A 144,179-nucleotide genomic window follows, 5' to 3' on the forward strand; every position below is an offset into this window, starting at 1 on the left:
CTCCTCTCCCCCGCTCCTCTTCCTCCTCCCCCGCTCCTCTTCCTCCTCCCCCGCTCCTCTTCCTTCTCCCCCCACTTCTAATCATGCTAGCTGGTTTGCGCACAGCAAGATCCCACCAAAAGAAAATCAATGCGACGATGACCAATGTAGCAACAGCCAATATTTGCAGCAGGACCTCCTCCGTTAGATTCCAGGCATCGTGTTCTGTTTTCCTGCCTCTCTCCCACATATTGGTTAGAATTCTCTAATCTCACATGCTCTGCCAGCTGGAACAGAGAATTTGGCACTCAGCCAAAATCTCCATTCATTGCAGCGGGACTGGAGAATCCCACCATTGTTGTAAAATGGATATGCAAATCATTATTGCCCCATCCCTCACACCCATATAAAACGTGTGTGCATTTTATTGATGTGTTATGTGGCATCCTTACCTCTACAAAGAGCTCTTAATGGAGTTAAAAATTCTCACAATGCTTCACTGGGCTGTCATCATCCAGACTTGACCCTGAACCAATAAAGAGACAATGCAGGTGACCAAGACTTGGTTAGAACAAACGGTTTTCAGGAAGGTCTTAAAGACAGGAGGTGGTCAGGCGACAGGTTCTGGGAGGGAATTCCAGATTTTAGCATCCTGGCACAGTGGGTAGCACTGCAGCCTCATAGGGCCAGGGACCCCCGATTCAATTCCAGCCTTGGGTGACCATGTGGATTTTGCAAGTTCTTCCCATGTCTGCGTGGGTTTCCTCCGGGTACTCCAGTTCCCTCCCACTGTCCAAAGATGTGCAAGTTAGATGGATTGGTCATGCTAAATTGCCCCTTAATGTCCAAACATGTGCGGGTTGGGGGGGGATTGTTAAATTGCCCCTTAGTGTCCCAAAATGTGTAGGTTAGGGCGATTAGTGTGGTCAATAAGTGGGGTTAAGGGGATAGAGCCTGGGTGGGATGCTGTTTTGGAGAGTTGGTGGAGACTAAATTACCTATGCTGTAGGGATTCTATGAAATCGGTATCAGCTCAATGTATAGAGCAGGACCCTGGCACGTGTAGGGTTAATGTGGGACAGAGTACAGGACCGCCCAGGCAGTGATGTAAGAAGCACAAGAGACCCAGGGGTCAGTGCGGTATTGAGCGACGCTTAGACCCAAGCACTTGAACAGTCTGTAGCCAGCACCCTTTACATGTGTAAATAGTGTACCCCCAGTTAATAAAACCTTACCATTAACCCACAGAAGATTACAGAGCCTTCTTTAAGACATGCTGATCTGTAAGCAGCACCCTTCCAACAGAATGCCATTGGTGTAGTGATGGAAGGAGGCAAGAGTTGGCAGAGTGCAATCTTGGGTGATGTCTGTAGCATTGGAGGAGGTTTGAGGGAGGGATTGAACATGAGGATGAGAACTTGGAAATCAAGCCAATATTGTTTGGCTAGGAAGCCTCCCCATGGGGATCCCATCTCCTGTTCTGGGAGGCAATGGCCCAGTGGTATTATTGCTAGACCCTTCCAGAAACTCACCTAATGTACTGGGGACCCAGGTTCGAATCCTGGCATGATAGATGATTTTTAAGTGTATTTACTAGTCACAAGTAGGCTTACATTCACACTGCAGTGAAGTTACTGTGAAAATCCCCTAGTCGTCACACTCCAGCACACTGAGGGAGAATTTATCACGGCCAATGCACCCTAACCAGCACGTCTTTTGGACTGTGGCAGGAAACCGGAGCACCTGAAGGAAACCCACACAGACACTGGGAGAACATGAAGACTCCACACAGATAGTGACTCAAGCTGGGAATCGAACCCAGGTCCTTGGCGCTGTGAGGCAGCAGTGCTAACCATTGTGGTATCTACCCTATCAAGACTCTTAACTGCTTGGGCGGCACCACGGCACAGTGGTTAGCACTGCTGCTTCACAGTACCAGGGATCTGGATTCGATTCCAGACTCGGGTCATTGTGAGGAGTTTGGACCTTCGCCCCGTGCCTGCGTGGGTTTCCTCCGGTTGCTCCAGTTTCCCCTCACATTCTGAATGACATGTTGGTTAGGGTGCATTGACCTGAGCAGGCGCCGGACTGTAACAACTAGGGGAATTTCAGAGTCACTTATTGCTGTGTTAATGTAAGCCTCACTTGTGACTAGTAAATAAACATAAAAACTTAATAATGTTGTGTTTTAATGGGACTATCCCTCATTCTCCTAAATCCTAGGAGCTAAAGGTCTACTCAATCTCTTAAATCCTTTTGGTGCAGTGGGTTAGTGTCCCTGCCTATGAGCCAGAAGCTCCGGGTTCGAGTTCCATGCCAGGACTTGATGGTTAAGGAAGGTGTGTTCATAACGTGGCCAAACAGGTGGATAATCAACTTGTATGCCCTTCCAACACACACCAACAGGCAGTAAGAGTGGGAGAGATTCCTGGTCAGCCTTGAGATTGATAGAATATTGGAGCCTCTGCCATAGCTCTAGACTGCAACATGCACTTAACTGTCTATGTTGTTCTGGCAGCTTGGATTCTCTCAGTGAACTGTAACACTTCACTGCCACTCAATCTCTGATTGTAGGACAATCCCTCATCTTGGGCAGCCTAGTGAACCTTTATTGACAGCTCTCCAAGGCAAATATATCCTTTCCGAGGATAGGGATACCAAAAACTGTAGTTTTAAAAATGTACCTGGCCCAGGATGTTGCCAGCCTTTATTGCCCATCCCTAATTGCCCCCTGAGAAAGTGAAGCCACCTTCTTGAACCTGCTGCAGTCCGTATGGTGTAGGTACACCCAGAGTGCTGTTAGGGAAGGAGTTTCAGGATTTTGACCCAGTGACAGCAAAAGAATAGCGATTATATTTCCCAGTCAGGATGGCGAATGGCTAAGAGGGGCACTCACGGGTGGTGGTGTTCCCAGGTATTTGCTGCCCTTATCCTTTATGTGATAGAGGTCAGGGATTTACTAGATGGTATTGAAGGAGCCATGCTGAGTCACTGCAGCGCATCTTGTGGTACTCACGGCTGCCACTGAACCATTGGTTGTGGAGAGAGTGAAAGTGGTGGCACAGTGGTTAGCACTGCTGCCTCACAGCACCAGGGACCCAGGTTACGTGCCCTGCTTGGGTCCCTATCTGTCTGGAGTTTGCACATTCTCCTCGTGTCTCTGTGGGTTTCCTCTGGGTGCTCCGGTTTCCTCCCACAGTCCAAAGATGTGCAGGTTAGGTGGCTTGGCCATGCTAAATTGCCCCTTGGCGTCAGGAGGGATTAGCTAGGGTAAATGGATGGGGATAGGGCCTGGGTGGGATTGAGTTTGGTGCAGGCCTGATGGGCCAAATGGCCTTGTTTTGCACTGTAGGCATTCTATGATTCACGATATGGCAATGGCTGGGAGGGCTGTTTTGTACTGGACAGTGTTGTGTTTTTTGAGTGTTGTAGGAGCTGCACTCATTCAGGCAAGTACTGCATCACATTTTGCTTAGTAATGCTTCTGTTTGATGATGTAAATATAAGCTATGGGGTGAGCGCTTGCTGCTATTCCCGTGGACGGGATCTCCGGCCCCATTACCGCAGGGTTCACAGCAGCGGTGGGGGAGGTGGAGAGTTGGATTCAATGGGAAATTCCATTGACATCAGCAGGACCAGAAGATCCCATCACTGGCTAACAGCGTGCTTCCTCCTGTAACTGAGAAACACGGGGCCGGGGGGGGGGGGGGGGGGGCGGTGAGAATCCTGCCCCTTGTTGTTGTAGACAAGCCAAGAGGAGAACAGAATCCAGAGGTATGCAGCTAGTGCTCTGCAAAATCCATGTTAATAGGAATCAAGAGTAGAAGTAGTCAATCACCATCACCGAGACAGGCTTTATATTCCTCATTTGTGAATTGAATTTAAGATTTTACCAGCCGTGGTGGGATTTGAATCCATATTCCCAGAGTGCACCCGCATTGCAAAATCCCCCTCTCACTCTCTTCCAGAGTTCAATTCAATCGTGAGGTCGGCTAAAATAAGAACCTAGAGAGGCAAAATGCTCCCAAATAACTCCAGCCAGGATCACCATAGAGTGGAATCCCTACCCTTGCCCTTCCTTAATTGCCTCTTAAGAAGGTGGTGGTAAGTTGCCTCCTTCAACTGAGACAGTCACACCTTCCTAACCTACAGTCACTACCATGTAGATGAAGAATGGCAGCAGATACTTGGGAACACCACCACCTGCAAGTTCCCCTCCAAGCCACTCACCATCCTGACCTTTTATTCATTTGTGGGATATGGGCATCACCGGCTGGGCCAGCATTTATTGTCCATCCCTAGTTGCCCGAGGGCAGTTGAGAGTCAGCCACATTGCTGTGGCTCTGGAGTCACATGTGGGCCAGACCGTGAGTGCTGTTAGGGAGGGGGTCTCAGGATTTTGACCCAGCGAGAGTAAAGGAACGGCTGATATATTTCATAGTCAGGAGTGATTTGGGGGAAACTTCTAAGTGACAGTCTTCCCAGGCCGGTATACTTCCAGTCAGAGGCAATGGCCTAGTGGTTTATTGCTAGACTATTAATCCAGAAACTCAGCTGATGTTCTGGGGACCCAGGTTTGAATCCCGGCACGGCAGTTGGTGAAATTTAAATTCAATAAAAAATAGTTGGAATTAAGAACCTACTGATGTCCTAAAACCCATCTGGTTCATTAGTGTCCTTTAGGGAAGGAAATCTGCCATCCTTACCCGGTCTGGCCCACATGTGACTCCAGAGCCACAGCAATGTGGCTGACTCTCAACTGCCCTCGGGCAACTAGGGATGGACAATAAATGCTGGCCCAGCCAGTGATGCCCATGTCCCACGAATGAATAAAAGGAGGTCAGGATGGTGAGTGGCTTGGAGGGGAACTTGCAGGTGGTGGTGTTCCCAGGTATCTGCTGCCGTTGTTCATCTACATGGTAGTGATTGTAGTTTAGGAAGGTGTGACTGAGGGAAGCGCTATGTAATTTCAACTCAAAATCCTTCAACACACCAGGTTTCATTTGAAAATCTTTATTTGAGATATAAACTATGCTAATCATCCCATTACATAACAACAAGTTAAACATTTAATTGAGGGATTGGGAAGAGATGCTAAACTAACGTAAATGCTGTAATATTGGCAAGCAATACATAAATAACCATGCATTCTTATATCATGTGATTGCATGATACAGTAAAACCAAATCCAGATATTTCATTTAAAAAAATTTTTCACTTCATAGAATCCCTACAGTGTAAAAGGAGGCCATTCAGCCCATCAAGTCTTCACCAACTCTCCGAAAGAGCATCTTACCCAGCCCCACAGGCTTCCCTTATCCCTATAACCCCATGTATTTAGCATGGCCAATCCACCTAACCAGCACATCTTTGGACACTAAGGGGCAATTTAGCATGGCCAATCCACCTAACCAGCACATCTTTGGACACTAAGGGGCAATTTAGCATGGCCAATCCACCTAACCTGCACATCTTTGGACACTAAGGGGCAATTTAGCACGGTCAATCCACCTAACCAGCACATCTTTGGACACTAAGGGGCAATTTAGCACAGCCAATCCACCTAACCTGCACATCTTTGGACTGTGGGAGGAAACTGGAGCACCCGGAGGAAACCCACGCAGACACGGGGAGAACGTGCAAACTCCACACAGACAGTCACTGCAGACCGGAATCGAACCCGGGCCCCTGGAGCTGTGAGGCAGCAGTGCTAGTGAATACCTCTTTTAAATAGTCGGCAAAAAAATGTTCCACCAACCCGATTAATTTGTTGGCTCGCTTACATTGCTGTTCGTAACTTCCAGGCTGATGCTGATTTGGAACTTAAGCGCACAAAGCTGCAGTACCACTAAAGACCCATTGGTGGTGCTGAATGCACTGCACAGCAACCAGCCCACACTGAGGGGAGAGGGAATAAAAGGAACTGGGCATTGGGGTGGGAATCGGATCAGAATTCCTGCTGGAATGGGCACTGCCACTCACACATCCTCATGCGTATCATTAATCATCACCACACACACCTTCCGAAATAGCGCCGGAAACACAGAGAAATACACTTTAACACATGTGACACGTGCAATCTTTTACTGAAGATGGAAGTTGGGAACAGTTCTGGGCGACCGGGGAGAAATGTGCGGAACATCCTCTCACAGAGGCCCGCTATCCCCGACGCTTCCCCACAATGAAGACAGGCTAAAATAGAACCAGCATTCCGCTCCGGAATGGGAACCTCACCCACATTATACACAGGCATAAAAAATAGGAGCAGGAGAAGGCCATTCGGCCCCTCAAGTTTGCTCTGACATTCAATAAGTTCATGGCTGATCTGTTTGAGTTATGAGTTCCACATTCTCCATCCACCCCCCACCCACCTTCAGGGTTTTTAGGCGTCCAGATCACCAACAACCTGTTCTGGTCCTCCCCATGCCGACACTATAGTTAAGAAAGCCCCACCAACACCTCCACTTTCTCAGAAGACTAAGGAAATTTGGCATGTCCCCTACGACTCTCACCAACTTTTACAGATGCGCCATAGAAAGCATTCTTTCTGGTTGGATCACAGCTTGGTATGGCTCCTGCTCTGCCCAAGACTGCAAGGAACTACAAAAGGTCATGAATGTAGCGCAATCCATCAGGCAAACCAGCCTCCCATCTATTGACTCTGTCTACACTTCCCGCTGCCTCAGCAAAGCAGCCAGCATAGTCAAGGACCCCAAGCACCCCAGACATTCTCTCTTCCAACTTCTTCCACCAGGAAAAAGATACAAAAGTCTGAAGTCATGTACCAACCGACTCAAGAACAGCTTCTTCCCTACTGCCATCAGAATTTTGAATGTACCCACCTTATATAAAGTTAATATTTCTCTACACCCTAGCTATGACTACATTCTGCCCTTTCTCATTTCCTTCTCTATGAATGGTATGCTTTGTCTGTATAGCGTGCAAGAAACAATACTTTTCACTGTATCCCAATACATGTGACAATAGTAAATCAAATCAAATTACCCCCCCCCCAATAATCTTTGACTTCCTTGCCTAACAAGAACCTATTTACCCCCGTCTTAAAAATATTCAGTGATCCTGCCCTCCACCACCTTCGGAGACACAGACTTCCACAACCCTCAGACAGTAAGTATAAATTTCATTTGCCACTTCCAATAAGGTGCTGGAGAGACACAAGTGTTAGTCTGATACCATGATGGCCATGTCTCAGCTGGTCACACTTTCTCCTCAGAGTAGTAACAAGGTCCTTGGTTCAAACCCCTCCTTTTGGCTTGAGAATTAAAAAAAAACAAGGCCAACACATCAATGGGGTACTGAGGGAGTGCAGAACTGTCAGAGGTGCTGTTTTTCTGGTGGGATATTCTGCCTGCTCGGGTGCATGTGAAAGATCCCATGGTACTATCTTGAAGAAGAGCAGGAGAGATGGCCCTGGCCAATCCCTCAATCAGCATTAAAAACACGCTTATCACCTGGTCATTTTTTAATGTAATTGAGTCTTAACTGCCCTCCAAAATGGTCTAGCAAGCTATTCAATTCAAGGACACTTAGGGATGGGCAACAAGTGCTGGTCTTATAGCATTATAGAATCTCTAAAGTACAGGGGTTTATTTGGCCCATCGAATCTGTACCAACTCTTTGACAGAGTAACTCACGCTCCCCCACCCCATCCCCTTAACCCCACACATTTACCATGGCCAATCCACCTAACCCACACATCTTTGGACACTAAGGGGAAACTTAGCATGGTCAATCCACCTAATCTGCACATCTTTGGACACTAAGAGGCAATTTAGTATGGCCAATCCACCCAATCCACACATCTTTGGACACTAAGGGGCAACTCAGCATGGTCAATCCACCTAACCTACACATCTTTGGACACTAAGGGGCAATTTAGCATGGCCAGTCCACCTAATCTGCACATCTTTGTACACTAAGGGGCAATTTAGCATGGCCAATCCACCAAACCTACACATCTTTGGACGCTAAGGGGCAATTTAGCATGGACAAGCCATCTAACCTGCACATCTTTGGAAACTAAGGAGCAATTTGGCATTGAGAATCCATATAACCAGCAAATCTTTGGATTGTGAGAGGAAACCGGATCACCCGGAGGAAATCCATGCAGATATGGGGAGAATGTGCAAACTCCACATGGACAGTCACCCAAGGGCAGAATTAAACCCAGGTCCCTGGTGCTGTGAGGCAGCAGTGCCAACCACTGTGCCACCTTGTTCTGCCTTGCCACTTCCCGTGAAAAAATATTGAAAACATGACCAGATAATGTGCTTCTTTATGGTGACATTGATCGAAGGGTAAATGTTGGCCATGGATAACAACAATACTTTGCCAAGCGTAACCGTGGGCCAATCTAATGGAGGACCTTGGTTGCTTAGGCCCACTTGAGGCCTGGTAACTGGAGGAGGTGGCGAAAGGGAACCTTCCACCATCCAAAGGTGTCACAGAGCTCGTCACATCTTTTGGATTGTTGTCATTGTTAAAGTGGGGAGGGGGGCAGTCAATCTGCACACAGCAAGATCCCAATAACAGTGGAGTTTTTTTTGTCATCTTGGTTAAGATACATATCAACCCCCCAGGGACCCCAGGGAAGAGTCAAGTGCAAGGATCTTCCACACACACACCCCAGAGGGTTTAAGATTTCATTTGGTGGATGATATCTCCGACAGTGCTGCACCTGAGTGTCAGTGCAGATCAAAGGCTTGAGGACCCTGCAGAGGGGGCTTGAGATCAGGGCGGCACAGCAGCGCAGTGGTTAGCACTGCTGCCTCACGGTGCCAGGAACCCAGGTTCGATTCCCGGTTTGGGTCACTGTCTGTTTGGAGTTTGCACGTTCTCCCCGTGTGTGCGTGGGTTTCCTCCAGGTGCTCTGGCTTCCTCCCACAGTCCGAAAGAGATGCAGGTTAGGTGGATTGGCCGTGCTAAATTGCATCTTAGTGTCCAAAAATGTGCGGGTTAGGTTGATTGGCTATGCCAGGTTGACCCTAGTGTCAGCGGAATTAGCAGAGTAAATATGATGGGTTACAGTAATAGGGCCTGGATGGGATTGTGGTTGATGTAGACTCAATGGGCTGAATAGGCTCCCTCTGCACTGTAGCGATTCCATGAAACATGCTGGTTAGGGTGCATTGGCCATGCTAAATTCTCCTTCAGTGTACCTGAACACGTGCCGGAGTGTGGCGACTAGGGGATTTTCACAGTAACTTCGTTGCAGTGTTAATATCAGCCTACTAATAAATAAATTTAAACTTTAAAATGTGGGTCACGACTCCCTAGCGGGGTCAGGGGGTGAGATTTGGGGTCGCGACCTCTCAGTCAATTATGGAGGTTGGACAGCTGCCTTTAAATGTTTTTGTGTGGGGGAGTTTTGCATAATTGTCTGTTCTCCTAAGGCTCGAATTTTTGGTCAGAGTGCCTGGGGAAAGGGTAGATCCTCGCTTTGTTCTTGTGGCAAACGGCAGCACCACCACCATTGTCCAGAGAAGGACAGATCTCCCAGCACAAGCAACGAGGCTAGATGGCAGCCAACACAAGAGATTCCTCATCCAAGGCCCAAGTGTGGTTAATAGTTGGTACCCTGCACTCCCCCACTCTCCGCCTCCAACCACCTGCCTTCAGATTATCTCCCCATCCGCCCCCTCAGGCTGCGACCATTCCTGGGCTATATCTGTAGGGTGTGTACCACAACTGGAGTCTTCACTGTTTGCTAAAATCAGGTAAAAATGAGATTGAACTGGGTGATTTATTTTGGCAAGAAGTCTCACAACACCAGGTTAAAGTCCAACAGATTTATTTGGTAGCAAAAGCCACTAGCTTTTGGAGCGCTGCCCCTTCGTCAGGGGAGCAGCGAGTGCTTCAAAAGCTAGTGGCTTTTGCTACCAAATAAACCTGTTGGACTTTAACCTGGTGTTGTGAGACTTCTTACTATGTTTACCCCAGTCCAACGCCGGCATCTCCACGTCATGATTTATTTTAGTCAGTCATCGAGCTGGAAACCTGAGGGAGACAAATTCCAGACCCCAGGATTTGCAGAGGCTGACGATCGACTAGGCCTCCAGAACTCCCTGCGATTCCTCATTCTTCCTTGGGACACGAGGCCTCCTCACTCTAAGCCTGCCTGAGCCCGCCCAGGTAGTACTGGGACTTGAGGAAGCGAGGGAAGGAGTCTTTCTCCATGAGGCCGTGGATCCTCCTCTGGGCCGGGTCGAAGCAGGAGAGGTTTGGGCTGGTCACGTTCCGCCGGACCCAGTCCCTGCTGTACGAGTCGAGGTTCACCTGGTCGGAATGAACAAGGGAGCAATTAGTGCCCGTGCTCGAGCTCCGCGGATCTCTGAGGCCCGAGGCCTAGACTTTCAGGGCCCTCGTCGAGATAAAGGTCAGACAAGGCCCAGAAATTAGGACTCCGGCCTCCTCCGCGGGCCAGGAAGGTTGGCATCCAACCAACCCCCCCCCCCCGGCCCCCGCAACCCCATGTCTTCCCTCCCCCCCAAAAGCTCCACCCCCGTCCACCCAGCCTCCCAACCTTTCCACCATCAGCCAGTTCTTTGCCTAGCCCCATCCACCCGTTCCCCACCTTCACCAATCCCCACCCCCACATCCCCCCTCTCCTCCTCCCCAACCCACATTCAGTTAATAAAAAAAAACAGGAAAACTAAGGGAATTCTCAGAAGCAAGCAGGGAAAATCTACCTCCTTCGGGGCCTGGACTTTGACAAACTCCTCGTAAATCTTCTGGGCTTTGAGCGGGAGCTTGGAGCCGGCCTTTGTGTTCTTGTAATCTTCACAGGCGAGCCAGAAGTCGATGTTCTCCTCGCTGAACTCGGAGCGGAGGAAGGCGCGGAACGCGGCCACACCACCTGGAAGCAAACATGGAGAATTATTCTTCCATTCCCACTCTCATTACCATTGTGTTACTTAATAACATCGTTTAAATGTACCACTAACAAAATGAACAAACTCTTAACCATTGAACAATCTTTACACATGCAAAGAAACAAACTCTTAACTTCTAACTTATTACTATCCAGTTCCAATTAAGCAAAATTTGTCAGATCGGCTTAAACCTGTCTTTAGAACTCATTAGCAAACCCGCGCATAGTTTGACATGGGTTAACAGCCCTGGAGCTTTCAGAAGGCTTCTGGAGAGAATAAGAGCGAGTGAGAGAGCCTCTCCTGTTTACGAGCTCTAGGCAGCAACTGCTCTTTATTTTAAAATGAAAATTAAACTGTTTCCCCCCCCCCAGCAACTCCCATTTGTGGTATGACATGACTCTGTCCCTGTCTACCTAACTAACCTTATTACTTTAATCAAAGAAGTTCACCCCATTAAGGGTGCTAAATAAACAGTTATTTGGCTAAAATTAGTAATTATCCTGACTTTTTTTAGCATCTTCTGTATTCCTGCCAGACAAACCAACTGCTTGTAGTAAAAAAACCTCTAAAAGCAATTGCCCCTTAAACATAAAGTAAATTAATAGCACAGTATCAACACTACACACACCTACAGTCGATACAATCCCTTATTGCAATCCCTACTACTGCAGCATGGTGCACACAATACCTTGTGCTATCTGACCATTTTTTTAATCCCTTCAAAACTCTCCCATTCTCTCTTGTAGCTTAACAATGCCCCATGAGAGGCATTTGGTCCATCAAGCCAGCACCGATAATAATTCCACCCAGGCCCTATCCCTGTAACCCCATTTATTTACCCTGCTAATCTCCCTGACACTAAGGGGCAATTCAGCCTGGCCAATCCATCTAACCCACTCATCTTTGGAGTGTGGGAGGACACCGGAGCACCTGGAGGAAGCCCACGCAGACACGGGGAAAATGTGCAAACTCCACACAGTCACCCGAGGCTGGAATCGAACCCGGTTCCCTGGTGACGTGAGGCAGTAGTGCTAACCACTGTTTCACCGTGCCAGCTTTGAAGTTTGCAGGAATTTAAAAGATTAATTTTCAGGACAATATCAACAATAAACTAACAGCAATATCACAGGGCCCGTAAAAATTGATTGTAATATAAAGGTCTTTGAAAATTGTTTACTGGTTGTGGAAATATTGTGCATAGTGATGTTAAAGATCCCACAATCAAAGACAAATCCTCAACCAAAGTCATCCAAAGCTAGGCTGGAGTTGAATTTACACTTAGATCAGCCATGAGTCTTTTGTTCATTCTCGGGATTTGGGCATTGCTGCCTCAGCAATTGCCCATCCCTAATTGCCCTCCAGAAGGTGGTGGCGAGCTGCCTCCTCAAACCGCTGCAATCCCTGTGGTGTAGGCACACCTACAGTCCTGTTAGGGAGAGAGTTCCTGGATTTTGACCCAGCGACAGTGAAGGAATGGCCGATATATCTCCAAGTCAGGATGGTGAATGGTTTGGAGAGGAACTTGCAAGTGGTGGTGTTCCCATGTATCTGTTGTCCCTTGTCCTTCTAGATGGTAGAGGTGGTGGGTTTGGAAGATGCTGCCTAAGGAGCCTTGATGAGTTGCTGCAGTCTAACTTGTAGATGATACACAATGACTGTCCCTATGTATTGGTGGAGGAGGGTGTGAATGTTTGTATGTGTGGGATCCTTGGTGAATTGCTGCAGTGCTTCTTGTAGATGGTACACATGGCTGCTACTGAGCGTCAGTGGCAGAGGGATTGAATGTTAGTAGATGTGGTGCTAATCACGCGGGCTGCTTTGTCCTGGATGGTGTTGAGCTTCTTGAGTGTTGTTGGAGCTGCACCCATCCAGGCAAGTGGGGAGTATTCCATCACACTCCGGACTTGTGCCTTGTAGATGGTGGACAGGATCTGGGGTGTCAGAAGGTGAGTTACTCGCTGCAGGATTCCCAGCCTCTGACCTGCTCTTGAATCCACAACACTGACATGGCCAGTGACAGTGAAGGAACGGCCGATACATTTCCAAGTCAGGATGGCGAGTGGCTTGTGGGGGAACTTGCAGGCGGTGGCGTTCCCATGTATCTGCTGTCCTTCTCCTTCTAGATGGTTTGGAAGGTGCAGCCTAAGGATCCTTGGTGAGTTGCTGCTGTGCACCTTGTAGATGGTACACACACTTCTCCCCTGATCTATGGTAAGCCTTAAGATATTAAACTGCAGAGCAGGTTCGCATGACCGAGTGACGCACTTTTTAAAAATTCACTAGTCACAAGTAAGGCTTACATTAACATTGCAATGAAGTTACTGTGAAATTCTCCTAGTCGTCACACTCCGGTGCCTTTTCGGGTACACAGAGGGAGAATTTAGCAAGGCCAGTGCACCCTAACCAACACATCTTTCAGACTGTGGGAGGAAACCGGAGCACCCGGATGAAACCCGCACAGACATGGGGAGAACATACACATACAAGAGAACGTGCAGACTCTGCACAGACAGTGACCCAAGCTGGGAATTGAACCCAGGTCCCTAGCACTGTGAGGCAGCAGTGCTAACCACTGCGCCACCGCACTGCCCACTCTTGCTGCTAATTCACATGTTGCTACAATTATTTATCTCACTGCTGTTTTTGGATCCTGCTGAGCATAAGACGGCTTCTTGTGCCTGTTCTACAGCACTGTGGCTGCAGTTCAACTCATTGTGGGGAAAGCTGTTTCTCAGAGATGCTGTCAGCTGCTAAATTATAACAAAACCTTTCCTCCTTTTACACTTACGCTTGTGCTCCAGCAGAGTGTCCAGTGATTCTCCCCATTTAGCAGTTTCGTCCGCATGGCCCCGACTGCAAAAATCAAACGGGATTCTATTACCCAAAGCACCAACAATCAGCAACAAACCACGCCTCTAACATCCACAGATTCCGACAATGCCTCAGGGGGCAATTGGGTGGCTAAAAACATGTGGGTGCTGCACATCCTCCTCCGGGAGGGGGTTACAGTCACGCTGGAGCAGTGGTTCCACATGTTTGGGAGTATTTACTGATATTTGAGTGTGTGGTAAATTTGTTTGGGGATGCGGCTACAGGTGTTTGAGGCTGTAGTTAAAGTTGTTGGGAGGTGTGGCTTATTATTTGGGGGTGTGGCTAGCTATGTGGGGGTGGGGCTGTTACTTGGGGGTGTGGTTAGTTATTTAGGGGTGTGGCTAGTTATTTGGGGGCATGGCTAGTTAGGTGGGAGTGTGGCTAGTTATTTGGGGGAGTGGCTATTTATTTAGGGTTGTGGCTAGTCATTTAGGAGTGTGGCTAGTTATTTGGGGGTGTGGCTAGTTATCTGAGGGTGTGGCCAGTTATCTGGGGGTGTGGCTAGTTATTTAACAGTGTGGGTAGTTATTTTGGGGGTGTAGCTATTTATTTAAGAGTGTGGCTAGTTATTTGGGGATGTGGCTAGTTATTTGGATGTGCAGCTAGTTATTTGGGGGTGTGGCCAGCTATTTGGAGGTGTGGCTAGTTATTTAAGAGCATGTCTAGTTATTTGGGGGTGCGGCTAGTTATTTGGGGGTGCAGCTAGTCATTTGGGGGTGCGGCTAATTATTTGGGGCTGTGGCTAATTATTTGAGGGTGTGGCTAGTTATTTGGGGGTGTGGCTAGTTATTTAAGAAGTGCTGTTGAAATTTTTGGGGTGTAGCAACAGTTGGTTGAGGGAATGGTCAATGTTGGGTGTGTGGCTCCAGTAGACTGGGAGTTAATTGAGTCCCTGTTGTGTGAGTGCATCAAGGTGTGTTGGTGTTTACCAGGTCAGCGAGTGTAACAATTACACACCCTCCCCAACGCAATGCCCTCCCGTTACTGGACTCACCCTGGGATCTTGCTTTTCCTCTCTGTCCTGGATGCAGTGGAGTCTGATTTTAGCAGCAAGCCCAGTCGAGAGCCGACCTCTTTTGCTCTGAAACAATAGAGAGGGAACGTTGGTCTGAGCCAACGGCAAGTTCAGCCCCCTCCGTCCCAGCTACACAGGACGGAGATCTGGTTTCACCATGACAATCACAAATACCCAGAAAGGTGCCAAAATCAACCCTGGTTCAGGACTGTGACGGCTAGGTCATAATCAAAGTTGCATTAGGGGAGGGACATTGATAAAAGAATGGAAATTAAAAATGTATCATAAGTATTTTAAATACTTAGAATCATAGAATCCCTAAAGTACAGAAGGAGGTCAATGGGTCCATCCAATCCGCACTGGCCATAGTCCCACCCAGACCCAATCCCCATAACACCACGTATGGACCAGCTGATGGGCAACACGACAGCTCAGTGACTATCACTGTTTGCTGTGCAGATACAGGGATTTGGGTCAGTGTCTGTGGGAGTTTGCGCATTCTCCCCGTGCTTGCGTGGGTTTTCTCCGGGTGCTCCGGTTTCCTCCCACGCCCCAAAGATGTGCTATTAGGCTGATTTGTGTAACAAATTGTCCCTAAATTAGTCTCCCCTCAATCTGCTTTCCAGTGTGGGATGCCATAAGCGTAGACAAGGGTCATGGGCGGAAGAGGGGACTCACAATGTTAAAATGGTGGCGTGGGCTCGTTGGGCCGAAGGGCCTGTTTCCCGTGCTGTGTTGTTCTTAGTTCTTTCTTTGTACCCTGCTTGTCCATCTAACACTAAGGGACAATTTAGCACGGCCAATCCACCTAACCTGCACATCTTTGGAGTGTGGGAGAAAGCCGGAGTACCCGGAGGAAACCCATGCAGACACAGGGAGAATGTGCAAACTCCCTACACTGGTGACCCGAGGAGGGAATCAAACCCAGGTCCCTGGTGTTGTGAGGCAACAGTGCTAACCACCGTGCTCGCAACAAGTTGCTTGGTAGGGCAGAACTTGAATACGACTACATTAGGAGACATCATCTTGCACTCATCAGGATGAACACGAAGTCAAATTTCAAGTGATTACAACAGTTTATTGGGATCGTTTAAATCCTGCATCTTCTTATAATTACTCTGGAGCTTGGGAAGCCAATTGTTCTTGATTGCTTTCTCTGTAGCAGTGCCTTGTCCAATCAGGGTCGACCTGCCAACAAATCTGCACCCATTACTCTGGCAGTATAAACTGTTACGATCCTTAGAAATCTGGCGTTCCTGCATTTGTCCTGATGAGTCCTAAGATAAAAAATTTTGACAATGTAGCTCTCTTTTGAGCAAAATTTGAATAAGCTCATCTATCAAGCAGCTCTGCAGAAATTATTTATTTATTAGTGTCACAGGTAGGCTTACATTAACACTGCAATGAAGTTACTGCAAAAATCCCCAAGTCGCCGCACTCCATCACCTGTTCAGGTACACTGAGGGAGAATTTAGCACGGCCAATGCACCCTAACTTGCACATCTTTGGACTGTGGGAGGAAACCGGAGCACCTGGAGGAAACCCATGCAGACACGGGGAGAACATGCAAACTCCACACAGACAGTGACCCAAGCTGGGAATCAATCCTGGGTCCCTGGCGATGTGAGGCAGCGGTGCTAACCACTGTGCCACCGTGCTGCCCCCATGGGAACCTGTGGGAAGTAATGATGAAAATAATTCTGAGAATAAGCATCTATCCAACAGCTCCAGAGAAACACTTACAGCACAAAAGGAGAACATTCTGCGTCATGATGGCCACTTTCCACCCGACCCCTGGGGTGGCACGGTGGTTGGCACTGCTGCCTCACAGCGCCAGGGACCCGGGTTCGATTCCTGGGCTTGGGCCACTGTCTGTGTGGCGTTTGCACATTCTCCCCGTGTCTTTGTGGGTGTTCCTCTGGGTGCTCCAGTTTCCTCCCCCATTCTGAAAGACGTGCTAGTTAGAGTGCGTTGACCCAAACAGGCGGCTAAGGGAATTTTACAGTACAGTTTCATTGCAGTGTTAATGTAAGCCTTACTTGTGACACTAATAAATAAACTTTACTTTGACTTTACCTTTCTGCTCCCAAAGCACAACCAGTGAACCCGTCAACACGACACAGTGAAACCTGGGGACTTGGCACCCACTGAGACAAGGGGCGTTGGGAATGACATATCTCTCAGCTGTGCCCTGTCCTGGTCCTATGTTACCAAAAGGATGCACAGAGGCAGCGGAGGAGGTGCAGGAGTTAAGATACCTTTCCAGACACGAGGCTGGCAGTGCGGCTAACCCTTTGCACATCTCTGATCCGTCGCTCAGTCCAACCGCAAAGACTTTCGCCGAGCTTGTTTTCTCGTCGCTGCCGCTTCCTCTCAAGCCCTTGTCCCTTTGGCAGGGTCTCTCTCTCTGTACTCTCCTCTCGGCAACTTCCTCCGCAGTTTAAATAAACGCTCGTGAGGGGACTGAGCCAACACGTTCTAATCAGCCGTTCCCAGATGTTCCAACTTTCTCCCATGCTGACGTGCCGGGGATTCCGCCTGGGAATTGCGCTTGGTTTTCATTCGATTCCAATCTCACGCGCACTTGTGGCGTCATTTTTCCACATCCAGGATTTTATTTGTTCTGGGCCTCAGCATTGCCAATTATTTACAACTCCGAATATTTTTTGCGCACGAAGTGTATTTAACTGTTTCAGGCTTGTTCAAAGCTCCAAGCAACACAGAGGCTGTAAAAGGGGCAGGAACCCAAATGGCTCCGGGGGCGGGGGGGGGAAGGGAATGGCTCTGGCAGGGTGGGGGGGGGTTGGGGAATGGCTCTGGCGGGGTGGGGTGGGGGGTGGGTGGGTTTGCAACATTGCAGAATTCCTCCGAATTCCACCCAGAAACGGGCTGCATTGGACGTACACGATGGACCAAATGGCCTCATCCTGTGCCATGACAGTCCTGCCATAGGCCATTCGGCCCATCTGCTGGTGCTTTCTAAGTTTCATGAGCGTCACTCAGCCTCTCTTCACTCCACCACCCCCCCCCGCCCCCCCCACCCCAATTCCCATTTAAGGGGAGATGATAGTCTAGTGGTATTTAGCAGCGGCACAGTGGTTAGCACTGCTGTCCGGGACCTGGATTCAATTCCCGGCTTGGCACACTGCCTGTATGGAGTTTGCACATTCTTCCTCGTGCCTGCGTAGGTTTCCTCTGGGTGTTCCGGTTTCTTCCCACAACCCAAAGATGTGCAGCTTAGGTGGATTGGCCATGCTAATTTGACTTAGTGTCTCAAGATGTGTAAATTAGTGCCTTGAACACGAGTGCCTGGCGCTGTGAGGCAGCAATGCTCACCACTGTGCCACCATGCTGCCCCCCTCAACGCATTAAGTGTTATGGGGCCAAAATTGGTAAATGGAGTCAAGACTGAGATTAATCATGAACTAATTGAATGGTGGAATAGATTAGAGGGGCTGAATGGCCTCTGTGCGTTCCCTAGTACAGCTTTGGATAGGAAAAGGGAATCAGTAGTTGGGGGAATGGGTATCTTATTGAGTAATATTGAGTGAAATATTTGCAGCTGTGTTTAATTCCCAGTGCACAAGTGATCCCTCGCTTGAGTTGAGAGACATCTCAGTTGACATCTCAATTGTTCTTGTCCCATATAAGTGGTGTTTGTTTGGTTGCCAGGGAACCATAGTTGACATGACAATGCGCTGGGAGGGGCAGGGAGCTGGAGAAATTAGCTGGGAATATTTTGGAGGAATGGATTTCACAGAATGAATGAAGCCTGGGTGCCAAGGTTCTGTCACAAGCACACTATTGGCCTCCCTACTGCTTAACCCATGAACGTCCGATGGAGCGGTGTGTATGGTGCAGTATTTTACATGCCAGGAGACCCCAGCACCCTGAGGTGGCGTTGTGAGGCAGCAGTGCCAACCACTGTGCTACCGTGCCTCCCATTGTTGCAATCCTTTGAAATTTGGAATTCTTGCATTTGTCCTGTCGAGTGTGAGAAGCTTCACTTAAGAGGCATTTAGATGAACACTTCTGATGCCACAGTATACAAGTGTTGGAAGATGGAATCAACACTTGGCCTACACAACAGCCCGTGGTAGAGAACGCCACAGGGTTCACCACGCCTTGAGTGGAACAATGTTTCAGTTATAAGTAGCCCACCCTGTATCCTGAGACCCCTCCTCACCCTCCCAGCCACCCCCTGCAACCCCCCCCGAGGGAAACAACACCCCTCCCTCCGTTTTGTCTAACCCTGTCAAGAATTGTATACACTTCGATGAGATCCTCTCTCATTCTTCTAAACTGCAGGCCTAGTCAACCTAATCTCTCCTCACAGAGGGTAAAGCAGCCATTCTTACTAATGGCAGGAGTTTGAAGTCAGGGAGCTCATGCCTCCGGGTGAAATGTGTCACTGAGGTTGGGAAATATCCGGAAGTTTGAGAAGTCAGTGGATGTGGGGTTAAGATATTGGTGGGGCTCAGGGAATTAAATATTCAAGCAGCTAACCCAACATGGGTGGGTGGGAGGCACAGGAGTTAGACATCTTTAGACGTTGTCAGTGACAGTGGTTAGCACTGCTGCCTCACAGTGCCAGGGACCTGGGTTCGATTCCCGGCTTGGTCTGTATGGAGTCTGCACGTTCTCCCCGTTTCCGCATGGGTTTCCTCCGGGTGCTCCGGTTTCCTCCCACACTCCGAAGATGTGCTCGTTAGGGTGGATTGGCCGTGCTAAATTGCCCTTCAGCCTCAGGGAGACTAACAAGGGTAAGTGCATGGGGACTGGGCCTGGGGGTGGGATTGTGGTCAGTGCAGAGTCGGTGGGCCGAGTGGCCTCTTTCTGTACTGTAGGGTTTCTATGATTCTATGACATTCACCCTCCACACAGTCTGTGCCCATGGGGGTCCCTCCATGGTCTAAAATGACTCCATTTCACAATTAATAAAGCCATTTGCTACGGTCGAACTTGAATATTGTTAAGAAGTCAGGTGTTGGCTTTCTATCTCCTGCAGTGTGAATTGTTGTATGAGTGTTTGAAATTCGACATTCTTGCATTTGTCCTGATGAGCGTAAGATGAAAAGCTTCAACAGCATGCCCCTCCCTGCAATAACCAATAAAACCTCGTTTTATTTGTTGTGGGACTTGCTGACTGGGCAGCATCTATTGCCCATCCCTGAGGGTATTTAAGAGTCAACCTAGTTGCCCTTGAGAAGGTGGTGGTGAGCTGTCTTCTTGAGGGATTGATGTGTGTGTATGTGTGTGTGCAGTGTATGCATGTGTGCATGTGTGTTTCTGTATATGTGTGCGTACAGTGTGTGCCTGTGTGAGTGTGTGTGTGTCTGATGTGTGTGTGTGTGCGTGTGTGTGTGTGTGCGTGCGCGCGCATATGTGTGTCTGTGTGTGCATGCAGTATGTGCATGTGTGTGCGTGTGTGTGTCTGTGTGTGTGTGTGAGTGTGTGAATGTGTGTTTGTGTGTGTGTGTGTGTCTGCATGTGTGTGCGTGTATGTCTGTGTGTGTGTCTCTGTGTGTATGCGTGTGCATGTGTCTGTGTGCGTGTGTGTGTGTGTGTGTCTGTGCATGTGAGTCTGTGTGTGTGTGTGTGTGTGTGCGTGTGTGTGTGTCTGTCTGTGTGTCTGTGTGTGCGTGTGTCTGTGTGTATATATGTGTGTGTGTGTGCACGTTGACACAAATCCTTTCATTAAGCAACAATGTTCAATGAAATGTGCCATAAGAAATTTGTCCAAAATACAACTGGCCCCGGCCTCCCATCCGTCTCCCTCCCCCAGGACCTTCCCTCCCAGGTTGCTCCCTCCCCAGGACCCTCCCAGGTTGCTCCCTCCCCAGGACCCTCCCTCCCAGGTTGCTCCCTCCCCAGGACCCTCCCAGATTGCTCCCTCCCCAGGACCCTCCCTTGCAAGTTGCTCCTTCTCCAGAAACCCCCCTACTCAGTTCAGTAAGGTTCTACCCTCCTGCCGCAGCAGCAGGCATTTGCCACCAGAGGTCCTACATGAGCCACAAAGCCGCATTGAACCACCTCTGATTTACGAGGGTAATTGGGTCTAACTGGTCAACTACAGCAGTCTTCCTCCAGCTAGCTTCCTCCTAACCCTCATCCTCTCACTCCAGCTGCATTCGTTCCTTTCTCTCCTCTCTGTGTTTACTGATTGCCCCTTCAATGAATGGGTCGAACATTATGAATTAAAAGTTTATTTATTAGTGTTGCAGGTAGGTTTACATTAACACTGCAATGAAGTTACTGTGAAAATCCCCTAGTTGCCACACTCCGGCACCTGTTCGGGTACACCGAGGGAGAATTTACTGCGGCCAATGCACCCTAACCAGCACATCTTACGGACTGTAGGAGGAAACCGGAGCACCCAGAGGAAACCCACGCAGACACGGGGAGAACATGCAGACTCCGCACAAATGGTGACCCAAGCCAGGAATTGAACCTGGATCCCTGGAGCTGTGAGGCAGCAGTGCTAACCACTGTGCTGCCTTGCCACAGACAGCCCTGATTTAAACAGCCCTGATTTCTCCTCCCACCAATCACGTATCAATGTTATTCACCTCGATTACAGATTGTGGTGGTGAGATCAACATTTTAACCAATCTCTTATATAGAATAGAAGCAGGAGTCGGCCATTCGGCCCTTTGAGTTTGCTCCGCTATTCATTATGATCATGGCTGGTCATCAAATTCAATGTCCTGATCCCTCCATCCCATCCCTCGATCCCTTTAGCCCCGAGAGCGATATCTAAATTCTTCTTGAAATCACACAACGTGGGAGTGAATTCCACGGATTCACCACCCTCTGGGTGAAGAAATTTCCCCTCACCTCAGTCCTAAAAGGTTTACCCCCTTATCCTCAAACTACGACCCCCCCCCCCAGCTCACTGTAGGATTTCCTGCAGAAACTCAACTGGACTAGCCATACAAGAGCAGGTCAAAGGCTGGGAATTCTATGGCGAATAACTCACCTCCTGACTCCCCAGAGCCTGTCCACCATCTACAAGGCACAAGTCAGGAGTGTGATGGAATACTCCCCACTTGCCTGGATGGGAGCAGCTCCAACAACACTCAAGAAGCTCGACACCATCCAGGACAAAGCAGCCCCGCTGGATTGGCACCCCATCCACAAACATCCACTCCCTCCACCACTGACGTTTAGTAGCAGCCGTGTGTACCATCTACAAGATGCATTGCACCAATTCACCAAAGATCCTTAGACAGCACCTTCCAAACCCACAACCACTTCCGTCTAGAAGGACAAGGGCAGCAGATACATAGGGAACATCACCACCTGCAAGTTCCCCTCCAAACTACCCACCATCCCGACTTGGAAATATATCGGCCATTCCTTCACTGTTGCTGGGTCAAAATCCTGGAACTGCCTCCCTAACAGCACTGTGGGTGTACCTACTCCACATGATGTGAAGATGCTGGTGTTGGACTGGGGTGGGCACAGTAAGAAGTCTCACAACACCAGGTTAAAGTCCAACAGGTTTCTTTGGAATCATGAGCTTTTGGAGCTGTGAGTGTGTGAGTGACTATGAGTGTAGTGTGATTATGTGTGTGACTGTGTATGTTTGAATATGTGTGTGAGTGAGTGTGTGAGTGTATGAGTGTGTGTGTGTATGAGTGTGAGTGAGTGTGTGTGTGTGCGTGAGTGTGTGTGTGCGTCTGTATGTGTGAGTGTGTGTGTGAGCGTGTGCGTGAGTGTGTATGTGTGTGCGTGACTGTGTGTGTGTGTGAGTGTGAGTGAGTGTGTGTGTGAGTGTGTGCATGAGTGTTTGTGTGTGAATGTATGAGTGTGTGTGTGTATGACTGTGAGTGTGTGTGTGAGTGAGTGTGTGAGTGTGTGTGTGAGTGTGTGTGTGTTTGTGTGTGTATGTGGTGTGTGTGAGTGTATGAGTGTGTGTATGTATGAGTGTGAGTGTGTGAATGTATGAGTGTGTGTGTGTATGAGTGAGTGTGTGTGTGTGTGAGTGAGTGTGTGAGTGTGTGTGTTTGTGTGTGTGTGGGTGTGTGTGTTTGTGTGTGTATGTGGTGTGTGTGAGTGTATGAGTGTGTGTGTGTATGAGTGTGAGTGAGTGTGTGTGTATGAGTGTGTGTGTGTGTGTGAGTGAGTGAGTGAGTGAGTGAGTGTGTGTGTATGAGTAAGTGTGTCTGAATCACTGTATGAGGGTCGATTGTTTGATGCCACATTTTTAACACTTTATTTCTTGGGTTTTAGTGGTTAATAAATTTGTTCTTTTTAATGCACAAGATAAACCTGGTTTGACTGGCTCCTTATTGCTTACGAGTTAAATACGTTCTCACCTGGCAAATTCAGTTGAGAAAGGAATGTCACAGTTTACTGTGACAAACTGAGGAGATTGAGGGGAGCAAGTTCACCTCCTCTGACCTGCTCCAACCCTCCCGAGCCTGTGGTGAAGGAATGAATTATAACGATACAGAGTGAACACTTCTGGACGTTTCACCTCTTCAGTACCGTCGCTGTTTCATGTTTTGGAGGTGTAATTTCCCAGAATGGTTTCAAAACATTTAGGAGGAACTGATCCCACAAGGAGCACTGCCAAGGGAGCTTGGCAGACAGGGGTAGGAAGTGGGTGGAAGACTGAGGAAGGGGGGGGGTGGGGTGGGTGCAATTTCCTTTTACCAATCATTATCCTTCCCCGCTCTCCTTGCAAAGTGTCAAAAACTAGATGGAGTAAGAAAAGACACACTGAGTAAGATAGTGAGTTGGATTGGTCTGACAGCAAACAGAATCTATTTTACCAGAATCCATCATCTCATTGTAGCCAGGGCTAGTTGTAGTGTCCCTGTATGTAGCACAAAATATCATTCACTCTTCAATATTACCGATTATCTTCTGAGAATAATAAGAATCAGTGGAAAGAAAGCTTTATTTTATTAAGATACAATTTGTTAGTTAACTTTTAAACAATCCAGTTAATACTTTCCTTTGCAAACACAGTTTTTACAGTGATACTCAAACTTATTCAGAAATGCTTACACTTCAGTCATGAAAGTATCTCATCTTCGCATCTATTTTGTATTTAAACAAACCACGGAACAGCAAGGCCTGTGATACCGATCTACAGCAAGACTCACCATTGCCCGGGGTGCAAAAGTACGGATGCAACAAACAAGCTAAAAGGTCTTGACTTTGGTTGTCATTGGCACTGAGTTCACCAATCGCAGCCCAGGGTGGCAGGGGTCAAGGCAGGCGAATGGCACTAAGTCGCCTGGAGAGCCGGTGCAGGCACAATGGGCTGAATGGCCTCCTCCTGCTCTGTGACAATTCGGTGCTTCAGCGTGAATGCCGGAATGAAGCTGAGTGGCCCCAGTGGTGCCTGTGGGTGGGATTCTCCGGCCGAACTCACACCAATACTGGAAAATCCCACCCAATGTCAATGGATCTTTGCATGGTGTTCCCCTTGTCCGTTACGATTCCCATAGCGGGTGGGATGGGAAATCATGCCCCCTGTGTATGTGTGTGATGGTTCTGTATATCTTTAATTGGTTTTGTGGGCCTGTGTGTGTGCATGGCTTTGGTGTATAGATATCTGCATGACTACTTGTGTGTGTGAGTGTGTGTGTGTGTGTGTGTGTGTGTGTGTGAGTGTATGAGTGTGTGTGTGTGAATGTCTGAGTGAGTGTCTGAGTGTGTGTTTGAATGTGTGTGTGTGTGTGTGTGTGTGAGTGTGAGTGTATGAGTGTGTGTGTGAGTGTGTGTGTGTGTGAGTGTGAGTGTATGAGTGAGTGTGTGTGTGTGTATGTGTGTGTGAGTGTGAGTGTATGAGTGTGTGTGTGTGAATGTCTGAGTGAGTGTCTGAGTGTGTGTTTGAATGTGTGTCTGTGTGTGTGTGTGTGTGTGTGTGCCTGAATGTGAGTGTGTGTGAATGTGTGTGTGTGAGTGTGAGTGTGTGTGTGTGAGTGTGTGTAAGTGTGTGTGTGTGTGTGAGTAAGTGTGAGTTTGTGTAAGTGTGTGTGTGAGTGTGTACGTGTGTGAGTGAATGTGTGTGTGAGTGTGTGTGTGTGTGAGTGAGTGTGTGTAAGTGTGTGTGTGTGTGTGTGTGTGTGTGGGTGGGTGGGGGGCTGCTGGGGGCTGTTAGGACAGGTTCATATTTAACTCTGATTCCCTCCACTGACCTCAGATGGGAGCTCAATGTGATGCCTTCACCAGTGGAATAGTTCACAAGCAACAACTTGAGGAAAGTAATGGAAGACAGCCAGGCACCACTTGGGCTAAAATAACAGCCAAAAGAAGATGCAGTTGCAATTTTATTACAAGCATGCTCAGTGGAGGCACAAACACACTCACTGCCACTGTCGCACAAACCACAGAGACCCACACACTCTCGTATCCTCGGCTTGATCACGCTGTTTTCGTCTGATGGAAACACAATGGAAGGATATTTAATATTCGTACGTTTTTTTCAGAGGAATATTGCTGACTCGCAGTGCCTTGGGCAATGATGCGGATGGTGATGCCTGGGTGGCTGGTGCCTATTGGGGTTCGCAGGGCCAGCGGGAAGGTTGGGTGCCACCCTATCTGCCCAAACCTGTTGGACCCTGCAATGCCCAGCCGACTCTGAAGATGGGGTTGGTGAGATTGCTGGATGGTTGGACTGCCCAGTGTGCCATCGGCTTGCTCTGCCCTCCTCCCCACTCCCCCAGGAAAATTTGCACTGCTGCCTCACAGCGCCCTGGATTCGATTCCTGGCTCGTGCCTGCGTGGAGTTTGCACATTCTCCCCGTGTCTGCCTGGGTTTCCTCCGGGTGCTCCGGTTTCCGCCCACAACCTGAAAGACGTACTGTTTGGGTGCATTGGCCGTGCTAAATTCTCCCAGGAACAGGAGTGTGACGACTGGGGGATTTGCACATTAACTTCATTGCAGTGTTAATGTGAGTCTACTTGTGACACTAATAAATTACTTTAAAACATTTTAAATTCTGGCTTAGCCAGCGATGCCCACATCCCACGAACAAATTAAAAAAAAAGTCCAGTCTTAGGGAACTCCCTCCCATTGGTGTGTTTGGAAGGATTTTGCGAGGTTGACACTCAACCTGTTTGGCTGTGTTATGAATGCACCTTCCTTGGTCGTCAGGTCCTGGGGTGGGACTCGAACCCGGAGCTTCTGGTTCAGAGGCAGGGATACGAAACCCACTGCGCCACAAGAGCTCCCTCCAATAGCATATAGACCAAGTATTACTGTACGTAAATTGTCTTCTTGTGTCTGGCGTCTTACCTCAGGAGAACTCAGAGCGATGTTAGTGGTGTCGGTGAGTGAGCCCATTCGTCTCTTGTGGAAGCACCGGCGAATGTCATTCCTCACCTTCAATAATAAGACAATTCGGTTAGTCACTGCACTCAAAGGAAGTTGTACTAAACTGGTATAGCGCCCAGGCTGGAGTGCACTGTGAACATTTCCGGTTTTCACACTACACAGAAGCAAAGGGACAAAAAAAAATAAAGATTAATTAGAATGTTATCAGAGCTTAGAGGTTACATTCAGCAGGAAGGATAGATGGGATGGCACGGTGCCACAGTGGTTAGCACTGCTGCCTTACAGCACCAGGGACCTGGGTTCAATTCTGGCCTTGGGCAACTGTCTGCGTTTTACACGTTCTCTCCATGTCTGCACAGGTTTCCTCCAAGTGCTCCGGTTTTCTCCCACAGTCCAAAAGACTTGTTGGTTAGGTGCATTGTCCATGCTAAATTGCCCCTTAGTGTCCAAAGATGTATAGGTTAGGTGCATTGTCCATGCTAAATTGCCCCTTAGTGTCCAAAGATGTATAGGTTAGGTGCATTGTCCATGCTAAATTGCCCCTTAGTGTCCAAAGATGTATAGGTTAGGTGGATTGGCCATGCTAAATTGCCCCTTAGTGTCCAAAGATGTGCAGGTTAGGTGGATTGGCCATGCTAAATTGCCCCTTAGTGTCCAAAGATGTGTAGGTTAGGTGGATTGGCCATGCTAAGTTGCTCCTTAGTGTCCAAAGATGTGCAGGTTAGGTGGATTGGCCATGCTAAATTGTCCCCTTAGTGTCCAAAGATGTGCAGTTAGGTAGAATGGCCATGCTAAATTTCACTTCAGTTTAAAACATTTATTTATTAGTGTCACAAGTAGACTTACATTAACACTGCGATGAAGTTACTGTGAAAATCCCCTAGTTGCTGCACTCTAACACCTGTTCAGGTACACTGAGGGAGAATTTAGCACGGCCAATGCACCCTAACCTGCACATCTTTCGGACTGTGGGAGGAAACCCACACAAACACAGGGAGAACGTGCAGACTCTGCACAGACAGTGACCCAAGCCGGGAATCAAACCTGGGTCCCTGGCGTTGTGAGGCAGTAGTGCTAACCACTATGCCACCCTACTATCCAAAGATGTGCTGGTTAGGGTGCATTAGCCATGCTAAATTCTCCCTCAATGTACCCGAACAGGCGCTGGAGAATGGCGACTGGGGGCTTTTCATAGTAACATCATTGCAGTGTTAATGTAAGCCTACTTGTGACAGTAATAAATAAACTTAAAAACTTACAACGGACTGAGGGTCTTTTCTCTAGTGTTGAGAAGTCTGATAGATGACCTGATCGAGATCTTCAAGATTACGAAACGATTTGATTGTTGGATGTAGAGAAGATATTGCCATTTATAGGCAGGGCAAGAATCAAGGAACAATAAATATGATAATCACTGACCAGTCCTGTAGGGAACTGAGCAGAAGCCTCTTTAATCAGCGAATGGCAAGACTGTGGAATTCACTATGTTAGGGGAATAGTTGCAGTGAGTCGTTGCATATAAGGTAGGGGCCATGGAGAGAGTACCAGTTGATGATGACTGATAGTTAACTGCTGAGTATTGTTTAAAATTTAGGCCAGGCAGCATGACTCTGATTGGTCAAAATAATTTACAGCTCCTTGCTGCCCTGAGGAATGAACCAGCAAATGGCTGTCAATAATTTTGTTTGACTCAAAGAGAAACAAAGTGTGGACAGGCTCTTAGATAAACACGTGGGGGAGAAAGGAATGAAAGATAATGATAGGTTAAAAGAAGGGAGGGTGGGGCAGAGGTGGCTAGTATGGAATTTAAACATTGGCATAGGCCTCTGGGGCTGAATGGCTCCAAATAAACCTTAGTCACAGCCACACCGATAAATCTTGGCATGTGTCACCTCTACCTCTACAAGAACTATTTCATCGTCATAGAATCATAGAATACCTACAGTGCAGAGAAGGTCACTTGGCCCATTGAGTTCGCTCTGACTCTCTGACACAGTATCACAACCAGTCCCTCTTCCCTGCACTGTCCCTGTAACCACACACACTTAGCATGGCTAATCCACCTAGCCTAAGCATCTTGCATTACTAAGGGGCATTTGAGCATGGCCAATCCAACTAAGCTGCACAGCTTTGGATACTAAGGGGCAATTATCTTGGCCAATCTATCTAACCTACAGATCTCTAGACACTAAGGGGCAATTTAGCATGGCCAATCCATCTAACCTGCACATCTTTGGACATTAAGTGGCAATTTAGCATGGCCAATCCACCTAACCTGCACATCTTTGGAGTCTAGAAGGGAACCGGAGAACTGGTGGAAACCTACACAGACACAGGGAGAACATGCAAACTCCACACAGGCGGTCATCTGAGGCCGGAACTGAACCCACATCTCTGTTGATGTGAGGCAGCAATATTAACCAATATGCCACTGTGCCATCCTGTTTGCTATTTATAAAACACTATTGCAGCAAAAACACCCCAGTCAATTCACATGATCATACTGCAGGCGGGACCAGATCTATTGACCATGAGATTTAAGCAATTATTATTAAAACCGAGTTGCGAGTTTAGGAGGGATTGATGAGATTAAGAAACTCATTATCATCATGTGTGGTAAAGACCACATACAGATGCATTGAAAAGGGAAGCTAAATATATAGCTCTTGTGGTCATTCAAAGCTTGAGTGTTTCTGAGAGAAGAGGCTGTTTCTGTCAAAGTTTTCCATCCTCCACTCATCAGGACATTCACAAAAAATACAATGTAAGGGAAATCAACAAGTTTATACTGCCTGAATAAAGAGTGCTGATTGGCTTACAAGTGGACTCTGATCGGTAGAGGCATTGCCATGGAGAATGCATCAGTTGTTGGCAACTGACAGTTAACCATCAAGCATTATTTGAAATTTAGAACCGACAGATTGACCCTGATTGGTGAATGCGTTGCCGTGAGGAATGTAACACCCAATGGCTGTCACTTATTGTGTCCAGCTGAAACAGGTGCAGTGTGCATACCTGTCCTTTCTGTCTGCAAGGAACAGAGCCCTGTGGTATTAATATATGATGTGGGTATGCCGGCGTTGGACTTATATGCACCTTATAATATATGCACCTTAATATATAGCAGTTAACTGTCAATCAGTATGAGCTGGTGCATTCTCCATGGCATTGCCTCTACCAATCAGGGTCCATTTGCCAACCAACCAGCTCTTTCTTCTCATACAGCATAAGGTTGTTGATTTCTCCAGACACTGGTACTCCTGCAAAGTGCCCTGATGAGTGAAAGACAAGAAGCTTTGACAAAAATGCCACTTTTTTAGCAATATGGAAGCTAGGTAAGCACAAGAGGGAGAAATGAATCGAAGGTTATGGTGATGAGGAGGTAGAATCATAGAATCCCTACAGTGCAGAAGGAAGCCATTCGGCCCATTGAGCCTACACCAAGAACAATCCCACCTTATCCCCTACCCTGCTAATCCCTCCAAAATTAGGGTCAATTAGTTTATTAGGGTCAATCAACCTAACCTGCACATCTTTGGGTGGGTGGAGAAAGACTGGTACAGGCTAGTTGGGCTGAATGGCCTTTCCTTGTGCTGTACATTGTACGTAACTCAGCATAACGGGATGGGTCTCTGCATCATTTCTTCTAATTCAATGGTGAAACAAGTCCAAGGGGCTGAATGGCCCTCCCTTGCTCTGTGTTCCTATAATGTGAGGAGGATAGGTACTGTCTATTAAGAGGCCAGAATTCTAGGACACACAGAGGTGAGATAGCAAGATAGCAGGGGGGAAAAGGGGGGGTGTGTGAAAATGGGCTCCATTGCATTTTGTGCCTGCTAATGCCCACTATCCAGCCTTCTATGCCGTAGAGTCAATGAACAATGAACAAAGAACAGTATAGCACAGGAACAGGCCCTTCGGCCCTCCAATACTGCACCGACCATGATGCCCTAACTAAACTAAAACCGTCTGCACTTACGGAGCCCGTATCCTTCCATTCCCATCCTATTCATGTATTTGTCTCATTGCCTATTAAATGCCGCTATCGTATCTGCTCCCACCCCCTCCCCGGGCAGCGTGTTCCAGACATTCACCACCCTCTGTGTAAAAAAACTTACCTCGCACATCTCCTCTAAACTTCTCTCCACGCGCCTTAAACCTATGCCCCCTAATCCTTGACTTTTCTACCCTCGGAAAGAGCATCTGACTGTCCACTCTGTCCCTGCCCCTCATAAACTTACAAACCTCCATCAGCTGTGCTGGCCCCTGTAACGAAGTCAGTCTTACCTGATGATTGAAGACACAGTAAATAAGGAAAATAAAGACACCCTGGAGAGTATTGAGAATGGTGAATATGTAGGAGAAGACAGTGGTATTCTCATTGACATTCAATATCCCAAAGATCCAAGTGCATCCCAGAACGAACAACCGCGCAGCCGCCTTCAGGGTCAACACTCTATCCAAAAGGAAAAGAGAAAGACTATTCGCGTTAACTTGTTAACATACAAATAAAAATTAACATTAATTTATACACTGCCTCTCACGATCTTAGCAGTCCCAAAGCACAGTGATGTACGATTAAAGTGTTGTCATGTGGAAAGCATGCCAATTTGTGCACAGCAAGTTCCCAAACACAGCATTCACTGATCAGATTCAGTGATGTTGGTTGAAGGTGGTACAGTGGCACAGTGGTTAGCACTGCTGCCTCACAGCGCCAGGGCACTGGTTCAATTCCAGCCTCGGGCCACTATATGGAGCTTGCATGTTCTCCCCCGTGTCTGTGTGAGTTTTCCCCCGAATGGTCCAGTTTCCTCCCATGCTCCAAAGATGTGCAGGTCAGGCAGATTGGCCATGCTAAATTGCCCCTTAGTGTCCAAAGATGTGCAGGTTAGGTGGATTGGCCATGCTAAATTGCCCCTTAGTGTCCAAAAGACGTGCAGGTTAGATGGATTGGCCATGCTAAATTGCCCGTTAGTCTCCAAAGATGTGCAGGTTAGGTGGATTGGCCATGCTAAATTGCCCCTTAGTGTCCCAAAGATGTGCAGGTTAGGTGGATTGGCCATGCTAAATTGCCCCTTAGTGTCCAAAGATGTGCAGGTTAGGTGGATTGGCCATGCTAAATTGCCCCTTAGTGTCCAAAAGACGTGCAGGTTAGGTGGATTGGCCATGCTAAATTGCCCGTTAGTCTCCAAAGATGTGCAGGTTAGGTGGATTGGCCATGCTAAATTGCCCCTTAGTGTCCCAAAGATGTGCAGGTTAGGTGGATTGGCCATGCTAAATTGCCCCTTAGTGTCCAAAGATGTGCAGGTTAGGTGGATTGGCCATGCTAAATTGCCCCTCAGTGTCCAAAAGACATGCAGGTTAGGTGGATTGGCCATGCTAAATTGCCCCTTAGTGTCCAAAAGATGTGCAGGTTAGGTGGTTTGGCCATGCTAAATTGCCCCTTAGTGGATTAACAGGGTAAATATGTGGGATTGAGGGGATAGGGCCTGAATGGGATTGTTGTCAGTGCAGGCTCAATGGGCTGAATGGCCTCCTTTTGCACCGTAGGGATTTTATGATATTCTGTGAATATTATGGGCTAGGATATTGAACTGGTTGAAATATTTTTATTGATTTGTGGGACATGGGTGTCACTGGCTGGCCATTGCCCATCCCAGTCGCCCTTGATCTGAGTGTCTTACTCAGTCATTATAGAGGGCAGTTGAGAGTCAACCACATCGCTGTGGCTCTGGAGTCACATGTAGGCCAGACCAGGTAAGGACGGCAGATTTCCTTCCCCTAAAGGGACATTAGTGAACCAGATGGGTTTTTCCGACAATGGTATCATGGTCATCAGTAGATTCGTAATTCCAGATTTTTTTTTCCTGAATTCAAATTCCACCACGGGATTCGTATTCTGGTCCCAGAACATTAGCTGAGTTTCTGGGATTAGTAGACCAGCCATAATACCACCAGGCCATTCCCTCCGCAGTGGTGCTGTACCATTTTTAAAAAGTGGTTCCCTCCCCTCCACAAAAAGGGCAATTGAGTTTCGCTGGAAAGCGGACATCCCAGACAGGCCTCCCTTGGCGCCACCCGGGGGTCTGTCCCTAAATCTGAAGGTCGAATCACGGAAAGTTCGCCATGAGATCTTCCTCTTCCGGAACTGGAAATGGGTGGTGTTGTGGTTCTGAAGATCACGACCTCCCCAGTGCTGGACGTTTACCTGGTGTCCTTGATCTTTGACACGCTTGTGTCGCGTGTGGTCAGATGATGTTGCAGTAAGACCATCGTCCAGATAAACAACACCAAGTTCACCTGGAGTGAGGAAGGGGAACAAAAGGTGTGGATGTGGACTAACACCCTCTGTATACACACAATGCAACAAACCCTCTGTAATATTCCCATTACTTGATCCCAAAAGAACCTGAATTCAAAAATCATTGTTGGAACCTGTGCATCAAAGGGTCGTGAATGTAGCCCAGTCCATCATTCAAATCAGCCTCCCATCCACAGACTCTGTCTACACTTCCCACTGTCTCGGAGAAGCAGCCAGCATAATTAAGGACCCCACGCATCCCGGACATTCTCTCTCCCGCCTTCTTCCGTTAGGAAAACATACAAAAGTCTGAGGTCATGTACCAACCAACTCAAGAACAGCTTCTTCCCTGCTGCTGTCAGACTTTTGAATGGACCTACCTCACATTAAGTTGATCTTTCTCTACACCCTAGCTATGACTGTAACACTACATTCTGCACTCTCTCGCTTCCTTTCCTATGAATGGTATGCTTTATCTGTATAGCACCCAAGAAACAATACTTTTCACCGTATGCTAATACATGTGACAATAATAAATCAAATTAAATTTAAAAAAATAAAACATACAGTGAAAATTTTGTCTTTTGAACGCCATGTATCATGGTATACTGATACATGTGACAATAATAAATCAAATCAAATCAAATCAACTCCAGGTTAGGTAGGTGGATTGGCCATGCTAAGTTGCCCCTTGGTGTCAGGGGGACTAGCTAGGGTAAACTTATGGGGTTATGGGGATAGAGCTCGGGTGGGATTGCGGTTGGTGCAGTCTTGATGGGCTGAATGGCCTCCTGCATTATAGGATTCTATGGTTCTAAGTCAAAGCGCCAATCCCTAACTGTCCTGAAAAAGGCGGCAGTGAGCTGTGTTTGTAAACTGCTGCAGTCCCAGTGATGTTGGTACACTCAGTAAGAAATCTCACAACACCAGGTTAAAGCCCAACAGCTTCACTTGGTAGCAAAAGCCACTAGCTTTCGGAGCACACCCGATGAAGGAACAGCGCTTCAAAAGCTAGTGGCTTCTGCTACCAAATAAACCTGTTGGGCTTTAACCTGGTGTTGTGAGATTCTTACTGTGGTTACCCCAGTCCAACGCCGGCATCTCCACATCACGAAGGTACACGCACAGTGCTTTATTTTTGATCTGATCTGATGTGATTTATTACTGTTACTGGGTTCACTCAAAAATATTGTTTCTTGTGCACTATGCAGACATAAGCATACCGTTCATAGGGGACAAGGCGAGGAGAGGGTGCAGAATGCAGTGTTACAGTCACAGCTAGGGTGTAGCATGTCACATCCAGCTGAGTGACTTGCGAGGCCATTCCAAAGGATGGTTGAGAGTCAACCACATTTGCTGGATTCACACGGAGGCCAGACCGGGTTAAGGTGGCAGATTTCCTTCCCTAAAGAAGCACTGGTAAACCAGATGGGTGACTCACTCCGGGGACAACTTCCCGCCTGAACTCAACAGGCCTTTGACTGGCCCATGGAACCTTCTGCCTCGGCCGCTATGATTCCCGCGGCGGGCGAGAGGGGAAAATTTCAGTCCAGATTTATTTACTAATTGATCTAAAATTCTCCCAGCCGCCTATGTGGGATTTGAGCTTAATTCCGCACTCCCCGCCCCCACCCCTCCGCCCCTCCCCAGCTGCTTTCCACATATTCTCGACATGAAATTTTAAAATTACTCCCATCTTGAGTTTTCTCAGGAATCCAGATGTATCCCGAACACTGGCATTGGGAAGGCAGTATTGGATTCTCAGTGACTTTGACATGTGATTACTCTCCCTGACTATACTGCTCCCTAATATCATGCATTCCTATTTCTTCCCCCCTGTTTGAATGATTTCTTCTACAGTTGTCAATTCATTCATATATCTCCCGCTCTCGTCCATACAAGCAGCAAGGAATTTGGACTTGATGGGCCATCGCAAGAGCAGCTCCACTCAATCCCCATTCTTGCCTCACTTGCCATCACGTTCTGCAGTCCCTGACCACCGATCAAACCAGATGACCCTGTCTCAAGGCTGACATCTAGAGCAGAGGGTGGGATTTTTTTACAGCCTCGCTTGTCCCGAAACTGTAAAGTCCTGCCCCAGATTGACGGACCTTCCCATTGCCTGCCTCTTGCCCACTCCGATTCCTGTGGCAGGCGGGGCAGCAAAACTCCAGTGAACATGCCCAGGTAACGTTCCCCCTCCCTCGATTCCTGGCTCAGGTCACTGTCTGCGTGGAGCTTGCACATTCTCCCCATGTTTGCATGGGTCTCCCCCAGGTGGTTTCCTCCCAGAGTCCAATGATGTGCAGGTTAGGTGGACTGTCCATACTAAATTACCCCTTAGTGTCAGGGGGACTAGCTAGGGTAAATACATAGGGTTACGGGAATAGGGCCTGGGTGGGATTGTGGTCGGTGCAGACTCGATGGGCTGAATGGCCTCCTTCCGCACTGTTGGATTCTATGATGATTCACAGTGTCTGCAGCTCAGCCTCCGGCTCGCTGACTCTGAGCCAAAGCTCCTCGAGCCACATACACCTATTGCAGACATGTTTGCCCTGGAACAGACTGGTGTCCAGCAGTTCCCACATACTACAGTTGCAGCACATCACTTGCCCTACGATTGTTTGTTAATTGATTTATTTTGCTCAGTTAATCTACAATGAACAAATCCCAGTACTACTAATAAACTTTACAGCAACTAATGAAACTTATTGCTAGTAATAAAATGTTAGTAATAAATCACCTGCATTTCAGAAGATTCTTATTGCAGTTAATATTTTACTTGACATGATTATAATTCTCTAGTTTAGATAAGAGAAAAGGAGATCAGGTTTACAAAATAATCAATCTCTTATCTTCTTTGCTATTATGCTATTATGACATGGGTGTTGCTGGCTGGCCAACATTTATTGCCCATCCCTAGTTGTGTTTGGCAGGAGTTAAGAATCAACCACATTGCTGTGGCTCTGGAGTTGCATGTAGGCCAGACCAAGTGAGGGTGGCAGATTTCCTTCCCTAAAGAATTATTGAACTAGACGGGTTTTTCTGACAATGGTTTCATGGTTATCAGTAGATTCTTAATTCCAGATATTTTGTATTGAATTCAAATTCCACCATCCTCCATGGCGGGATTCGAACCCAGTTCTCCAGCACCTTACCTTGGGTGTGGATTATTAGTTGAGTAATAATACCATCAACACCTACTTTAGTCACACTTCAGTTTTCTTTGGAATGCTCTGAACTCACACACTCCAGCCTTCAGTTCTTCAAACCATTGCCACTTGGGCAACATGGTTAGCACTGCTGTCTCACATGCACCAGGGACCTGGGTTCAATTCTGGCCTTGGATGACAGTCTGTGTGGAGCTTGCATGTTCTCCCCATGTCTCATGGGTTTCCTCCGGGTGCTCTGGTTTCCTCCCACAGTCCAAAGATGTGCAGGTTAGATGGATTGGCCATACTAAATTGCCCCCTGGTGCCCCAAGATGTGCGGGCTACATGGATTGGCTATGTTAAGTTGCCCCTTAGTGTCCAAAGATATGTAGGTTAAATGGATTAGCCACACTAAATTGTCCTTTAGTGTCCAAAGATGTGCAAGTTAAATGGATCGGCCATGCTAAGTTGTCCCTTAGTGTCCAAAAATGTGCAGGATAGATGGTTTTCCCATGGTAAATTGTCCCTTAGTGTCCCAAGTTGTGCAGGTTAGGTGGATTGGCCATGTTAAATTGCCCCTTAGTGTCCCAAGATGTGCAGGTTAGGTGGATTGGCCATGTTAAATTGCCCCTTAGTGTCCCAAGATGTGCAGGTTAGGTGGATAGGCCATGCTAAATTGTCCCTTAGTGTCCCAAGACGTGTAGGCTAGGGTGGATTAGCGGGGTAAATACCCAGGTAACGGGGATGGGTGGGACTGGGTAAGATGCTCTATTGGAGTGTCGATGCAGACCTGATGGGCCGAATGGCCTCCTTCTGCAACATGCGTCACGGTGAAATGTAACAGAAAGACAGCAGACTTACCACAATGATAAAGCAAACCGGCCCTAGGAAACTCCATCGGAATCGTGACTCTAAGCTCAGCCAGCAACTGTGAGAGTCAAAGAATTGATTATGGAACATTGTTCAGCCATTGAGGTGCCTCTGAGGTGCAGTCAGTGTGGTCATGTAGGAAGCCTGGAGGCCGATTTGTGCACAGAAGTTCCCATGGACAACAAGGCGATAAGGATATGGGCTGAGAGGATAACAGTTATACGTCACTTCCCCCCCCCCCCCCGATCTCTCCCGCTTGTTTCTACTTCATTCACTTGCTTCTAGTCAATGAAAATAAAACTCAGCCCAGATGCAAAGGGGCTTCCCATGCTGCCTGGTTTGGAGGGTAGGTCTTATGAGGAAAGGCTGACGGAGCTGGAGCTTTTCTCTTTAGAGCAGAGGGGGATGAGAGGCGACTTAATAGAGGTTTATAAGATGATGAGGGGGATAGGTAGAGTGGACGTGCAGAGACTATTTCCTCGGGTGGATGTGGCTGTTGCTAGGGGGCATAACTATCAGGTGGGAGATATAGGAGGGATGTCTGAGGTAGGTTCTTTACTCAGACAGCGGTTGGGGTGTGGAATGCACTGCCTGCTGTGATAGTGGAGTCGGACACTTCAGGAACTTTCAAGCGGTTATTGGACAGGCACATGGAGCACACCAGAATGATAGGGAGTGGGATAGCTTGATCGTGGGTTTGGACATAGCTCGGCACAACATTGAGGGCCGAAGGGCCTGTACTGTGCTGTAACGTTCTACGTTTCTATTCGTTGTCATCTGCTTTATGTTCGTCGCACAAAGGTCAGGCTGACACCTTGTGACCTTTCACCCCGGGTCACTGAGCAACCATGGGAATTTGGGCTCACTGGAACTCTTCCCCTCCACAAAAGCGTCGATGATCGATCGACCATGGACAGAATTGCCTTAGTTCTGGATAATGAGAGGATTTGGAGTCAAGGTTTGGAAGGATTACCGAGTGAGGAACGATTGGGCCTGTCCTCCTTGGAGATGAGAGGAATGAGAGGGGACACAATTGAAGCATATCAAAATCTGAGGGGGGGGTTGGTCAGGCAGGGTAAATATTGGGGGGATATTTCCACTCATGGGAGAGTGTAGGACCCAGAGGGCACAGAGGATGAGGGGGAGCTCATTTAAGACAGATTTGAGGAAGAATTTCTTCTCTCAGAGAGTGGTGAATCTTTGGAATTCTTTACCCCAGGTGACCGGGTCTTTGAACATTTCCGAGAATAAGATCGATGGATTTTTAATCAGTCCAGGAATTATGGGGTTACGGAGATAAGGCAGGAAAGTTGTCTCAGTTAGTGTGAGATTAGCTATGACCTTATTGAATGGAGGAGCAGGCTCAAGGGGCTGAATGGCCTCCTTCTGCTTCTATCTCTCATGGTCTTGCCCCCTCAAGGCTGTAGTGAGAACTTACTTGTCTGTGTATCTGTCTGTGTGTGTGTATGTCTGTGTCTCTGTGTGTGTCTGTGCCTCTGTGTGTGTATGTCTCTGCCTGGGTGTCTATGTGTGTGTGTCTGTGTATATCAGTGTGTCTGTCTGTTTATGTGTCTGTGTATCTCTGTCAGTGTGTCTGTCTGTGTATGTCTGTCAGTGTGTACCTCTGTATCTGTCTGTGTGTGTCTAGCTGTGTGTGTCCGTCTGTGTGCATGTGTGTGTGCGTGTGTGTGTGCCTGTGTACGTCTGCCTGTGTGTGTGTGTGTGTGTGTCTGTGTCTGTGTGTGTCTGTCTGTGTGTGTGCCTGTGTGTGTATGTCTCTGTGTATGTGTGTGTGTGCGCCTGTTTGTGTGCGTGTGTCTGTGTGTACATCCGTGTGTGTGCCTATGTACTTGTCTGCGTTTCTGTGTGTGTGTGTGTATCTGTGTGTTTGTTTGTTTATGTGTCTGTGTATCTCTGTCAGTGTGTCCGTCTGTGTATATGTCTGTCAGTGTCTACCTCAGTATCTGTCTGGCTGTGTGTGTCCGTCTGTGTGCATGTGTGTGTGCCTGTGTACCTGTCTGCCTGTCTGTGTGTGTTTGTGTGTGTGCCTGTGTGTGTGTCTGTGTGTGTGCCTGTGTGTGTATGTGTGTGTCTGTGTGTGTGTGTGTGTGCCTGTGTGTACATCTGTGTGTGCCTATTTACCTGTCTGCATTTCTGTGTGTGTGTGTGTGTGCGCCTATGTACCTGTCTGTGTTTCTGTCTATGTGTGTGTCTGCGCAGTGTGAGCTCCATGTTTGAGGAAGGACAGACTCATATCAGAGACAGTACAGCGAAGGTTCACTGGACTGGACTCTGGGAGGTGGGGTTGTGCTTTGAGGGGTAAGTGGGGCTTATAGAAGAATGAGGGACAGTCACTTGTTTGACTCTGGAGGGACTTGACACAATAGAACTGTGGCATGGTGGGTTTGGTTCTATGATGTTAACTAAATACCAAATTACTCACCTTCTTTCAGACCCGTAGCCTGTGGGGTTTACTGCTGCTGAGATAATTACAATCAGTGCTGAAACAGCATAGCCAGAGGGATACAGGTATCTCCGCTTGATAATGTGAGTGCGGGTATAGGCTTTGACTGTAAGATGCCTGCACGCCATGAAAATCTGTAACGAATCCAGGAGCATCCAGGCAAAGACTGTCAGGAAAAGATAATGCAGACATCCCGCTATCACTGCGCAAAGTATCTGCAGAAAATATCAGAATAATTGGTTAGTTTTCAGCTGTGTGTGAGGGGTCAGAGTGACGGAGAGAAACACACAGAGGAGTCAGAGGGCACAGGGGTAAACACACTGACAGACACACACACACAGACACACACACTGACAGACACACACACACAGACACACACACAGGCACACACACTGACACACACATGCACACACTGATAGACACACAGAAACAGGCACACACATACACACACACACAGACACACTGATAGACACACAGACATGTACACAGACACACACACAGACACACTGATAGACACACACACAGACACACACACAGGCACACACACAGACACACTGATAGACACACAGACACACACAGAGATACATACGCAGACACAGGTACTGACAGACACACGGACACAAACACAGACACATACACAGACACACACATAGACATGCACACGCTGACAGACACAGGTACATACACACAGACACACGGCATGAGGCACACAGGCAAAAATACAGACACACACAGACACGCATACAGACTCACACTCAGACACACAAACGCAGAGACATACTGATAGACACACAGACACACAGGAATGAGAAACACAGACAGAAATACACACACAGACAGACACACACACACACACACACACACACAGACAGGCACATAGGATTGAGGCATATAGACAGAAACACACAGGAAGAGATTTCCAGTCCCTCCTGCTGCAGCATTTTCCAGTCCCGCCAAAGCAAATGGGGATTTAAGTAGTGTCTTGGCGACTGAGATAGACAAATAGGCTGGAATTTTTCAGTTCCATCTGCCACGGGAATTGGAGCAGGCAAGGGATGGACCATGGAAAGGTCCTATTACCTTGGGCAAGATTTTACGGTTTCAGGACGAGCGAGGCCATAAGATCCCACCCAATGACAGATGCACAGACACACGGGTAGGCACACAGGCACAGTGATGACAGTCAGGCCCTGTGGTGACAGTCAGGGCCTGTGGTGACAGTCAGGCCCTATGGTGACAGTCAGGCTCTATGGTGACAGTCAGGCCTTGTAGTGACAGTCAAGCCCTATGGTGACAGTCAGGCCCTGTGGTGACAGTCAGGCCTTGTGGTTACAGTCAGGCCCTGTGGTGACAGTCAGGCCTTGTAGTGACAGTCAGGCCCTGTGGTTACAGTCAGGCCCTGTGGTTACAGTCAGGCCCTGTGGTGGCAGTCAGGCCCTATGGTGACAGTCAGGCCCTGTGGTTACAGTCAGGCTCTGTGGTGATAGTCAGGACTTGAAGTGACAGTCAGGCCCTTTGATGACAGTCAGGCCCTGTGGTGACACTCAGGCCCTGTGGTTACAGTCAGGCCCTGTGATGACAGTCGGGGCCTGTGGTGACAGTCAGGCCCTGTGACACCCAGGGGAATCCTGGTCCCACCGCCTGGCCTCACGGATGCGGCCCACGGATGAGGCTTCCTCACCTTGACTCCTGTCACGTTCAATCCTATCAGGAAAAGAAGCTGTGCCAGGAAGAGGTTTATGCTCAGGTGCATGTGCACAGTGGTGTTGCAGTTTTGGATGGAGCGACACTTGCTGAACACAATGATCGAGGCTGCCAGACACAGCAGGGAGATGGTGAGCCCAACATAGGTGATCACCGTCAGGGCAAAGTCATCCTGCAGCAAGAAGAAAGAGAGAATCACAGCCAGGGGGTCAAAGCTGCATAGCAACAACTGTCTGGCGCTGGGTGGGGGCACTCTGACAGAATGTACAGCACAGAATGAGGCCATTCAGTCCAGCTGGCCTAGACTGATGTTTGACATAATCCTTGACTCCATTCTTCCTCATCTATTTATCTAGACACCCATTAGACCCGTCGATACTCAACAGAACAACTCCCCCACCCTTGGAAAGTTTCGTATTCCAAACACTGTTTGGGTAAAAATGTTTCTATTTGAATTCCCTGGTGAACTTAATCAACTGGAGGGTGTGAGTAGTGTCTCCACCTCAATACCAAATGTCTTGGGCTTAAGGGCAGACTAAGGGTGGCACAGTGATTAGCGCTGCTGCCTCATAGCGCCAGGGACTCCGGGTTCGATTCTGACCTTGGGTCACTGTCTGTGTGGAGTCTGCACATTCTCCCCGTGTCTGCATGGGTTTCCTCCGGGTGCTGTGGTTTCCTCCCACAGTCCCAAGATGTGAAGGTTAGGTGGATTGGCCATGCCAAATTTCCCCTTAGTGTCCAAAGATGTACAGGTTTGTGGGGGAATATGTGGGGTTATGGGGATAGAGCCTGGATAAGATACTCTGTCAGAGAGCGGGTGCAGACCTGATGGGCTGAATGGCCTCTTCCTGCACTGTCAGGATTCTTTGGCAGTGGAGAGGTTCCTGTGTAGCTGCAGCTACATTAGAAAATCCACACACCGTCTCCATAGCCAACTCACTTTGAGGGAGGAGGGTTAGGGTTAGGGTTAGGGTTAGGGTTAGGGAACTTAGTTGTGAAATATTATCTTCTATTTACACAGCCTAGTTTTGGTTGGAGCCCCTGCTCCCATGTTGGTTGGCATGGGCGGTGCCAGGAGCTGTAACAGGGTAGGCTGGCAGAGTAAACAGCAGCCAATGTCACGGTCCCTGGGTGGACAGTAGCCTCAGGAGATTGAACACAGCAGAGAGAGATCAAAGTGTTGGACACTTGGCTGAATTTACACGTTTGTTGATTCTGATAAAGACCAATGGTGTGGATTCTGAGATTGGGGTCAATGTTTGGCTTTAACTCCCTGCCCCGTGTCTTCGAGATTTGGGTTCCTGACCTTCAGCTAAGAGGGCAATTGATTGAACAACTCAACTGACACTGCGGCACTCCTGACACTGCGGCACTCCCGACACTGCGGCACTCCTGACACTGCGGCACTCCTGACAGTGTGGCACTCTTGACACTGTGGCGCTCCCGACACTGTGGCGCTCCCGACACTGCGGCGCTCCCGACACTGCGGCGCTCCCGACACTGCGGTGCTCCAGACACTGCGGTGCTCCTGACAGCGCGGCGCTCCTGACAGCGCGGCGCTCCTGACAGTGTGGCACTCCTGACAGCGCGGCACTCCCGACAGTGTGGCACTCCCGACAGCGCGGCACTCCTGACAGCGCGGCACTCCTGACAGTGCGGCGCTCCCGACAGCACGGCACTCCCGACAGTGCAGTGCTCCCGACAGCACGGCGCTCCCGACAGTGCAGCGCTCCCGACAGCGTGGCGCTCCCGACAGCGCGGCGCTCCCGACAGCGTGGCGCTCCCGACAGCGCGGCGCTCCCGACAGTGCAGCGCTCCTGACAGCACGGCACTCCCGATAGTGTGGCGCTCCCGACAGCACGGCTCTCCCGACAGTGCAGCGCTCCCGATAGCGCGGCGCTCCCGACAGCGCGGCGCTCCCGACAGTGCGGCGCTCCCGACAGTGTGGCACTCCCGACAGCACGGCGCTCCCGACACTGCGGCACTCCCGACAGCGCGGCACTCCTGACAGTGCAGCACTCCCCCAATACTGCACAGGCTGAATCGGTCTAGATTGTTCTGCTCAACCCCTTGAAGCCATTAGACCATAAGATATAAAAGCAGAATTAGGCCACCTGACCTAGGATTGGTCATGCGGATGTTTCCAGCTGGAAACCAAGGCTGGAAATCTGCACCCAAGGTTGACTGACCTTTACACATCTGCCCCCTGTCCGCTACGATTCCCATGGTGGGTGGGTTAGGGAAATGTTGCGCATTGGGTCTGCTCCGCCATTCAATCTTGCCTGATAATTTTCTCAACCCCATTCTCCCGCCTTTTCCCCATAACCCCTGATCTCCTTACCAATCAAGAACCTATCTACATCTGTCTCAAATCCACTCAATGGCTGGAATTTTACCGGTACGCCCTCCCTGATTCCGGAGAGGAGGGGGAGAAGGGCGAGGCTCGGAAAACGGCGTTCTCTGTTGGATTCGGGCAGGATGGTACGAACCTCGGGCGGACATGCTGGTTAAATTCCGCCCAATGACCTTGATGCAGGTAGCTAGGCTCTCGGTTGTGGCGGTGAGTTCCACCGATTCACCACCCTCTGGCTTGAAGAAATTCCTCCTCATCTCAGTTCCAAAGGGTTGTCCCTTTACTCTGACGCACTGCCCTCGTCTCTCCGACTAGTGGAGACAAAGCTGGATTTGAAAAACCCAACCTCCTGCCTCTGTACCCGCTGAGTCCCAGTGTGATCAGGGAGCTGTTACGGATCAGGGGAAACCAGGCTTTTTACTCCCTCCCCCCACCACCCCCCACCCCCCACCCCCCCACGCCCCGAACCAAGCTTGAGTCCAGATTTACCTCGATCTCGATGGGTGCCATTAGAATGGCAAAACTGGTCAGATGGTTACATTGGCACATGACATGCGTTTGGTTAATGTCAAATGTGATACAGCCTTCTGTGGACCAGAAACTACCCACTCCTGTCTTCTTCCAGTACACACACTTTAAATCCCCGGTGCCATTATGTTCCTGCACACAAGAATAAACTCTGTTAAACATTGTCCGAAACACCCAGCTCCCACCACAAGACTGAACCGTGCCCAATCAGTGCGATATTCACTCAGTACATTGATATCCCCATCAAACACTCCCAGGACAGGTACAGCACGGGGTTAGATACAGAGTAAAGCTCCCTCTACACTGTCCCCCCATCAAACACTCCCAGGACAGGTACAGCACGGGGTTAGATACAGAGTAAAGCTCCCTCTACACTGTCCCCATCAAACACTCCCAGGACAGGTACAGCACAGGGTTAGATACAGAGTAAAGCTCCCTCTACACTGTCCCCATCAAACACTCCCAGGACAGGTACAGCACGGGGTTAGATACAGAGTAAAGCTCCCTCTACACTGTCCCCATCAAACACTCCCAGGACAGGTACAGCACGGGGTTAGATACAGAGTAAAGCTCCCTCTACACTGTCCCCCATCAAACACTCCCCAGGACAGGTACAGCACAGGGTTAGATACAGAGTAAAGCTCCCTCTACACTGTCCCCCCATCAAACACTCCCAGGACAGATACAGCACGGGGTTAGATACAGAGTAAAGTTCCCTCTACACTGTCCCCATCAAACACTCCCAGGACAGGTACAGCACGGGGTTAGATACAGAGTAAAGGTCCCTCTACACTGTCCCCATCAAACACTCCCAGGACAGGTACAACAAGGGGTTAGATACAGAGTAAAGCTCCCTCTACACTGTGTAATTAATGAGTTTCCTTTGATCACCAGTTCCAGTGAAAAGATAACAGATGTGAAACAATGAGTAACGGAATTAACTAAAAATATTGATGAAGCAACACTTCCTCTGATGTTGCCTCGAAAGCTGGTGTCCTGTGACCGCCTCTCTTGTCCATTGCTTCAAACCACAGCTGGCCTCCCAGTCTTCACCGCAGTAAAAATTAAAATACTGCAGACAGTGGAAACCTGACTTGAAAACAGAAAGTGCTGCAAGTGCTCAGCTGGTCTGACAGTACCTGTGGAGAGGGAATGAACAGAGCCAATGATTCCAATCGTTCTCCAGAATGGGCGGCACGGTGGCACAGTGGTCAGCACTGCTCCCTCACAGTTCTAGGGACCTGGGTTCAAATCCCGGCTTGGGTCGCTGTCTGTGTGGTGTCTGCACATTCTCCCCGTGTCTGCGTGGTTTCCTCCGGGTGCTCTGGTTTCCTCCCACAGTCTAAAAGGCGTGCAGGTTAGGTGAATTGGCTGTGCTAAATTGACCTTACCGTCAGGGGGATTAGCAGGGTAAATATGTGGGGTTACGGGAATAGGGTTTGGGTGAATCACAGAATCCCTACAGTGCGGAAGGAGGCCATTTGGCCCATTGAGTCGGCACTGACTGCAATCCCACCGAGGCCCTCTTCCCGTAACCCCACATGTTTACCCTGCTAATCCTCTGACACTGGGCTCAATTTAGCACGGCCAATCAACCTAATCTGCACATGTTTGGACTGAGGAAGGAAACCGGAGCACCCGGAAGAAACCCACACAGAGTGTGGTCAGTGCAAACTCGATGGGCCGAATGACCTCCTTCTGCACTGTCGGAGTCCTACGGGGAAGTTTGATGAAGCATCGCACCCGGAAACATTAATCCTTGTTTCTTTCTCCACGGATGTCGCCAGACCTGCCGAATACTTCCAGCAATCTGCTTTAATTCCCCTTCCTACGTCTCTTCGCCTCTCCATAGTCAATAACAATCACGTTGTCAGCGTCTATTTACAGCACGCACGCTCGTCACCGTATAATAACTGGATGGTGGTCCTGATCGATCCTTTTCCTCTTCTTTTCAAATCCCTCTTTACCCCACCCCGTCTCCATAATCTCTTCCGGCCCCACAACCCTCTGCGGTCTCTGGGCTCCTCTAACTCTGGGACACCCCCCAATTTTAATTGCCCCACCGGATTGGTGGCAGTGCCTCCAGTTGCCGTATCTGCAACACCCTTGTCGGATTTAAATACCTCTGGACCAATCTTTCTGTGTCACCTGACCTAATAACATGGACGGCACAGTGGGTTAGCACGGCTGCCCCTCACAGCGCCAGGGACCCGGGTTCGATTCCCGGCTCGGGTCACTGTCTGTTGGAGTTTGCACGTTCTCCCCATGTCGGCGTGGGTTTCCTCTGGGTGCTCTGGTTTCCTTCCACGGTCCAAAGATGTGTAGGTTAGGTGCATTGGCCGTGCTAAATTGCCCCTTAGTGTCAGAGGGACTAGCTTGGGTCATTGCTTGGGGTTATGGGAATAGGGCCTGGGTGGGATTTTGGTCGGTGCAGATGGGCTGAATGGCCTCCTTCTGCGCTGTAGGATTCTATGAATACCAGGCTGATTCCTGGGATGACAGATCTGTCATATGAGGAGAGACTAAGTCAGTTAGGATTATATTCACTGGAGTTTAGAAGAGTGAGAGAGGAATCTCTTAGAAACTTCTAAAATTCTAACAGGGTTAGACAGGGAAAGAATGTTCCCGATGGTGGGGGGAATCCAGAACTAGGGGGTCATGGTTTGAGGATAAGGGGGAAACCTTTTAGGACTGAGGTGAGGAGAAATTTCTTCACCCAGAGGGTGGTGAATGTGTGGGATTCACTCCCACAGGAAGTGGTAACGTTGTGTGATTCCAAGAAATTAGATATAGCTCTTGGGGCTAAAGGGATTAAGGGATATCGGGGTGGGGGGAAGGGAGAGATCAGGATATTGAATTTGATGGTCAGCCATGATCAAAATGAATGGCGATGCAGGCTCGAAGGGCCAAATGGCCTCCTCCTACATTCTGTGTTTCTGTCTGTGGGGTTACAGGGATAGAGCCTGGGTGGGATTATTGACAGTGCAGGCTCGATGGGCTGAATGGTCTACTCCCACTCCTAGTCTCTGTGTTTCCTTACGTAACTCAACATGACATTCGTTCAGTAACGCTCCTGCAAAGCACCCTGGGACTTCTCATCACATTAAGGGTCCTACATAAATGTTGTTATTTCTTACAGGAAACAAGAGGTCAATGAGAGCACCAACTGCCCAGCTAACCCAGGCCAAGTACCCGACCTGTTGCTTTCCTCGGTCTGTTTTAGTCATAGAATCCCTACGGTGCACAAACAGGCTATTCGGCCAATTGAGTCTGCACCACTCTTCGAAAGATCATCCTACCCAGGCCCTCCCCACCTGCCCTATCCATGTAACCCCACGCATTTAACATGGCCAATCCAACTAACCTGCGCATCTTTGGACACTAACGGGCAATTTAGCATGGCCAATCCTCCTATCCTGCACACCTTTGAACTGCAGGAGGAAACCGGAGCACCCGGAGGAAACCCACGCAGACCCAGGGAGAACATGCACAACCCCACACAGTCACCTGAGGCCGGAATTGAAGCCGGGTCCCTGGTGCTGAGAGGCCGTGGTGCTAACCACAGTGCCACCATTCACGGGATGTGGGCTCGGCCAGCACTTATGGCCCAGTCCTAATTGCCCCTTGAGAACGTGGTGGCAAAGTGACTCCTTCAGACCCTGGCAGCCCAAGTGGTGTAGGTGCACCCTCAGTGCTGTTAGGGAAGGAGTTCCAGGGCTGTGGTCCTGTGACGGTGAAGGAACAAGTCAGGAGTTGCGGGGAGTCGGGGGGCGGGGGGGGAGGTGTTGGTTGTGGGGGGAGGGGTTTGGGGGGTGCAGGATGGGTAAGTAGAGGTGGTGGGTAGGTGGGATCTTGTCGGCTGGAAGCCCTCGAAACCCAATTCGGGGCGAGGAATTTTTGGGATTCTCGCATCACCATTATTCCGGCTCCTGACTCCATCTCCCAGTTAAACAAAAGCGATGAGGGCAGGATTAACCTTGTGTACAGACCTGGTTGAGTTTCAGTGTAAAGTTGACCACCTCTGTCAGGTGGTGACTGGCCGCCTTGTTGCTGATGGAGGCTGTTATCACCTTGGAGTTTAACGGGCCGGTCCTCCCAGCCACTCCACCCCCTTTTCTGTTCTCCTCGCTGTTCAAGATGGATTCCAGGTTGTTGAAAACCAGCAAGGAGATGGCGGCAAAATCTGGCAGAGTGGAATTGTCCCAACGTTAATGAAAATGAAGACAGTACACACCTGGCCACATCTCCGGGATCGCTGGAGATTGGACATAACCCTGCACCCACGCCTCCACCCACACCCCCCCACCAAAGAAACAGGCAGTGGGGGTTGGGGGGGGGGGAGTGGAAGGTCAAGTGGGGGTGGGGGGGGGGGCACGTAGTTTGCAGTTGGCTGGACAGTAAGATTCTTCCAGCGTAGGTGGCAGGAAAATCCTGGCCAATGACTCGGAGGTTTCCTGCGCTGAGATCGTAGGATCTTCACTGGCCTGAAAAATCGGAGGGAGCTAAGGGAGCACTGATGTTGCCGGGCCGGATTTGGGAATACGGATTGAGACCCTGATCAGAAAATCCGGGTCATTTCACCCTCTCCGGCGCAGAATGTTTCCAAACCGTACAGTGATCCTTCACGCTCACGCGCATAAAATTCGTTCTGGATGTCGGCAGCAAGCACATTGGCATTTCTATAGTGCCTTCCACAGCCTCGGGACGTCCCACTGCACCTCACAGCCGAAGAAATACTTCTGAAGTGGAAACATAGCAGCCCCGACACCCAGGGCAAACTCCAGCAGTGAGCAACAAGGTAATAAAGAACAGCACAGGAACAGGAACAGGCCCTTCAGCTCTCTGATCATGATGTCTAAAACCCTCTGCATTTACGGACTCCGTATCCTTCCATTCCCATCCTGTTCATGTATTGGTCTAGTTGCCCTTTAAATGTCGCCATCGTACCTGCTCCCACCCCCTCCCTGGGCAGCCAGTTCCAGACACCCACCACCCTCTGTGCAAAAACTTGCCTCGCACATCTCCTCTAAACTTCTCCCCACGCACCTCCAACCGATATCACCTAGCACTTGATGTTTCTATAGCCTAGAAAAAAGCATCTGACCATCCACTCCGTCCCTGCCACTCATAATCTTGTAAACCTCTACCAGCTCACCCCTCAACCTCTGTCCTTCCAGTCTGACCCCTCGTCATAGCTAAACCCACCCAGACCAGGCAACATCCCGGTAAACGACTTCTGTACCCTCTCCATGTCCTCCTGGTCGTGTGGTGACCAGAATTACACACAATATTCTAAATGAGGCCTAATTGTACAGCCGCAGATAATGTCCAAATAATCTTCATCTAATAAACAGTTCAACAACTTTAGACTGTGACCTTTCTCCTCCAATTTAACCTTTTCTTTTTAATATTTCCCAAGAATTGTTTGTCCCGGTGGGAAATTCCCCCCCCCATTTCCCTCCCCCACTGGGCCGTCTGTGACTTGTCCTTAAGTTATGCTATATCTGCGCCGCAATCTCTCCCAACTATCCCACCTCCTTTTATATGGGCTAGGGGTGTGGCACAGTGGGTTAGCACTGCTGCCTCATTGCGCCAGGGGCCTGGGTTCGATTCCCAGCTTGGGTCACTGTCTGTGAGGAGTTTGCACATTCTCCCCGTGTCTGCGTGGGTCTCCTCCGGGTGCTCCGGTTTCCTCCCACACTCCAAAGATGTGCAGATTAGATTGATTGGTCATGCTAAATTGTCCCTTTGTGCCCCAAGATATGTAGGGGTAGGTGTGTGGGGTGATGGGATTAGGACCTGAGTAAGAGTTAGTGCAGACTCAATGGGCTGAATGGCCTCTTCTGCACTGTAGGAATTCTATGATATTGTTACTTGTGCGCTATACAGACAAAACATACCATTCATAGAGTATATAGGAGAGAAGGAAAGGAAACGCAGACTCTTCATCAGAGTTGAAGATAGGGAGGAATGTGCTGGAACTTTTTTTATTTTCTTTATTAATATTTTAATTGATTTATTTGTGTCAGAAGTAGGCTTACATTAACACTGCAATGAAGTTACTGTGAAAATCCCCTAGTCGCCACACTCTGGCCTGTTCAGGTACGCTGAGGGAGCATTTAGCATGGTCAATCCACCTAACCAGCACATCACAGTATCACACTGGGTTAGCACTGCTGCCTCACAGCACCAGGGGCCTGGGTTCGATTCCCGGCTCGGGTCACTGTTTGTGTGGAGTCTGCACGTCCTCCCCATATCTGTGTGGGTTTCCTCCGGGTGCTCTGGTTTCCTCCCACAATCCAAAGATATGAGATTAGGTTGATTGGCCGTGCTAAAATTGTCCTGAGATGTGTAGGTTAGAGGGATTAGTGGGTAAAATATGTAGGGACATTGTGGGGGGGGCCTGGGTGGGATTGTGGTTGGTGCAGACTCGATGGGCCGAATGGCCTCTTTCTGTACGGCAGGGTTTCTATGATTCTATGATCTTTCAGAATGGGTGAGGAAACCGGAGCACCCGGAGGAAACCCACGCAGGCACAGGGAGAATGCGCAGTCTCTGCACAGACAGAGCCCAGAATCGAAGCCGGGTCCCTGGTGTTGTGAGGCAGCTGTGTCACCCACAAGACCTTTTCACCGTATCCCAGTACACGTGACAATAATAAATCAAATCAAACCAATCCAAAAGCAGACTTGAAAGGAAGGTTAATTCCGGTTTCTCTCCTTACAGATGCTGCCAGAGATTTTCCAGCCTTTTCTGTTTCATTTAGTACGATAAACTAACAGCGTGCGACTGCGTGCCTGGATTAACTTACTACTCCCTGACAATGAGGAGGCTGTTACGAATGGGAGTTGGCTGCTGGCTCAATGCAATCTCCAGCCTGCCACGACTGAGGGTCGAAGGGACTTGTGTCACTCAGTTTGGAAGGGTCAAGTTGAACTCTTTACAGATAAGGCCTCCCACCCAAAACGTCGCAGAATTGTCCCACCGAGGGGCACATCGAGTGATGACCAGCTACTGGAGACGTCAGGAGCCACTAAACAAAAGATGGGGCAAGTAGAGTCACCCCCGCACCCCCCCCCCGCCACCGCACCTTTGCGTGTCCGTACACTCCCAACCCTCGTCCATGTTCTGTAGTGTTGCTGTGCTGGTGGTATCATAGAAATAGAATTATAGAAACCTTACTGTGCAGAAGGAGGCCATTCAGCCCATCAGGTCTGCATCGACCATGATATGACCCAGGCCCAATTCCCGTAACCCCTCATATTTACCCGGCTAATTCCCCTGACACTAGGAACAATTTAGCACGGTGGCACAGTGGCCAGCACCACTGCTTCACAGCACCAGGGGCCAGGGTTTGATTCTGGCTTGGTTCACTGTCTGTGTGGACTTTGCATGTTCTCCCCGTGTCTGTGTGAGTTTCCTCCCACATTCTGAAAGACATGCTGGTTAGGGTGCGTTGACCCAAACAGGTGTTGGGCTACGGCGACCAGGAAAATTTCATAGTAACTTCATTGCAGTGTTAATGTAAGCCTTACTTGTCACTAGTAAGCCATCTTTAACCCACACATCTTTGGACTGTAGGAGGAAATGGGAGAACCCGGAGGAAACCCACGCAGACACAGGGAGAACGTGCAGACTCCAGACAGACAGTGACCCGCGGCTGGACTTGAACCCGTGTCCCTGGTGCTGTGAGGCAGCAGTGTTAACCACTGTGCCACCGTGCACCCGCCTGTATCATAGGAAGATTTAGGATACACAACCTCAGGCTAAAGGGACGATCCTTTAAAACGGAGATGAGGAGGAATTTCTTCAGCCAGAGAGTGGTGAATCTGTGGAACTCTTTGCCACAGAAGGCTGTGGAGGCCAGGTCACTGAGTGTCTTTAAGACAGAGATAGGTAGGTTCTTGATTAATAAGGGGTTCGGGGGTTACGGGGAAAAGACAGGAGAATGGGAATGAGAAAAATATCAGCCATGATCAAATGGCGGAGCAGATGGGCTGAGTGGCCTAATTCTGTTCCTACATCTCATGGTCTTAGGGTACATGGTGCAGAGTCAATTGTCTTCATGGTTGTGTATACACTTTGATTGAACCTTATCTCATCAAAATCTAACATCTTAACCTCTCCCCCCCCACCCCCCCAACTATCTAGCTTCCTCTGAAATCAATCTGTGCCAATCACTTCAACCAATTCCTGTGGTGGCGACTTCCACATTTTCGCCACAGTCTGGGGTAAAAGAATTTCTTCAGAATTTTCCCACCAAGATTTTCATTGGTGACTTATGTTCTGTCGGTGGCCTCTCGCAGGCACTTCCCTCTCTTGATTAACCTTTCACATTCTCTTACTCAACCCGCCTCCCTCAAGCTAAAAATGACCCAGCGTTTTCCAAGCGCTCGCTCGTTCATGTCGCGCCCTGACATAACATCTCTGCATTCCCGCCTCTCTAGGTGATAACAAGTCGAGCTGCGCCTCACACTGGAAGATTTGCTACTAGGTTCGCACAACTTCTTCAGTTTTCATCCCTCTAAGATTTCTCTGCGTCCTCTGAACTTTCTCTACAATAGAGGGAGCGGAACCTCACACAGTGTGATCTAACCAAGGCTCTATCCTGTTTCGCACAACTTCCCTAATTTTCATCTCTATCCCTCTAAAAATAAACTCTGGTTCTTGACTTGCCTTTCTTTGCTGACCTGTGGCAAAATCTTTTTTGCTGACTGCTAGTCTGAGGTGGTTTTGGTCTGGAAGCACGGTGGCACAGTGGGTGATCGGAGTTGAGGAGGAACTTCTTCACTCAAAGGGTGGCGAATCTCTGGAATTCTCTGCCCGTTGAAGTGGTGGAGGCTACCTCGCTAAATATATTTAAGTCACGGGTAGATAGGTTTTTGACAGACAAGGGAATTAAGGGTTATGGGGAGAAAGCGGGAAAGTGGAACTGATCCACTTCAGATCAGCCATGATCTTATTGAATGACAGGGCAGGCTCGAAGGGCTAGATGGCCTACTCCTGCTCCTATTTCTTATGTTCTTATGTTCTTAGCACTGCTGCCTCACAGTGCCAGGGACCAGGTTTCGATTCCCGGCCTCAGGTCACTGTCTGTGCGGAGTCTGCATGTTCTCCCCGTGTCTGCGTGGGTTTTCTCCCCCAGTTCAAAAGACGAGTTTGGTTAGGTGCGTTTGGCCGTGCTAAATCCTCCAGGTGCCGGAGTGTAGCGACTAGGGGATTTTCACAGTAACTTCATTGCAGTGTTAATGTAAGCCTACTTGTGACACTAATAAAGTAACATTAACTTTTTCTCTTCCTAAACTTCCTTGTGTCTTCCACACAATCATCAAAATGTCTAACTATGGGTGGATTGTAGTCGTGTAATGATTTTGCCATGAAACTACTAATCCAGAGGCCTGGACTCTCCGAGGAGGGGGTGGTTACTGGGATAGGGTGGTGGAAAGGGCCTAGATAAGGCACTCTGCCAGAGAGAGCTGGTGCAGACCCGATGGGCCGAATGGCCTCTTTCTGCACTGCTGTGATCCCCATGATCCCTGCGGTGGGCGGGACTGGAAATCCCCTGCCCTGAAAAGCTGACTGGAAGATGGGTCAAAGGGGCAGGTGTTTAGGAGCATCTTGGAGGAGGCGGGAGAGGTGGAGAGGATTGTGAGGCCTCCTTAGCGCACCAAAGTGAATAATAGCAGACTTTATAAAACGGTGAAGCATTTGGGGCTGGAAAATACAAAGCATGTTGGAAAAGGGAGAACAGGTTTACCAGAGTCATTTTGCCCAGCGATTGTTTTCCAGTTAATCTCCATTGTGTTATTCCAGACCTGCAGTCCCACCACCTCGTCCTCCGTTTTATTTTGCCCACCGAACACCTGGACCTTGAGAGCTAAGAGAGAAAAATAAGACCCTGTGAAGTATGCAGTGTCAAAACAAGTTGTCCTACCCCTCTCTCGCTCTCTCACAAGTTTGCCTGTCCCTATTGATGGGGGTGGGGGCTAATAGTCTGCCCCTGCTTTAGTTGGGCAGGGGTGGAGGGGTGTCCCAAAATGGGTTTTCCGTGGGTGGGATTTCCCCTCTCGATTGTCCCCGTGGCCCTCCCATGTGGTGTCACATGGTTCCTGCAGCGCAGAGACAAGTGGTCCCATGTAAAAATTTTGGTTATGTACAACTAATAGGCCTCACTGCTGGAAATCCCACCACTCTAGGCGTACAAAAGCCTCCCCCTCCCTCCCCCCCGCCTCCCTCCTGACAGTGGGATGTGCCGTGGCCATGGATCCCGACAGGTATTTACAAATGGGCAGAATGGCAAAGGGAACCTGTTGGGAGGTGTGCGTGGGTAAGTACAGACGCCTCCCACCTCCCCCACCCCTGGGAGCAGGACAGGGTGGTATGGGGAGAGGGTTCCTCTCCCTGGGTAGCACCCTGAGCACTTCCAAGGGCTTTGCTGGGTGGTAGAGGGTGGGATGGGGGTGTAGGTAAAAAAATAAATGACGCTCCAATCTTTCCCGGGCTGACACAGTTGACGGGACAGCCTTGCGCAGAACCTGCCCCACCGACATGACACCGTGGGACCCCCCCCCCACCCCACCTTGAGAATTTTCTTTGGGCCAAAGAAAATATGGCAGCTGGTGGGCTACACTTGGCTTTTCCCATCCGAGGTGAGAATATGGGCCCTCTCACTGCTGCTTCACAGCACCAGGGTTCGATTCTCGGCTCGGGTCACTGTCTGTGCGGAGTCTGCACGTTCTCCCCGTGCCTGCGTGGGTTTCCTCCGGGTGCTCCGGTTTCCTCCGAAAGGTGTGCTGGTTAGGGTGCTAAATTCTCCCTCAGTGTACCCGAACAGGCGCCGGAGTGTGGCCGACTAGGGGAATTTCACAGTAACTTCATTGCAGTGTTAAGGTAAGCCTTACTTGTGACACTAATAAATAAACTTTAAACTTAACCAATGAGGGATTGGAACCAATTACAGCCTTCAGCTGTGATAGTCGCATGGTTCAATGGCTTATCATTGAATTTATATCTTCTAATACAAAGATGAAGGTACTATCACTGAACTATTGCCCATTGAACCATCATCTTTGCATTAGAAGATACTAAATTCAGGCCACAGTCTAGAAATCTGGGCACAAAACACTTGCTGATACATCATTACAGAATGAAAAGCTTGAGGTATGAGGAGCGTTTGAGGACTCTGGGTCTTTACTCATAGAAGTTTAGAAGGATGAGGGGGAAATCTCATTGAAACTTACAGAATAGCGAAAAGCCCAGACAGAGTGGACATGGGGAAGGTGTTTCCATTAGTCGGAGAGACTCGGATCCGAGGACTCAGCCTCAGAGTGAAGGGATGGCCCTTTAGAACCGAGATGAGGAGGAATTTCTTCAACCAGAGGGTGGTGAATGAGTGGAATTCATTGCCACAGAGGAGGCCGGGTCATTGCGTGTATTGAAGACAGAGGTTCTTGACTGGTAAGGAGACCAAAGATTAAGGGGATGAGACGGGAGAATGGCGTTGAGAAACTTATTAGCCACGATTGAATGGCAGAGCAAATTTGATGGGCTGAATGGCCTAATTCTGCTCCTATATCTTACAATCTTATTACTTTCACCCAAAGAGGTACAGTTCAGGTGGATTGGCCACGTTAAGATGTTCCTTGGTGTCAGGGAGATTAGCAGGGTAAATATGTGGGGTTATGGTGATAGGGTCTGGGTGAGATTGTTGTCGGTGTACGCTTGATGGGCCAAATGGCCTCCTTCTGCACTGTAGGGATTCTATGATCCTTCATGTCCTCTGCACCCTTGGGTTGGTCTTAAGCAATTTATAGCCAATGACATGCATTTTAAAAAAATCTTTCATGGGAGGTGGGTCACTGGCTGGGCCAACATTTATTGCCCATCCCTAATTGCCCCTTGAGAAGGTGGTGGTGAGCTGCCATCTTGAATCGCTGCTGCAGTCCCTGGGGTGTAGGTACACCCAGTAAGAAGTCTCACAACACCAGGTTAAAGTCCAACAAGTTTATTTGTTAGTAAACCCACTAGCTTTCGGGATTTGGTCTCAAGCAGAGCATATAAAGGCATGCACAGTTTACAGAATACTGATTAGAATGTGAGTCTTTACAGCTAATCAATTCTTAAAGGTGCAGACAATGTGAGTGGAGATAGCATTAAACACAGGTTAAAGAGATGTGTCTCCACACATCTCTCAAACCTCATGGTGTGTGCCTTTTAGAAGCTCTGTCTGAGACCAGAACTGTCCACTCACCTGATGAAGGGGCAAACCTCGAAAGCTTGTGGGTTTACTGCCAAATAAACTTGTTGGACTTTAACCTGGTGTTGCGAGACTTCTTACTGTGTTTACCCCAGTCCGACGTCGGCATCTCCACCTCGTGTAGGTACACCCGCTGTGCAGTTAGGCAGGGATTTCCAGGATTTCGACTCAGCGACAGCGAAGGGACGGCCTACTTCTTTCCAAGTCAGGATGGCGAGAGGGGAATGGGACAGCCTGCGGCAGGCAGCGAGCTCCCAGCCAAAAAAACGGCAATGAAAATAAATTGATTGGATGATCCGTTGGCTACAGATGGAGAACTCTTCTTCAATATCGAACTTTGAGATGTTCTTTCCGTTTGAGAGGGCAGGGCGGTGGAGGTGGGGGGGGGGGGTGGTGGGGGATGGTGGGGAACGGTGGGGAACTTCAGTTCAAAGGGCTTTGGGAGAAGACCTCTCCAACAGTGCGGAGCTCCTTCAGGACTGCAGCGGGGTCATTGGCCGCACTGAGGTCGCCGGAGTGCTGTCACATGTATGAGTGAGAACACTGAGGGTGGAATATACCCATACCGCCTGCCATCATAGCGGGTGGGGAGTGGAGCCATGCAAAAATCCATTGACATTCCGTCGAGGATTCCCAGCTTTGGGTGCGAGCGTGGTTGGAAAATCCTGCCCTACATGTGGCTTGCGGTTGTGTTAGAGGGTATGGAGGGTTCTCGATCAATGTTTAAGCTTGACCATTCTCCAGCGACTGATCTTCTAGAGGTCAGAAACAGGAACTCTGCCTGATTTAGATCTGCTTAGCCCTGTGACTGCAGAGATGAAGAAACCCAGTGCCAATCAACCAGTGTGATCGACCAGACTTCCTGCAGTTCAATGATTCAGCACCACTCCCAAATTTGCATTTGCTCTTCAGAAACAACTAGAGCAAGTGTTGTCTAAAGGGCATGTCATTTAATTGTGGCGCAGTGGTTAGTGCTGCTGCCTCACTGCGCCAGGGACCTGGGTTCAATTCTTGGCTTGGGTCACTGTCTGTGTAGAGTCTGCAAGTTCTCTGCGTGGGTTTCCTCCAGGTGCTCCGGTTTCCTCCCACAGTTCAAATATGTGCAGATTAAGAGGATTGGCCATGCTAAATTGTCCCTTAGTGTCCAAAGATGTGTAGGTTAGGTGGATTGGCCATGTTAAATTGTCTCTTAGTGTCCAAAGATGTGCAGGTTAGGTGGATTGGCCATGCTAAATTGTCTCTTAGTGTGCAAAGATGTGTAGGTTAGGTGGATTGGCCATGTTAAATTGTCTCTTAGTGTCCAAAGATGTGCAGGTTAGGTGGATTGGCCATGTTAAATTGTCTCTTAGTGTGCAAAGATGTGTAGGTTAGGTGGATTGGCCAGGCTAAATTGCCCCTTAGTGTCCAAAGATGTGCAGGTTAGACGGATTGGCCATGATAAATTGTTTCACAGTGTCAGGGGGACTGGCAGGGTAAATAGATGGGTTTACGGGGATACGGCCTGGGTGGGATTGTTGTCGGTACAGGCTCGATGGGCTGAATGGCCTCCTCCTGTCCTGTAGGGATTCTACGATTTGCTGAATTAACATGCCAAATGACTCTGGAGAAATGCATGCCCAGAAGGTAGGCAATGAAATCCTGCGCGACCTTTCTCTAGACTGAAAGCTGATTTTACAGACTCCCTCCACATGTTAACTCGACAACTGCTGAGTGAGACCAGGCGGGTAGCAATTTTTAGCCAGATTTTTGTTTTACCGAAGGAAGCTCCGGATACTGTCTTTGTCTTTGGGCGAGGCAAGGTCAAAGCAATTGCCATTGCTAGGTTCTCCATGAGATCCAAGAGCGCCGTTACTGCATTTAACCGCTCCGTCACCTCCATGTTGGCCCACAGTGAACTCTCGTTGAGAAAGCTGTTTACAAAATCTATGACGGCCTAAGACAGAAAGACAACAGCTTTGTGAGTTAATGGATTTGTTTTCCTTCCCTTACTTTTACTTACTTTTTCCCTTCTCTTGTTTCTTTTCTCCTGTACTCTCTTCTCCCCTTTCCCCTTTTTTTTTGTATCCCCTGCATGAACAAATGGACACGGAGCAGAAGTAAGCCGCTCTCCCCTTCAGTAAGATTGTTGCTGACCTGATTGAAACTGCAACCCCCACATTCCCACCTCCCCCTGATAGCGTTGTACCCCCTTGCCCGCTGTGCCTGCAAAGGTCCTGCTCCCACTACCTGTTGAGGAAGAGAGTTCTACAGATACACCATAGAAAGCACCCTATCTGGTTGTATCACAGCTTGGTATGGCTCCTGCTCTGTCCAAGACAGCAAGAAATTACAAAGGCTGATGAACGTAGCCCAATTCCATCACGCAAACCAGCCTCCCATCCAATGACTCCATCTACACTTCCTGCCAACATATTAAGTAGTCAATGTTGATTTTTTCTCCCCCCCCCCTTGTGCTGTGACACGATTGTTATTCAATGTGAGATGTTGGTGTCATGAGACAGGAAATGGTGGCATAGTAGTAATATCATTGGACGAGGGCTAATGACCTAGGGTTCATATCCCACCATGTGAGTTGGTGGAATTTAAATTCTGTTCATAAATTTGGAACTTATATCTTGTCTCAGTAATGCTTACTGTTCTTATTAATGGTGACTATGATACCTATCAATGATTGTTGTAAGGGCCCATCTGGTTCACTCGTGTCCTTTGGGGGAAGGAGGTCTGCTGTGATTGCCCTGTCTGGCCTTCATGTGATTTCGGATCCACAGTAATGTGCTGACATTTAACTGCCCCCTGAAATGGCCTAACAACTGCCTCGCTAAATATTTTTAAGACGCGGGTTGATGGGTTTTTGATAAGCGAGGGGATTAAGGGTTATGGGGAGAGGGCGGGAATGTGGAACTGAGCCACGACAGATCAGCCATGATCTTATTGAATGGCGGGGCAGGCTCGAAGGGCTAGATGGCCTACTCCTGCTCCTATTTCTTATGTTCTTATGTTCTTATAGTTAAGGTCCCCATGCACCCCAGACATTCTCTCTTTCACCTTCTTCCATTGGGAAAAAAGATCTGAAGACATGTACCAACCGATTCAGTTACAGCTTCTGTGGCCACAGTTGAAGCTGGGTCCCTGGTGCTGTGAGGCATAGAACCATAGAAAATTACAGCTCAGAAACAGGCCTTTTGGCCCTTCTTGTCTGTGCTGAACATTTCTTGCCTAGTCCCACTGACCCTGCACTTGGACCATATCCCTCCACACCCCTCTCATCCATGAACCCATCCAAGTTTTTCTTAAATGTTAAAAGTGACCCTGCATTTATCCGGCAGCTCATTCCACACTCTCACCACTCTCTGCGTGGAGAATCCCCCCGAATATTCCCTTTAAACTTTTCTCCTTTCACCCTTAACCCATGCCCTCTGGTTTTTTTTCTCCCCTATCCTCAGTGGAAAAAGCCTGCTTGCATTCACTCTATCTACACCCATCAAAATCTTATACACCTCTGTCAAATCATCTTGTGTACCTCAATCAGGTCACTCCTCAGTCTTCCTTGTTCCAACGAAAACAACCCAAGCCTACCCAACCTCTTCTTATAACTGAAATGTTTCATCCCAGGCAGCATCCTGGTGAATCTCCTCTGCACCCCCTCCAGTGCAGTTGCTTATCAATTGTATTTAATTAATAGAAGATGGAGGTCTTTAATTGTTGTGTCACGTGAGCACATATAAAGAGAAACTTACTGACACCCTGATGGTTGAGTTGAATGTTCCTCTTTTTTATTCATTCATGGGGACATGGGCATCGTTGGCTGGGCCAGCATTTATTGCCCATCCCTAGTTGCCCATGTTCAAAGGGGCAGTTGAGAGTTAACCACATTGCTGTGGCTCTGGAGTCACATGTAGGCCAGACTGGGTAAGGACGGCAGATTTCCTTCCCTAAAGTTCTATTTTAACATTTAAGTAGAACTTGGACAGGTACATAGAATCATAGAACTCCACAGTGCAGAAAGAGGCCCTTCAGCCCATCGAGTCTGCACCGACCACAATCCCACCCCGGCCCTATCCCCATATCCCTACACATTTTACCCGCTCATCCCTCTAACCTAAGCATCCCAGGACACTAAGGGGCAATTTTAGCATGGCCAATCAACCTAACCCGCACATCTTTGGACTGTGGGAGGAAACCGGAGCACGCGGAGGAAACCCACGCAGACACAAGGAGAACATGCAAGCTCGACACAGACAGTAGCCTGAGCCAGGAATCGAACCCAGGTCTCTGGAGCTGTGAAGCAGCAGTGCTAACCACTGTGCTACCGTGCCGCCCATGGATGAGAGGGGTGTGGAGGGATATGGCCCAGGTGCAGGTCAGGCAGGTCAGGGACTAGGCAGAAAAATAGTTCGGCATAGCCAAGAAGGGCCAAAAGGCCTCTTTCTGAGCTGTAGTGTTCTATGGTTCTAGTGAACCAGATGGATTTTCTCAACAATCGACGATGGTTTCATGGTCATCAGTAGATTCTTAATTCCTGATATTTTTTATTGAATTCAAATTCCACCATCTGCCGTGGCGGGATTCGAACCCAGGTCCCTGGAACATGAGTTGAGTTTCTGGATTTAACAGTCTAGTGACAATACCATTAGGCCATCGCCCCACCCAAGTGTTACGAAGGAATTTATTTTTGTACTTGTCCATGGAGTGAGGGCGTCACTGGCTGGGCCAGCATTTATTGCCCATTTCAGAAGATAGTTAAGAGTCAACCACATTGCTGTGACTCTGGAGTCACGTATAGGCCAGACCGGTAAGGATGGCAGATTTCCTTCCCTAAACGACATTAGTGAACCAGATGGGTTTTTCCGACAATTGACAATGGTCGCATGGTCATCATTAGATTCTTAATTCCAGATAGTTTTTATTGAATTCAAATTCCAACATCTGCTGTGGCGGGATTCGAACCTGGGTCCCCAGAACATTAGCTGAGCTCTTGGGTTAATGGTCTAGCGATAATACCACCAGGCCATCGTCACCCCTAAATAATTAAATGTACTCCGTTAATAAATGTAAGCCTGTGAGAGAGGCCTGTTTCCAGTATCGCCATACATGTACTGGCGTTCCACGGTGTAACATTCTGCACCAGAATAGTATCACTTTTGCCGAATAGAAAATGCCAGGCCTGTAATTCCTTACCTGGGAATCCTCCGCTTCGCTGAAATTCTGACAGACTTTGTCAAGTAATCTGTGAGCTTGTTCCGTCATGGAGCAGGACACCTTATCTGACCGCTTTGACTGGGAAGTGGAAGAGGAAATACTGTTAGAGCGGCAACCCTTCTCAAACGTAACCTAGAAAGCCTGCTAAATCATAGACACACAGAATCACAGAACCACGACATCGAGTCAGCACCAACTCAACATCTCACCACTGATTGCTCAATTCCCTTTACCCCTAATCCACCTAACCTGCAATCCTTAGACACTAAGGGGCAATTTGGCATGGCCAATCCACCAAACCTTCACATCTATGGACACTAAGGGGCAATTTAGCATGGCCAATCCACCTAACCTGCACACCTTCGGACACTAAGGGGCAATTTAGCATGGCCAATCCACCAAACCTGCACGTCTTTGGACACTAAGGGCAATTTAGCATGGCCAATCCACCTAACCTGCACACCTTCGGACACTAAGGGGCAATTTAGCATGGCCAATCCACCAAACCTGCACGTCTTTGGACACTAAGGGCAATTTAGCATGGCCAATCCACCTAACCTGCACACCTTCGGACACTAAGGGGCAATTTAGCATGGCCAATCCACCTAACCTGCACGTCTTTGGACACTAAGGGCAATTTAGCATGGCCAATCCACCTAACCTGCACACCTTCGGACACTAAGGGGCAATTTAGCATGGCCAATCCACCTAACCTGCACATCTTTGGACACTAAGGGACAATTTAGCATGGCCAGTCAACCCAACTTACACATCTTTGTACAATGGGAGGAAATCGGGGCACCCGGAGGAAACCCATGCAGACATGGGGAGAATGTGCAGACTCCACACAGACAGTGACCAAGGCCAGAATTTACTCCTACCATTCGTCAATGTGTGAACAGTTCCCAAGAATGGAAATCGAGAGAATCAATTTGTTAAATTGTCTGGGGGTGAAGGACGTTAAATTCCTTGGGTGACAGCACAGGGATGCGCCAGACAATGATATCTGGTGCTATCCCACAGGAGTCCGTGGGGTCAATGAGAGGGCACCTCATTAGCATGGGGCAGGTGGCTGAGCACGAATGTTTGCATTCGTCTAGCGCCTTGGGACCTTCCAAAACACTTGACATCCCAGGTTGCAATGTAGGAAAAGCGACATCCAATCTGATATGGTGGCTGATATTTTCCAGCCCTTTCCATGGGCGGGATTTTCCAGTCTTGCCGATGGCAACGCTCACCCCCACCATCCCTGCTGGCGTTGCCGCAGCGCTGGAGGGTGTGGTCAATGGGAAACCATGTGGATGGCAGTGAAACCTGAAGATGATGGGGCTGGCCAACGGGAGGGTCACTGCCGCCACTGCAAAACAGGGGTGGGGGTGATGGCGGAGGGGTGGGGGTTGGGTAGTGGTGGTGGGGGGGGGTGGGGTGGTGAAAAATCCCACCCAGTGAGTTTTTACAAACAGTAATGTTACAATCATTGGACAATCTGTTGTAAGTGTGTTGAGGAATAAATATTGAGTTGGACTTGGGGACAATGGCCCAGTGATCTCTATTTCGCTCAAGAGAGGATGACTCGGGGAGGGGTTCTTCATCCCCACACCCCCCACTGCCACCCTGCGGAAGAAGGTCTGGCCCCACCTATGGAGTTACCAACTCTTTAGAAAGCCTCTCTCACGTTTGAGTAAATTTGAACCGTTCTGGCCTAAAGCCAAGTTGGTATCCCAGCCCAGCGACCCACGCCAACACGGGGAGAACGTGCAAACTCTACAGTCACATGAGGAATTGAACTCAGGTCCCTGGCACTGCGAGGCAGCAGCGCTAACCACTGCTTGGATTTCCTCCGGGTGCTCCAGTTTCCTCCCACACTCCAAAGATATGTGGGTTAGGTTAATTGGCCATGCTAAAATTGCCCCTTAGTGTCAGGGGGATTAGTGGGGTAAATATATTAGATCTAGCTCTTGGATCTAGACGGATAAAGGGATAGGAGGAAAGCGGGGATTGGGATATTGAATATGGAGATCAGCCATGATCAAAGCGAATGGCGGAGCAGGCTCGAAGGGTCGAATGGCCTATTCCTGCTTCTGGTTTCTTTGTTTCTATATGTTGTGTTAAGGGAATAGGGCCTGGATGGAATTATCGATGGGCTGAATGAACTACTCCTGCTTCTGTTTCTATATGTGGGGTTACAGGGGTAGGGCCTGAGTGGGATTGTTGACAGTGCAGCCTTGATGGGCTGAATGGCCTCTTTCTGCACTGTTGGGATTCCATGATTCTATGAAGGAAAGGGGAGTTCTCCTTGCCGTAATGGCCAATGTACATCCCTCAACAACAGCTGCCAAAGTAGATCTTCTGGCCATTGTCATTCCCTTTGTGGGATCTTACTGTGCACTTCCCACCTCGCGTTTGAGACACAAAGGGCGGGCTTCTCTGGTCTGGTCCTCAGCGGGATCTAGTCGCGAGAGAAATTTTTGGCAATCCAGCCAAAGCCCTATTCACTCTCTTGGAGAATCCTAGCTGCGGACGAGGGTGGAAGGTTCAGACAGTGGCTTCAGCAGAGGAAGAACGAGATCGAGGAGGGAAAACACTCTAAAACTCAGAGAATGTGGAACTCGTGATTGCAGAGCGTGATGAACAAACGGGAAGGATGTGGCTTTGTCCCTTTGGGCCCAATCTATTTCTACATAAAAACAGGTCTTGGTTTATGAGAGAAATATCAATCTCGTGACCCCTTTTTATCCTTCTTGATTTCTCTCTTAACTCTACTCCTATACCCCGCTATACTCTTCAAAGGATTCATTTGATCCCGGCTGCCTATGCATGACATGTGCCTCTTTCTTCTTCTTGACCAGGGCCTCAATATCCCCAGTCATCCAGGCTTCCCAGCTCCTGCCAGCCTTGCCCTTCACTCGAAGAGGAATGTGTTTACCCTGAACCCTGGTTAACACGCTTTTGAAAGCGTGCCACTTACCAGATGTTCCTTTGCCTTCCCACAGACTCCCCCAATTAACCTTTGAAAGTTCCTGCCTGATACCATCAAAATTGGCCTTGCCCCAATTTAGAATTTTAACTTTGGGGCCAGACCTATCATTCTCCATAGCTACCTTTAAAACCAATAGAATTATGGTCAATATTATGCAAGGCAAAACAACTTCCATCAAGGAAAAGATAATGGAGAAAATCGCAGGCCATCTGGAGGACGCCGAGGGCTGGGAAGAGGGGGGGAAGGGTGAGGAATTTCATGGCTCCCTCACGACAGGGGTCTGGGCCAGAAAAGATGGCAGGCCGTTCGGATATCTGCTCACTTCAGTTGGCCCAGAAACAGTCCGTAAGTGTTGGTTAGGGTGCATTGGCCGTGCTAAATTCTCCCACAGTGTACCCGAGCAGGCACCGGAGCATGGCAACTAGGATTTTCACAGTAACTTCATTGCTGTGTTAATGCAAGCCGACTTGTGACACTATTAAATAAACTTTAAACCTTAAAATCGCACCAGCCATAAAATTCCGCTATACAGCACAAAAGGAGGCCCTTCAGCCCATCATCTCTGCACTAGCCAACCTGCACCCGTCTATTCTAATCCCATTTTCCAGCACTTGCCCTATAGCCTTGTACGCTACGGCGTTACAAGTTCTCAGCTAAATGTTGTGAGGGTTCCTGCCTCAAACAGGACGCTAGGAAGCCCAGAGGGCCACTGAAACCTTGGCTAATAAAGGCAAGTATCCCACATGCCTTCTTAACCACCTTATCTACCTTCAGGCATCTTTGGCAGTGAGTTCCAGATTCCCCCCACCCTCTGGGTGAGAAGGTTTTTCCTCAAATCCCCTTTCAATCCCCTGCCCCAACCTTCAATCTCTGCCCCCTGGTTACTGACCCCTTTACGAAGGGGAAAAGTTTTCTTCCTCTCTATCCTATCCACGTCCCTTACAAGTTTCTACATCTCGATCAAGTCTACCCTCAGCCTTCTCTCCTCTAGGGAAAACAACCCCAGTCTAACCAGCCTCTCTCCTCAATGAAACACTCCAGACCAGACAACATCCTAGAGAATCTCCTCCGCACCCTCTCCAGCGCAGTCACATTCATCCTATAATGTGATGCTCACAATACTCTAGCTGTGTCCTAACCAGCCCCATCATGACCACCCCCCCACCCCTACTCTTCTGTTCTATGTCCTGGATAATAAAGGTAGGTATCCCATGGGCCTTCCTCACCACCTCATCTACCCGTCCTGCTGCCTACAGGGATCTTTGGACATCTTTGGGGCTGCACGGTGACACGGTGCTTAGCACTGCTGCCTCACTGCGCCAGGGACCCAGTCCCGGCTTGGGGTCACTGTCTGTGTGGAGCCTGCGTGCCCTCCCCATGTCCTCCGGGTGCTCCGGTTTCCTCCCACAGTCCGAAAGACGTGCTGGCTAGGGTGCATTGGCCGTACTAAATTCTCCCTCAGTGTAACCCGAACAGGCGCCAGAGTGTGGCCACCAGGGGATTTTCACAGTAACTTCATTGCAGAGCCTACTTGTGACACTAATCAGTAAACTTTAACTTTAAAAACCTTAAAACATGCACCCCAATGTCCCTCTGTGTTTCCTGGCACCCTGCCATTCATTGTGTATACCTTTGCCTTGATAGTACTTAAAATGCTATTCCTCACACTTTCCAGGGTTAAATTCCATTTAGCATCGTTCTGCCCATCTAACCAGCCCAGTGTTCTGGTTATTACTGAAGACCAGGCATTGAACTGGGATCAGGTCAACCGCTGCGATCGAACAAAATATAAACACCTTCTACTCAAAAATTGACCATTAGGACTTACTGGAAAATTACTAGAGGAAGCCAAAAAATGAAATGAACTCTCCCCAACTTTTACAGAGCCATTCTTTCCAGTTCTATCACAGCTTGGTATGGGCTCCTGTTCTGACCAAGGCCGCAAAGGGTTGTAAACATAGCCCAGTCCATCAGACCTAAAGACTGACAAGTACTCAGGACAGGTGGCCTGAATTGGAGGATCTAAAAAGAAGTGGCTACAGCGATAGAATGGCATTGATTAAAAAAGCCCCAAATTCCTTAGATTCCAGAAGGATGTTAGTGGAGTGGGAAATAGCAGGTGTAATAACTTTTATTCAAGAGGAAGATAGAAAACCAGAAATTATAGGCCAGTTAGCCTAATATTGCTATAATCTGTTATTAAGGAGGTGAGAGCATTATAATGAAATCAGGCAGTGTCGACTTTGTTCTGTGAAAGCGAAAATTGTTTTAATTTATTAGGTTTTTCTGAGGAAGTAACAAACTAAATGGATAAAGGGGAGCCTGTAGATGTTGTATTTCGGAAAGGCATTTAATAAGGTACCATATCAAAGGTTACTATAAAAGATAAGAGCACTTGGCAGTAACAAATTAACATTGATAAAGGATTGGTTAGCGAATGGGAAGCAGAAAGTAGGGATAAATGTATGTTTTTCAGGTTTTCAAGCTGTAACTACTGGAGAGCTATAGGGTCAGTACTGGGGCCTCAGCTATTTGCAGCATACATCGGTGACTGACGTGAAGGATATATGGTAGCTAAATTTGCTGACGACATCAAGATAAAAAGGAAAATTAGTTGTCAGTTTAGCTCAGTTGGCTGGACAGCTAGTCAGTGTTGAAGAGCAATGCCAATAGTGTGGGTTCAATTCCTGTACAAGCTGAGCTACTCATGCAGGCCCATCTTCTCAAACTTGCCCCTTGCCTAAGGTGTATTGATTCTCAGGTTAAATCACCATCTGTCAGTTTTCCCCTTTGAGTCAATGGTCATCTGGGACTATGGTGACTTTACTTAAATGTTACTGTGGTTGTTAAAAGAATCTGTAAAGGAATATAGATGGGTCAAGTGAATGGGCAAAAATTTGGCCAATAAAGCATAATGTGGCACAATATGAATTTGTCCACTTTGGCAGGAAGTACAGAAAAGCAGTATATTACTTAAATGGAGAACTCCAAGTTACAGAGGGATCTGCTTGTCCTGGGACATGAATCACAATCACAAAAAGTTAGTACACAGCCAAATGCAAGTGATTAAGAAGGCAAATGGAACATTGGTACCCAGAGGATGGAATACAGAAGCAGAGAAATTTTACTGCAGCTATAGAGGACCTTGGTTAGACCTCAGTTGGAGGATTTGTTGAGATCTGGGACGGGAATTTCCAGCTGCATTCACGCCAAAACTAGAAAATCCCACCTGAGGTCAATGGACTTTTCCATGGTCCGTCCCTCTATGATTCCCATGGCAGGCAGGATGGGAAAATTCCCCACTTGGAGGTCTCCGTATTTGAGAAAGCATATAATTGCATTGGAAACAGTTCAAAGTAGATTCACTCAACTAATTCCTTATAGCAAGGGTTTATCTTATAAAGAAAAGTTGAACAGGGTTGGGTCTATATCCATTGGATTATAGGAGAAAGAGTACTGATCTTATTGAAACATATAAGGCCCTGATGGGGCTGAACAGGGTGGATATCAGGAGGATATTTCTTCCAGAGATGAGGGGATTAGACTATGAAGAGAGACTAAGTAGACTGGGTCTGTACTTGTTGGAGTTTAGAAGGATGAGGGGGGATCTTATAGAGACATACAAGATAATGAAAGGGATGGATAGGGTAGAGGTAGAGAGATTCTTCCTGCTCAGAAAGGACAGCAGGACTAGAGGGCACAGCCTCAAGATAAGGGGGGGGGGTGCGGGCAGTTTAGAATGGAGTTGAGGAGGAACTTCTTCACTCAAAGGGTGGTGAATCTCTGGAATTCTCTGCCCGTTGAAGTGGTGGAGGCTGCCTCGCTAAATATATTTAAGACACGGGTAGATAGGCTTTTGACAGACAAGGGAATTAAGGGTTATGGGGAGAAAGCGGGAAAGTGGAACTGAGCCACTTCAGATCAGCCATGATCTTATTGAATGGCGGGGCAGGCTCGAAGGGCTAGATGGCCTACTCCTGCTCCTATTTCTTATGTTCTTATGTTCTTATCACACAAACCAGCCTCCCATCCATTGACCCTGTCTACACTTCCTGCTGCCTTGGAAAAGCAGCCAGCATAATCAAGGACCCCACGCACCCCGGACATTCTCTCTTCCATCTTCTTCCGTTGGGAAAAAGATACAAAAACCTGAGGTCACGTACTGACCAACCCAAGAACAGTTTCTTCCCTGCTGCCGTCAGACTTTTGAATGGACCTACCTCACATTAAGTTGATCTTTCTCTACACCCTAGCTATGACTGTAACACTACATTCTGCACTCTCTCCTTTCCTTCTCTTTTCCTTCTCCTGTCCTTCTCCCCTGTATTTTCACAGTAACTTCATTGCAGCTTGAATGTAAGCCTACTTGCGACTAATAAATAAACTTTTCTTTACGTTTTCTCTATGAACAGTATGCTTTGTCTGTGTACTGCACAAGAAACAATACACTGTATCCCAATACATGTGACAATAATAAATCAGATCAAAGGCTATCTTTCTGGACGGATGCAAATCGTGGTTTAAGTGAAAGGCCTCTGAATATAATTGGATATTATTGTGCTTAAAAGGAGCTTTATCAGACAGTGTGACTTCCAATCTAATGGACTGATCCCACCCCATCTTGAAACAGAATAGAAGATTGATCCCAATCTCAGACCTCAGAGTGAGAGTGAGAGCGAGATCCCAGATGATCACCAGGAGAAGAGTGTTCAACCACAGGAAACGGATATTTCTCGTGGCTGCACAACCAGTGTATTTGACCTAGACATTAGAATCGTAGAATTCCTACAGTGCAGAAGAGGCCATTCGGCCCATCAGGTCTGCACCATTTCTCAGACAAACTATACTACCCAGGCTGTTTGCCCTGTCCTTTCTCCATAACCCCTCACATGCTAATTCTCCTCAACCTACAACATCTTTGGACACTAAGGGACAATTTAGCATGGCCAATCCACCTAACCTACACATCTTTGGACACTAAGGGGCAATTTATCATGGCCAATCCACCTAACCTACACATCTTTGGACACTAAGGGGCAATTTATCATGGCCAATCCACCTAACCCGCACATCTTTGGACACTAAGGGACAATTAAGCATGGCCAATCCACCTAACCCGCACATCTTTGGACTGATGAAGTGTCGGCTGACTGGAAGTAAATAATGAATTTGAGAATTCTGATGTGGGATAACAGAGAGGAACTGATTCGCTGGGTCCAATGTGAGAGAAAGCAGCTGCTTAGTTTCCCATAATGGTTTCCTTTTAATTTATTTTCTTCCACCAGTTAAATCAGTAATCATATTCCGTAACTATTATAATTTCCCTGTAACCCTGTTTTAAGTTGTGAGTTCAAACAAATTGAGGATAGGACTGAGGTGAGGAGAGATTTCTTCACCCCGAGGGTGGTGAATGTGTGGAATTCACTCCCACGGAAAGTAGTTGAAGGCAAAACGTTGTGTGATTTCAAGAAGATATAGCTCTTGGGGCTAAAGGGATTGAGGGACATGGGGGGGGGGAAGGGAGGGGATCAGGATATTGAATTTGATGATCGTAATGAATGGCGGAACAGACTCAAAGGGCTGAATGGCCTACTCCAGCTTCTAATTTCTACCTTTCAATTTGTAACTCGTATGTATTAAGCTGGCCTAAAGAACTATAAGTTGGGTGTTCCATGTAGGAACTGGTTGAGGGCACGCTGGGGGGTGCTGAATATTGGAAGAAAGGCAAATATGTGTCACATACCCTTTCTGTTGTTCCGGAGTGTTTCAGATCGCACGGCACAGGGTTGGAATTATTCCGTCTTTCAGCCTCAGGACAGTTAAGAGGTGAGACTGTGGAAATGAGAAATAGTTCAAGATATTTGTCTTCCTCGCTGCCCATCTGCAAACTCTGCCATTTTCCTGCGACAGATTCTTCAGGCTGGCCTGACCACCCGGGACAGACAGGATCTCAGTTTAACAGCTATAGTAAAGAGAGCCCCACCAGCGCCTCTACCTTCTCAGGAGGCTAAGGAAATTTGGCATGTCCGCTACGGCTCTCACCAATTTTTACAGATGCGCCATCGAAAGCATTCTTTCTGGTTGTGTTACAGCTTGGTATGGGCTCCTGCTCTGCCCAAGGCCACAAGAAACTACAAAAGGTAGTGAACGTAGCCCAATCCATCACGCAAGTCAGCCTCCATTGACTCTGTCGACACTTCCCGCTGCCTTGGAAAAGCAGCCAGCATAATTAAGGAACTCCATGCACCTTGGACATATGCCAGAATTTTTACTTACACGCCTGGCCCAAAGTCAGGGCGGATGATGCCTGGAGAATGCCATTCACTTAATAGCCGTGGGCTGTTCCGGACATTCTCTACAGAAGTCTGAGGTCATGTACCAACCCCGGCTCAAGAACAGCTTCTTCCCTGCTGCTGTCAGACTTTTGAATGGACCTACCTCGCATTAAGTTGATCTTTCTCTACACCCTAGCTGTGACTGTAACACTACATTCTGCACTCTCTCCTTTCCTTCTCTATGAATGGTATGCTTTGTCTGCACTGGCGCAAGAAACAATACTTTTCACTGTATACCAATACATGAGATGATAATAAATCAAATCAAAATCGGTTTCCTAGACCTCAGGCCTCTATGGTTGGACTGGGAACTACTTGTACGTGATGTGGCGATGCTGGCATTGGACTGGGGTGGGGCACTGTAAGAAGTCTCACAACTCCAGGTTTAAAGTCCAATGGGTTTATTTGGTAGCACGAGCTTTTGGAGCGTCACTCCTTCTTCGAAAGCTTGTGCTGTCAGATAAACCTGTTGGACCTTAACCTGGTGTCTTACTGTACAAAGTCTGACAACACCAGGTTTTAGTCCAACCGATTTATTTGATAATAGACTCACAAGCTTTCGAAGGTTTCCCTCTTCGTCAGGTGAATGGAGAGCTCTGGCCTCAGACAGAGCATATAAAGCACAGACAGTTTAGAGATTACTGATTAGAATGCAAATCCTTACACCTAACCTGCTGTTCAAGACCTGAAGTGGTTGACAATGTGAGTGGAAGGAGCACTGATCACAGGTTAAAGAGATGTGTATTGTCTCCAGACAGTACAGTAAGTGAGGTTTTGCAAACCCAGGCAAGTCACGGGGGTTACAGATAGTGCGACATGAACCCAAGATCCCTGTTGAGACCGTCCTCATGTGTGCGGAATTTAGCTATCAGCAGGGCTCTGGGAATAACCATGGCCTCAAACAGGTTATCAGACCCTGGGTGCGCAACATAACCCCCCACCTACCCCCACCACCGCCGCACCCCACCACCCACACACCCCACCACCCACACACCCCACCACCCACACACCCCACCACCACTGCACCCCACCACCCACACACCCCACCACCCACACACCCCACCACCCGCACACCCCACCACCCGCACACCCCACCACCCGCACACCCCACCACCCGCACACCCCACCACCCGCGCACCCCACCACCCGCACACCCCACCACCCGCACACCCACCACCCGCACACCCCACCACCCGCACACCCCACCACCCGCACACCCCACCACCCGCACACCCCACCACCCGCACACCCCACCACCCGCACACCCCACCACCCGCACACCCCACCACCCGCACACCCCACCACCCGCACACCCCACCACCCGCACACCCCACCACCCACACACCCCATTACCCGCACACCCCACCACCCACACACCCCACCACCCACACACCCCACCACCCACACACCCCACCACCCACACACCCCACCACCCACACACCCCACCACCCGCACACCCCATTACCCACACACCCCACCACCCGCACACCCCATTACCCACACACCCCACCACCCGCACACCCCATTACCCACACACCCCACCACCCACACACCCCATTACCCACACACCCCACCACCCGCACACCCCATTACCCACACACCCCATTACCCACACACCCCACCTCCAGCCCCAGTGATCTCTCCGTATTCACATTACCTTGGCAACCAAGTGGTGCATGTCCGGGCTCCGACTGAAATCCCACGGCACAGATACAGTGGTAGCTCCCATAGGAATTGTAACAGGTCGCATTCGCACCACACACATCTGCATTCGCACACTCATCCAAATCTGCAATGGGGTAAAACAAACTCACATCAACCACTGTGCAAAAACAGCTGGACTGCAGGGGATGTGCCTTCCGGCACGCCTGGACCCCCACTCGCTGTTTGTAATCTACATTTGACAGCAGTCGCAACAAAAAAATTAGGCCATTCGGCCCAACGGGTTGCTGCTGGTTTTTATGCCTCACGCCAGTGTGACCAGGTGAACAATGATGTCCAGGATTGTGACAGAAATGTTGACATTACTTTCAGGAGCGGGGGGGGTAAGTGTGAGAGCCAAGTTTAAACCTAGCCAGACTTGGCAAACTGTAGAGCTGGGACAGATAGAATCATTGGATCATAGAATGCCTGCAGTGCAAAAAGGAGGCCATTCGGCCCATCGAGTTTGGGCCAACCACAATCCCACCCAGGTCTTATCCCCATATGTCCACGCATTTACCCTAGCTAGCACCCCCCCCCCCCCCCCCCCCCAAGACTCTAAGGGGCAATTAGCATAACCAATCCACCTAACCTACACATCTTTGGATACTAAGGGACAATTTCCCATGGCCAATCCACCTAACCAGCACACCTTTCAGACTGCAGGAGGAAACCGGAGCACCCGGAGGACACCCATGCAGACATGGGGAAAATGTGCAAACTCCACACAGACAATGACTCGAGCCGGGAATCGAACCCGGGTCCCTGGCGCTGTGAGGCAGCAGTGCTAACCCACCCTGCCGCTCACAGGAAGATTGTCCTTGGTGGTTTCTAAGGGAAGAGGCACTGAGACAGGCCTTTCACATCGGGGAATGTAATTTGTCACCAGCCCAGCAGTGTGAGTGTGTCTTCACCCAAAGGCACAACACATCCCGGGCTCGGACCTTACGCCGAGGCAAACCGCTGCATTTGATAGATCCCAAAACTGATAACAGCCCCAGCAGAATTGCCACAGGTGAGTATTTAGAAAGAGTTTTCAGTGTGGGGAAGTTATGTGTTAAACCCACTGAGATGACCCAGCAGCACAGGCACTTCTGGCAAAGCACAGAAAAACATTCATTAACCACAGGCAGCTGCAGGGTGGCGCAGTGATCAGCACTGCTGCCTCACAGCGCCAGGGACCCGGGTTCGATTCCCGGCTCGGGTCACTGTCTGTGTGGGATTTGCATGTTCTCTCCGTGTCTGTGTGGGTTTCCTCCCACAGTCTGAAAGATGTGCAGGTTAGGTGGATTGCCTGTGCTAAATTGACCCTTAGTGTCAGGGGAACTAGCTAGGGTAAATACGTGGGGTTACAGGGATAGGGTCTGGGTGGGATTGTAGTCGGTGTCGATTCGATAGACTGAATGGCCTCCTTCTGCACTGTCGTGATTCTATGATAGATGTAGAGTGGATGCGGAGAGGACGTTTCCACTAGTAGGAAAAACTAGAACCAGAGGGCACAACCTCAGGCTGAAGGGACGATCCTTTAAAACCGAGATGAGGAGGAATTTCTTCAGTCAGAGAACGAAGAACAAAGAAAATCACAGCACAGGAAAAGGACTGTTCCAACCTCCAGATGGTGAATCTGTGGAACTCTTTGCTGCAGAAGGCTGTGGAAGCCAAATCATTGAGTATCTTTAAGACAGAGATAGGTAGGTTCTTGATTAACAAGGGGATCAGGGGTTCTGGGGAAAAGACGGGAGAATGGGAATGAGAAAAATATCTTCCATGATTGAATGGCAGAGCACTCGATGGGTTGAGTGGCCTAATTCTGCTCCAATATCTTATGGTCTTAAGTACAATTGATATCGATTATTGGTAAGCAGGTCCAGTATGGTTGGTAACCTTCATTACCCTGCACCCTTCCAGAGTCTGCAAACCTCTGCCATCATTTTATTTTGTGTATAACCTCACAACACGGTGTCTGTGGGGATTCGTCAAATTATTAACATTTTGGCCACTTTCCCTCTTTTCATCATTGTCACCGTCATTTCCACGGCATCGTTCCCCTGGGCTTTAAATTGTTATTCACCATAACTCTTAATTCCTTTTACTGTTCGAAAATCCATCTTTCATTGCCTTAAAAACATTCAATGAGGTAGCCTCAACTGCTTCACTGGGCAGGGAATCCCACAGATTCACAAACCTTTGTGTGAAGAAGTTCCTCCTCAACTCAGTCCTAAACTTGTTCCCCATTATTCTGAGGCCATGCCCCCTAGTTCTAGTTTCACCCGCCAGTGGAAACAACTTCCCTGCTTCTATCTTATCTCTTCCCTTCATAACCTTATATGTTTCTATAAGACTGTTCCTCTGAATTCTGGTGTGTATAGCTCCAGTCTACTCAGTCTCATCTCACAAACCAACCCTTTCAACTCCAGAATCAAACTTAGTGAATCACCTCTGCACCCTCTCCAGTGCCAGTATATCCTTTCTCAAGTAAGGAGACCAAAACTGTACACAGTACTCCAGGTGTGACCTCACCAGCACCTTTTACAGCTGCAACATAACCTTGCTGTTTTTAAACTTCATCCCTCACGCAATGAAGGACAAAATCCTGTTTGTTTTCTTAATGACCTGCTGCACCTGCAAACCAACTCCTTGAGATTCTAGCACAAGGACACCTGGGTCCCTCTGCACAGCAGCATGCTGCAATTTTTTACCATTTAATTAAGAATCCATTTTGCCATTATTCCTGCCTAAATTCCTGCCTCACATTTACCAACATTGTACTCCATCTGCCAGACCCTCGCCCACTCAGACTATCTATATCCCTTTACAGACTTTCAGCATCCTCTGTACACTTTGCTCTGCCATCCATCCTAGTGTCATCAATGAACTTGAACACACTACACTTGGTCCCCAACTCCAAATCATCTCTGTAAATCGTAAACAATTGCGGTCCCAACACTGATCCCTGAGGCTCACCACTGATCGCCAACCAGAAAAACACCCATTTACCCCCACTCTTTGCTTTCTGTTAGTTAACCAATCCTCTATCCATGCTAATACATTACCTGTAAAGCTGTGCACCTTTAGCTAACACAGCAACCTTTTGTGTGGCACCTTGTCGAATGCCATCTGGAAAGCCAGATCCACAGGTTCCCCCCATTGTCCACCACAGTCATAATATCCTCAAAGAATTCAGCTAAACTAGTTAAACATAACCTGCCTTTCATGAACCCAGGCTGCGTCCTCCCAATAGGACAATTTCTATCCAGATGTCTTGCTATTTCTTCCTTGATGATAGATTTAAGTGTTTTTCCCACAACAGACATTAAGCTAACCGGCCTATAGTTACCCGCCTTTAGTCTACCTCCTTTTTTAAACAGTGGCTTCACATTTGCTGTTTTCCAACCTGTGGGAACCACCCCAGAGTCCAGCGAATTTTGGTAAATTACCACTAGTGCATTTGCTATTTCTCCTGCCATCTCTTTCAGTGCCCTGGGATGTATTCCATCAGGGCCAGGAGGCTTGTCTACCTTTAGCCCCCATTAACTTGCCCAACACTACCTCTTTAGTGATAATGAGAGTTTTTAGGTCCTCACTTGCCTTCTGTCATCAGTTTTTGCCACGTTATTTGTGTCTTGCACTGTGAAGACTGACACAACATACCTGTTCAATCCTCATTATCCATTATGAAATCCCCTCCTCATCCTCTAAAGGACCAACGTTTAACTTAGCCATTCTTTCTCATTTTATATTTTTGTTGAAACTTTTGCTACCTGTTTTTTATAGCCTGAGCTAGTTTCCTCTCATAATCCATTTTACCTTTCTTTATAGCTTTTATTTATAGTTTTCTGTTGACCTTTAAAGATTTCCCAATCCTCTAGGTTCCCATTAATCTTTGTCACTTTGTTTGCATTTTCTTTCAACAATTCATCCTCGTTCATAAGGCAGGAAATGCATTCTAACTCCAGCCAGCGACGCCCATATCCTTGAATTAATTGGAAAGGAAAGGCGTGAGATTACCGACATTGAATCTCGAATATCTCCCTGCTCCCAGAACTGATCCTTTCCATAATATCCTATCAGTGCAGAAGGAGGCCATTTGACCAATCGAGTCAGCACTGACTCACTGACAGAACCCAGGCCCCATTCCCATAACCCCACAACATATTTACTCCACTAACCTCCCTACCTGGGACACTAAGGGGCAATTTAGCATGGCCAATCCACCTAACCTGCACATCTTTGGACACTAAGGGGCAATTTAGCATGGCCAATCCACCTAACCTGCAGATCTTTGGACACTAAGGGGCAATTTAGCATGGCCAATCCACCTAACCTGCAGATCTTTGGACACTAAGGGGCAATTTAGCATGGCCAATCCACCTAACCTGCAGATCTTTGGACACTAAGGGGCAATTTAGCATGGCCAATCCACCTAACCTGCAGATCTTTGGACACTAAGGGGCAATTTCGCACGGCCAATACACCTAACCTGCAGATCTTTGGACACTAAGGGGCAATTTACCATGGCCAATCTACCTAACCCGCACATCTTTGGATACTAAGGAACAACTTCCCATGGCCAATCCACCTAACCTGCACATCTTTCAGTGGGAGGAAACCAGAGCACCTGGAAGAAACCCATGCCAGACACGGGGAAAATGTGCAAACTCCACACAGACAGTGACTCGAGCCGGGAATCGAACCCGGGTCCCTGGCGCTGTGAGGCAGCAGTGCTAACCCACCCTGCCGCTCACAGGAAGATTGTCCTTGGTGGTTTCTAAGGGAAGAGGCACTGAGACAGGCCTTTCACATCGGGGAATGTAATTTGTCACCAGCCCAGCAGTGCGAGTGTGTCTTCACCCAAAGGCACAACACATCCCGGGCTCGGACCTTACGCCGAGGCAAACCGCTGCATTTGATAGATCCCAAAACTGATAACAGCCCCAGCAGAATTGCCACAGGTGAGTATTCAGAAAGAGTTTTCAGTGTGGGGAAGTTATGTGTTAAACCCACTGAGATGACCCAGCAGCACAGGCACTTCTGGCAAAGCACAGAAAAACATTCATTAACCACAGGCAGCTGCAGGGTGGCGCAGTGATCAGCACTGCTGCCTCACAGTGCCAGGGACCCGGGTTCGATTCCCGGCTCGGGTCACTGTCTGTGTGGGATTTGCATGTTCTCTCCGTGTCTGTGTGGGTTTCCTCCCACAGTCTGAAAGATGTGCAGGTTAGGTGGATTGCCTGTGCTAAATTGCCCCTAATATCAGGGGAGGATTTGCAGGGTAAATATGTAGGGTTACGGGAATAGGACTTGGGTGGGACTGTGGTGGGTACAAATTCGATGGGCCAAATAGCCTACACTATAACTCCCACTCCACCGAGGGAGGAATGTTAGACTCACTACACCGAGGGAGGAATGTTAGACTCACTACACCGAGGGAGGAATGTTAGACTCACTACACCGAGGGAGGAATGTTAGACCCACTCCACCGAGGGAGGAATGTTAGACCCACTCCACCGAGGGAGGAATGTTAGACTCACTACACCGAGGGAGGAATGTTAGACTCACTCCACCGAGGGAGGAATGTTAGACCCACTCCACCGAGGGAGGAATGTTAGACTCACTACACCGAGGGAGGAATGTTAGACTCACTGCACCGAGGGAGGAATGTTAGACTCACTCCACCGAGGGAGGAATGTTAGACTCACTACACCGAGGGAGGAATGTTAGACCCACTCCACTGAGGGAGGAATGTTAGACTCACTCCACCGAGGGAGGAATGTTAGACCCACTCCGCCGAGGGAGGAATGTTAGACTCACTCCACCGAGGGAGGAATGTTAGACCCACTACACCGAGGGAGGAATGTTAGACTCACTACACCGAGGGAGGAATGTTAGACCCACTCCACCGAGGGAGGAATGTTAGACTCACTACACCGAGGGAGGAATGTTAGACCCACTCCACCGAGGGAGGAATGTTAGACTCACTACACCGAGGGAGGAATGTTAGACCCACTACACCGAGGGAGGAATGTTAGACTCACTACACCGAGGGAGGAATGTTAGACTCACTACACCGAGGGAGGAATGTCGGGATATGTGAAAAGCAGAAACTCCAATCAGTATGACCATAACAACACGGGTTGCCAACTCCGATTGGGCCTATTGTCGGAGGCGTAATCATATGACGTTTGTTTGAGTAAACCTCCGCTTGAATCTTTCATTGCTGTAGCCTCCTGAACCGTCCTGGATGTTTGGCAACCCTCTCGTGGGAGTTTGACGCTTTATGAAATTGATTTAGTGATGAAACTCCTTACCCAAACAAGCTGTGTCCTTGCTGGAGGGCGGGTCACGAACAGTGAGAAATCCTGCTGCACAGACACAGTCGTAGGACTTGTAGGTGTTGTGACATACTTTGGGTGACTCACATGGCGAATTTTGACACTCGTCTTCATCTGCGCAAACATCGAAAATCCTTTACAACCGGAATCACTGCTTTGCTCCATCAAGATATAAAAGTGTGCCTCTCGGCCCCTCAAACTTGCTCCGTCATTCAGTCAGGTAATGGTTGATCTAATTGTCCCCCCTTGCCCCTTCCTGCCCCCCCCCCCCACTTCTCCATAACCTTTGACACCCTAACTGAGCCTCGAATACATTCAATGACCTCCCCTGCTCCCTGGGGGAGAGAGATCCAAACATCAACTACCTTCCTCAGCTCCGTCTAGAAGGGAAAACGCTTCCTTTCAGACTGTACGCATTAGTTCTAGATACCAACCTCCCCCCCGCCCCCAGCCACCCCCCCCCCCCCCCCCCAATCACAAGCGAATCGTCCCCCCAGCGTCAAACACTCTGCAATAAGATCAGCGCTCATTCTTCCCAATTCCAATGAATATAGTCCCAAACCTCCAACTTTCCTCAAAAGACAACCCCTCAATCCCAGGAGTCAACACTTTGCGCCTTCCCCCCACTCCCTTCAAATGCAAGTATTAAATAAAAAGATCTAATCTGTATAAAGTGCTCCAGGAGGAAGTTCACCATGGAATCATGCAATCATACAGCGCAGAAGAGGTCCTCTGGCCCATCGAGTCTGCAGCCACACATTAGAAGTATCTGAACTCCCAGCTAACCCCTCTTGCCAGCGCTTGGCACAGAGCCTGAATGTTATGATGTGCCAAGTTCTCACCCAGGTACTTTTTCAAAGGTGAGGCAACCCACCTCCACCACCCTCCCTGGCAGCACATTCCAGACTGTCACCACCCTCTGGGTTAAAAAAAGATTTTCCTCACATCCCCCCTAAACCTCCCACCCCTCACTACGTCCCCTCGTGACTGAACCCTTCAACTCAGGGGAAACTCCCTTATCCACGCCCCTCGTAATCTGGTACACTTCGATCAGCTCGCTCCTCAGTCTTCTCCGCTCCAACGAAAACAACCCAAGCCTACCCAACCTCTCTTAAATGTTCCACCCCAGGCAGCGTCCTGGTGAATCTCCCCCCGCGCCCCCCTCCAGGTCCATCACGTTCTATAACGCGGTGACCAGAACCGCGCACAGTGACTCCAGCTGTGGCCCCAACAAAGTTCTACACAACTCCATCACGGCCTCCCTGCTTTTGTAATCTATACTCTGATTGGGAAAGGCAAGTGTCCCATGTGCCTTTATCACCACCCCACGAACATGCCCTTCCGCGGTCCGAGATCTGTGGACAAACATGCCCAAGGTCACCTTGTTCCACAGAACTTCCTAGTGTCCCATCACATCCTTGTCAAATTGTTCCTTCCAAAGTGTATCACTTTTCAGAGTTAAATTCCATCTGCCACTTATCCACCCATTCTGTCTACATCTTATTGAAGCCCACGACACTAGGCCTCCCTGTAAACCATCAGTTGCCCCAAAAGACCCCACGTTTATCCGCCATTTCCCTTTGCGTTTGGCCATTGTAGCCAGGCCACCATTGCTGAGGGTTATGGATGGATGGGCACAGGGCGGTGAGGGGGCATGAGGGCCCGTTGCTCACCCAGCGGGCGCCGCAGCACCCACGCAGGTAGGCGAGGGTACAGATCTCAGCTTGGCAGGGTTCAGACCCCCTGCAGGGGAAGCACAAAGACTGGGGCCCAAACACGCAACAGTTTCTTCACCTTAAACTTACCAATGCATATGTATATTGGGTGGTAGATTAAACCTGGACCACACTTGAAATTTCCAACTGAGACCGGGCTCCAAATACAGTAGAGGGCTAAGAGCAACAAGATTAAACAGTTAGGACCCTTGGATGCCATTTTCCTCTCCTCCTGTCTTCACTCATTCCCCTCTGTACAGGTCAGGGACTAGGATTGGGGATTGAACTGAAACCCTGATAGATAAGGCTTTGTTGAATTAACCTGGTACCAGCTCCAGGGTATGTGTGGCTCTGGCCAATTCTGGTGCCATTTATCTGAATAGTGACCTGGGGCGGGGGCTGGCGGGAGGTTGGGGGGGGGGGGGGGGGGGGGGGGGTGGGGAGGGGGGGGGGGCAACAGCAGCCGGGGTGGCGGAGGGGGTGGGGGGGGTGGGCTTCTTGTGGCCCATCTGGGTGTAGCCCCTCGAGATCTTTTGTTGACCGCTGCCCAGATGCAGAGTTGCCACATTTCGCTGATGCCCGTCTTGTGTAGATTTTTTCTCCCACTGGTGTGATTGGTGCACAAAGCAAGGGGTGGCACGGTAGCACGGTGGGTTAGCACTGCCGCCTCACAGCGCCAGGGAGCCGGGTTCGATTCCCGGCTCGGGTCACTGTCTGTGTGGAGACTGCATGTTCTCCCCGTGTCTGTGTGGGTTTCCTCCGGGTGTTCTGGTTTCCTCCCACAGTCTGAAAGATGTGCGGGTCAGGTGGATTGGCCAAGCTAAATTGCCCCTTAGTGTCAGGGGGATGAGCTACAGTAGATGTCTGGGGTTACAGGAATAGGGCCTGGGTGGAATTATGGTCAGTGCAGAATCGATGACCGAATGGCCTCCTTCTGCACTGTGGGGATTCTATGAAGCGTTTGTGTGCTGACTGCTCACAACATTGATAATAAGAGCTGTGTCTTATATAAGCTCTGCGTCTAATTAGAGCGTAAATATTCTCGCCCTTTGGCTAAGATTAAACCCTGGATTAGGCGCAATGCCTGCTCTTGTCAGCTTTGATTTTGCTTGTCTCTCCTGTGGGTGCAGGATTCCATGAGTGCTCCAAAGATGTCTAGGTTAGGTGGATTGGCCATGCTAAATTGTCCCTTAGTGTCCAAAGATGTGTAGGGTAGGTGGATCGGCCGTGCTAAATTGTCCCTTAGTGTCAGGGGGATTAGCAATGCAAATATATGGGGATGGGGCCTGGATGGGATTGTTATTGGTTTGGGCTAAATGGGCTGAATGGCCTCCTTCTGCACTGTAGGGATTCTATGTTTCTATTAAGGGTTTGGCCAGTCCACTCTGAGCATTGGCTCTGTAACTCTGATAAAGGAATAATTAAAAAAAAATTATTTTCTTTTCACCATTTGAAGTTTGTGATACATGAATAATTAAGCATTTCCTACGACTCGTTATGAGATTTTGGTGTGTATTAAATGTATTTAATCTTATTCACGGGGTCACGGTTAGTGAATAAGCCCCACTTCAATCACTGAGATGAAGGAAGTCCACTCACAGAGCCTAGTCACTGGCCTAGATTGCCATTAGGAATATACAAACATAGATATCAGGAGCAGAAATAGGCCATTCAGCCCTTTGAGCCTGCTCTGCTATTCGATCAGATCATGGCTGATCTCTCTCTGGTCTCCAATCCACCTGTTTCCCCGTATCGCCTTATTTATCAGAAATATATCCATCTCCTTCTTGAAACCATTCAATGATTCCGAATCCACCGCGCGATGGGGAAGCGAATTCCACAAATTCACCCCCCTCTGTGAGAAGTAGTTACCCCTCATCACAGTTTCAAATCTACCGCCTCTCAACCCTACACCTGTGACCTCTTGTTCCAGGTTGTCCCACAAGGGGAAACATTCGGTCTACACTTACTCTATCAATCCCTTTTAGTATTTTATATACCTCGATCAGATCTCCTTCTAAACTCCAGTGAATTCCAAACAATTTAATCTCTCCTCATGTGTCAACATCTTTATTCTCAGAATCAATCTGGTGAACCCTCTCTGAACTGCCTCCAACACCACCACATCCTTTACAAGTTTGTTGATGACACCATCGTAGTGAGTCAGAGCTCAAACAATGATGAGTACAAGAATGCGATAGAGAACCTGGTGAACTGATGCGACGACAATAATCTCTCCCTCAATGTCAGCAAAACAAAGGAGATTGTCATCGAAACGTAAAGGAGAACATGCCCCTGTCTACATCAATGGGGATGAAGTAGAAATGGTTGAGAGCTTCAAGTTTTTAGGTGTCCAGATCACCAACAGCCTGTCCTGGTCCCCCCATGCCGACACTGTAGTTAAGAAAGCCCCACCAATGCCTCTATTTTCTCATAAGACTAAGGAAATTTGGAATGTCAGCTACAACTCTCACCAACTTTTACAGATGCACCATAGAAAGCATTCTTTCTGGTTGTATCACAGCTTGGTATGGGCTCCTGCTCTGCCCAAGACTGCAAGGTACTACAAAAGGTCGTGAATGTAGCCCAATCCATCACACAAACCAGCCTCCCATCCATTGACTCTGTCTACACTTCCTGCTGCCTCGGCAAAGCAGCCAGCATAATTAAGGACCCCACACACCCCGGACATTCTCTCTTCCACCTTCTTCCGTTGGGAAAAAGATACAGAAGCCTGAGGTCACGTACCAACTGATTCAAGAACAGCTTCTTCCCTGCTGCCATCAGGCTTTTGAATGGACCTACCTCGCATTAAGTTGATCTTTCTCTACACCCTGGCTATGACTGTAACACTACAATCTGCACTCTGTCCTTTCCTTCTCTATGAATGGTATGCTTTGTCTGTGCGCAAGAAACAATACTTCTCGCTGTATACTAATACATGTGAGACTAATAAATCAAATCCTTCCTCGGATAAGGTCAAAACTGGACACAGTACTCCAGATGTAGTCTCACCAACACCCTATACAATCACAACAACACTTCTCTACTTTTATACTGCAATCCTTTTGCAACAAATGCCAATATCCCATTTGCCTTTTTTATTGCATGCTGCACCTGCATGCTGACTTTCTGTGATTCATGAACAAGGACACCCCAGAAAGACTAATCCAGTCTAATCTGACTCTGTAGCTCTTGTAGGTTTCGGAATCCCGAAAATGCCTTTAAATGGGAATTTCTTCCTTTTGGATCTAAATTCCAGATTCCTATCATTCTCGGGGTGGAAAATGTACTTGACAATTCCCTTCGAGTCCTTAATAAAAGCAAATTACCGCAGATGCTGGAATCTGAAACCAAAAGAAAAAACGCTGGAAAATCTCAGCGGGTCTGGCAGCGTCTGTAAAGAGAGAAAAGAGGTGACGTCTCGAGTCCAGATGACCCTTTGTCAAAGCTAAAAGGCAGAGATAGTGGGAGATATTGATACTGCAGGGGGAGGGAATGAAAGATAAGTCATAGCCACAGAAATCAGGGGAAAGGCTGCTAATGGCAGCCCAGAGAGAGAGAGAATGGCCAAACGGAGAAGAAGCTGTAACCAGAGGGTAAACTGTGACAGATGGAGATGTGGGGAGTGGGGAGATGGTGAGAGAGAGGGAAAATTTGGGAAAAAGTGGAAGCAAAGGGGAGAAAGGGTAATGAGAAGGGGATAAAGTAAAGGGAAAGCGTGGGAGGGAGAAGAAAACTGAAGAGAGACAATAAAGAAATAAAAAAATTAAATAAAATAGAATGAAAACAAAGGGGTGGAGGTGAGGTAGAGTGTGTGTGTGTGTGTCAGTATGTGAATGAGTGTGTGAGGGAGTGTGTGCCTGTGTGCGTGTGTGTCTGAGACAGAGTGTGTGTGAGTAAGTGTAAAGATGACTGTGTGAATGTGAGTGTGTGACTGAGCGAGAGTCAGAATGTGAGTGGGTGTGAGTGTGTGTGAGGAATTATAAGTAAGTCTGTTTGAATGAACTCACTCACACTCACACACACACTCACACACACACACGCACGCACTCACACACACACTCACACACACACTCACACACACACACTCACACACACACTCACACACACACACACACACACACACACATGCACACACTCACACTCACATTCATACACACACACACACTCACACACACACACACACACACACACGCACGCACTCACACACACACACACACTCACACACACACACACACTCTCACACACACACTCACACACACACACACACACACACACGCATGCACTCACACTCACATTCATACACACAGGCATTCCCACATTCTCACACTCACACATGCACACAACACACAATCACACTCACACACTTACACTCACACACACTGACACACACCAATACAAACACAGACACACACACTCACACACATACAATCACACACACACACACAGTAACACACACTCACAAAAACACTCACACACACACTTACACACATCACTCACACACACATTCACACACACTCAGAAACACACACACGCACACAAACACATGCACACACTCACACACAAACATGCACACACTGTCATACAGTCACAGTGACTCACACACACATATTCTCACAAACACACACAGTCACAAACATGCATACACACACACACACACACACACACACTCTCTCACATACACACACACTCACACACAAACACTCACACACATACAGACACACACACACACACAAAAACTCATGCACACCCACCCACATACACACACCCGTGATCGCTCTCACACACTGTCACTCTCGCTCTTTGCGTTTTCAGTGAAAAAGCCTAAACTTCTCTGGGTTTCCATCCATCCTAACTCTGCCCCCCTCTGCGGTCTTCACTGTGAGGCTAACACGCTGTGATTCAATGATTTCTGTATCTGTTCTAATTGAGGGTGAACAAGGCGATGTTCTGCTCAGGCTGGTCACAGGCTGCACGCACCCTCTCCGATCATGGGGATTTGAATATTTTTTGTCGGGGTGTGTGTGTGTGTGTGTGTGTGTGTGAGTGTGTGTGTGAGTGTGTGTGTGTGTGTGTGTGTGTGTGTGAGTGTGTGTGTGAGTGTGTGTGTGTGTGTGTGTGTGTGTGTGTGTGTGTGGTGGTGGGGGAGGGGTGGGGGGGGGATAGGTCGGGGGCTGTAACTGAGGTTACACAGGCTTCCTCTCCACAATGTCTAACCCAGCCAGTGCCCTTGCTGGTGGGCGGCACAGTGGCACAGTGGTTAGCATTGCTGCCTCGCAGCGCCAGGGTCCCGGGTTCGATTCCCGGCTCGGGGGTCACTGCCTGCGCGGAGTCTGCACATTCTCCCCGTGTCTGCGTGGGTTTCCACCGGGTGCTGCGGTTTCCTCCCACAGTCCGGAAGACTGTGCTGGTTAGGGTGCATTGGCCGTGCTAAATTCTCCCTCGGTGTAACCCCAACAGGAGTGTGGCGACTGGGGGGATTTTCGCAGTAACTTCATTGTGGTGTTAACGTAGGCCAACTTGTGACACTCAAAACTAAATTTATAAACATCCAGAGTGTACCCAGGCCGCAGAGAAAGTGGGCAGATGGACTATGAGCTTGGCAACTATAACCATCACGATACGATAGAACCTGGTCCTGGGAAAGAACGCATGTCGAAGGGTGAGGGGGGTGGGGTGGGGGGGGGGAACGCCCACTCCTCAACACCCTCGAGGGCTAGGGGTCGGCGGTGATTAGCAGCAGGCTTAGCCTCCTGTCCTGGGGGGGGATTGGAGAAGAGTTTGGGCAGACCGGAGGAGGGGGGATGGTGGGGGGGGGGAGGGAGCGTGGTAGTAAGCGAGGATGGGAGGCGGGGAGGGGAGTTGGGGGGGTTGGTGGGTGGCAAGCAGGAAATGGTGGGGAAAAGAAAATTCAAGAGATACATTTTACCCAGAAGTGGCAGATAGCAGGTGACTCTCATGATGATCAGGAAGGTCGTCCTGGACGGAGCACCCAGTCCTCTGGAATCGCTGACTCTCAGTGCGCCAAACTGGGTTCTTCAAACTCACTCTGCATCTATTTGCATTTACATCGATTTAATCAGTAGGAAGAGGAAATTAAATAGTTTCCTGTGGGTTTAGAGCGAATCCAAACAACTTAACTCGTAGCCATTCCAGTGTCGATATGTCCACTCCAACAAGTGTCTTTAGTGCCAACCCTGGTGGCAGGGTTAAAGGTGGGACAGGAGCAAGAGAATTGCCCTGGTATTAGAGCCCATTACATTCCGGTCAGTGTGTCAGCAATCTTGGCAAACACCTTACGGCTTGGCTTGTCCCCTGTCAGTTCACACAGTGCTGAATCGACACTGTCTCGCAAAAAGAGGAAGAAAACTTATTTTGCAAGCTCCTACATGTCCTCGACAATTAAAATGTCAACATTTAATTGAGGTGTACAGGGAGCTTTAATCTGTATCTAATCCTGTGCTGTACCTGTCCTGGGAGTGTTTGATGGGGACAGTGTAGAGGGAGCTTTACTCTGTATCTAACCCCGTGCTGTACCTGTCCTGGGAGTGTTTGATGGGGACAGTGTAGAGGGAGCTTTACTCTGTATCTAACCCCGTGCTGTACCTGTCCTGGGAGTGTTTGATGGGGGACAGTGTAGAGGGAGCTTTACTCTGTATCTAACCCCGTGCTGTACCTGTCCTGGGAGTGTTTGATGGGGACAGTGTAGAGGGAGCTTTACTCTGTATCTAACCCCGTGCTGCACCTGTCCTGGGAGTGTTTGATGAGGACAGTGTAGAGGGAGCTTTACTCTGTATCTAACCCCATGCTGTACCTGTCCTGGGAGTGTTTGATGGGGACAGTGTAGAGGGAGCTTTACTCTGTATCTAACCCTGTGCTGTACCTGCCCTGGGAGTGTTTGATGGGGGACAGTGTAGAGGGTGCTTTACTCTGTATCTAACCCTGTGCTGCACCTGTCCTGGGAGTGTTTGATGGGGGATAGTGTAGAGGGAGCTTTACTCTGTATCTAACCCTGTGCTGTACCTGTCCTGGGAGTGTTTGATTGGGACAGTGTAGAGGGAGCTTTACGCTGTATCTAACCCTGTGCTGTACCTGTCCTGGGAGTGTTTGATGGGGAACAGTGTAGAGGGAGCTTTACTCTGTATCTAACCCCATGTTGCACCTGTCCTGGGAGTGTTTGATGGGGGCAGTGTAGAGGGAGCTTTACTCTGTATCTAACCCTGTGCTGTACCTGTCCTGGGAGTGTTTGATGGGGGACAGTGTAGAGGGAGCTTTACCCTGTATCTAACCCCGTGCTGTACCTGTCCTGGGACTGTTTGATGGGGACAGTGTAGAGGGAGCTTTACTCTGTATCTAACCCCGTGCTGTACCTGTCCTGGGAGTGTTTGATGGGGACAGTGTAGAGGAAGCTTTACTCTGTATCTAACCCCGTGCTGTACCTGTCCTGGGAGTGTTTGATGGGGGACAGTGTAGAGGGAGCTTTACTCTGTATCTAACCCCGTGCTGTACCTGTCCTGGGAGTGTTTGATGGGGGACAGTGTAGAGGGAGCTTTACTCTGTATCTAACCCCGTGCTGTACCTGTCCTGGGAGTGTTTGATGGGGACAGTGTAGAGGGAGCTTTACTCTGTATCTAACCCCATGCTGCATCTGTCCTGGGAGTGTTTGATGGGGGACAGTGTAGAGGGAGCTTTACTCTGTATCTAACCCCATGCTGTACCTGTCCTGGGAGTGTTTGATGGGGGACAGTGTAGAGGGAGCTTTACTCTGTATCTAACCCCATGCTGCACCTGTCCTGGGAATGTTTGATTGGGACAGTGTAGAGACAGCTTTACTCTATATCTAACCCCGTGCTGTACCTGTCCTGGGAGTGTTTGATGGGGGACAGTGTAGAGGGAGCTTTACTCTGTATCTAACCCCATGTTGTTCCTGTGCTGTGAATGTGTTGCTGGGCTGATAAGTAGTAAGTAACATTCACACTCCACAAATGTCAGGCAATGACCATCACCAATAAGAGACACTCTAACCTTGACAGTCTAACTGCCCCTTGATATTCAATAGTGTAACCATCACTGAAGCCCCCACTGTCAACATCTTTGGGGTTACCATTGACCAGAAACACAATGGCTACCGGAGCAGGTCAGAGGCTGGGAACACTGTGGCAAGTAACTCACCTCCTGATTCCCCAGAGCCTGTCCACCATCTACAAGGTACAAGTCAGGAGTGTGATGGAATACTCCCCACTTGCCTGGATGGGAGCAGCTCCAACAACACTCAAGAAGCTCGACACCATCCAGGACAAAGCAGCCCTGCTTGATTGGCACCCCATCCACAAACATCCACTCCCTCCACCACCGACACTCAGTAACAGCCGTGTGTACCATCTACAAGATGCACTGCAGCAATTTATCAAAGATCCTTAGACAGCACCTTCCAAACCCACAACCACTTCCATCTAGGAACATAAGAACATAAGAAATAGGAGCAGGAGTAGGCCAGCTAGCCCCTCGAGCCTGCCCCGCCATTCAATAAGATCATGGCTGATCTGTCGTGGCTCAGTTCCACATTCCCGCCCTCTCCCCATAACCCTTAATCCCCTCTCTTATCAAAAACCTATCAACCCACGTCTTAAAAATATTTAGCGAGGCAGCCTCCACCACTTCAACGGGCAGAGAATTCCAGAGATTCACCACCCTTTGAGTGAAGAAGTTCCTCCTCAACTCCGTTCTAAACCGCCCCCCCTTTATCTTGAGGGCAGCAGATACATGGGGACACCACCACCTGCAAGTTCCCCTCCAAACCACTCACCATCCCGACTTGGAAATATATCACTGTTCCTTCACAGTCGCTGGGTCAAAATCCTGGAATTCCTGTCTTTTAACCCACAACACGGGGACTGCAGCGATTCAAGGAGGCAGCTCACCACCACCTTCTCAAGGGGCAACTAGGGATGGGTAATAAATGTTGGCCCTGCCAGCAATGCTATTGCTCCATGAATGATTAAAAAAATAGCTCCAGAGACAAGCGCTATGTCCCTCTGTTGGCCAATAGTGACCCAGCAAGCCTATCCTTCAGCAAAGAGTCTCAGAAGAAATGGGATTCCCATTGCTCCCACCCTCAGCCGCTCTTCAAGCAGAAATATTCCGCTGGTTTGCTCAGCAATAGTTTGTGACCTCTGCGAGTTCAGGGCAAGATCGCCAAAGCACTATTCAAAGAAGAACAGTCCATGTCGCTCTCCCTGCCCGGGATGCCACACCTGGAGTATTGTGTGCAGTTTTGGTGTCCTTATCTGAGGGTGGCATGTTGGCGCAGTGGTTAACACTGCTGCCTCGCAGCGCCAGGGACCCGGGTTCAATTCCAGCCTTGGGTTACAGTCTGTGCGGAAGCTTGCACATGCTCCTCGTGTCTGCGTGGGTTTCCTCCGGGTTCTCTGGTTTCCTCCTCAACTCCAAAGACATGCTGGTTAGGTTGACTGACCAAACTAAATTGACCCTTAGTGTCAGGGGGACTAGCAGGTTAAATACCTGGGTTTATGGGGATAGGGCCTGGGCGGGACTGTGGTCGGTGCAGACTCAATGGGCCAAATGGCCTCCTCCTATGATTCTATGAGGATGTCCTTGCTACAGAGGGAGAGCAGTGAAGGTTTACCAGGCTGATTCCTGGGGTGGCAGGTCTGTCACATGAGGAGAGACTAAGTCGGTTAGGATTATATTCACTGGAGTTTAGAAGAGTGAGAGGGGAATCTCATAGAGACTTATAAAATTCGAACAGGGTTAGACAGGGGAGATTCAGAAAGAATGTTTCCGATGGTGGGGGGAGACCAGAACTAGGGGGTCAGAGTTTGAGGATAAGGGGTAAGACCTTTTAGGACTGAGTTGAGGAGAAATTTCTTCACCCAGAGGGTGGTGAATGTGTGGAAGTCACTCCCACAGAAAGAGGTTAAGGCCAAAATATTGTGTGATTTCAGGAAGAAATTAGATATCGCTCTTGGGGCGAAAGGGATCGAAGGATACGGGGGCGGGGGTCGGGGTGGGGAGGATATTGGATTTGATGATCAGCCATGGTCAAAATGAATGGTGGAGCAGGCTCGAAGGGCCGAATGGCCTCCTGCTGCTGTTAGTTTCTATGTTACATCTGTCGCTCAACCAACTTCATAAAAGCAGCTGAACTGGGCACTTGGGGTCGGGAGCAAACTTTATGAATTAGGGAATAGCATCCAGTGCCCCTCCGAGCAGTGGTTCCTTCACTTCACGAGTAAATAAACGTGTGTTTAAATCCCACTCTGGAGGTTTGAGAATGTGAATGCAGTCCTTAAACACCTGGAAATGACTACTCGGCCCATCGAGCCTGTACTAGCCCCTTTGAAAGAGCTACCCAATTAGCCCTCCTCCATTGGCATCTTCCCGCCCTGTTGTCAATGTTTCCTTGCCAAGTGTTTCACATTTTCCGACCGGTTTAACCTGCTCCAACCTTCCAGGGCAGCGCATTCGAGGCTAGAACAACATCCTATCTGGATGCTTTCCTCCTCATCGCTTGTTTTATTTCTCCCCGAGTTTATTCTGTCAAAACCCGACCTCATTTTGGAGGAGCCTCTTGAGTTGCCCTTTATCTCAGGGGAACAATCCGAGCTTCTCCATATAGTTCATGTCCCAGCTCCCTATTGGAGCAAATCCCTTCAGAATCCTCTCCCCAGCCTAAACTCCTTCCCCAAAGTGTAATCACAGCATTGGTACAGGGCAGAAGGAGGCCATTTGGCCCTTCGAGCCTGCTTCGCCATTCATTTTGATTATAGCAGATCATCGAATTCAATATCCTGATCCCGCCCCCTTCCACCCCCTTTTAGCCTGAAGAGCGATATCTAATTTCTTCCTGAAATCACACAACGTTTTGGCCTTTCTGTGGGACTGAATTCCACACATTCACCACCCTCTGGGTGAAGAAATTTCCCCTCAGCTCAGTCCTAAAAGGTTTACCCCTTATCCTCAAACTATGACCCCGAGTTCTGGGAACATTCATCGGGAACATTCTTTCTGAATCTATCCTGTCTAACCCTGTTAGGATTTTATAAGTTCTCAATTTTTTTACAAGTGGGAACAGTTTCTCTCTATCTGTTCTGTCCAGCCCCCTCATAATTTTGAACATCTCTATCAAGTCTCCTCTCAGCGTTCCTCTCTCCGAGGAGAACAGTTCCAATCTCTCCGATCTATCCCCATAGTGGAAGTTTCTCGTCCCTGGAAACATTCTGCTAAACCTCTTCTTGGGTTCACATTCTTCCTATGGTGTGGCGCCCTGAACTGTACACAATATTCCAGCTGAGGTCTAACTAGTGTCTAGTATAAGTTCAGTATCGCCTCCTTGCTCTTTAGAGAAACCCTAAAGTTCAGAGAGAGGCCATTCGGCCCAGCGAGTCTGCACTGACCACAATCCCACCCAGGCCTTATCCCCGAAACCTCACACCTTTACCCCACTAATCTCCCTAGCCTACAGATCTTTGGACTCTAAGGGTCAATTTATCATGGCCAATCCACCTAACCTGCACATCTTTGGACTTTGGGAGGAAACCGGAGCATCCAGAGGAAACCCATGCAGACACGGGGAGAACGTGCAAACTTCCCAAGTTGGGAATTGAACCTGGGTCGCTGGCGCTGTGAGGCAACAGTGCTAACCACTGTGCCACCATGGGGCTCACTCTGTGTGTGTGTGTGTGTGTGTGTGTGTGTGTGTCTGAGCGTCTTGTGTGCACGCACACGTGTGCCTGGGTGTGTGTGCGTATGTGTGAGTGTGTGCGCACACACACATGTGCATCTGGGCGTGTGTGTGTGTGTGTGTGTCTGAGCGTGTGTGTGTGCATGCACATGTGTGCCTGGGTGTGTGTGCGTGTGTGTGTGTGAGTGTGTGTGTGTGTGTGCGCACGCGCACATGTGCATCTGTGTGTGTGTGTCTGAGCTTGTGTGTGAGTGTGTGTGTGTGTGTCTGAGCGTGTGTGTGTGTGTGTGTGTGTGTCTAAGCGTGTGGTGTGTGTGTGTACTTTGCCAACCCTTGTGCCACCATGCCACCCTGATTAATGAATCCTCGGACACTCTATGTTTTATTATTTGCTCAGAATTGGGCCTGTATTAGTGATTTATAGAGGTTCAACATAGAGGTTCTCCCCGTGTCTGTGTGGGTTACCTCCTGGTGCTCCGGTTTCCTCCCACTGTCCAAACCAGGTTAGATGGACCTGAACTAGTGATTTATAGAGGTTTAACGTAACTCCTTTGTTTCTGTGTTCTGCGCCATTATCTATCCTGTGTGAGGACTCCTTCTCCTGCACTAAATCTTCCTCCTCAATCTATCATATCTCCCTCTCTCTCTCTCGCCTGGTCTGCTATCTCTTTGTAAACTGAGACACTGAAAGCTCAGTTGTCCATATCAATGAGTCAATCTGAAGAGGGTGTGTGTGACACTCACTAGTGCAAACAGGGAAGGAGTGTCACTCTGACAAAGGGTCGAAAGGCTGGTTCTATTCTCTCTCCACAGATGCTGTCAGACCTGCTGAGATTTTCCAGCATTTCCTGTTTTTGTTTCAGATTCCAGCATCTGCGGTATTTTGCTTTTATGCTGGTTAGGCCTCACCTGGATCCACATCCTGTTCTGGGGGCCACACTTGAGGAAGGTTCCGTGGGGATTGGAGGGAGTGCAGAAGGGAGATTCCCAAGAATGATTCCAGGGTAAAGAACCGTAGCTGTGAGGATAGATTGGAGAGGTTGGGAATGTTTTCCTTGGGGAAAAGAAGGCTGAGAGGAGATTTAATCGAGATACACAAGATCCTGAGGGCTGTGGGCAGGATGAATAGTGAGAAACTGTCCCCTCTCAAGATAGAATCAAGACCTACAGGGCGTAGATTCAAAATAAAAAGAGTCAAAATGATGCGAAGAAAAGAGTGGCATCGTGGCTAGCACTGCTGCCTCACTGCGCCAGGGACAAGGGTTTGATTCTGGCCTTAGCTCACTGCCTGTGCACATTCTCCCCATGTCTGCGTGGGTTTCTTCCCACATCCAGAGCTGTGCTGGTTAAGTGGATTGGCCATGCTAAATTGCCCCATTCGTGTCAGAGGGATTAGCAGTGTAAATATATGGGTTTACAGGGATAGGGCCTGTGATGGCTTGTTGTCAGTGCAGGTTGGATGTGCTGAATGGTTTCCTGCACTGTTGAGATTCTATGAGGATGTCCTTGCTTTAGACGGAGCGCAGTGAAGGTTTACCAGGCTGATTCCTGGGATGGCAGGTCTGTCACATGAGGAGAGACTAAGGATGTTAGGATTCTGAAAGAAATGGCGGAGGTTATAGTGGATGCCTTGGTGGTTATTTTCCAGACGTCGCTGGATTCCGGGGAAGTGCCGGAAGATTGGAAAACGGCTAATGTTACGCCGTTGTTTAAGAAGGGTGCCAGGCAAAAGGCGGGGAATTATAGGCCGGTTAGTTTAACGTCTGTGGTAGGTAAAATGTTAGAATCCGTCATTAAGGAGGAAATTGCGAGGCATCTTGAAGGGAATTGCTTGATAGAGCAGACGCAGCACGGTTTCATTAAAGGGAAGTCGTGTCTGACAAATTTACTGGAGTTCTATGAGGATGTGTCTAGGGCAGTGGATAGAGGAGAGCCGGTGGATGTGGTCTTTCTGGATTTTCAGAAGGCGTTTGACAAGGTACCTCACAAGAGGTTATTGCAGAAGGTCAGGGGACATGGAGTTGGGGGTAGGGTGTTAGCGTGGATAGAGGATTGGTTGTCAAATAGGAGGCAGAGAGTGGGGGTCAATGGGTGCTATTCGGATTGGCGGTTGGTGACTAGTGGGGTGCCCCAGGGGTCGGTGCTGGGGCCTCAGCTATTTACCATTTATATAGATGATCTGGTGGAGGGAACCGAGTGCAGGGTGTCGAAATTTGCTGATGACACCAAGATTGGGGGAAAGGCAAATTGTGCGGAGGGTGTGGAGAGTCTGCAGAAGGATCTAGATAGGCTGGGCGAATGGGCCAGGAAATGGCAAATGGAATTTAATGTTGGCAAGTGTGAGGTGGTCCACTTTGGTAGGAAGAATGGTAGGAAGGACTATTACTTACGTGGCGAAAAACTGCAGCAGGCGACGGTGCAGAGGGACCTCGGGGTCCTTGTGCATGAGTCGCAAAAACCCAGCTTGCAGGTGCAGCAGGTGGTCAGGAAGGCGAATGGGATGCTGGCCTTCATAGCGAGGGGGATTGAATATAAAAGTAGGGAGGTCTTGCTGCAGCTGTATAGGGCATTGGTGAGGCCGCAGCTGGAGTACTGTGTGCAGTTTTGGGCGCCGCACCTGCGCAAGGATATTTTGGCCCTGGAGGGAGTGCAGAGGAGGTTTACTAGGCTGATACCGGAGTTGAGGGGATTGAGCTATGAGGAGAGGCTGAATAAACTAGGCTTGTACTCATTAGAGTTTAGAAGAATGAGGGGAGATCTCATTGAGACGTATAAGATGATGAATGGGATGGATAGGATAGAGGTGGAGAGACTCTTCCCGCTCAAAAAAGACAGTAGGACTAGGGGGCACAGCCTCAAGATAAAGGGGAGGCGGTTTAGAACGGAGTTGAGGAGGAACTTCTTCACTCAAAGGGTGGTGAATCTCTGGAATTCTCTGCCCGTTGAAGTGGTGGAGGCTGCCTCGCTAAATATTTTTAAGAAGCGGGTTGATGGGTTTTTGATAAGCGAGGGGATTAAGGGTTATGGGGAGAGGGCGGGAATGTGGAACTGAGCCACAACAGATCAGCCATGATCTTATTGAATGGCGGGGCAGGCTCGAAGGGCTAGATGGCCTACTCCTGCTCCTATTTCTTACGTTCTTATGTTCTTATTATATTCACTGGAGTTTAGAAAAGGGGATTTTACTGAAACTTATAAAATTCGAACAGGGTTAGAGAGGATAGATTCAGAAAGAATGTTCCCGATGGTGGGGGGAGCCCAGAACTAGGGGGTCAGAATTTGAGGATAAGGGGGAAACCTTTTAGGACTGAGGTGAGGAGAAATTTCTTCACCCAGAGGGTGGTGAATGTGTGGAATTCACTCCCACAGAAAGTAGCTGAGGCCAAAACATTGTGTGATTTCAAGAAGAAATTAGATATCGCTCTTGGGGTTAAAGGGATTGAGGGATATGGGGTGGGGAGGGGGGATCAGGATATTGAATTTGATGATCAGCCACGATCATAATGAATGGCAGAACAGGCTTGAACATACACTGGGAACATTCTTTCTGAATCTATCCTGTCTAACCCTGTTAGAATTTTATATGTTCCCGATTCTTTTACAAGTGGGAACAGTTCCTTTCTGCTCTGTCCAGCCCCCTCATAATTTTGAACATCTCTATCAAGTCTCCTCTCAGCGTTCCTCTCTCCAAGGAGAACAGTTCCAATCTCTCCGATCTATCCCCATAGTGGAAGTTTCTCGTCCCTGGAAACATTCTGCTAAACCTCTTCTGCTCTCTCATTCCAATGGGTTCACATTCTTCCTATGGTGTGGCGCCCTGAACTGTACACAATATTCCAGCTGAGGTCTAACTAGTGTCTAGTATAAGTTCAGTATCGCCTCCTTGCTCTTTAGAGAAACCCTAAAGTTCAGAGAGAGGCCATTCGGCCCAGCGAGTCTGCACTGACCACAATCCCACCCAGGCCTTATCCCCGAAACCTCACACATTTACCCCACTGATCTCCCTAGCCTACAGATCTTTGGACATTAAAGGGCAATTTAGCATGGCCAATCCACTCTAATCTACACATTTTTTTTGGACTGTGGGAGGAAACCGGAGCACCCAGAGGAAACCCACACAGACATGGGGAAAATGTGCAGATCCACACAGACAGTGACCCGAGGCTGGAATTGAATCCGGGTCCCTGACGCTGTGAGGCAGCAGTGCTAACCACTGTGTTACCTTGGGGCTCACGTGCGCGTGTCTGTGTATGTGTGTTTGTGTGTGTGTGTGTGTGTCTGTGCGTGTGTGTGTGTCTGTGCGTGTGTGTGTGTGTTCATGTGTCTGTGCCTGTTTGTGTGTGTGTGTGTGTATGCATGCATGTGTGTCTGTGCGTGTGTGTGTGTTCATGTGCCTGTGTGTGTGCGTGTGTGTGAGTGTGTGTATGTGTGTGTGTGTGTGTGTGTCTGTGTGTGAGTGTGTGTATGTGTGTGTGTGTGTGAGTGTGTGTATGTGTGTGTGTGTGTGTGTGTCTGTGTGTGAGTGTGTGTATGTGTGTGTGTGAGTGTGTGTATGTGTGTGTGTGTGAGTGTGTCTATGTGTGAGTGTGTGTATGTGTGTGTGTGTGAGTGTGTGTATGTGTGTGTGTGTGTCTGTGTGTGAGTGTGTGTATGTGTGTGTGTGTGTGTGAGTGTGTGTATGTGTGTGTGTGAGTGTGTGTGTCTGTATGTGAGTGTGTGTATGTGTGTGTGCGTGTGTCTGTGTGTGAGTGTGTGTGTGTGTATGTGTGTGTGTGTGTGTCTGTGTGTGAGTGTGTGTGTGTGTATGTGTGTGTGTGTGTGTCTGTGTGTGAGTGTGTGTATGTGTGTGTGTGAGTGTGTCTGTGTGTGAGTGTGTCTGTGTGTTAGCTGTGCTAACCCTTGTGCCACTGAGCCACCCCTCTTGTACTCTATACCCGGTTAATGAATCCTCGGACACTCTATGTTTTATTATTTGCTCAGAATTGGGCCTGTATTAGTGATTTATAGAGGTTCAACATAGAGGTTCTCCCCGTGTCTGCGTGGGTTACCTCCTGTTGCTCCGGTTTCCTCCCACTGTCCAAACCAGGTTAGATGGACCTGAACTAGTGATTTATAGAGGTTTAACATAACTCCTTTGTTTCTGTGTTCTGCGCCATTATCTATCCTGTGTGAGGACTCCTTCTCCTGCACTAAATCTTCCTCCTCAATCTATCATATCTCCCTCTCTCTCTCTCGCCTGGTCTGCTATCTCTCTGTAAACTGAGACACTGAAAGCTCAGTTGTCCATATCAATGAGTCAATCTGAAGAGGGTGTGTGTGACACTCACTAGTGCAAACAGGGAAGGAGTGTCACTCTGACAAAGGGTCGAAAGGCTGGTTCTATTCTCTCTCCACAGATGCTGCCAGACCTGCTGAGATTTTCCAGCATTTCCTGTTTTTGTTTCAGATTCCAGCATCTGCGGTATTTTGCTTTTATGCTGGTTAGGCCTCACCTGGATCCACATCCTGTTCTGGGGGCCACACTTGAGGAAGGTTCCGTGGGGATTGGAGGGAGTGCAGAAGGGAGATTCCCAAGAATGATTCCAGGGTAAAGACCTGTAGCTCTGAGGATAGATTGGAGAGGTTGGGAATGTTTTCCTTGGGGAAAAGAAGGCTGAGAGGAGATTTAATCGAGATACACAAGATCCTGAGGGCTGTGGGCAGGATGAATAAAGACCTATGGGACACAGATCAAAATAACGGGAAAAGGAATCAAAATGATGGGAAGAAAAGGATGACGCGATGGTTAGCATTGCTGCCTCACAGTGCCAGGGACCCAGGTTCAATTCCCAGCTTGGGTTACTGTCTGTGCGGAGTCTGCACATTCTCCCCATGTCTGTGTGGGTTTCCTCCGGGTGCTCCGGTTTCCCCCCACAGTCCAAAAGGGGTGCTGGTTAGGGTGTGCCGACCCGAACAGGCGCCGGAGTGTGACGACTAGGCGAATATCACAGTAACTTCATTGCAGCGTTAGTGTAAGCCTGACTTGGTGACGAATAAATAAACATTAACTTTTTTATCTCAAGCAGAGAGTGGTGGGAACGAGGTTCCTGAGAGGGTGATGCGGGTGGGGGTGGGAAGAGATTCGATCGAGGTATTCAAATCTGAGAATGTTACTTGGATAAGGCAGGGGAGTGGGGGGGGGGGGGCGAGATGGTGAAATGTTCTTCCGAAGAACCCAGCACGGACTCGATGGGCTGAATGACCTCCGTCGTCACTGTTAATGGTTCTGAGATGCAAACTAATGTAAAATATAAGCAGATAGGGAGCTCAGTGAGGGCTCTGTGTCCCGGTGAGTGGAGAGAATGTGGAGCACACTGGAGATACGAGGGGAGGGGTGGGTTACGGGACCCCTCCCTCAGCTGGCCGGCCGGAGTATAGGACCCCGACACTGAAGAGGAGTTAACTATGTAACACCGAGAAACATGGCCAAAGTTAAATAAATAAACAGAAATGGGAAGTGATGTGGATCACTGGGAAAGCAAAGTGATTTTGCAGCATTCCAGGTTTGGAATGACGGACCGAAGCCCTCACCGCGCCCCCCCCCCCCCCTTCTTGGGGAGAGCGCTGAGTGGGCAGAGAGAGTTCAGGCACAGGACGTACACCGTGACTTTACTCAGGCCTCGCCGGCTCTGCACACAAGGACATAACCTTCCTAAAAATACATCAACTGCCCTTATCAGTCAGGAGCGAGCCTGGGAAAGAACAGCAGGAGGACAGAGTGTCACTTGCACAGGCTGGGAACTCAAAGGACACGGAGATAAACCCCCATGGGGGCTGGAGCCAAGGCCTGAGGGGAGTGACCGACGCTGGTGAGGACCTCTGGATTTCCTGTTTAGTTTAGTTCTCGATCCTTCTCGCTCGCCTCCCCCCCACCCCCCCACCTCCTGACCCAGCATCACAGACCGGCGAGGGTCTACTGTGAGGAGGACTCATGGAATCTGGGCCTTGGATGAGGGCCTATCCTCACTCACTCACACTCACACACTCACACACACTCACACTCACACACTAACACTCACACACTCACTCACTCACTCACACACACTCACTCACACTCACACACACTCACACTCACTCACTCACACTCACTCACTCACACTCACACACTCACACACACTAACACTCACACACTCACTCACACACACTCACTCACACTCACACACACTCACACTCACTCACTCACACTCACTCACTCACACACTCACACTCGCACACACACACTCTCATACACACTAACACACACACACTCACTCACACACACACACTCACACTCACTCACTCACACTCACACACTCACACTCACTCACACACTCACACTCGCACACACACACTCTCATACACACTAACACACACACACTCACTCACACTCACACACACTCACACTCACTCAGACACACACTCACTCACACACACTCACTCACACTCACACACTCACTCACACTCGCACACACACACACACAGTCACATACACACTAACACACACACACACTCTCACACACACTCACACACACTCACACTCTCACACACACTCACACACACACTCACACACACACACTCACACATTCACACACACACTCACTCACACTCGCACACACACACACTCTCATACACACTAACACACACACACATTCACACACACTCACACTCTCACACATGCACACACACACACTCACATACACACTAACACACACACACACTCTCACACACTCTCACACACACACTCACACACTCACACACACACGCACTCACACTCACACACACACTCATACTGACACACACACACTCACACACACTCACACTCACACACACACTCACACACACTCACTCACACACACACACTCACACACACACATACACACACACACTCACACTCACACACACACTCTCACACACACACTCACTCACACACACACACTCACACACACACATACACACACACACTCACACACAGAGCGTGAGTGGCACAGTGGTTAGCATTGCTGCCTCACAATGCCAGGGACCCAGGTTTGATTCCTAGCTTATATCACTGTCTCTGCGGGGTCTGCACATTCTCCCCGTGCCTGCGTGGGTTTCCTCTGCTTTCCTCCCACACTCCAGAGATGTGCAGGTTAGATGGATTGGCCATGCTAAATTGCCCCTTAGTGTGTAGGTGGGTGGATTAGTGGGGTAAATATGTCGGGTTACGGGGATAGGGTCTGGATGGGGATGTTGTTGCTGCAGGACCAGATGGGCCGAATGGCCCCCTTTGTAACCCCCTGTGCCCGTCCACACGGGTTACCGTGCCAGCTAATTTAGCGTTGTCAGCAAACTCCGAAAAACACTTCTCCATTCCTTCATCTGAGACATCTGCACATATAGAGGAAGGGTCAAAATCTGAGTATGGCCCCCAACTCCCGGCTGGGATTCTCCCCCGTTTCCACGCTCGCTCGGCACTTAATTCCGCCTGTTGCCAGAGCAACTCCCTGTGTGAACGGTTCCAGCTCCCCCAGAGCGGGGAGGGAAGGCCAGGAGGATACACTTGGGATGGGTGTGTGGGGTTGGACATGATCTCCGTGCTTGCTTCACGCTGCCAGTGACCAAGAGGAGAGGATGTTCTTGTGACTGTGAGATTATATATAGGTACAAAGCGGTGGATAGTGAGGCTGCGACTCACCCACACACCTGCTGCCCAGAGATGACAGACTCTCTCAGCGATTCCGCCCTTGAGGCTGGTGTCTCTCAGCGGCTGATCTGTCAGCGCTTCCGCTCTCTGCTTTAACAGCTGCTCACCTCAGTGGAAAACTCCGTCTTGCTGATGTTTGGTGTGGAGGGGAGGTTTCTGATCCTCGAAGGACGGATCTCTCTCTCTCTCTCTCTCTTTGGACAGGCGCACCAGATAAAAGGACCCTGCATTTCTGTAACGCCTTTCACAACATGGTGAGGCATCTTGAGATGTCTTGGGCGGCACAGTGGATTAGCACTGCTGCCTCACAGCGCCAGGGACCCGGGTTCGATTCCCAGCTTGGGTCACTGTCTGTTTGCACATTCGCATGGGTTTCCTCCGGGTGCTCCAGTTTCCTCCCACAGTCCAAAGATACACAAGTTAGGTGGATTGTCCATGCTAAATTACCCCTTAGTGTCCAAAGATGTGCAGGTTAGGTGGATTGGCCATGCTAAATTACCCCTTAGTGTCCAAAGATGTGCAGGTTAGGTGGATTGGCCATGCTAAATTGCCCCTTAGTGTCCAAAGATGTGCAGGTTAGGTGGATTGGCCATGCTAAATTACCCCTTAGTGTCCAAAGATGTGCAGGTTAGGTGGATTGGCCATGCTAAATTGCCCCTTAGTGTCCAAAGATGTGCAGGTTAGGTGGATTGGCCATGCTAAATTGCCCCTTAGTGTCCAAAGATGTGCAGGTTAGGTGGATTGGCCATGCTAAATTACCCCTTAGTGTCCAAAGATGTGCAGGTTAGGTGGATTGGCCATGCTAAATTGCCCCTTAGTGTCCAAAGATGTGCAGGTTAGGTGGATTGGCCATGCTAAATTGCCCCTTAGTGTCCAAAGATGTGCAGGTTAGGTGGATTGGCCATGCTAAGTTGCCCACTCAGATTTCTTAATGGACGCTATTAGCACCATTCTTAGCCTTTATCATCACTGTTTACATTTTGTCTTTTTCTCCATGCCCTCCCTGTCACTTACAGCCCCTCCCCAATTCCCCCCCTTTACCGCATAAATCTAGCTCCATTCTCCTCTACTCCTCGCTCTGACGAAGGGTCACCCAGACTGGAAACATTGGCTCTGTTTCTCTCTCTCCTCGGATGCTGCCAGACCTGCTGAGATTTTCCAGCACGTTCTGTTTCTGGAGCATGGTCGCGTGGCAACGTAAGGGGATGCACCTGGAGGAAACCCAAGCAGGCACGGGGAGAATGTGCAAACTCCACACAGACAGTGACCCAACCGGGAATCGAACCCGTGTCCCTGGCGCTGTGAGGAGCCGCGCCAACCACTGTGCCACCATGCTGGCCCAAATTTATTTATTAGTGCCACAAGCAGGCTTACATTAACACCGCAATGAAGTTACTGTGAAAATCCCCTAGTCGCCACACTCTGGCGCCTGTTCGGGTAACACTGAGGGAGAATTTAGCACGGCCAGTGCACCCTAACCGGCACAGTCTTTCGGACGGTGGGAGGAAACCGGAGCACCCGGAGGAAACCCACGCAGACAGTGGATGGGAGGCTGGTTTACGCGATGGACTGGCCTTCACTCACGACCCTGCAGTTCATTACGGTCTCGGGCTGAGCAGGAGGCACACCTGCTCGGCTTTGGCCCCTTGGAAAAGCCCCGCTCGGTCCGGAGGCCCTCTGGAAAACCCTGCTCCGTTGGTCGGTGCGGGCTGAGACCGCTCCCCCCCACCCACCCCCCCGCAGCGGCTGCTGCCCCCCCCCCCCCCCACAAGGGTTAAGTGCTTCCTCTGCAGTAAGTCAGGACTTAAAGCTGCGACAGTTTATCGTGGCTGCGATCTGGAAATAGAAACTGCGCGAGGCAAAATGTGACAAAGGCGGTCTAATTAAAGGGCAAACTGATAAGCGCTGTCTCAATAGCAGAGAGAAGCCTGGAAACCTGGCCATCTTTCAGTCTCTGTCTGAGGCTGAGGTACCCTCTCTGAATGTCCCCATCCCTTCATTGTCCTTGTTAAATGTCAGACGCTCCTTTGTGAGGGTTGTACTGATGACTGACACAGTCTGGTAACTCCTCCCCCACTCTCCCAGTTTAGCTGTGGAGATATCTCTCTCTCCCTGTGTGTGTATATATATATATATTTCTCCGTCCGCTCTGCTTACTTCAGTCAGAGCCGGAGCGGGTCAGCCCACGTCTTTGCGAGTACCGATCCCACTGCCGTTTCCACTCTCCGCGGCTCCGAACACACTCCGCCAGGATGTGCCGGGGACTGGCTGCGTTACCCAGCACTTGCATCGAGAGGTATCGAGCCTTTCCCTTTTACCTCTCCCCACCCCCACCCCGTTCTAGACAGTCAATAGCCAGTACGGACAGACGGGAGGAGTGGTCGTTGCAGCTGGCCAGCGGGCACGAGCGGTCGGTCACTTGGCATGGACGGGAGGCGCATCGGTCAGTTAGTATGGGCGGCACCGCTGACCAGTTGGTCTGGATGTTGGCGCGGTTAGTTTATTAGTGGGTGCAACGATGTCTGGACATTGGTAGAATTGGTAAGGGGAGGCAAGGTGGTTAGCACTGCTGCCTCACAGCGCCAGGGAGCCGGGTTCGATTCCCGGCTTTGGTCACTGTCTGTGCGGAGTTTCTCCCCGTGTCTGGGTGGGTTTCCTCCGAGCGCTCCGGTTCCCTCCCACAGTCCAAAAGATCAGCCATGATCTTACTGAATGGCGGAGCAAGCTCGAGGGGCAGATTGGCCTACTCCTGCTACTAGTTCTTATTAAAGACATACTGGTTAGGTGCTAAATTCTCCCTCGGTGTACCCGAACAGGCGCCGGAGTGTGGCAACCAGGGGATTTTCACAGCAACTTCATTTCATAACCCTGCTTAATAAATAAACTTAAATTCACCGAACTCAGGACAGGTTAATGAGCTCGAATGTGGAAGAAGATGTGTGTTTACCTGAGGAGTCACCCTGTGGGAATCGAGCAGATTATCGTACCCTCTGCCCATTGCACTCCACAAAGATTCTCCTGCATCGCAATTACTCGATATCCCCTCGCCCTCTCTGCCAGGGGTTCAGGGGATGGGGGACAGGGAGACAGGGCTATCCCTTCTCCAGACAAGCGCAGCTCTCCCTGGGTTAGACTTCCCCTGGAACCGGGCAGTGGGAGATCCGATGCGGAGTTTCCCCGTTTGCGGTGTGACTAACGTGTGTTTGTGTTTATTTACCCCTCCGACACAGAGCCAAAGAGATGAAGGTTCAACTGGGACACTTCCTGCACAAATCGAAAGTTATCGGTGACGGGGACGCAATCCCGCCCTCCAAACCAGAGAAAACAGCAAAAATCACCAAGTGAGTGTAAACATCACACTCACACTCACACTCACTCACACTCACACTCACACTCACTCACACTCACTCACACACACACACACTCACTCACACTCACTCACACTCACACTCACACTCACTCACACTCACTCACACACACACTCACACACCCTCACACTCACTCACACACACTCACACTCACTCACCCTCACACTCACACACACTCACACTCACTCACCCTCACACACACACTCACACTCACTCACACACACACTCACTCACCCTCACACACACTCACACTCACTCACCCTCACACTCACTCACACACACTCACACTCACACACACTCACTCACCCTCACACTCACACTCACACACACTCATACTCACTCACACTCACACTCACTCACACACACACACACTCACTCACTCACTCACACACACACTCACTCACACACTCACTCACACTCACACACACTCACTCACACTCACACACACTCACACTCACTCACACACACACACTCACACACACACTCACTCACACTCACTCACTCTCACACACACACTCACTCACACTCACTCACACTCATACACACACACTCACACTCACTCACACTCACATACACACACTCACACACTAACACTCACATACACACTAACACACACACACTCACTCTCACACACTCACACACTCACTCTCACACACACACACACTCACACACAGTCTCACACACTCACACACTCACTCACACACACACTCACACACTAACACACACATACACTAACACACACACTCACACACACACACACTCACACACACTCACTCACACACACACACACACTCACACACACACAAGCAGCTGACTCTGAGGGGAGTTCTTCATCCTGGAATCAGTGTGAGAGACGAGACTCTGGCTGCGATTCAGCTGCTGAAACAGTCTGTCCACACCTTCTCCCCAGTGAGAGTGGAGCACCTCCTGCTGCACACTGTGGGGATTTCCCACAGCGGATCTGGATGGCTGTGTCTGATAACTGAGTGGGAGAGGGGGGTGTGTGTGTGTGGGGAATCGGGCGTGGTACAGCACTCCCCTCAATCAGCACAGTCCACATCGGACCCTGACAGAGAGGTGAGGTACGAACGTTATTATCTTCTCATCATTTCTCCCAGGCCCAGCAGTGAGGAGGCACTAAGAGGAGGACAGCTCTTCGAGAAGCTTCTGGCCAACAAACGTAAGCACAAACTCCAATCTTTGTTTGAATTCATTCATGGAACGTGGGCGTTGCCGCAGGGCAGCATTAATTGCCCATCCCTAGTTACCCTTGGAGGGCAGTTGAGAGTCAACCACATTGCTGTGGCTCTGGAGTCACGTGTAGGCCAGGCCGGGTAAGGACAGCAGATTTCCTTCCCTAAAGGGACATTAGCGACCCAGATGGGTTTTTCCGGCAATGGTTTCATGGTCATCAGTAGATTCTTAATTCCAGATAATTTTTATTGATTTCAAATTCCACCCCCTGCCATGGCGGGATTCGAACCCGGGTCCCCAGAACATCAGCTGAGTTTCTGGATAAATAATCCAATGATAATACCACTAGGCCATTGGCTCCCCTATTTTTCACCCACTTTGTGCAGAGCCTGCCCACCTTCCCTGACCCTGCTATAGCCCTAAGTAAAGATTTTCTGAGCACAAACCCAAGCCTCTTCCTTGCTGGAGGGCTGGGTCCTCCTAAAATACATGTTCCCCATCCCACTCCCTCCAAACGCAAGGCTCCCCCGTGGTAAGACGCGCGTTTCTCTGGCCCAGATACATAATTTGAGAAACAGATTAGAACTAGGGACTCAGGGGTATGAGAGGTTTTGGGATGTAAATTGGCAACAGTGAGCGGGCAGGTAAGAGAATCCCTACAACGGAGGGCATTCGGCCCATTAAGCCTGCATCGACTTTTATCCAGGCCCACCAGCCCCAACCAATCCCCATAACACCCTAACCATGGCCAATCCACCTAGCCTACACATCTTTAGACACTAAGCGGCAATTTAGCATGGTCAATCCACCTGACCTGCACATCTTTGGACACTAAGGGGCAATTTAGCATGGCCAATCCACCTAACCTGCACATCTTTGGACACTAAGGGGCAATTTAGCATGGCCAATCCACCTAACCTACACATCTTTGGACACTAAGGGGCAATTTAGCATGGCCAATCCACCTAACCTACACATCTTTGGACACTAAGGGGCAATTTAGCATGGCCAATCCACCTAACCTACACATCTTTGGACACTAAGGGGCAATTTAGCATGGCCAATCCACCTAACCTACACATCTTTGGACACTAAGGGGCAATTTAGCATGGCCAATCCACCTAACCTACACATCTTTGGACACTAAGGGGCAATTTAGCATGGCCAATCCACCTAACCTACACATCTTTGGACACTAAGTGGCAATTTAGCATGGCCAATCCACCTGACCTGCACATCTTTGGACACTAAGGGGCAATTTAGCATGGCCAATCCACCTAACCTGCACATCTTTGGACACTAAGGGGCAATTTAAAATGGTCAATCTGCCTAACCTACACATCTTTGGACATTAAGAGGCAATTTAGCATGGCCAATCCACCTAACCTACACATCTTTGGAGACTAAGGGGCAATTTAGCATGGCCAATCCACCTAACCTGCACATCTTGGGGCTGTGTGAGGAAATCAGAGCACCTGGAGGAAACCCATGCAGACATGGGGAGAACGTGCAGACTCCACACAGTGACCCAAGCCGGGAAGCGAACCCGCGTCCCTGGCGCTGTGAGGCTGTAGTGTAACCACTGTGACACCCTGATTTTGATGATAAAATTTGATGGTAAGTTTAACAGAACCCAAAGAGAGGAGGGGAGGGGATGGGAGGCATTGTGGTATTGTCACTGGACTAGGAATCCAGAGGTGCAGGGTAAATTCTGGAGATTTGGCTTCGAAGCCCACAGAAGGTGAAATTTGGATTCTGTAAAAATCTAGAGTAGAAAGATAACCATGAAACTATTGTTGTGAAAACCCCATCTGGTTCATTAATGTCCTTTAGGGAAGGGAATCTGCTGTCCTTACCTGGCCTGGCCTACATGTGACTCCAGGGTGTGTGGGAATGGATGACCTGTTTAGTATTTAAAGATTGCAGTGTGTTCTCAGTGTTTTCTCAATGAGAATCCTTTCATAGAATCCCTACAGTGCCATTCGGCCCGTCGAGTCTGCACCAACCACAATCCCACCCAGGCCCTATCCCCGTAACCCCACATATTTACCCTGCTAATCCCCCCCGACACTAAGGATCAATTTATCATGGCCAACCCACCTAACCCGCACATCTTTGGACTGTGGGAGGAAACCGGAGCCTCCGGAGGAAACCCACACAGATATGGGGAGAATGTGCAGACAAGCAGTGACCCAAGCCGGGAATTGAACCGGGGTCACTGGCGCTGTGAGGCAGCAGTGCTAACCACTGTGCCACCGTGCCGTCCCTCATTGCCAGATGCCTTTTTTCACAGTGAGTGCCTCATGGCAGAGGTCACATGACTACAGGCAGCCATCATGGCATCCAGTATAACGAAACCCCCTTTTCACCCTGAACAAATGATCCCAACATCTCCCTTACCCCTGGTGAACACAAGACACCTTGGGGAAAGAGGCCACAGACCAGTCATGACCTCGTTGAGAGGTAGGGTAGGCCCGCGGAGCCGAATGGCCTACTCCTGTTCCTATTGCCAATGTTGGGGGAATCAGGAGGGATTTTCGCGGAGTGGTAAATGGACGGAAGTGACAGCGGAACGATGTGGTTCATTCCAGGTGGTGTGGCCGCGTTCCGCGCCTTCCTCCGCTCCGAGTTCAGCGAGGAGAACATCGACTTCTGGCTCGCCTGTGAAGATTACAAGAACACAAAGGCCGGCTCCAAGCTCCCGCTCAAAGCCCAGAAGATTTACGAGGAGTTTGTCAAAGTCCAGGCCCCGAAGGAGGTAGGCTGGAACCGTCACTGGGGGAAAGAGGATGGGAGGAGGGTGTCTGGGGTCACTCAATATCTCGGTACCGTGTGTCATAGAGTCCTACAGTGCAGGAAGAGCCATTCGGCCCATCGAGTCTGCACTGACCACAATCCCCCCTAGGCCCCATCCCCACATATTTACTCTGCTAATCTCCACCCCCCCCGATGCTAGGGTCAACTTAGCACAGCCAATCGACCTAACCTGCACATTTTGGACTGTGGGAGGAAACTGGAGCACCCGGAGGAAACCCACGCAGACACATGTGGGTGGTACAGTGGTCAGCGCTGCTGCCTCACAGCACCAGGGACCTGAGTTCAATTCCTGGCTCGGGTCACTGAGTGTGTGGAGTTTGCACGTTCTCCCCGTGTCTGCGTGGGTTTCCTCCGGGTGCTCCGGTTTCCTCCCACAGTCCAAAGATGTGCGGGTTAGATGGATTGGCCGTGCTAAATTGTTCCTTAGTATCGGGGGGATTAGCTAAGGTAAATGCAGGGGGATAGGGCCTGGGTGGGATTATGGCTGGTGCAGACACGATGGGCTGAATGGTCTCCTTCTGCACTGTAGGGATTGTCTGATTCTGTGACACGGGGAGAATGTGCAGACTCCGCACAGTGACCCAAGCCGGGAATCGAACCCAGGTCCCTGGCACTGTGAGGCGGTGGTGCTAACCACTGTGGCACCATTCTGTGTCCCTTCTGCCCAATCAACCCCGAACCACAGAGCTGGCTTCAGAGCACTAACATTTTATAGGAATATTTCAGCATCTGGGTCCACCTTTGATGAGGATTGCACAACCCTGATATTCCAGTATGATCATATTCCAAGTTCAAATCGCCTTTTGGGCAGGATTCTCCAGCCACGCCTGCCCCCGGGGCTGGAAAATTGTGCCTGAGGTCAACGGACCTTTGGATAGCCCATGTCCTGCCTGCTTAGGTACCCGTGGTGGACAGGACTGGAAAACTCCATCCTATATATTTATCCACCATGATGGCCAGGGGAGATTCCTCTACATTACCCCCATCGTCCTGTGTGTACACTGGACCCAACTCCCAACAGAACAACTCTCAAAGAACGCAGTATCCACAGGAATCAATTGTCACTGCCTAAGGAATCCCTGGTGTTCCCCTGTGACGCCCTCGCTGTTAGAATGTAACCGGTGACAACTTCGTATTGGATGTAATGTGGCCAATGGTAACAATCCGTAAGGGTCAGCTAAACCATGGAACCAATCACAGAACGATGTGCTGGTCAGCTGACTCACAATAAATAAGAACGTGTTGGGGAATTGTGGGGGACTTGGATTGGCCCAGGACGAGGCCTGAAGTTTGGAGCGATAAAGTTTCTTTGTTAAACCCTTCCTTTGATTTATAAGCTGGAGTAAGTTTTGTTGTATTTTTATTGTCTGCATTTGAAGAACTCTTGCTTCCCTCCTTCAGATCTCTTCTTGCCTCTCTTGCAGGTGAACCTTGATTCGCTGACCAGAGAAACCGTTATCAGGAACCTGGCTGACCTGAACAGTTCCTCTTTCGAGGTGGCCCAGGAGAGAACTTACCGCCTGATGGAGAAGGATTCCTTTCCCAGGTTCCTGAAATCAAATTATTTCTTGGAATTGCTAAAATATATCTAAAAGAACAAACGAGTGCCTCGGGTCCGGTGAGGCCTCGACACGCCTTCCATCGTCACCTAGTGCGCTCTCTCTCTCACTAACTTTTAGCCACTTGCTGTAGCTTGTGTTTGTTTTTACGCGGATGTATCGTCTCGGCGGCCATTTTGAGATGCGGCCTACTTTAGGAATGGGCCTGTCCCATTGCAGAGAACAATTCTAACCCAATCTCGGCCCTCTCCCCGAGCGGGATTTCCAAGGCAGGTTAAAGCCGGACAAAGCTTAAAGTTCATTTAATCGGTCTCACAAGTAGGCTTACATTAACACTGCGATGAAGTTACTGTGGAAATCCCCTAGTCACCACACTCTGGCGCCCGTTCTCTGAGGGAGATTGTAGCACGGCCAACGCACCCTGACCCGCACGTCTTTCGGACTGTGGGAGGAAAGCCACGCAGAGGAGAACGTGGAGGCCCCGCACAGACAGTGACCCAAGCCGGGAATCGAACCCGGCTCCCTGGCGCTGGGAGGCGGCAGTGCTAACCACTGTGCTACCGTGCTGCCCTGTCACAATCTCAGGTGGTTAGGTGGGAATACTGGACACGGAGGCTGACCCTGCCCCTTGCCAATCGCCTGGGCAACGCATGCGACCAATCGTTACGAGCTAGAATAATAATCAATATGACGTTTGCACACACAATCACAATTACACACACTCGCTAACCTGAGAATAGTTTTAAATGTTTGGCACTAGTATTAATCAGAGGGACTGGTGGGGCAACATCCAATAACCATAGAATCCCCACAGTGCAGAAGGAGGCCATTCGGCCTATCGAATTTGCATTGACTTCCCAATAGAGCATCTTACCCAGGCCCACCCCACCACCCTATCTCTGTAATGCTGCACATTTACCATGGCCAATCCACCTAACTTACGCATCCTGGGTCACTAAGTGGCAATTTACCATGGCCAATCCACCTAACCTGCACATCTTTAGACACTAAGGGGCAATTTAGCATGGCCAATCCACCTAACCTGCACATCTTTAGACACTAAGGAGCAATTTAGCATGGCCAATCCACCTAACCTGCACATCTTTAGACACTAAGGGGCAATTTAGCATGGCCAATCCACCTAACCTGCACATCTTTAGACACTAAGGGGCAATTTAGCATGGCCAATCCACCTAACCTGCACATCTTTAGACACCAAGGGGCAATTTAGCATGGCCAACCCCCCTAACCTGCACATTTTTAGACACTAAGGGGCAATTTAGCATGGCCAATCCCCCTAACCTGCACATTTTTAGACACTAAGGGGCAATTTAGCATGGCCAATCTACCTAACCGGCACATCTTTGGACCCTAAGTGGCAATCCACTTTACATGCACATCTTTTGGGCTGTGGAAGGAAACCCATGCAGACACGGGGAGAATGTGCAAACTCCCCACAGACAGGCACCCAAGGCTATAATTGGACCAGCTCACTGGCGCCGTGAGGCAGCAGTGTTAACCACTGTGCACTTTTATTTTGAATCCTCCCATCACTTCTTTCCCGGGCACTGCCCCGAGGACTGTCCTGGCGAGATTAATCCTCAACCCCAGGAGCCTCCTGGCCAATCCTAGAGGAATGGCAATCCCAGGCGGTCATGTTGAAGGGTGTGGCTGTGTGTTAGTGACATCACCATAAACGGTTGCAACTGGATATGTGGTATGAGTGCGCGTTCGGGGACGTGTTCCTCAGTAGCTGTTAATTAGTCTTAAATTTGAAATAAAGATTGCATGCTGATATCTGTGTTGCTGTCCCCTCTCATTGTCAGCCATGGAATGGTATACATTATGTGCCAACAAGAGGGAATATGGGAATATCTTTAAATTTGATTTGATTTGATTTATTATTGTCACATGTATTGGGATGCAGTGTACTGTGTCTTGTGCACGATACAGACAACGCATACCACTCATGGAGTACATAGGGGAGAAGGAAAGGAGAGTGTGCAGAATGTAGTGTTACAGTCATAGCGAGGGTGTAGAGAAAGATCAACTTAACGCGAGGTTGGTCCATTCAAAAGTCTGACAGCAGCAGGGAAGAAGCCGCTCTTGGTACGTGACCTCAGACTTTTATATCTTTTTCCCGACAGAAGAAGGTGGAAGAGAGAACGTCCGGGGTGCGTGGGGTCTTTAATTATGTTGGTTGCTTTCCCGAGATGGATTGGCCACGCTCACTCAAAGTCAACCTGCAAGCACCAGCTTAATCATTAAACGCAAAATACTGCCGGTTCTGGAAATCTGCAATAAGGGAGGAAAGTTCTGGAAAAGCTCGGAGGCTCCGGCAGTAATAGAGTTGACATTTTGAGCCTGATATGACCCTTCTTCTGAACTGAACTTACTAACGCCCGCACCATCCATTGCTCATCAGAGCATTGGCCGTGACACACTGAGCACTGCTGCCTCACTGAGACGGGGGAGGGTCCGGTTTCGATTCCAGCCTCAGGTGACTGTCTATTTGCGCATTCTCCCCGTGTCTGTGTGGGTTTCCTCCTGGTGCTCCAGTTTCCTCCAATAGTCCAAAGATATGTGGGTCAGTGGAATGGCCGTGCTAAATTGCTCCTTAGTGTCCAAAGATGTGTAGGTTAGGGGGATTGGCCATGCTAAATTGCTCCTTAGTGTCCAAAGATGTGTAAGTTTGGTGGATTTGCCTTGGTAAATCACTCCTAAAGTGTGTCAGTTAGGGGGAATGAGAGGGTTCATATGTAACGTGACGAGGTTGGGGACTGGTTAAGATGCTCTGTCAGAGGGGTGGTGCAGACTTGATGGGCCGAATGGCCTGTAGGGATTGTACAACTCTCAGAGCATTGTGGTGGACAGGGAAAGGAAGAGAGTTGGAAATGAACAGAATGAGAGAGGGAAAGGAGCGTGAGTAGGGAGAGAGGCAGAATAATGAAATGTGATCCAGAGAGAGCAGGGTGTGGTCTGCATGTCCTGTCTTTGCAACTTGTCCATCACCTCACCCGCCTGTGCATTCACACCGCACGTGCTCCCGGCTGGAGCTCTGGGCGTGCTGGATGTGCCCACGGTTTGGGAGGGTGCCTCTATTGAAGTGTGCCGGTGGACGGAGGTGGTTTTAGTAACACGATATTGAGATGAGGCGTTTCTCCAGGAGAGCTTTCTCCAGTCGGGCGAACACACCTCTGGGATGTGGCTGACTTTTTTTTTACCTGCTCTCCCTCCTCCAGGTGCTGGTTGTAGCTTTACCCTATTTCCACCCTCACTCACTCCAAACCATTACTTTACCCACGTGCCAGTCATTGCCAGTGGGTCTAGGCAGTGGTCTGATTCGAGCGTGACCCAGTTTCCACAACCTGTAAACACCAGCCGAATCATTAAACTCAAAATCCTGCCGATTCTGGAACTCTGCAATAAAAATGGAACATTCTGGAAAAGCTCGGAGGCTCCAGCAGCAATAGAGTTGACATTTTGAGTCTGATATGGCCCTTCTTTGGAACTGAACTTACTGACGCCTGCACCATCCATTGCTCATCAGAACACTGGCTGTAACTCGCTGAGTAGTGACTGATTGGTCCTGGAGTATTGGGTGCCACAGTGGTTAGCACCGCTGCCTCACAGAGACAGGTACGCGGGTTTGATTCTCGGCTTGGGTCACTGTGCAGAGACTGCACGTTCTCCCCATGTCTGCATGGGTTTCCTCCGGGTGCTCCGGTTTCCTCCCACAGTCCAAAAGATGTGCTGGTTAGGTGGATTGGCCATGCTAAATTGCCCCTTAATCTCCAAAGATGTGCAGGTTAGGTGGATTAGCCATGCTAAATTGCCCCTTAGTCTCAGGGGGACTAGGCTAGGGTAAATGCCGGGGGTTATGGGGATGGGGCCTGATTGTGATTGGTGCAGACTCGATGGGCTGAATGGCCTCCATCCACTCGGTAGGAATCTATGAATCTGTGATTCTATAACATATCGACTCTGTCCAAACATCTGGTCCCATTGACAGCACAGGCAGGATGGTAAACAGTTAGAAACTCTGCCCGACTCCACCTTGTGCAGCAGGAATGGAATCATATCTCTACAGCGCAGAGGGAGGCTACTTGGCCCATCGAGTCTGTGCTGGCTCTTATCCAGGCTTAACCATAAACCCAAGTATTTACCAAGCTGCCTGGGAGATAAAGAAGTAGTTAATAACAGGGTGAATAATTTCCTGGGTGTGACTCTGATTCCAAGCAGAGTTTAGTTTTTAAAAGCTGTGTTTAAATAATTGAGGTGAGACTGTAATTTTTGGCAGTATATTGTGATGACAGGATACATATAAGACATGAAGAGATTAAGTCAGATTAGCCTCGATTGCTGTCTCTAGCTACAGCAGCAAGCCAGGGTGGCACAGTGGGTTAGCACTACTGCCTCACAGCTCCAGGGATCCGGGTTCGACTCTCGGCTTGGGTCACTGTCAGTGTGGAGTCTGCACATTCTCCCCGTGTCTGCGTGGGTTTCCTCCAGGTGCTCCAGTCTCCTCCCACAGTCTGAAAGAGGTGCTGGTTAGGGTGCATTGGCCGCGCTAAATTCTCCCTCAGTGTATCCGAACAGGCACCGGAGTGCGGCGACTAGGGGATTTTCACAGTAACTTCATTGCAATGTTGATGTAAGCTGGCTTGTGACACTTATAAATAAACTTTAAACATTGCGGGAGTGGAAGGGTTACGGGAGTGGAATAAAAATTGTCAGGATCAATTCTGTCCTGTAAACTGCAGCCAGGCTAATGAGGTTGGCTTTCTAGGGTATGAACTGCCTGATGAGACCTTACATTCGCAGCCAGTTCCCTAGAGAGGGAGCATGTGGTGTCCACGGGCACAGCTGACACCTTCCGTGCCCGCTGGGCACCACAGGGGCTGGGGTGTATTATCAACCCCAGTAATCAAATTTTAATTTGATGTTTTAAGTTTCCTTTGTGCTTTGAGTTTTTGTCCGGGCTGTTTCCCCCTCCTTTTTTAGGCTGATCAGCGTTAATAAATTGTCTCTGAATTGGATCTCCCTTAATCTGGCGCGCATATAATTCCCTAAATTTGCACCCCCTTTATTGTGGAGTTCCACTAGAGGTAGACAAAAACCTCGACGATCGACAAAGGACTTGAATAAGGTACTCACTGAGTGTTAAAATGGGTGGCGCAGGCTTGTGGGGCCGAAGGGCCTGTTTCCTGTGCTGGTCTTTGCTCTTTGTTTGTTCTTTGTTCTTCTGGTGAGCCGCCCCTTTTAATTTGTCCCTAAGCTAATTTGATTTTGTCTAATTTGTTGGTACCCAGAAGGAACTGCCTGACGAGTCCTAATTGATGGTTAAGTCAGGGAGCCTCATGCCCCCTATTTAAAGCAGGTGTGTCAGGCACTTTGCCTGCATTCAGCAGGGAGCAACTGGAGAGCTGGCTGTGTTCAGATGTTTGGTGTAAATAATTTGGTGATGGGACTTTCACCTCTGTGGAGTTAATGCATAAACCAACACAACAAATTATCAGTATGAGGTGTTCCGAGTGAACTGCATTCCTAGGAGAGGGATATATGTAATAAAATGGCTAAGAACCTGCAATTATAAGGTTAGGTATGCAGACGTTTTTTTTATTGCAGACATTCAAAACGGTCTGTGATTACCAAAAAAACAGTAATAGGACGGGGATCATTTAGAGAACTTGAAACTTCTGATCTCATTTGCGATCTCTGGGGTCTGCTGGAAGGGGCAGGGATGTGGCAAACTTTGAAACAGTGTGGGAGATTGTATTCTTTTTTTAAAAAAAGCACCTGACTAATCTTAACAAACATCTGGAATGCTAAGCTTCCTTGAAAGTTGGAAAATAAATGACCACAGCGTTTGCAAATGCAGGAAGCTAGGATGGAGGGGAATAAAATGAAATCTCTGACTGCAAGAAAGTATAATGTGGGGAATAAAACAAAGTTTGTAATTCCGACCAGTTAGGTGTTGATGAGTTTGGAGTGCTGGAAATGTTGGAGAATGTGTTGAGGTCGCACAGGAGGTGGGGACATGAGGAAAAATATCAATCAGGCACCGTGATTGATTACTCAGGGCAAGGTCTCTTCACTGACTCCAGTGATACCATGATGTACCCAATGATACCACGATGTACCCAATGATACCACAATGTACCCAATGATACCACGATGTACCCAGGGATACCACGATGTACCCAGGGATACCGTACATAGAGACATAGAAACTAGAAGCAGGAGTAGGCCATTCGGCCCTTTCAAACTGCTCCGCCATTCATTCATATTCAATATCCTGATCCCTCCATCCCCCCCATATCCCTCGATCCCTTTCACCCCAAGAGCTACATCTAATTTCTTCTTGAAATCGCACAATGTTTTGGCCTCAACTACTTTCAATGGGAGTGAATTCCACACATTCACCACCCTCTGGGTGAAGAAATTTCTCCTCAACTCAGTCCTAAAAGGTTTACCTGTTACCCTCAAACTCTGACCCCCTAGTTCTGGGCTCCCCCCACACAATGAGAGGCAAGTGAGGGTCCAGAGATAAAGATACCCTTTCTCTTTACTTGCTAATGCACTCCAGATAGCATGACCAAGTACTGGCAGGACATCCCTCCTTAATCACAGATCATTGTTCCGTGATAACATTGATGAAATGAAAGATTAAGGTGATATTATTGCCTTTAACATTGATTTTACAGTAATACTCACCAAGATCTTAACACTGCTTTACCAAAATTCTACATAACCTAACTAACACGAATCTTGTAGTACGTGTTAAATTTTTTTGAAAGCCATACAGAACAAAGCTTAAGGTATTCCAATGCCCAACAACGTGTCCTGGACCTTCCACACCAACGCTATAGTTAAGAAAGCCCATGACTTTCTCAGAAGCTAAAGAAATTTGAGATGTCCGCTATGACTCTCATCAACTTTTACCGATGCACCTTAGGAAGCATCCTTTCCGGTTGTACCACAGCTTGCGTGTCTTATAATTGGCCGTGGGAGCATTTATTTCTGGCTGATATCAGTTTGAAATCTGTATGCTGGCTAAAAGGGTTCAACACATCTCTACTAACAGCCAATTGAACATCTGGGATAGGCAAGCTGAGAAAAAAGAGAGAGGGAGAGAAATTTCTGAGGTGCAAAATGTCAGACTTAAAGGATTAAATCAAATGGATGTGGAAGGAAATATGAGTTGGAAGAAATGTTCCTTTTATTTTGGTTCCTGCTCCGCCCAATGCCGAAAGAAACTACAAAGGGTCGTGAATGCAGCCCAGTCCATCCCACAAACCAGCCTCCCACCCATTGACTCTGTCTTCCCACTGCCTCAGAAAAGCAGCCAGCATAATCAAGGATCCCCACCCATCCCGGACATTCTCTCTTCCACCTTCTTCCGTCGGGAAAAAGATACAAAAGTCTAAGGTCACGTACCGACTGACTCAAGAACAGCTTCTTCCCTGCTGCCAGCAGACCTTTGAATGGACCTACCTTATATTAAGCTGATCTTTCTCAGCACCCTAGCTATGACCGTAGAACTGTTCATTGCACCCTTTCTCTCCTCCATGTACTCTATGAATGGTACGATTTGTCTGCAAGGAACAATACTTTTCACCATATACCAATACACGTGACAATAATAAATCAAATCAAATCAAATCAAATCAAGTGTTGTCATTTATCTCCTTCTTGAGTCAAATCTGTAGCTCGGTAAGACTAGACATTGAGAGTATTTCTTAAATTACACCTCTTATGTTGCACCTCTTAACTTGCACATCTTACAATTGGCTGCAGGAGCCGTTCTTTCTTGCAGGTATCAGTTTGAATTCTGTATGCTGGCTAAAAGGGTTTAACACATCTCTACTAAAAGCGAATTGAACATCTGGGATAGTCAAGCTGAGAAAAAAGAGAGAGGGAGACAAAGTTCCCAGGTGCAAGATGTCAGACTTAAAAAAATTAAGTCAAAAAGGAAATATGAGTTGAAAAGCAGTGTTCTTGGAATCAGGCCTATGGAAGTAGGCTTCACTGTGAGAACCGTGAAAGTTCAAAACTTTCCTTGATCTTCATTCTGCTGGAAGGTGGTTAACTGTGTGCCGGTTCCGGATGATGGAAGTTTCGGAATGGGACAGTTGAGGCGGGGACGAGAGATCATGTGATGCGGGACATCCTGGATCCAACCTGATCCGATTCCGCCACACCAGAGTGAGACAGTCACGCAGCAGGTAGAGATATCCTGGATCCAGTTCCCCTCAGGGACGCTGCCAATTACTCATGCACAACGATAACGATAGCAGGATATTCAACTGCAGGGGCATCACTGCCAAGCTTTTTGCGCAACGTGCACTCATTGGTCAGTTAAGTGGGGCGGAAATTCTGGCTAGTAAAGGGGTCACAGGTTCAAGGTGAGGGGGGCAAGATTTAACACAGAGGGACGTATTTTACACTGAGGGTGGTGGGGGCCTGGAATGCGCTGCCACGCAGGGTGGTGGAGGCGGACACGCTGGGATCATTTAAGACTTATTTGGATAGCCACATGAGCAGACTGGGAAAGGAGGGATACAAACGAATGGTCTAGTTGGGAGCATGAGCGGCACAGGTTTGGTAAGGCACGGTAGCACAGTGGTTAGCACTGTTGCTTCACAGCCCCAGGGGCCTGGGTTCGATTCCCGGCTCGGGTCACTGCCTGTGTGGAGTTTGCACATTCTCCCCGTGTCTGCATGGGTTTCCTCCGGTTTCCTCCCACAGTCCAAAGATGTGTGGGTTAGGTTGATTGGCCATGCTAAGAAATTGCCCCTTAGGGTCCTGAGATGTGTAGGTTAGAGGGATTAGTGGGTATAATTTGTGGGGGCAGGGCCTGGGTGGGATTGTGTTCTGTGCAGACTCGATGGGCCGAAGGGCCTCTCCCTGCACTGTAGGGTTCTATGATCCTTGAAGGGCCTGTTTCCTGTACCGTTCTTTGTAATTATCTCCTGTCGAATCTTTGGATTTCCATCGAACTCCAGTCCTCGCGATGCTTTTAATGTTTAGGGAACGCAGCAGGAAGCAGTGAGTGAGTGAGTGAGGGATTGGGGTTGGAATCTGTGAGGTGCAGCTCAGTCCAGAACCCTGAAAGTGGGGACAGCGACGGAATCCGCGTGTTTCCGGCGAATTTACTGAGAGGCAATGTGTCACCGTGGGGGCGAATCTATTTTAATCTGCGCACAATAAGAAGAGGAACTAACATCTGTGTGGAAAGTTCTGGTGTGTGAATTTGCATGCCAGTATTTGCAATTCATGAGAGGCCACCGGGGTAGTGGGGAGGGAACGGATCTGTCATTCCATTTGGACAAGTCATAAGAAAAAAAAATCCATGAAATCCATCATGAGGAAGGCAGATGACGTTTAAAATCCCTCTGCACCGCTCAGAGAAAGCCGAACAAGCATTGCACCATCTAAGTGAAAGTATCATTCTCCCAAGGCTCCTTAGACCGCACCTTCCAAACCCCACGGTCACTTCCATCTCGGGGGGACATGGACAGCGGATACGTGGGAATACCACCCCCCCCCAACAGGTTCCCCTCTGAGCCACTCACCGCCCTGAGTTGGAAATATGTCGGCCGCTCCTTCGCTGTGGCTGGGTCAAAATCCTGGCCCGCCCTCCCTAACAGCACTGTGGGTGTACCTACAGCACAGGAGCTGCAGTGGGTTCAAGGAGGCAGCTCACCACCACCTTCTCCAGGGGGGGCACTAGTGAGCGGGCAGAGAGTCTTAGGCTAGCCGGTAAAACTCACGTCTGTTCTATGTGTAAGGAAGTCAATTAGATCCAATAAGGACGTCAATAAGCACAGTAAGATCCCACAAACAGCAATGAAGAGCCTCATAAACGCAGTCCCATCCTTTATATGGATGTTGGTCAATGAGAAGCTGTTATCCCCATCGCCACCAGCTGCACAGACGTTATTTTAATTTGAGACATCACGTGAGGTATTCAAAAAATCTTCCTTTTGCCCTGGAGCCTTTGGAGGGCAGGTCCTTTTGTGGGAACAGAGCACCGTAACCTGATCTCAGAGCAGGCGAACAACGACTGTCAGGTTATGATGTCAGCTGTGGGGACAATGATTGGACACAGATTCTGGCTCAGGTTAAATGTCCTCCCCCTGACCAGGACAGGCAGATCCACCAGGGGGCAGTACCTTGCATCTCAATGGCCATTTTCAACGGCAGGAAGAAAGGTCAGAGCTTGGGGGCTTTGTGGGGGGGGTGGTGGGAAGGGAGAATGACTGTGAGTGAAGAGGGAGTGTGAGTGCAGGGAGAGAGTAACTGTAGGCAGTGACTGTAGGCACGACTGTAGGTGGGTGACTGTAGGCAGTGACTGTAGGTGGGTGACTGTAGGCAGTGACTGTAGGTGGGTGACTGTAGGCAGTGACTGTAGGTGGGTGACTGTAGGCAGTGACTGTAGGTGGGTGACTGTAGGCAGGACTGTGATGGTAGGGGGCTGACTGCTGTTGTTGCAAGGGATGTGGCTGTATTGGCACGCAACTCGACGCCGTTGTGGGGTGTCTGTAGGGGGTATGTATATTTTGGGAATGTGTGACTGTAAAAGGTGTGCCTGTTGGGATTATGGCTGGAGGTGTGTGACTGTAGGCTGGGCTTTAGTTTTAGATGGGCGTCGGTGCCTGTAAGGGATGGATGACTATAGGGGTTTGTGACTAGGAGGGATGTACCTGTAGGGAGGTGTAACTGCAGAAAGGATGTGACTGTAGGAGGGTGTAACTGTAGGAGGGTATAACTGTAGGAGGGTGTAACTGTAGGGGGTATGTGGCTGTGGTGGTGTGTGATGTAGGGGGGTGTAACTGTAGGGAGAGTTTGTAACTGTGGGGTGGGGGGTATAGCTGTAGGGTGGTGTAACTGTACAGGGGCGTAACTGTTGGGGGGCAGATGGGTGTATGTAGGGAGTGTGTGGCTGTAGTGCTGTATGACTGTAGGAGGGGTGTAACTATAGGGGGATGTAACTGTAGGCGGGTATAACTGTAGGGGATGTAGGGGCTACGTTTCATAAGCGAGGTCTGATTATCGGACTCTCCTGGTCTGCTAGGCCAAAGGACCTTGTAATCTCCTTTCAAATTCTTAATGATTGGAATGTGGCAAGCGTCAGGAATCTATTCAAAGGAATGTAGTGCCCTCTGTCAAAGCCAAATTAGAGAGGTGGGAGTCACGTTAAAATGATTCCCCCACCTATCCTTCCCCAACTGGGAAGAACCAGGACACTGAATGCTGGAACGTGAGACAATCGACCACCTTCCTTTCACCCAGTAACAGCTCGGAAAAGGAGATCTGTCTGGCTTTGAATGTCTGAACTTCTATACTACTGCCGACAAGACTAATTCATCTCCGCGTGCCTATCGCATCGTCCCTGCTGGAAAAGTGAATTATCCAGTATCAGTTTTCAGCATTTCACGTTCTGTGAAGGAGCGCCTCATTGGACCTTGGGTCTGGACTCTGGAATAATAATTCGTTGCACTTTGAGGATTTCTTTCCTTGTGGCTGTTTTATTGCCTGAACGCTCGGGGGAGGGGGAAAGGGGACAGTTACACAACAACACCCCTCCTTTCTGTGCTTTGATTGTATGCGAATAAACTAACCCTCTGAGTTCATCTTCTCTTAAGTGTTTTTATTCATTCTTTGGACATGGGCGTCGCTGGCTGGCCAGCATTTATTGCCCATCCCTAATTGCCCCTGGAGGGCAGTTGAGAGTCAACGACATTGCTGTGGGTCTGGAGTCACATGGAGGCCAGACTAGGTAAGGATGGCAGATTTCCTTCCCTAAAGGGTATTCGTGAACCAGATGGGTTTTTCCGACAATGATTTCATCAGTAGATTCTTAATTCCAGATTTTTTTTATTGAATTCAAATTCCACCATCTTTTAAGAGAGAGATAGATAAGTTCTTGATTGTTAAGGGAATCAAGGGCTATGGGGAAAAAAGTGGGAGAATGGGGTTGAGAAACTTATCAGCCATGATTGAATGGCGGAACAAACTCGATGGGCCGAATGGGCTAATTCTGCCCCTATATCTTATGATTTACCGTGGCGGGATTCGAACCCGGCTCCCCAGAACATTAACTAAGTTTCTGGATTAATAGTCCAGTGACAATACCACGGTGCCATCGCCTCTCAAAAGGGAGATCATCACAGAATCCCAACAGTGCAGAAGGAGGCCATTCAGCCCATCTAGCCTGCGCAGACCACAATCCCACATTCCCCGTAACCCCACATATTTACCCTGCTAATTCCCCTAAGGGGCAATTTAGCACGGCCAATCAACCTACCTTACATTTTCGGACTGTGGGAGGAAGCCGGAGCAGCCGGAGGAAACCCACGCAGACACGGGGAGAATGTGCAAACTCCAGTGACCTGAGGCCGGGATTGAACCCAGGTCCCTGGAGGCAGCGGTGCTAACCAGTTTGAACCAGCTTCCCTGTCACAATTTAAGATGTTTTTTTTTTATCTGATCCTCCTGTGCTCACTGCCCCGGCAACCGTTCCCACTGCAAACCAAGAGCCAGGAGGAGTGTAAACCTGTTTTTGCCCGGAGGGCTGACTTAACGAGAATTGGATGAGCTAATCCGGCAGCGTTCCCCTCCCGGCCTGGGGAGGGTGATGAGACAGGATGATATCACCTCCCTCCCTCCCTCCCTCCCTCCCTCCCTCTTCCCTCCCTCCTGCCTCAGCTCATCCCCTCTCCTGCTTTCCCACGGTTGTTGTCAATAGTAACACCTCCCCACCCACCCCCCCCAACCCCCCCCCCCACACACACACCTTCCCACTACCCCCACCCCCTCCACGACCCACCCGCAGGTCTTAACGTCCACGTTTCTTCCCACCGTTCATTGCAGCGGTTATTGTCGCCGTGGTGATTGAAGGGCTGATGGGGGGGAGGCGGGAGGAGGGTGGTACCCAGGCGGCCATTTTGAACCCAGGGCCTTCTGTTCTTTCGGACACTCCCAGCCCAGACACTATGGTGGGGGGGTGGGGGGGGGGGGGGAGCTGGGGAAAGTGGGGGGGGGGGGGGCGGGGGGCGCAGTTGGAGGGGTCAAGTTTTTGAGTGGGGCTTAAATGAGGGGGATGGGTGATTTTCATCATCTGGATTGGATTCAGTTGGCGAGTCAACGACATCTGCGGGGGGGGTCACTTCCCCCAGAGGGTTCACCAGTCACAGCTGCAGGGACAGGGGTGTGGGGGGGAGGTTGGGGTGAGAGTTTTAGCTGTGAACATTGGGGTGGGAAGCAGCGTCAGAACCCGGGCCCTGTCCACCGTGGGCCGTCCCCGGGCGTGGGGGAAATGGCTCCCCCCCCCCCTCCGAACAGTAGAGCCCGCTGGGCTGGGAGGGTGTGGGACCCAGGGGAACCGGTTGTCTTCAGGGATTCTCACAGGGGTGGGGGTTGGGGGGGTGGGGGTGAGGTGGTGGGGGTTGGGGGGGAGGTGGTGGGGGTTGGGGGGTGGGGGTGAGGTGGTGGGGGTTGGGGGGGTGGGGGTGAGGTGGTGGGGGTTGGGGGGGTGGAGGTGGTGGGGCTGGGAAGGGGTGGCATGAGGTGAAGTGCCCTCAGGTTGAGCCCATAGTGCAAGGACGGGCGGAGAGAGAGAGAGAGTGAAAGAGAGAGAGAGAGAGAGTGAGAGAGGGAGAGAGAGAGAGGGAGGGAGAGAGAGAGAGAGAGGGAGAGAGAGAGAGAGAGGGAGAGAGAGAGAGAGAGAGAGAGTGAGAGAGGGAGAGAGAGAGAGGGAGAGAGAGAGAGAGAGGGAGAGAGAGAGGAGGGAGAGGGAGAATAAGGGAGGGAGGGAGAGCAGGGCATTGGTGCAGGGCTGGGGCAGAGGGTGAAGGCTGGCGTTGAGGAGGTGAAGTGGGCAGACCGAACCCCTCACATTGGCTGGCAAATCAGGAGGTGAGAGCAGAACGGGTGAACCTGGATTCCAGAAGCCACGGGGCAGAGGAAGATCCCATTCCAGCCTGGAAGACCAGGTTATTCCTGTACAGAAAGCTCCTGTTTGTATTTCCATGATCCTGCAGTGAGCAGAGGACAGCACTGGAATCGTCTCAATCTGCCCCAATCTGCTGTCCGTTACAGAGACTCACCTCCTGGTATCAGGGGCTTCAATCGGTGAAGTTACTCTTTGAACCTTTGCCAGATATCCATATCCTGTTGGAGAATTTCATGCCAAACATTTCCCACATCATATTCTCAATCTCTCTGTACACAGGAGCCTGTTTCAACCTGCAGTGAGCACCAGACATCCAGGCGACAGTGGTTAACACCTCACAGCGCCAGGGACCCAGGTTCAATTCCCGGCTCGGTTCACCGTCTGTGTGGAGTCTGCATGTTCTCCCTGTGTCTGCGTGGGTTTTCTTTGGGTGCTCCGGTTTCCTCCCACAGTCCAATGATACATAGGTTAGGTGGATTGGCCATGCTAAATTGCCCCTTAGTGTGAGGGGGATTAGTAAGGTAAATACATGGGGTTGCGGTGATAGGGTCTGGCTGGAATGATTGATGGTGATCGATGGGTCAGATGGCCCCCTTTTCTACAATTCCATGAGTATTTTTTGTGCCCTGTCTAAGGCTTTTACATCTTGCTAAAGTGTAGTGCCTGTGACTGGACACAAGTTAAGGCTAAACCAGGGTTTTATCGAGTTTCATCAAACCTTCCTTACATTTTGACTCCATGGGTGGGATTTTCCAGCCCTTCCCGTCGGTAAGGATTTTCCAGTCCCGCCGAAGGTGAACCCTCCTCCCCCACGCTAGGCTCCCAGGCGATGGGATGGGGGAGCCACACCAAAAGCTGTTGGTATCGATAGGACTGGAAGGTCCCGCTAGCTGCCAATGGGGAGCCACCTCCACCGCCGCAGGGGGACTGGAAAATCCCGTTCCCCTCCCCGCCCTTGAAGTCTACTTACAAAACCCACTGAGATCTTTAACCACTTTAGCGATCTGTCTGTCGCCCTCAACAACTTGTGAACAAATATCCACCGCCTCCCCCCGCCACACCTTCCCCGGGTGTCTCTGCCCCTTGTACCACCTTTAGAATTGTACCCTTTATTTTATATCGCTCCTCTCTACTCCTATATTTTGCTGTGTTAAATTGTATCTGCCTTGTGTCAGTCCATCCCACCCGCCGACCTCCTCATAACATTCATCATGATCCACCTCACAGCTCAAGCCTTGTGTCATTTGCAAATATTGAATGCACCCGAGGGTGGGCCAACCCTACATATCAACGGAAGCTGTGTTCGGACATCAAACCTCGGCAAAGTCCACTCCAACTCTCCTCAACTTTCCAGTAAAATTCTTTTGACATCTCTTATAGATTTGTCGATCCAAAAACTCCCTGAAAGCGACAAAGCTTCTCTCTTTTCCGTCAGGAAAAACATTCTGAGGTCACGTACCAAGAACAGTTTCTTCCCTGCTGCTGTCAGACTTTTGAATGGACCTACCTCACGTTGAGTTGCTCTTTCTCCAGACCCTAGCTATGACTGTAACACTACATTCTGCACTCTCTCCTTTATATTTCGTTCTTTCTATTCATTGGTGGGACATGGGCGTCGTTGGCTGGGCCAACATTTATTGTCCATCCCTACTTGCCCTTGGAGGGCAGTTGAGAGTCAACCACATTGCTGTGGCTCTGGAGTCACATGTAGGCCAGACCGGGTAAGGACGGCAGATTTCCTTCCCTAAAGGACATTAGTGACCCAGATGCATTTTTCCGACAATGGTTTCATGGTCATCAGTAAATTCCTAATTCCAGATGTTTTTTATTGAATTCAAATTCCACTATCTGCCGTGGTGGGATTCGAACCCGGGTCCCCGGAACATCAGCTGGATTAATAGCCTAGTGATAATACCACTAGGCCATCGCCTTCCTTCTATGAGTGATACGCTTTGTCTGTATAGTGCTCAAGAAACAATACTTTTCACTGTGTCCCAACACATACAATAATAGATCAAATCAAATCTCCCAATTAGGAGAAATACCTGTTCATTACTTCTCTTTGCTTCCTGTTACCCAGCTGGCCTCCTATCCATGCTAAATGCAAAATACTGCCAATGCTGGAATCTGAAACAAAAACAGAAAATGCTGGAAAATCTCAGCAGGTTTGGCAACAACTGTGGGGAGAGAATAGAGCCAACGTTTCGATGACCCTTCATCAGAGCTGACTCAAACCCTGACTCGAAATGTTGATTCTATTCTCTCCCCACAGGTGCTGTCAGACCGGCTGAGATTTTCCAGCATTTTCTGGTTTTATTCCTATTCGTGTTTTCCCCCCGTCTCATTCATTCCACGGGTGTTAATGTTGCTGACAAGCCTGTCATGTGGCACTTTATCAGATGCCTTCTGGAAGTCCACATGCGCCATGTCAATCGTGTTACCTTATCAACCTCTGCGGCGACTAACTCACCTCCCGACTCCCCCAGAGCTTCTCCACCATCGACAAGGCACAAGTCAGGAGTGTGATGGAATATTCCCTACTTGTCTGGATGGGAGCAGCTCCAACAACACTCAAGAAGCTCGACACCATCCAGGACAAAGCAACCCCGCGTGATTGGCACCCCAACGCATCTTCCAAACTGTGACCATCTAGAAGGACAAGGGCAGCAGATACAAGGGGACAACCACCACCTGCAAGTTCCCCTCCAACCCACTCACCAGCCTGACTTGGAAATATATCGGCCGTTCCTTCATGTCGCTGGGTCAAAATCCTGGAATTCCCCCTCTAACAGCACTGTTGGAGTGCCTACACCTCAGGGACTGCAGCGGTTCAAGGAGGCAGCTCACGGCCACCTTAGAATCATAGGATTTCTACAGCACAGAGGAAGGCCAATTGGCCCATCAAATCCCAGCCAGACCCTATTCCCGTAACCCTCCGTGACCCAGCTAATCCCCCTGACACTCAGGGACAATCTATCACGGCCAATCCACCTAACCCGCGTATCCTTGGAGTGTGGGAGGAAACGGAGGAAACCCACACAGACACGGGGAGAATGTACAAACTCCACACAGACCGAGGCCAGGAATCGAACTCGGGTCCCTGGCGCTGTGGGGCAGTAGTGCTAACCACTGCGCCCTCTTCTCAAGTTGGAGATGGGTGATAAGTGCTGGTCTAGCCAAAACATTTATAAAAAAATGAATTTTTGGAAGTGCTCAGTAGTTAGTTGAATTTATCTTTAACAAATCCGTGGTGACACCCAGCTAACCCCACCAATCACCCTCTGATTCATTGACTTTATATTACTCATTCCTTAGCCTGATTACTCATCTGGTCCAGGCTACTTTCACATCTCATCAGCCTTTCCTAAGCTTCACTCAAAATCATTGAGGTGTGGCATTGTTAATATAGAAACGAGAAGCAGAAGTAGGCCATTCGGCCCTTCAAGTCTGCTCCGCCCCATTCATCAATCGATCATAGCTGATCATCAAGGTCAATATCCTGATCCCCCCCTGACCCCCGGACGTGGAAGCTTTGGAGAGAAGGTTTACCAGGATGTTGCCTTGGTCTCGCGGGATGGATAGGGAGGGAATAGAGGGATACGGTCCGAGTAAGGACAGAAAGTTTTTTTAGTTAGGGTATCATGATCAGCACAGGCTTGGAGGGCCGAAGGTCCTGTTCCTGTGCTGTACTTTATTTCTTGTATTTCCCTTTATCCCTGAGAGTTAGATTGAATTCCTTCTTGAACTCACACAATGTTTTGGCCTCTACTACTTTCTGTATTATTTTAACCTGAATCGTCTCCTCTTCAATTTGAATAAATCGCAAACCAAAGTCCCAAGAAATTATTTATAACGTTGCTTCTGGTGAGTCTGAAGGAATATGGGAACCAGAGGAGGCCATTCAGCCCATCGAGTCTGCTCCATATGGCTGATTGGAAACTTCAATGCTTTTTACCCACACCACCTCCCTAACCCCTTACGCTATTGTTTCACCAGGGATATGGAGACACAGGAGATGTTGCAAAAAGGATCTAATCAATGATACCCGAGCAAAGAGATTGTAACTATCCAGGAAAACTTAATCCCGAACCAATGGGGAGCTTCTGTTCCCCAATAACGTTTCAGTGATGAAGTGACAGGGGGGGTTTTCAGGGTCAGGAAGGGGTTTGATTAGAGCGTGTGCGTACACAAATGAGAAGGAGGAGTAGGCCTTTCGGCCCATCGAGCCTGCTCCATTATTGGATAATATCGTGACTGACCTGATTGGTGCGACCTCACAGCACCAGGAACCCGGGTTCGATTCCCGGCTCGGGTCACTGTGTGGGGACTGCATGTTCTCCCCGTATCTGCGTGGGTTTCCACCGGGTGCTCCGGTTTCCTCCCACTGTCCGAAGGTGTGCGGGTTAGGTTGATTGGCCACGCTAAAATTGAGGCTTAGTGTCAGGGGGATTTTCCGGGTAAATACATGGGGTTACAGGGATAAGGTTTGGGTGGGATTGTGGTTGGTGTAGACTCAATGGGCCAAATGGCTACTCCTGCACAGGAGGGAACCTACCCACCCTGTCAAGACCCCCCTCAGGACCTTATACATTTCAGTAAGGTCACTTTTCATTTGTCTAAACTCTAATGGATAGATGGGGAGGAGATGTTACCATTCGTGGATGAGACAGAAATCCTGAGTGACCAGTAACTCCAAAAGGGAGAAATGTCTTTACCCAATCAGGGGTGAAAATCTTCAACTGACCACAAGACATAGTTCAGGCACACAGAATGCTAGCGTGAGTCAGATGAGCTGAATAGCCGTTCGGTGAATCATTGGTAGAACAGGGACAGCCATCCAGTTACAGATACAGTCCACATTCTCCCAGCAACACAGTCCATCACAAACACCAACAGGCGGCTACTGTTAAAGGGCAACTACACTGAATAAGCAAACCTTACAACTCAACCACTAAAACCAGGCCGAAAGCTGGGCCCATTATCTAACCCCGTGTTACACCTGTCCTGGGAGTGTTTGATGGGGACAGTGTAGAGGGAGCTTTACTCTGTATCTAACCCCGTGCTGTACCTGTCCTGGGAGTGTTTGATGGGGACAGTGTAGAGGGAGCTTTACTCTGTATCTAACCCCGTGCTGTACCTGTCCTGGGAGTGTTTGATGGGGGGACAGTGTAGAGGGAGCTTTACTCTGTATCTAACCCCATGTTACACCTGTCCTGGGAGTGTTTGATGGGGGGACAGTGTAGAGGGAGCTTTACTCTGTATCTATCCCGTGCTGTACCTGTCCTGGGAGTGTTTGATGGGGACAGTGTAGAGGGAGCTTTACTCTGTATCTAACCCCGTGCTGTACCTGTCCTGGGAGTGTTTGATGGGGACAGTGTAGAGGGAGCTTTACTCTGTATCTAACCCCGTGCTGTACCTGTCCTGGGAGTGTTTGATGGGGACAGTGTAGAGGGAGCTTTACTCTGTATCTAACCCCGTGCTGTACCTGTCCTGGGAGTGTTTGATGGGGGGACAGTGTAGAGGGAGCTTTACTCTGTATCTAACCCTGTGCTGTACCTGTCCTGGGAGTGTTTGATGGGGGGACAGTGTAGAGGGAGCTTTACTCTGTATCTAACCCCGTGCTGTACCTGTCCTGGGAGTGTTTGATGGGGACAGTGTAGAGGGAGCTTTACTCTGTATCTAACCCCGTGGTGTAGCTGTCCTCAGTGTAATCCATTCTCCTGTGCTAATGGTCTCTGTTTTGGGATCAGTAACTACATTACCTTTGTCAGCAGTATGGGAGTTTGAGCAGTGAATGGTTTTCGGGTGAATTTGCTTCTGGCGTTTAAACCAGATAAACTACTCGTTTGTGTCCCTTGCTGGAACTTACTTGGCAAGTTCTGTTCAGAACGATGTGATATATTCACCCCCTGAGGCAAAACGACAGTCTGTGCAGCCTCTGGAAAATTACTGCCTCTCACAGCAGCCAGTAGTAGCATTTTTAAAGGCAAATGAAGTGGAAAGGCTTGTCGATCTGTCACAGAGCAGATCACCAGAGTCACTGCACCCCAGTCCGGACTAGGTGTGGCATGGCAGCGCAGTGGTCAACACTGCTGCCTCACAGCACCATGGTCCCAGGTTCAATTCCTAGCTTGGGTCACTGTCTATGTGGAGTCTGCACATTCTCCCCATGTCTGCATGGGTTTCCTCCCACACTCTGAACGATGTGCTGGTTGGCCATGCTAAATACTCTCTCAGTGTACCCGAACAGGCGCCGGAGTGTGTCAACTAGGGGATTTTCACAGTAACTTCATTGCAGTGTTAATTTAAGCCTTACTTGTGACACAAATAAATAAACTTTAAAGCAAACTAAAACTTAACCTCTTTTTCCCTCTCGTTCTGCATTCATCCCTTTCTCTACATCCCTTCATTTTTTAGCCTCATTACTGAACATATCCATCTTTTTAATTACCAGTTCTTACTCTCTCTGTGTTGGCCCATCTAGCTGGTACTGACGACATGTCGCGGGAACCTGAAGGTCTTTCCACAGGCCGCTCTCCCTCAGCCCCCGTTCCCCTCTCTGTCTGTCTCTCTCTCAGATATACAGCAGGAATCACCTTCTCCACAGTGGAGACAGCTAAAGGAAGATTCAATGAGGGTTCCAGAATTATGGCACGTTTTATGGAGTAAATAGGGAGAAACTGTTCTGGACAACACAGGTATACGATCATTTAGGAATATCACGGTAGCGCAGTGGTTAGCACTGCTGCCTCATGGTGCCAGGGACCCAGGTTTGATTCCTGGCTTGGGTCACTGTCTGTGTGGAGTCTGCACATTCTCCGTGTCTGTGTGGGTTTCCTCCGGGTGCTCTGGTTTCCTCCCACACTCCAAAGACGTGCGGGTTAGGTGGATTGGCCATGATAAATTCACTCTTAGTGTCTCAAGTTGCGCAGATCAGCGAGGTAAATACGTAGGGATATGGGGTTAGGGCCTGGGTGGGATGCTGTGTCTGAGAGTCGGTGCAGACTTAATAGGCTGAATGGCCTCTTTCTACACTGTTGCCGTTCTAAAAGTCTAATGATGACCATGAAAGCATTGTCGGAAAAACCACCTGATTCACTCATGTCCTTTAGGGAAGGAAATCTGCCGTCCTTACCCGGTCTGGCCTACATGTGACTCCAGAGCCACAGCAACGTGGTTGATTCTTAAATGCCCTCTGAATGGGTGTGCCAAGCCACTCAGCTCAAGGGTAATCGGGGATGGGCAACAAAGGTTGGCCCAGCCAGTGGTGCCCACATCCTATAAAAAAAGAATTGGAATGGGAGCCAGGAGGAGGAGAATGTTATTCTGCGGTGAGTTCTTGTGATCTAGAACACTCTTGCGATCTAGAATGTTCCTGTGATCTAGAACACACTGGAAGTATGCTGGAAACTGATTAATTAGTAAATTCTAAAAGGGAATGGGATAAAATTCTTGAACAGCAAGATACTTGAAGGAGTGTGCTGGAAAGAATGGGATATTGGATCTAGTCGGATAACACTTTCAGTTAGCACTGTACAATGGACTAAACGTTTAAGTTTATTAGTGACAAGCAGACTTACATTAACACTGCAATGAAGTTACTGTGAAAACCCCCTAGTCACCACACTCCTGTTCGGGTACACTGAGGGAGAATTTAGCACGGCCAATGCACACTAACCAGCACGTACTTCAGACTGTGGGAAGAAACTGGAGCACCCGGAGGAAACCCATGCAGACACGGGGAGAATGTGCAAACTCCACACAGACAGTGAACCAAGCTGGGGATTGAACCTGGGTCCCTGGCGCTGTGAAGCAGCAGTGCTAACCACTGCACCACCGATCTAGAACACACCGAAAGTACACTGGAAATAGTAAATTCTAAATGAGAATTGGATAAAATACTTGAAAAGCAAGATACTTGAAGGAGTGTGTTGGAAAGAACGGGAGATTGGATAACAATTGCAGTCAGCATAATGGATTAAAGGTCTCTCTGAGTGCTTTAAGACTCTCCAATCTGATGCGAGTCCCAAACCTATCCAGACTGGTGCAGATTTTGGGGAGATTTGGTGTTCATTTGTCAGTCTCTGTGCAGCTGAGGAGTGTGAGTCCGAACCCCACAGGAGCTGGCACTTCAGGTCCGCAAGAGTGGCTCACGGTTGTGGTGTGGACAAGACACTCACGTCAAGGGTATGTGTCCATCAGGCATACACGGACGTGATGAACCCCCCCCCGAAACAATGGTGTTTTGTTATTGGTGGAGTTTGGGGGGTGTCCTCCCCGTTCTGTCTCTGTGTTTGAAGTCCATTCCATTGACCCAACAACCTGACCCTCACAAAGCAAGATCTAAAGTCAGACTTTACCCACCCCCCACCGCCCCACAGAACAATTCTTTGTCAAATTGGCTAAATAGTTAAGAAGGCAGAGAAGAGTTACTGAGTTCATTGTAACTGTCTGTGTTCTTTGAGCACTTTGCAACAAGTCACTGCATGAGTGGGTGTGGTGTATATTTTCCAAGCCCAGAGATGATACAGTAGAAGCAGCTGCAAGCAAAGCTGTTCATTTCACATTCCTGCCCACACCACAAGAAAGTGTAGGGTGTTGTCCCTCAATACGGCCAATGAATCAGATGAGAGAACTGTCTCGGAGGAGAGGCCCAGGAGCACAGTGGAGACTAGGGCAGAGGGAGAGTAGACAGTTGGGTGTCTTGGTCAACGCCGCTCCTTTGGAACACCAGACCATTGCGACTGAGAAAATGTCACAAGGAGGGCGACACGGCGCCACAATGGTTAGCACCGCTGCCTCACAACACCAGGGACACAAAGTGTCCAAAGATGTGTACGTTAGGTGGATTGGTAATGTTAAACTGCCCTTTAGTGTTCAAAGATGTGCAGATTATAGAACATAGAACATTACAGCCCAGTACAGGCCCTTTGGCCCTCGATGTTGCGCTGACCAGTGGAATGAATCTAATGACCCTCTAATCTAAACTATTCCAATGTTATCCATATGTCTATCCAATGACCATTTGAACGCCCTTAAAGTTGACGAGTCCACAACTGCTGCAGGCAGGGTGTTCCACACCCTTAATACCCTCTAAGTAAAGAACCTACCTCCAATATCTGTCCTATAATTATCACCCCTCAATTTAAACCTATGTTCCCTCGTGTTAGCCGTCACCATCCGAGGTAATAGGCTCTCACTGTCCGCCCTATCTAATCCTCTGATCATCTTGTATGCCTCAACTAAGACACCTCTTAACCTTCTTCTTTCTAATGAAAACAACCTCAAGTCCCTCAGCCTTTCCTCTCAAGACCTTCCCACCATCCAGGTTATGTGGATTGGCCATGCTAAATTGCTGCTTAGTGTCCAAACATGTGTAGGTTAGGGGGATTGGCCATGCTAAATTGCCGCTTAGTGTCCAAACATGTGTAGGTTAGGGGGATTGGCCATGCTAAATTGTCCCTTCCTGTCCAAAGATGTCTAGGTTAGGTGGTTTTGCCATGCTAAATTCATAGAATAGAATCCCTACAGCACATAAGATGACCATTCGGCCCATTGAGTCTGCACTGACCAACCCCCCCCGACGGGTGGGGGGGGTACTGTTGTCGGTGCAGCTTCAATGGGCTAAAATGGCCTCTTCCTAAAAACAAAGTGAAATAACTGAGAGACTGTTTGGGGAAAGGAGACAATTTTACTGGTTCCTTGAATTCAAACCTCTTCCCGATTGGAGTCACTGATTTAAATCGTTGTCCTGGCAATGCACACAGCCATTCAGGGACGTGTTGGTGGGGGGGGGGGTGGTGGGGAAGAGGGGTTATACTTCCGGGGGAATGGGACAAGGTGACACAAGTAGCAGGATCTGGTGGGACAGTGCTGCAACTGACAATTTTTCTCCTTGTCTGAGGGGCGCGCATGGTGCAGGTGAGGTCATGTTTATTGCCCATCCCTAATTGCCCCTTGAGAAGGTGGTGGTGAGCTGCCTTCTTGAACCCGCTGCAGCCTACGAAGTATAGGTACACCCACAGTGCTGTTAGGGAGGGAGTTCCAGGATTTTGACCCAGCGACTGTGAAGGAACGGCCGATATATTTCCAAGTCAGGATGGTGAGAGGCTTGGGGGGGAACTTGTGGGTGGTGGTGTTCCCCGTGTATCTGCTGCCCTTGTCCTCCTAGATGGAAGTGGTTGTAGGTTTAGAAGGGGCTGTCTAAGGAGCCTTAGTGAGTTACTGAGTGCATCTTGTAGATGGTACACACGCCTGCTACTGAGTGTCGGTGGTGGAGGGAGTGGATGTTCGTGGATGGGGTGCCAATCACGCGGGGCTGCTTTGTCCTGGATGGTGTCGAGCTTCTTGAGTGTTGTTGGAGCTGCTCCCATCCAGGCAAGTGGGGAGTATTCCATCACACTCCTGACTTGTACCTTGTAGATGGTGGACAGGCTCTGGGGAGTCAGGAGGGGAGTTACTCGCCGCAGGATTCCCAGCCTCTGAGCTGCTCTTGCAGCCACAGTATTTCTCTGGCTAATCCAGTTCAGTTTCTGGTCAATGGTAACCCCGAGGTTGATGATAGTGGGGGTTTTAGCAATGGGAATGCCATTGAATGTCAAGGGCAGATGGTTAGATTCACTCTGATCGATGGGCATTGCCTGGCACTTGTGTGGCGCGAATACTATTTGCCACATTTCGGCCCAATCCTAGATATTGTCCAGATCTTGTTGTATTTGAACATGGACTGTTTCAGTGTCTGTGCAACTAGCAGTGAACATCCCCACAGTATTGTATGTTTGAAGGTTCTGTGTCTCACTCTGAAACATCATTCCCACTCCCCCGCTCCTCCCCCGGTCCCCCCACCCCCCCAGCCCACTCACCAACCCCCCCGACCCACTCACCGACCCCCCCCCGACCCACTCACCGACCCCCCCCCGACCCACTCGCCGACCCCCCCCGACCCACTCACCGACCCCCCCCAACCCACTCACCGACCCCCCCCGACCCACTCACCGACCCCCCCCCGACCCACTCACCGACCCCCCCCCCGACCCACTCACCGACCCCCCCCGACCCACTCACCGACCCCCCCGACCCACTCACCGACCCCCCCGACCCACTCACCGACCCCCCCCGACCCACTCACCGACCCCCCGACCCACTCACCGACCCCCCCCGACCCACTCACCGACCCCCCCCGACCCACTCACCGACCCCCCCGACCCACTCACCGACTCCCCCCGACCCACTCACCGACCCCCCCCGACCCACTCACCGACCCCCCCCGACCCACTCACCGACTCCCCCCGACCCACTCACCGACCCCCCCGACCCACTCACCGACCCCCCCCGACCCACTCACCGACCCCCCCCGACCCACTCACCGACCCCCCCGACCCACTCACCGACCCCCCCCGACCCACTCACCGACCCCCCCGACCCACTCACCGACCCCCCCCGACCCACTCACCGACCCCCCCGACCCACTCACCAACCCCCCCCGACCCACTCACTAACCCCCCCGACCCACTCACCGACCCCCCCCGACCCACTCACCGACCCCCCCGACCCACTCACTGACCCCAGCCCATTCTCTGTCCCGAATTCCGTTCTCTCCTCTTCCTTCAGCCTTCCCTCTCTCCATCTCTTTCCATTCCCCTTGACCCTTTAATCTTTCCAGCTTTAAATCTCCCTTTCCTCACCCTCCTCACCCTAACCCTCCCTCTCTGACAGCCTCACCCCCGTACCCACACTTAACCCCGTCCATCTACGCTTCCCGTCTCCATCTATCTCTCCCTCCGTCCGTTTAACATTCCTTCCTTCCCTCCATCTATCCTTTCCTGTTTCTCCATCTACTTTTCCCCTTCTCCAAATATCCTTTTCCCATCCTCTATCTTTTCCTCTCTCTCCATCTACCATCCCTTTCTCCAAATATCCTCTCCCTTAGCTACCTATCCTTCTCACTTTCACTACCTATCGTTACTCCCTCTCTCCATTCGTTCTTCACCTTTTCTATTTACCGTTCCCTCTCTCCATCTATCCTTCCCCCTCTCTCTATTTATCCTCCCCCCTCTCTCCATCTATCCTTCCCCCCTCTCTCCATCTATCCTTCCCCCCTCTCTCCATCTATCCTCCCCCCTCTCTCCATCTATCCTTCCCCCTCTCTCTATTTATCCTCCCCCCTCTCTCCATCTATCCTTCCCCCTCTCTCCATCTATCCTTCCCCCCTCTCTCCATCTATCCTACCCCCTCTCTCCATCTATCCTTCCCCCCTCTCTCCATCTATCCTTCCCCCCTGTCTCCATCTATCCTCCCACCTCTCTCCATCTACCCTGCCTTCTCTCTATCTACCCTCGTCTCTCACCCCTAACCATTCCTGTTAACCTGCCCGGGTACAAGCTGGATTTCAGAGTGAGGAAGGGGCTGAGAGGGGTCTCGGAGTGAGGAAGGGGCTAAGGGGGGTCTTGGAGTGAGGAAGGGGCTGAGAGGGGTCTCGGAGTGAGGAAGGGGCTAAGAGGGGTCTCGGAGTGAGGAAGGGGCTAAGGGGGGTCTCGGAGTGAGGAAGGGGCTAAGGGGGGTCTCGGAGTGAGGAAGGGGCTAAGGGGGGTCTCAGAGTGAGGAAGGGGCTAAGGGGGGTCTCGGAGTGAGGAAGGGGCTAAGAGAGGTCTCGGAGTGAGGAAGGGGCTAAGAGGGGTCTCGGAGTGAGGAAGGGGCTAAGAGGGGTCTCAGAGTGAGGAAGGGGCTAAGAGGGGTCTCGGAGTGAGGAAGGGGCTAAGAGGGGTCTCAGAGTGAGGAAGGGGCTAAGGGGGGTCTCGGAGTGAGGAAGGGGCTAAGAGGGGTCTCGGAGTGAGGAAGGGGCTAAGAGGGGTCTCGGAGTGAGGAAGGGGCTAAGAGGGGTCTCGGAGTGAGGAAGGGGCTAAGGGGGGTCTCGGAGTGAGGAAGGGGCTAAGAGGGGTCTCGGAGTGAGGAAGGGGCTAAGAGGGGTCTCGGAGTGAGGAAGGGGCTAAGAGGGGTCTCGGAGTGAGGAAGGGGCTAAGAGGGGTCTCGGAGTGAGGAAGGGGCTAAGAGGGGTCTCGGAGTGAGGAAGGGGCTAAGAGGGGTCTCGGAGTGAGGGCTGCCTTGTTGTTTCAATGAGAATATAAAACTGTGCTGATTGGACACTGTTCACCATAGGGTGGCACAGTGGTTAGCGCTGCTGCCTCATAGCGACAGGGACCTGGGTTCGATTCCCGGCTCGGGTCACTGTCTGCGGGGAGTTTGCACGTTCTCCCCGTGTCTGTGTGGGTTTCCTCCGGGTGCTCTGGTTTCCTCCCACAGTCTAAAAGACTGCTGGTTAGGGTTCATTGGCCGTGCTAAATTCTCCCTCAGTGTACTCGAACAGGTGCCGGAGGGTGGCGACTAGGGGATTTTCACAATAACTTCATTGCAGAGTTAATGTAAGCCTACTTGTGACACTAATAAACAAGCCTTAAAGTTGTTCATAGGGAGTGTCTGGGCTGTTAATAAACAGACATTAACGATAGTGGGGGGCCTTATATGATCTTCTCTTTACCTCATTAGTGGACAATGATGTAGGGAAGGCATTTTAAATAGGACAGGATAAATCAAGTGAAGAAATAGGTTAACAATTAAAGTAAGTACCAACTTCACACAGGAAATCTCCCCTGTTTATCCAGCTGTGTCTGTTATCCTGGGCCAGGGTGATGTACTGACAGGTACAGAAAAATCCTTCCTTCTCTTCACAAGGGTGGGCCGATAACGAGCTGTCCGACTTTCCCCTTCATCTGCAGAACGTGCTGGCTCTTGTTGTGGGTGGAATTCCTCAGTAACTCACCCAGGCTGTCGGTCTGAATAATGTGGGATCGACACAGCCCACTCCCCGTATCCAATACTTCCCCACCCCCCCCAACACACACACACACTCACACATTACACACTCACACACACACACACACTCACACATACACACTCACACTCTCTCACACACACACACTCACACTCACACACATACACACTCACACTCTCTCGCACATACACACACATTACACACTCACGCACACACACACATACACACTCACACTCTCTCACACACACACACTCACACTCACACATTACACACTCACACTCTCTCACACACACACACTCACACATACACACTCACACTCTCTCACACACACACACTCACACATACACACTCACACTCTCTCACACACACACACTCACACTCACACATTACACACTCACACTCTCTCACACACACACACTCACACATTACACACTCACACACATACACACTCACACTCTCTCGCACATACACACACATTACACACTCACGCACACACACACATACACACTCACACTCTCTCGCACACACACACTCACACATTACACACTCACACACACACTCACACATACACACTCACACTCTCTCACACACACACACTCACACATTACACACTCACGCACACACACACTCACACACATACACACTCACACTCTCTCGCACACACACACTCACACATTACACACTCACACACATACACACTCACACTCTCTCACACACACACACTCACACATTACACACTCACACACATACACACTCACACTCTCTCGCACACACACACTCACACATTACACACTCACGCACACACACACTCACACTCTCTCACACACACACACTCACACATTACACACTCACACACATACACACTCACACTCTCTCACACACACACACTCACACATTACACACTCACACACATACACACTCACACTCTCTCACACACACACACTCACACATTACACACTTACACACATACACACTCACACTCTCTCGCACACACACACTCACACATTACACACTCACGCACACACACACACTCACACATACACACTCACACTCTCTCGCACACACACACTCACACATTACACACTCACGCACACACACACACTCACACATACACACTCACACTCTCTCGCACACACACTCACACATTACACACTCACGCACACACACACTCACACACATACACACTCACACTCTCTCACACACACACTCACACATTACACACTCACACACACACACACTCACACATACACACTCACACTCTCTCACACACACACACTCACACATTACACACTCACGCACACACACACACTCACACATTACACACTCACACTCTCTCACACACACACACTCACACATTACACACTCACACACACACACACACTCACACATACACATTCACACTCTCTCGCACACACACACTCACACATTACACACTCACGCACACACACACACTCACACATACACACTCACACTCTCTCGCACACACACACTCACACATTACACACTCACGCACACACACACTCACACATACACACTCACACTCTCTCACACACACACACTCACACATTACACACTCACGCACACACACACTCTCACACAAACACACAGTCTCTCTGTAAATGTGTGTGTGTGAGTCTGTGTGTTAGTGAGTGTGTGTGTGAGCGCATGTGAGTGTGCATGTGTGTGTGTGAATGTTAGTGTGTGTGTGTTTATATGTGTGTGAATGTTAGTGTGTGTGTGTGTTTATATGTGACTGTGTGAATGTGTGTGTGTGTGACACATTTACACATGCACTCACACACACTCATATGCACACACACAATCACACTCACATTCATTCACACACTCACTCACACTCACACATACATGCACATTTACACATGTGCTCCCACACATACTCACACACATGTACTCACACACACTCACATGCACACTTACACACACTCACACTCACGTGCGCATGCACGCACGCTCTCTCACACACACACACTCGCACACTCTCACGAGCGAGAGAGCTGTGGTGGTACAGTGGTTAGCACTGCTGCCTCACAGCACCAGGTATCCGGGTTTGATTCCTGCTTGGGTCATTGTGCGGAATCTGCACGTTCTCCCCATGTCTGCGTGGGTTTCCTCCCACAATCCAAAGATATGCGGGTTAGGTTGATTGGCTGTGCTAAATTGGCCAGGGTGTTGCCTCGTATGGAGGGATTAACTATGAGGAGAGGCTGGAGAAACTTGGTTTATTCTCACTGGAGTGACGGAGGCGACCTGATAGAAGTCTACAAGATTATGAGGGGCATGGACAGAGTGGACAGTCAGAAGCTTTCTCCCAGGGTGGAAGAGACAATTACTCGGGGGCACAGGTTTAAGGTGCAAGGGGCAAGGTTTAAAGGAGATGTACGAGGCAGATTTTTTACACAGGTGATGGGTGCCTGGAACTCGCTGCCGGGGGAGGTAGTGGAAGTGGATACGATAGTATCTTGACAAATACATGAATAGGATGGGAATAGAGGGATATGGTCCCCGGAAGGGTAGGGGGTTTTAGTTCAGTCGGGCAGCATGGTCGATGCAGGCTCGGAGGGCCAAAGGGCCTGTTCCTGTGCTGTAATTTTCTTTGTTCTTTGTTCTAAATTAACCCTAGTGTCAGGGGGATTAGCAGGGTAAATATGAGGGGTTATGGGGGTAGGGTCTGAGTGGGATTGTGGGCAGTGCAGACTCAAAAGGTCGAATAGCCTCCTTCTGCACTGTAGGGATTCTATTCTATGATTCACACTCACTCACACTCTCACTCATGCACTCACACACTCAAGCTCACTTGCTCACTCACTCATGCTCACTCACTTGCACACTCACTCACTCTCACTCATACATACACTCACTCACTCACTCACACTCTCACACGTGCACTCACACACACGTACGCAATCACTCATTCAAATACGCACATGCATACGCAAATACACAGTTGCTCACTCACTCATTCACTCGCTCACTCGGTCACTCACACACTCAGTCACTCAATCACTCACACACATGCTCAGTCACTCACACACTCAGTCTCTCGCACACTCAGTCATTCAGTCACTCACACACTCAGTTACACTCCCTCAGTCACTCACACACTTAGTCACACACTCACTCACTCACTCGCTTGCTCGCTCACTCCTTCCAGGTTTGAGTTGATTTGATTTCATAGAATGGAATCCCCACAGTGCAGAGAGAGGCCATTCGGCCCATTGAGTCTGCACTGATCACACCCAGGACCTATCGGTAACACTGCATGTATTTACCCTGCTAATCCCCCTCTCACTAAGGGGTGAATTTAGCACGGCCAGTCTACCTAACCTACATATTTTTGGAGTGTGGACGTCCGGAGGAAACCCATGCAGACACGGGGAGAATGTGCAAACTCCACACAGACAGGGACCCAAGCTGAGAATTGAACCCGGGTCCCTGGCGCTGTGGGGCAGCAGCGCTAACCCACTGTGCCACCCTGTAATATTTTTGGTTTATAATTGTCTCATGAAATTTGCTGATGACACCAAGATTGGTGGAACAGCAAATTGTGCGGAGGGTGTGGAGAGTCTGCAGAAGGATCTAGATAGGCTGGGCGAATGGGCCAGGAAATGGCAAATGGAACTTAATGTTGGCAAGTGTGAGGTGGTCCACTTTGGTAGGAATAATGGTAGGAAGGACTATTACTTACGAGGCGAAAAACTGCAGCAGGCGACGGTGCAGAGGGACCTCGGGGTCCTTGTGTATGAGTCGCAAAAACCCAGCTTGCAGGTGCAGCAGGTGGTCAGGAAGGCGAATGGGATGCTGGCCTTCATAGCGAGGGGGATTGAATATAAAAGTAGGGAGGTCTTGCTGCAGCTGTATAGGGCATTGGTGAGGCCGCAGCTGGAGTACTGTGTGCAGTTTTGGGCGCCGCACCTGCGCAAAGATATTTTGGCCTTGGAGGGAGTGCAGAGGAGGTTTACTAGGCTGATGCCAGAGTTGAGGGGGTTGAGCTATGAGGAGAGGCTGAATAAACTAGGTTTGTACTCGTTAGAGTTTAGAAGAATGAGGGGAGATCTCATTGAGACGTATAAGATGATGAAGGGGATGGATAGGATAGAGGTGGAGAGACTCTTCCCGCTCAGAAAAGACAGTAGGACTAGGGGGCACAGCCTCAAGATAAAGGGGGAGGCGGTTTAGAACGGAGTTGAGGAGGAACTTCTTCACTCAAAGGGTGGTGAATCTCTGGAATTCTCTGCCCGTTGAAGTGGTGGAGGCTGCCTCGCTAAATATTTTTAAGACGCGGGTTGATGGGTTTTTGATAAGCGAGGGGATTAAGGGTTATGGGGAGAGGGCGGGAAAGTGGAACTGAGACACGACAGATCAGCCATGATCTTATTGAATGGCGGGGCAGGCTCGAAGGGCTAGATGGCCTACTCCTGCTCCTATTTCTTATGTTCTTATGTATTGGGATACACCGAAAAGTATTGTTTATTACGCGCTATACAGACAAAGCATACCATTCATAGAGTACACAGGGGAGAAGGAAAGGAGAGAGTGTAGAATGTAGTGTCACAGTCACAGTGTAGAGAAAGATCAACTTAATGAGAGATAGGTCCATTTATCTTTTTCCTTATGGAAGGAGGTGGAAGAGAGAATGTCCGGAGTTTGTGGGATCCTTGATTACGCTGGCTGCTTTCCCAGCGGGAAGTGTAGACAGAGTCAGTGGATGGGAGGCTGGTTTGTGTGATGGATTGGGCTACGTTCACAGCCCTTTGTAGTTCCTTGCGGCCTTGGACAGAGCAGGGGCCCATACCAAGCTGTGATACAACCAGAAAGAGCAGGTTTGGAAGGTGCTGTCTCAGGAGCCTTGGTGAGTTGCTGCAGTGCATCTTGTAGATGGTACACACGGCTGTCACCGACAAACACTCACGTGCAATGCTGCACACTCAGCGTACACCCAGCTTCTGTCCGATTGATACCTCGCTCACTCGACCAATGCAATGGCAGGGTGGCACAGTGGCACAGTGGTTAGCGCTGCTGCCTCACAGCGCCAGGGACCTGGGGTTCAATTCCCGGCTTGGATCACTATCTGTGCGGAGTTTGCAGCCTGACTATCACTACTCTCGAGAAGCGTGCAGAGTGAGAGATCCTGTACGGTGCAGCCCGACATATTTCTCTGGTTAAGTATGCAGCCTGAGGCTCCCATTCACAATGGAATGCATTCCCTGTCAGTTGCCAGGTGAGTCAGTCCGGGAGAACAATAGCATTCCTGTTCTCTATCTGCCAGGTGTTCCTTGAGGTGACATGTTATAGGGAGTGCCTCGTGTCCCAGCCTGAATTACACAGAGACACAAAAACTAGGAGCGGGAGGAGGCCATTTGGCCCTTCGAGCCTGCCGCACCATTCATTATGATCATGACTGATCATCAAATTCAATATCCTGATCTCCCCCCTTTCCCCCCATATCCCTCGATTCCTTTAGCCCCAAGAGCGATATCTAATTTCTTCTTGAAATCACACAACGTTTTGGCCTCGACTACTTTCTGTGGGAGTGAATTCCACACATTCACCACCCTCTGGGTGAAGAAATTTCTCCTCACCTCAGTCCTAAAAGGTCTTACCCCTTATCCTCAAACTATAACCCCCTAGTTCTGGACTCCCCCCACAATCTTTCTGAATCTACCCTGTCTAACCCTGTTCGAATTTTCTGAGTTTCCAGTGAAGAGTATTGTTTCTTGCCCAGAATACAGACAAAACTTACATTCATAGATGACATGTGCACCCAGTGCTTGAGGAGACCATTTGGCCCATTGAGTCTTCACTGAGTACAATCCCACCAGCCCCTATTCCCGTAACCCCACATATTTACCTTGCCAATCCCTCTGTCACTAGAGGCAATTTAGCATGGCCAATCCACCTAACCCGCACATCTTTAGACACTAAGGGGCAATTTAGCATGGCCAATCCACCTAACCCGCACATCTTTAGACACTAAGGGGCAATTTAGCATGGCCAATCCACCTAACCCGCACATCTTTAGACACTAAGGGGCAATTTAGCATGGCCAGTCCCCCTAACCAGCGTGTCTTTTGGACTGTGGGAGGAAAGCGGAGCACCCAGAGTAAACCCACTTAGACACGGGGAAATGTGCAGACCCACACAGACAGTGACCCAAGCTGGGAATCGAACCCGGGTCCCTGGCGCTGGGAGGCAGCTGTGCTAACCACTGTGCCGCCGTGCTGCCCTCTAGGGGAAGGGCAGTGAGATCCCCTCTCACTCTTCTGGACTCCAGTGAATATAACCCTGACCAACTTAGTCCCTCCTCATATTGACAGACCTGCCACCCCAGCCTGGTAAACCTTCGCTGCACTCCCTCTATAACAAGGAATTAGTGATCCCTGTGGAGTCTGCAGTCTTATTGCTATCTGGCCCTTGTTTGGACATGACAAGCATTGCCTCACTTTATCCAGGTCAGCTGAGCAAGACCTGATCACCTGCCCTGCAGATTTTTGGCTGCAGCAGTGTCGTAATGTGGGGGGGGTTGGGGGGAGTGGGGTGTGGAGGAGGAGGGGAGTGCCACCTGCCAATAGGGGTGGCAGTCTGGCCAGCCTCAGTCTGGCTACACTTGTGGGCACCACATTCCCCACCCTTCCCCTTCACCACACCCCACCCTCTCCAAGATTTCCCCCCACAACCCCCAAACACCTTTGGGTGTCATCTCGCTAATTGCGCCAGGTTTTAAAGGGCAGGGTGTGGGTGCGTTCTCCACCCGCTCCTTCAGCAGCCTCAGCACAGAACATGTCCACAGACCGACCGGCTTTATAAAAAGCTGCCCTGTGGCGATTTGTGGCTGGGGGGAGGAGTGGGGCCTGGGGAATGAGTGGGGGTGGGGGAGGGGGTGGTGGCAGCCCTAACAAGGTGGAAGTGCCACTCTGGTCCCCCTCAAGATTGTTGAACAATCAGATTGATTGGCTGCTGAGCTAGAGCCTCCCCCCCCTTCCCTTGCCCCAGCAATACCGGGAGGCAGCAGGAGAGGGATCCTCTAGGAGCATGTAGAAGGAGTGTCATGAGGCCGGATTAAGGGCAGTTTGGGGAGGGAGGG

General features: G+C 49.4%; 3 protein-coding genes across 3 annotated transcripts; 1 reads left to right on the top strand and 2 right to left on the bottom strand.

Moving 5' to 3' along the window:
• Positions 1-9,928: 9,928 nt before the first annotated feature.
• On the bottom strand, positions 9,929-17,231 carry LOC145339377 (regulator of G-protein signaling 4-like). The gene is made up of 5 exons (XM_080183821.1): positions 17,016-17,231; positions 14,737-14,823; positions 13,660-13,724; positions 10,689-10,855; positions 9,929-10,275 (listed from the first exon to the last, which is right to left on the bottom strand). Exons 1-5 carry the CDS (start codon positions 17,057-17,059, stop codon positions 10,108-10,110), a joined length of 531 nt encoding a protein of 176 aa, XP_080039947.1. The 5' UTR covers positions 17,060-17,231; the 3' UTR covers positions 9,929-10,107.
• A 7,482-nt stretch (positions 17,232-24,713) lies between these two features.
• Positions 24,714-79,597, bottom strand: LOC145339378 (adhesion G protein-coupled receptor E3-like). Its single transcript, XM_080183822.1, has 16 exons — positions 79,510-79,597; positions 78,205-78,342; positions 71,853-71,984; positions 69,604-69,692; positions 60,860-60,958; positions 57,437-57,614; positions 53,183-53,302; positions 47,415-47,608; positions 43,387-43,557; positions 40,522-40,716; positions 38,820-39,055; positions 36,368-36,434; positions 32,262-32,353; positions 30,341-30,509; positions 26,015-26,101; positions 24,714-25,155 (listed from the first exon to the last, which is right to left on the bottom strand). The coding sequence occupies exons 1-16, from the start codon at positions 79,595-79,597 to the stop codon at positions 25,141-25,143; spliced, it is 2,070 nt and encodes a 689-aa protein (XP_080039948.1). The 3' UTR covers positions 24,714-25,140.
• A 22,929-nt stretch (positions 79,598-102,526) lies between these two features.
• LOC145339376 (regulator of G-protein signaling 5-like) lies at positions 102,527-110,324 on the top strand. Its single transcript, XM_080183820.1, has 5 exons — positions 102,527-102,647; positions 103,582-103,692; positions 104,838-104,899; positions 107,505-107,671; positions 109,155-110,324. Exons 1-5 carry the CDS (start codon positions 102,604-102,606, stop codon positions 109,320-109,322), a joined length of 552 nt encoding a protein of 183 aa, XP_080039946.1. The 5' UTR covers positions 102,527-102,603; the 3' UTR covers positions 109,323-110,324.
• The last annotated feature ends 33,855 nt before the right edge of the window (positions 110,325-144,179 follow it).

This window comes from Carcharhinus amblyrhynchos, unplaced genomic scaffold (genome assembly GCF_965287045.1).
Source record: "Carcharhinus amblyrhynchos unplaced genomic scaffold, sCarAmb.v2.hapA scaffold_434, whole genome shotgun sequence".
In the NCBI taxonomy this organism is placed as follows: Eukaryota; Metazoa; Chordata; class Chondrichthyes; order Carcharhiniformes; family Carcharhinidae; genus Carcharhinus; species Carcharhinus amblyrhynchos.

What these genes read in the sequence shown, in the direction of transcription:
- LOC145339377 (XM_080183821.1), bottom strand. Translation starts at nt 17,059, where the DNA reads ATGTGCAAAGGGTTAGCCGCACTGCCAGCCTCGTGTCTGGAAAG. An exon ending in CCAGCCTCGTGTCTGGAAAG is followed by an intron (nt 14,824 to 17,015) that starts GTATCTTAACTC and finishes CTATTGTTTCAG; the next exon opens with AGCAAAAGAGGTCGGCTCTC. An exon ending in CACTCTGCTGGAGCACAAGC is followed by an intron (nt 10,856 to 13,659) that starts GTAAGTGTAAAA and finishes GTTTGCTTCCAG; the next exon opens with GTGGTGTGGCCGCGTTCCGC.
- LOC145339378 (XM_080183822.1), bottom strand. Translation starts at nt 79,597, where the DNA reads ATGTTTGTCCACAGATCTCGGACCGCGGAAGGGCATGTTCGTGGGGTG. An exon ending in GCGAAGCGGAGGATTCCCAG is followed by an intron (nt 57,615 to 60,859) that starts GTAAGGAATTAC and finishes TTTCTGTCTTAG; the next exon opens with GCCGTCATAGATTTTGTAAA. An exon ending in TCAAAGATCAAGGACACCAG is followed by an intron (nt 30,510 to 32,261) that starts GTAAACGTCCAG and finishes CCTTTTGGATAG; the next exon opens with AGTGTTGACCCTGAAGGCGG.
- LOC145339376 (XM_080183820.1), top strand. Translation starts at nt 102,604, where the DNA reads ATGTGCCGGGGACTGGCTGCGTTACCCAGCACTTGCATCGAGAG. An exon ending in CCCAGCACTTGCATCGAGAG is followed by an intron (nt 102,648 to 103,581) that starts GTATCGAGCCTT and finishes CCTCCGACACAG; the next exon opens with AGCCAAAGAGATGAAGGTTC. An exon ending in AAAACAGCAAAAATCACCAA is followed by an intron (nt 103,693 to 104,837) that starts GTGAGTGTAAAC and finishes CATTTCTCCCAG; the next exon opens with GCCCAGCAGTGAGGAGGCAC.